This window comes from Podarcis liolepis (assembly GCF_965112155.1).
Source record: "Podarcis liolepis genome assembly, chromosome: 2".
In the NCBI taxonomy this organism is placed as follows: Eukaryota; Metazoa; Chordata; class Lepidosauria; order Squamata; family Lacertidae; genus Podarcis; species Podarcis liolepis.
This window is the reverse complement of record NC_139555.1, coordinates 124,821,330-124,963,112: the sequence shown is the minus strand read 5'-3', so window position 1 is coordinate 124,963,112 and position 141,783 is coordinate 124,821,330. Positions and strand designations below refer to the sequence as shown.

The 141,783-nt window shown below is 45.1% G+C and overlaps 8 protein-coding genes and 1 pseudogene across 19 annotated transcripts in view; 6 read left to right on the top strand and 3 right to left on the bottom strand.

The window, feature by feature from the left end:
- LOC310699304 (vomeronasal type-2 receptor 26-like) overlaps window positions 1-985 on the bottom strand; it is a gene marked incomplete at its 3' end in the record, with an annotated part of 9,443 nt that extends 8,458 nt beyond the window's left edge. Inside the window, exon 1 of the mRNA XM_083486950.1 lies at window positions 889-985. Within this exon, the coding sequence (XP_083343076.1) occupies window positions 889-915 (27 nt within the window). The 5' untranslated portion in view covers window positions 916-985. The remainder of the gene's footprint in view (window positions 1-888) is intronic.
- Window positions 986-6,135: 5,150 nt separating this feature from the next.
- LOC310699303 (vomeronasal type-2 receptor 26-like) lies at window positions 6,136-14,793 on the bottom strand (annotated as a pseudogene). The gene is made up of 6 exons (XR_014530079.1): window positions 14,530-14,793; window positions 13,430-13,721; window positions 10,669-11,460; window positions 8,403-8,633; window positions 7,661-7,787; window positions 6,136-7,034 (listed from the first exon to the last, which is right to left on the bottom strand). The product of XR_014530079.1 is annotated as a vomeronasal type-2 receptor 26-like (transcript).
- Window positions 14,794-17,814: 3,021 nt separating this feature from the next.
- LOC310701152 (vomeronasal type-2 receptor 26-like) lies at window positions 17,815-37,197 on the bottom strand. Of its 5 annotated transcripts, none has more exons than XM_083491518.1 (6): window positions 25,336-26,143; window positions 23,543-23,834; window positions 20,815-21,657; window positions 20,381-20,611; window positions 19,556-19,682; window positions 17,815-18,956 (listed from the first exon to the last, which is right to left on the bottom strand). In XM_083491518.1, the coding sequence occupies exons 1-6, from the start codon at window positions 25,554-25,556 to the stop codon at window positions 18,064-18,066; spliced, it is 2,607 nt and encodes an 868-aa protein (XP_083347644.1). In that variant the 5' UTR covers window positions 25,557-26,143; the 3' UTR covers window positions 17,815-18,063. The 5 variants fall into 5 exon arrangements, with proteins under 5 accessions (XP_083347644.1, XP_083347645.1, XP_083347646.1 ...); XM_083491519.1 differs by having other exon boundaries at window positions 20,815-21,603; XM_083491520.1 differs by having other exon boundaries at window positions 23,543-23,782.
- LOC310700988 (vomeronasal type-2 receptor 26-like) lies at window positions 33,549-36,226 on the top strand (the record flags this gene model as incomplete). The annotated part of the gene is made up of 2 exons (XM_083490950.1): window positions 33,549-33,626; window positions 35,221-36,226. The coding sequence occupies 2 exons, from the start codon at window positions 33,549-33,551 to the stop codon at window positions 36,121-36,123; spliced, it is 981 nt and encodes a 326-aa protein (XP_083347076.1). The 3' UTR covers window positions 36,124-36,226.
- Window positions 37,198-37,419: 222 nt separating the features above from the next.
- On the top strand, window positions 37,420-42,404 carry LOC310699302 (vomeronasal type-2 receptor 26-like; the record flags this gene model as incomplete). Its single annotated transcript, XM_083486949.1, has 3 exons — window positions 37,420-37,692; window positions 39,255-39,381; window positions 40,811-42,404. Coding segments are annotated over 3 exons (1,299 nt in total), but the record flags the coding sequence as incomplete, so codon positions are not given.
- A 5,262-nt stretch (window positions 42,405-47,666) lies between these two features.
- On the top strand, window positions 47,667-55,299 carry LOC310701292 (uncharacterized protein). Of its 6 annotated transcripts, none has more exons than XM_083491971.1 (6): window positions 49,751-49,836; window positions 50,478-50,637; window positions 50,767-50,893; window positions 51,537-51,620; window positions 52,233-53,417; window positions 54,709-55,299. In XM_083491971.1, the coding sequence occupies exons 1-6, from the start codon at window positions 49,766-49,768 to the stop codon at window positions 54,831-54,833; spliced, it is 1,752 nt and encodes a 583-aa protein (XP_083348097.1). In that variant the 5' UTR covers window positions 49,751-49,765; the 3' UTR covers window positions 54,834-55,299. The 6 variants fall into 6 exon arrangements, with proteins under 6 accessions (XP_083348096.1, XP_083348097.1, XP_083348094.1 ...); XM_083491968.1 differs by lacking the exon at window positions 54,709-55,299 and adding an exon at window positions 53,502-54,316; XM_083491967.1 differs by lacking the exon at window positions 54,709-55,299 and having other exon boundaries at window positions 51,540-51,620; window positions 52,233-54,316.
- Window positions 55,300-60,802: 5,503 nt separating this feature from the next.
- On the top strand, window positions 60,803-138,779 carry LOC310701110 (uncharacterized protein). Of its 2 annotated transcripts, XM_083491399.1 has the most exons (7): window positions 60,803-60,897; window positions 63,811-63,968; window positions 64,098-64,224; window positions 74,578-74,747; window positions 74,877-75,003; window positions 87,503-89,695; window positions 137,763-138,779. In XM_083491399.1, the coding sequence occupies exons 2-7, from the start codon at window positions 63,897-63,899 to the stop codon at window positions 138,026-138,028; spliced, it is 2,955 nt and encodes a 984-aa protein (XP_083347525.1). In that variant the 5' UTR covers window positions 60,803-60,897; window positions 63,811-63,896; the 3' UTR covers window positions 138,029-138,779. The 2 variants fall into 2 exon arrangements, with proteins under 2 accessions (XP_083347525.1, XP_083347526.1); XM_083491400.1 differs by lacking the exons at window positions 60,803-60,897; window positions 63,811-63,968; window positions 64,098-64,224; window positions 74,578-74,747; window positions 74,877-75,003 and adding exons at window positions 87,039-87,169; window positions 87,299-87,425.
- Window positions 64,312-68,003, top strand: LOC310701853 (uncharacterized protein). The gene is made up of 2 exons (XM_083493303.1): window positions 64,312-65,064; window positions 65,673-68,003. Exon 2 carries the CDS (start codon window positions 65,786-65,788, stop codon window positions 66,704-66,706), a length of 921 nt encoding a protein of 306 aa, XP_083349429.1. The 5' UTR covers window positions 64,312-65,064; window positions 65,673-65,785; the 3' UTR covers window positions 66,707-68,003.
- Window positions 113,966-131,248, top strand: LOC310701886 (uncharacterized protein). Its single transcript, XM_083493381.1, has 3 exons — window positions 113,966-113,987; window positions 127,972-128,031; window positions 129,647-131,248. The coding sequence occupies exons 2-3, from the start codon at window positions 127,998-128,000 to the stop codon at window positions 130,423-130,425; spliced, it is 813 nt and encodes a 270-aa protein (XP_083349507.1). The 5' UTR covers window positions 113,966-113,987; window positions 127,972-127,997; the 3' UTR covers window positions 130,426-131,248.
- Window positions 138,780-141,783: the final 3,004 nt, after the last annotated feature.

Genomic DNA, 141,783 nt, shown 5'->3' with positions numbered 1-141,783 from the left:
TCACACATACATGATGTCAGATGCGTGGCTCACAATGTGCATGCCGCCCCTCCCAATCCAGCCAGGCCAACTCAACCCGCCATCCCCCACCCATCGCCCAGCACCCGCTGCCTTACTTTCATTTGCAGCTGCCACCACAAGGCTGAGACCACCTTGGTGAGGTCTCCTTCTCCTTCTCCTCCTCCATGAGGTCCAAGGAGGCACCTGAGCACATTTTGAGATCGCCAGCACTCTTTCCTGGAAGGCGCCCTGGTGACCATCAAAGGGACATGCTGGGCCAAGACACCGTGCCCTGCTGTGTCTCTGACAGTGATTGCCAGTGTGAAGGCCCCCTCAACATTGTGGGGGCTGAGATATTGAGGGGACACCCCCTGGAACTGCCACTTCATAGCTCCTCTATGAAGAAAGGGACCTTTTAGTTTGGAGAAGAGGCAAAGAAAAGGAGACACATATAAATGTTGGAAGATTCAGGACAGATCAAAGAAGGAACTTCTTGACAGAGTGCATAGTTTAACTTGGATGGTTTTAAAAGGCAATGTTCTACCTCCACTGTTCAAGGCAGTATGCACTGAATATCAGTTGTGGTGAGTCACAAGTCTTGTCGCAGTCAAGTTCTGCTTGTGGGCTTCCCATTGGGACATCAGATTGCCAACGGTGAGAGTAGGATGCTGAATTAGATTGGCCTGATCCAGCCAATTCTTAAATGTTGTTAATTGCAAAATAATGGCAATGTAATAGATTCAGGGGAGTTGCTACAGGTGAAGTTTCCTTCGGAAAAACGGAAGTCTTGCTACGAAAAGGAACATAAACTTCGGCAAAATAAATGTTGCAAGTCACCAAAGGATCACTAGAATTTTACACAGTTGATTGTCTCCCAATCCATCATACCTGTGGGATTTTGTAGATGCCCGACATGGTTGAAATCTGGCTGAAGGTGTCAGAATTAGCATGTTCAAGAACTGCCAACAGGTTGTTCCGTCTTCCGCAATTGTAGTTCGGAATATTGATTTCCCCACCAGCCAGCAGGTCTAGCATGACATCGGAAGTGATTCTGCTATCACAATAGTTCTCATAGATGTTGTAGCCCAGTGTGATGTTGGGTAAAATCCTAGAATCCTGATTGATTTTCTGAATGGTGAAGAAGAAGGACAACATATGCCAGTACCTTCTGAATTCAAACCTGCAATACAACAAATATTTATAGTTTACCCTGAGATCAAAATGACACTTAATTCAGGCAATATTTCCAATTACAAAACAGCAAATTAAAAAAACAACAGTAAATTTAATTCATGTTGGACTTTGGTATATATATATATATATATATATATATATATATATATATATATGTTTTCGTAGATTTTCACGGGTACAGGAATGCAGGTTTTGGTGTCCTCGGGTGTCTTCCCGTGTAAAAGTTGGGGTGTCTAGGCGACGTTTCGACGAGGTCTCACTCGTCATCTTCAGGCTGGTGCTTTCGGCTTCTTGTTACTGGAACAGAGCTCTGTTCCAGTAACAAGAAGCCGAAAGCACCAGCCTGAAGATGACGAGTGAGACCTCGTCGAAACGTCGCCTAGACACCCCAACTTTTACACGGGAAGACACCCGAGGACACCAAAACCTGCATATATATATATATATATATATTGCTGCAGAGTGCAGAAATAAGTAGTTTGGCAAGACCGCTGGTTGAAATAAAAAAAGGAACATTATGAGTATATGCTTGCCTGCAGCCATTATCACAAAAGGTCCAAAATGAAGGTCCAACACAGACTGGAGAAGGAAGAAGGAAGAAGGAAGAAGGAAGAAGGAAGAAGGAAGAAGGAAGTAAAACCTGAGAGAAAGTAATCTGAATGGAGTTACTTAAGAAGGAATTGGAGAGGGAAGAATAGATTGTCTTTCTGCGTACCAACCCCCAATGGTTTAGGTAACTTACTGGATGCATTGCACCTTTGCTCTCAATAATTTTAAAACACAGGTAACAACTACCACAATTTTAAGCTGTAGGATTAACAGTTCCTAAACAGTTCAGATAGAAGAGTTTGGATTTTATATCCCGCCTTTCACTCCCCTTCAGGAGTCTCAAAGCGGCTCACATTCTCCTTTCCCTTCCTCCCCCACAACAAACACTCTGTGAGGTGAGTGAGTCTAAGAGACTTCAGAGAAGTGGGACTAGCCCAAGGTCACCCAGCAGCTGCGTGTGGAGGAGCGAAGATGCGAACGCGGTTCACCAGATTACGAGTCTACCACTCTTAACCACTCCACCACAGTGGCTCTCTAATATCCAAGTTGAAGCCTGGCTGTGAAATTAAACCGATGTTGGTGGCTGTGGGACCTCAGAGGACAGGGCTTTTCACAATGCAGAGATAATCATTTGCACAGTGGATTTTGTCCTACTTTCTATAGAAAAGCTGCTCACTCAGGAACATTTGCTCCCATTCTATTAAGAAGCTTTGTGGGAGGAGAAAGAGGGGAGGCTGAACCTTCATTTAGATGCTAGATAAACCACATCGTCGCATAATATGTTATATCAAGCTGTTCAAAATGAGCCCTCTGGCTGGAGAACCCCAACGGGGCGCAGTTGTGTTCATGGGGCCCATCAAAGGGCAATTCAGAGCCAACGTTGGGAGAGTTGACTAGAAGTTTGGGGTTGCCCGGTAACAAGGAACATCAGGTGAAGGAGTGTGAAATCAAGCAGCGTATAGTTTCTTACTCAGAAATCCTCGTTAAGGGGGGGCTGGAGAAAATGTATGGTTTCATTCTAGCACCTTTTGGACATATGACGCCCCCAATGAGGTAGTCTCCTGGCCTGTAATAATTCCATGGGTCACTTTCATCCCTGATCAGATTCAATGGGCATTTTGCCTTCAGCATCCCACAAACTGCCTGGGGCATTGGCAGCAGCAGAAGCAGTAGGAGCAGCAATATCATTCTGAATCTGCCTGCAACAGTGGCCTCCCTTCTGACAGAAATAATCTTAGATATACAGATCAAGTCCTGATATTGAAAGGTACCAATAGTAAACCTCGCCCCCTTGTCCCTACCTCCTCCAAATATCAGCGGTAAAGGATATATTTCTGAAACCGTTCCTCCTTCAGGCTTAGTGCAAAAACTTGCCTCATTGCCCTTAATTATGGTGTTTTCAGCCATTGGGGAAGTCCTTGGAGTTTTGGTAAGAAGAATGGTGTGAATCACTGTAATTTTAATAATTATAAGGAAGAAGAATTGCCCAGCCCTCTGGTCCATCTGCTTGGGTGAAGGAAAATGTTCGGAACTGGAGAAAACATGTTTTTTGGAACTCACTTGGGCCAGAGGGGGGGGGGCAGGTGGCCTTGACAAGCTTTCCATGAGAAACATCTTTGGAATCGCTAGGACCAAAATTCCCTCCCTTCCTTCCTATATACAAAGAATGCAAAGCAGTTGTCACACTGCAATTCATGTGGCTGCCAGTAGGTGGCCAGGTGAATGAGAAAGCAGAGCAGGTGCCCAGGCAAGCTGTTTCTTTTTTAAAAAAATTTTTAAATTAATTTTCCTTCAATAAAACAAACAGCAATAAACAACAATAGCCTAAATTAGACAACATAAACTAGCCATTACAATTTTTCAGTAATTACAACATCTTATTAATGTCCCTATTATCTACGCATGTTGACCTCCCTCCCTCCCGATTTCGGGCTTCTTGGTAAATCTTCCTTTTTTGCAGTTTCGTGGTTAATACAACACACGTCGTAATATTTATGTGATACCTGCTGTGGTTTTCAGATTTCTGAAATTTCCTTCAATGTATGTTATAAATTTGTTCCAATCACTAATAAACTTTGTACCTTTTTGGAATCTAATTTTTTGTGTCATTTTTGCTAATTCGACATCTTCAAAAAGTTTTATTTGCCAATCTTTAACAGTTGGGATGTCTGGGTTGTTCCATTTTTGTGCTATTAATATTCTAGCAGCCACGGTCGCATATTGGAATAGTGTCTGATCTTCTTTTTTAATTTCGTCCCCAATTATTCCCAGTAGGAAGGCTTCCGTTTTTTTTAGAGAAGGTATATTTGATTATTTTTTTTAATTCATTATATATGAGTTCCCAAAACTTTTTAATTTCTTCACAAGCCCACCACATGTGGCAGAAATTCCCTTCTTTAATCTTACATTTCCAGCATATTTTATTTCCCATTTTATACATTTTTTTTCTAATTTCACCGGCAAGCTGTTTCAAGGAGTATGGCAGGTCCTTAATTTACATCAGGGAATCCATACAATATATTTGCCTAGAGTGTGGGAAGAGCATCCATAACCTAATGATGTCACCAGTGCTTTTTTCAAGGAAAATAGGTGCTGGAACTAACCATGAAGTTGTTACAGTAAGTCGCCAGACGATTCATTTTTTTAAAAAAATATTTTTATTGCTTTTTTTCCAGATACAGATGTTAAGTCAGATATATAAAAGAAATAACAGAAAAAGAAAAGAAGAGAAAAAAGAAATCCATCTTTCCAAGACATTTTTTCATAACCAACCGGACTTCCCCACATCTCCCTCACCCTGCATTCTTTACAATAAAAGTATCAGCAAATTATTACCTTGTTTCATGCGTTCTTTTGTACTTTCAAATAATTATATTTTGGGTTTAAAATACTTATTATCAGTTTACTTTTACCCTGGAATAAATATAATGTTGCTTTAAACTTTAGTCCTTTCATAAATATAACTTAATTTCCCGTATCACCAAATCTTACTGCTGAAGCTAAATTTTCCAAATCATGCAAATTCTTAACATTCCCAGACGATTCAGGGCAGCCAGCTGGTGCATCTGGTTCTGGTGCAAATCAATTAAATGCACCCCACCTCCCTTGTTCTCTTAGATTTGGGCAGATGGTTAGGGCAGCTTGGAAGGGCCCTGTGCGCACGCAGTGATAGAGGTCTGGCTGGTAAGCTTAAAGCCTACTGCTGCTAAACGGGAGGGAGAGTGAAGAAAAGGAAATATTAATTGGTCCCATCCTGTAGCTTGACTACTCATCGCTAGGAGAAGCTAGGAACTAGGTGGATTCACAGATATAATAAAAGGCTCGTGCACTCTGGCCAGCTTCCGTTTTGAGTTTAAATGTTGTTTAGGCTTCTCAGAAGTATGTAAAGGCATGCCCACCTGAAGGACTGAGGTGACTGGGAGCGGCCACCGAAACAATATAACATCGGTCCTGAAAGACCTACATTGGCTCCCAGTACATTTCCAAGCACAATTCAGAGTGTTGGTGCTGACCTTGAAAGCCCTAAACGGCCTCGGCCCAGTATACCTGAAGGAGCGTCTCCACCCCCATTGTTCTGCCTGGACACCAAGGTCCAGCTCCGAGGGCCTTCTGGCAGTTCCCTCACTGTGAGGTTACAGGGAACCAGGTATAGGGCCTTCTCAGTGGTGGTGCCCACCTTGTGGAATGCCCTCCCATCAGATGTCAAGGAAATGAACAACTACCTGACTTTTAGAAGACATCTGAAGGCAGCACTGTTTAGGGAAGTTTTTAATGTTTGATGTTTTATTGTGTTTTTAATATTCTGTTGGGAGCTGCCCAGAGTGGCTGGGGAAATGGGTGGGGTATAAATAAATTATTATTATTATTATTATTATTATTATTATTATTATTATTATTATACCGGAACTGCGCTCTGCAGCGCTCCGGCTGGATAAAAGCCACTGGAGAGAAATCATACATATGCTCACAGTGTAGAATGTGTTTCAGTCACAGCTCTAGCCTTAGTGAACATCCAAAAGTCCACACAAGAATCAAGCCATATATATTGTTATAAGTTTTGGGCGCCAGATTTTAACGTTTCTAAATGTTAGAAATTAATAACTGCTTGAGTGCCAGATGTTGGATGTAGCAGTGTAAAAGCGCAGGTTAAATCAGTTTTTCCTGACTAGAAAATCCCTTGTGGAGAAGAACCAACATCTAGAACAAAAGAAGGCAATGGGGAATTAACAAAAAAGTTTCTCTCTGCCAGACAGCGGAGGAGTGTGAGGCCGCTGATGAGCAGAGTCACAGGCTGGGTTTAGGATTTCAGTCCAGTAATATTCCATATTATTCCATAATGTTCAATATTCCATAATATTCAATATTACTGGTGCTAAGAATCAAATATTATGTTTAGCTTATTGTTTTCAAGTGCTCCTTCATGTTCAGATCTGGCCTCAGTAAAATAATGTAGCACTTTGGGATGAAGATGCAGCCCAGAAGCCCAGCACTGGAGGCCAAGATGGAGAAAACCTGAACGGCTACCATGTATTTCCCCTTGGTGCTCAGGTAGGTGGGCACAAAGGACACCCAAACACTGCAGAAGACCAGCATGCTGAAGGTGATCAGCTTGGCTTCATTGAAGGCCCCAGGCAGCTTCCTGGCTAAGAAAGCCACCGTGAAGCAGATGGCAGCCAGGAAGCCCATGTAGCCGAGGGCAACATAAAACATGGCCACAGACCCTTCGTTGCATTGCAGGATGATCTGTTCTGGTCGGGAGTAAATGTCAGCCTCTGGAAAGGGTGGAGAAAATCCCAGCCAGATGGCACAAACAGCAACTTGTACACTGCAACAGGAAATGACAATAGAGTTGGACAAACGTTCTCCAAGCCATCTCCTCACCCTGTTCCCTGGCTTGGTGGCCAGGAAGGCCAGCACCACAGTGATGGTTTTTGCCAAGAGGGAAGAGACAGCAACAGAGAAGATGATGCTGAAGGCTGTTTGACGGAGAAGGCAGGTTATTTTTCTTGGTTGTCCAATGAAGAGGAAGGAGGACAAAAATGAGAGAAGGAGGGAGATGATGAGGATGTTGGAGAGATCCCTGTTATTGGCTTTGACTATGGGAGTTTCCTTGTACTTAACAAAGATTCCAAACACAATGGCTGTGGTGAAGGATAAGAAGAGGGCAAAGGAAGCCAGGAGGCTCCCCAGAGATTCTTCATAGGACAGGAAGGTGACTACTTTGGGGACACATTGATCTCGCTCCTTGTTTGGATGCTGATCTTCTGGACATTTGGTGCATTCTTTGGTATCTGCATAGAGGAAAATAAACATCAGTATCCTAATATCAGGCATATGCCTACAGGAGTCTGAATGCTGCTGCAATTGTGGGAAAAGGTGGACATATTGGAGAGATCAAGAAGAACACTGCTTTCTTGGGCAGGAGAGAGACAAAAGTTCTCAGTCTATGGTGTCCTTCCGAAAAGAGGATCTTATGAAATATGTCTAGAAAAGCTGTGTCTGTAAGATATTACAGAACCATTTTTTAAAGAGTAGACCAGGGAGGAGAACATTGGGCCACTGGGTCAGATCTGGCCCAGCTGGTTTCTCCATTTGGTGTATCCATTTATGTAAATTGTGTGGTGGGAAAGGCTGGGTATTTAACAATTGGGAACATATGCAAGGCAGACTGCAATCTGCTCAGCAGCTGATGTGTGGTGCATGCATGTATTGGTTAAGAAGTGGAAAGCTGTTTCCAACCAGTGGAAACTGCCTTCCCCTACCAGTGACGCTCTTTGAACCTCCCAAAACTAGAGAGGCATTCCATTCATGGTGCATTCCGTTCATGTGTTGCCGTTACAAGCATCATGTTTGGACTGGCTCAAATATTCGCCCCATCCTCCCATCAAAGGCCCTTTCCTCTGAGATCCTCTCCTACCTTCCAGAGTAGAGATTGTCCCTTCTGAGCAGGGAGCACAATCATAGCAGCACACTGGTTTTCCTTCCTGAACCTTCTTGGCATATCCAGGGCGACAGCTCTCTGTGCATCTTGAGCGGGGTGTGTTCTGGGCATAAATAGAAGGAATATCAAGGAAAAAGTGATGTAACTGCAACGGAACGGAATAAATTACGATGCCAGGATAACAATAACAGCAAACAAGAGCATGGAAACAACAATCATAAAGCACTCATATGAACAGAAGCAATAACACAATTCCTCACACTGCTGCCTTGGCATCTGCTCTTTTGTTGCACAGTTGTGAAATACGGACAAAATATGTCACTTTATGGGCCACCCTGAGGTTAGCTGTTTTCATGCTGTCCTCTTGATTTACTGAAGAGATGGGGAATAACTTACTGTACTCCAACCTTGCTCAACCATGTGCCTCTCAGATATTTTTGTCCAATGCTGGACCGGGGGGCGGGGAATGGGAATTGTAGTCCAAAATATCTGGAGGGCACCAAGTTAGGGAAAGCTGTTCTACGTTGCTTTGTGAAGTCTGCTATTACTGTGACAACTTATACCTTCTTAAGGGCAGGCTCCATTAAATTTTATGGGATTTCATTCCACGGAAGTATCTATAATATTGCCATCAAAGTCTCCTATGTACTATTGAAAAAGTGATTGGCGCCTAGCAGATAACATGGTTAATGAAATGACACATGTAATCTCCCCATACCTTGTTAAATGGCAAGGGCCATACAATTGCTTCTGGGTTAATGGCGAGCTTCAGATTTGAGGACTTCTGTCTCTCTACGCTCCCAATTTTCACTCTAGCCTTAGAGTTATTAGGAAACAGCACCCAGTTAATTATATCGAAGTCAACAGCCAGTGCCCCATTCTCATCCAAGTACTGTCCATCAGTCGAAGTATTAGAAGACGGATGGACTTCTTTCAAGAATGAATGAAGCTGGAAAGACAAAGGAAACTCCAGTACTGAGAGAACATGCAACCATGTGTGATATTTCATCCCTGCTTACTCTGAATCCTAATCTCATCTGAATAAGGACTAGGGAATCTCATCTGTGATAGATTTTTAGGTCCCTGTATTCTTTTTCAGTCTTTGGGAGAGGGGGATTATCAAAGTCAGAATAATTACATATATTGTTTAAGTTTTGGGGAAAATATGTAAAGAATGATTAAAGGAAGAACGCTAAGTTCACAAAGAACAATAGTCACCTTCCTATTGCAGGGTCCTCTTTTTGTATATCAAAAAATCTCAAGGGAAACTAAAGATCACTAGCAAATGGTCATTAGTAGCCCTGGAAACCAATGATAATAAGGAAGCTTGGAGATTGTCACAGGGCTGTATCAGAAAAAAAGCAGTTTTGGAGCTGTGTGGTTGAAATTGTAAGACGGAAGCTTGCAAGCATATTGATTTCTAATGATCATCTAGAATGGTTGTGTTTGCATCACTGAAGTAATTCATGTTTTCTGAGTTAGATCTAGCCACATCCACCATTCATCTTGTGTAAAAAGTCAGCCCTTATATTGATATTAGATTCTGATTCCACATGTGTTCACCTTTCAAAACTGCAATGATTCGCAGCCTTTGTTTATTTGGTTTTTTAAATTTCTGAGGAGCACACGGTTTGAAGCTGATGATAAGTGGATCACTGCTGAGTCAGGGCATTGTTCCAATTAGTTCTACACTGCTCTCTATGTTGTGCTACCTTTGGTGTCGCTCTGTGGGCTGCCCCACAGAATGCTGCCTGCAAATCACTGGGCATAGTTCAATTGCTGGAGCGCCTGGTTTCCATGCAGAAGGTCTCAAGTTCCATCCTTGACTGCAACTCTGTGGAGGGTTGGGAAAGATTTCCTTCCTTCTCCTACTGAGAACCACTGCAAGTCCACTGGGCAAGAGATTTTGGTTATAATACACAGTTTTCTTCATGGGAAAAGTTATGGAAAGAGGATTTGAAGTTTGTAGCCTGCTGTTCATTGAAAGAAATTTATATGAAAATGATGTACTGCTGGTACCTGACACCTAGTAAAATTGCAAAAATGTATAGAACCTGCTCAAATTTGTGCTGGAAATGTAAAAGGAAAGAGGTACGTTTTATCATATGTGGCGGTCATGTGGGGTGGTAAAAGCTTTCTGGGAAATGATATGTAATGAGTTGAAAAAAATGTTTAAGATAACTTTTGTTAAAAAACCAGAGGCTTTTTTGTTAGGCATTATAGGTGCGGAAGTACCAAAAGAAAACAAAAGACTGTTTATGTATGCAATAACAGCAGCAAGGATGCTTCTTGCCCCGAGATGGAAAGAAGAAGAAGCACTGAACAGAGAAGAGTGGCAGACCAAGCTGATGGAAGATGCAGAAATGGCAAGATAGACAGGAAAGATCAGAAATCAAGAAGACCAAGTATTTTTAAAAGACTGGAATAACCTTTTAACATATTTGAGAGATCACTGTAAACGGTTGAAATAATTGGCAGGAATACAAGGACATTTGTAATGTTAACATGGATTTTGGATACTATGATTACATAACAGATTGTTGTTGTTTAGTCGTTTAGTCATGTCCGACTCTTCATGACCCCATGGACCAGAGCATGCCAGGCACATAGCAGATAGGTTACAGTAAAAGATGCAGGGATAAAATTTAGAATTGGAACCCATTGAGAAAAGGAAGAAGATCTCAAGGTTTGAAAGAACCCTTTTCCTTTCTAAGGTGTGAAAATGTTATGTTTACGGTGTAGAATTTTTATAACACACACACACACACACACACACACACACACACACACGAGTACCACTGCAATGTAGAGGAAACTAAGGTAGATAAACCAATGGTATAACTCCTATGTTTCTGCTGATAATGAGTGTAGACAATACGGAACTACATGGATTATTCCTCTGATTGGTATAAGGCTGCTTCCCATGTTCCTATCATGATGATTCCAGAGCTGTGATAATGAACTGCAGTTCGAAAAGGACATACCTGCCATGGCTGTAGCCTTTGACGTTCCAACCTTCCTCTTCCTCCTCCCATTGACGTGCGCCGTGATCTGAATGAATATGCTGCATTTATAGCTTGAGCCACGGCTAGGATACTGAAGTAGTTGACATAGCTGTCTTGGCATAGGACTCTTTCAACCTCTTCCTGAGGTAGTACTGTCAGATTCGCCTTCTCCCTGCATTTTTTCCAACCCCTCACGGACAAGGGATGTTTTGAATATGAGCAATCAAACGCATTGTTCCAATGCGTTTCACTAGCAGAGGTTATTAGCTCACAGTAGTTATTTCTCCCCCTTTTTGGGGTCTTCATTACAAAGGACAAGGAGCCATGGGCATACTGGAAGGATTTAGTTTCATACAACAAGATTGTGTTCTGAAGAGCTGTGGCTATCCAGACTTTCTGCCCAATTTTTACCCTTTCAAGTAAGGTTTGTACCTCTAGGATTATAAAAAGTCCATATTGAGAGTCTGTAGAGTAGACAAATACATTGACTTGTCTCCAAATGGCAGGTGGTTCATGGGGTATCCACAACCAAGTTTGTTGTACTACTCTTTGTGTGAAAGCAACACAAATTTCCCTTTTGATCATCAGAGGTGTCAAGGTACCCAGGAATCTTTCTCCATTGTCATTATCTGGAGCAAAGAGGCCAACCCACGTCCATCTGAAATACTGGAGGAGTTGGATAATCCCCAGGTATTGAGTTTCTAGGTTTGGGGCCATCCGGTAGACGAAAGGGGAATGGACTTTATCATGAAGAATGAAGCCGTAACTGAGCTGCTGAGGAAAGCAAAAGAGACTGATGCGCTGTTTTTCAGGGCCAAGATCGTATACTTCTATGTGAAAGATGATGACACATTTTATTAGGGCAAACATGAAAATTTTATGTAATTTTGTAAGCAGTTTACAAAGGTGCAATACAAAAAAATCAAGATGGTAGAAGTATAAAGTCATACTTCAATTAATATGCCTTCTGAAATAATAATAAAAACCCCCTCAGTAGTTCCTGGAAAGGGGTCTGTCTGAGCTCAACTGGAAGGGTATTTCCCAAAATTAGGATACAAGCTGAGCCTCTTTCCGTTATTCCCCCCAACAGGGTAAAAGGGATTATGTTATAAGGGATTAGGCAGTTCCACAGGCATCCTGGACCCAAATTGTTTACTTATTTAGCTGCTCTAACAGTTATACACTACTTGATTGTAAAACAAACCCTCAGATTGGTTTATGAAAGATAAAACAGTAAAATCAAGAAGATTTTGCAACCATATTTTAAATATACAAAAACAGAAACGCTAAAACAGATTAATATTATGTCAATTTTCTAAGCATCATTGCAGGCTTGTCAAAACATGAATATTTTTAGCACGTGCCAAAGAGAGTACAGTGAAGGTATCTGGTTGATCTCAATAGGCAGGCAGTTCCAGCAGCCAGTGCAGATCTCTGAACTCAGGTGCTATATGCTGACAAGGCCTCACTCCTGCCAGCAATCATGCTGCAGCATTGTGAGCTAACCACAGCTTCTGGATCACACGTGAGGGAAGCATCACATAGAGAGCATCACAGTAATCCAGTCTTGAAATGACCAACGCATGAACTACTGTGGGCAAGGCTGTTCCAGTCCAGGAATGGCCATATCTGCAGAACCAGTCACAGTTGGTATAAGGGACTTCTAGCCACCGAAGCTGCCTGACCCTCCAGCGAGACAGGTGGATTCAGAAGCACTCCAAAACTGTAAACCTGCTCCTTCGGGGAGAGCATAACCCTGTCCAGGTGTCAGGGACTGGGCAGATGAGGAGGAGCGGAGGAGACCGTTGCCCCAAGAAGCTTCCAGTCAGGAGGCAGATGAAGAGAGTATGGACCCAGGTCTGTGGTGGTGGCAGATGGGAAACATCCCAGAAGAAGAGAAGAGCTGCAAAATAATGGATAGTGAAGAACAGGAGCAAGGTGGCAGGTGTACTAGCCCTGAACAGAGACAGGAATCAGATGCATTAGAAACAGTACAGCAGCCAGTTGACGTGATGTCCCTTGAGAGTCAACAGCTCAATCTTTGAAGAAGTACATTCCATGGTCTCCGTGTGTTTCTGTTTACTACTGATATAAGTACTGAAAAGAAGCTCTGTGTGTGTCTGGTTTCACTAGGCCAAGTGAGTTGTTTGAAGTCTTCATCATGACACCTGAGGGTAGGCAATTGACCAATTTCTTGGAAATGGGAGCTACTCACCAGAAGTGCCTCCATCTTGCTGGGATTCAAACTCTGCTTGTTTTTCCTCATTTACTTCATCACTGTGCCCACACATCAAAAGCTGATGAGAAGATAACTAGAACCAGAATAAGCTCTGCCTTAAGTGACACTGTACAAACATCAGTTCCTTCCCTGCTACCCGCATTCAGAACAAAAAAAAAAAAAAAAGGATGTTCTCAGCACAATAAAATGGGGAAAAGGCTGAAAATAACATCCATCCATCCATCCAACCAACCAACCAACCCATTCATTCATTTATTAATTCATAAATAAATAAAATGAGGGAAAGGGTCATACCCCAGTGGTAGAATATCAGTTTCACATGCAGAAGATCAATTTATTTAAGAAAATATTTCTATATGACTCTTCACTTCATGAAAAGCAGTGTTTCAATTAGGTGTACAAAGTAAGCAATACAATCAGTTGCATTAAGGTAAGCATAACTTGTTCTTTTACGAGATGGCAAATGTTTCCAGGTGTGCTTGACTTGAACCTAATTCTTACTTGTGGGATTTTGTATATGCCCAGCATGCTTGCAATGTGCGTGGAGACGTCAGATTCACCCCCTTCAAGAACCGCCAGCAGCTTTCTCCATCTTCTACACTTGTAGTTTGGAATGTTGATTTCCCCGCCAGCAAGGAGGTCTGTCAGGGCATCAGAAGTTGTTCTTCCATCAAAATAGGTATCATAGATGCTGTAGCCCAGGGTGATGTTGGGTAAGAGCCTGGGGTCCTGATTAATCTCTTGAACTGTAAGTGAGAAGGAAAGAATGTGCCAGACCCTTCTAGTCATCCAGCTGCAAAAAAGTGTGTCATAAAGTGTGTCAAAAGTGTGTCACCCATGGTGCAGTGAAAATGATAGTCACATACATTTTGTTACTAGATGAAGGAGGCTGGGAAGTAGGGCAGCAATGGGTGATGACCCCTTAGGGCACCCAAACAATTTTGTGGTTATTAGCTGTCACTGTGTCAAAAGAACACTCCAGGCATTGTCTTTCTCACAAATCTGGTCCCCAAATAATGGTTTGCATGCTTGTAGTGGGGTGTGGGAAGAGTAACCCTTCACATCAGACAGGAAGTCTTAGGGATGCTGGGCTCTGCTGAGCACTACAAAAAATGTCTCCTGAGCCAAACTTAGCCCCACAGGCTGCATTTCAAGTGCTGTAAACACTTACAGTTTCCAGTTGCATAGTTTGCGTTTAGCCAGGGGAAAAGAATTGTGCAGTTCCTGCTGAAAATGGTTCCCTCCAATTATTTTCGAACCCAGCTATAAAGGAGGAGACATTGGGCAATAGATATTGGTTATAATATAGATATGAAAGCATTGCAGCAATTGTGGAATATGGATATAAAATCTACAGCATGCTATGGTTTAAGAGAAAACTATAAGAGGGCATATGTTGCTTTTCTTGAACATTATGCTTCTACTCAGATTTTCAAATTGCATTTGATCCCATTGACTGAGACGTTCCCCCCATCTTCAAACGAAGAAGAGGCAATAGTAATTTATCAAGGGTACCTGAAAATAGGGGGTTGACCCTTGTAGAGCAAGAGAATTGGAGAGTAATTTAGGAAGGAGAAATATGCTAATACATCATTACTTACTTCAGAAATGCGCTTACTGGGGTGCTGGAAAAGCTAAAGGGAAGTTGACTTCCAATTAATCTTGAAGATATGACTCCACTAATGAGGAGGTCTCCTTGCCGGTGATAATTCACAGCCAGATTTTTATCCTCAATCAGATTCAGTGGACATTTTGCCCTCTGCTGCATTTCGTAGGTTGCAAGAGGCAGCAATAAAAGCAGTGTTATCATTCTGTGGTCTGCCTGCTACACTTCCCTTCTGACCGTTCCTCTCAACACAAGTCATTAATTAGAAACACCCCCTCAAATTCTTACAAGACAGAGGCTTCATTGACTTGACAAAGGCAAGGTTGTTCAGCTCTGGCTTCAGAGCTAAAAAGGGACTGAAGGGAAGGGTGATAGTTCAGTGGTGGAGCATCTCTTTTCCACCCAGAAGGTGCCAGGATCCACCTCTGCTAACTGCTCCAGGTAGGACTGAGGATGTTCTTGACCTGGAGAGCTGCTGCCAGCCAGAAGATAGCACTGAGCTAGAAGGCAGCTTCCTATTGATTACGCTCCACAAGGACCTATCTCCTGTACCCTTTCACCTGCCCTATATCTTGACTGCATGGATTCTGTGACATGCAAGATACTTTATACATCAAACAATATATTTTATACACCAAACTTTTCAAGCACAGTGGAGTAAATAACCTCCTTCTGCCCTTAATTGTGATGTTTGCATTGTTGTTCCCAAAGGTAACATTTGAAGGGTGTACAAGGGAATCACTTTGATTATGGGAAGGATAAGAATAGATCACTGTTGTTCTGATGATTGTAAGGGGAAGAAACATCTCTTCTGAAACTTTATGGGAGCAGGTGGAGAACAGGAGAAAAACATGTTGACTCAGGAATCTGACATGGTTCAAGGAGGAAGAAAGTGGTGTATGATGGACATCAGAAGAGCCCTGAAGCTGGATCAGGCCTAAGGCCTATAAAGTCCAGTATCCCGTTCTCAAAATGGGCAACCACCTGCCCCAAACAGAAGCCCATAAGCTGGAGATGAGTGCAGCAGCACTTTCTCTACACGTGTTTCCCAACAACTAGTACTCAGAGCATCCTGTCTCCAATATTGGAGGGAAAACATTTCTTCAATTGCCAGGAGCTATTGTCAAATGAAATTCCTCTCCTAGTCCCCCTCAATTTTTCTCAACCAAGTAGCCCAATTTAGCATTTGGGTGGGCAAGGTCTTGTTGTCGTTGTCATGAAGAATTTTAATTTAGGGTCATTCCTCTGACAGTGTGAGGATAATCAAACAGAGATTTCTGACTGCAGACAGCTCCTTCCAGCTGTGCTACAGACTCTAGATTGGTTAAGACTATACAGGAAGGCACCAGAAATAGGTAATAGAAGGATATTTTATTTCAAGAATCAGAGTCCTAATACAGAAAATAAATCTGCAGGTAGGTGTGACCAGAAAATAGGGGGGGGTGCCTTTAACAGCCCGACTCCCTGTTAAAGGACTCAGAGCCCCTCAAGTTTGTGATAGGTCAGAGAAAAATGAGCTGAGGCAAGATCCTGTGAAAGCGAGGCAGATCTTTATTATTCTGTTGCAACAGAAGTTCCCCCATCTTTCCAAATATCTCACTTTCTCATGTAAATCCTATAAATAAACAAACTGTTTGGAATTAAGAGACCTGCTCCTATTCAAAACTGGCCTGGCAGGTATCTGTTAAGCAGAGCAGACATGTCAAAAGAGCATCTTCTTCTGAGACAAGGCATAATCTAACATTGCTGTTGGCTGCGTTCCATATTTTTTGATGGATTATTTTGAAATAAATAGTCAAGGGCTAACAAAGTTACAGACAGTCTGGGATGCAAGCAAGGCTGTAATGAGAGGACTCTTTATACAACAAAACTCATTTAAAAGGAAATTGAGAGAGAAAAAGAAAAAAGAAATATTAGAGGAAATTATGAAAAAGGAGAAACAGCTGCCAAACAGAGCAAATAAAGAGACAGTAAAACCAAAGAATCATGGCAAGAAAAATTGATGGACTAAGCAGAACTGGCAAAATTGACATATAAGCTACGGGACAAGGATAACTGTGACTTTAAGGATGAATGGGAACCTTTCACAAAGTATCTGAAGACGCAACAAAGCGAACTGGACTCCTTGGCAGGTTTTGAATAAGCATTCACATTTTTTTTTTACTGATAATAATCAGCTAAACAGTTTGAGGATCTATACAACTTTGTAACATGCAGAAAACAGCATTATTGAAGAAACCAAAGACTGGAACTGAGGGAAGTTGGGGGGTGGGGTGGGGTTCTGTGGGGGGGGGGAAGGGAGGAAAAATGGGGGGGGGAAATAAGGTTATGTTTTTGGAAAATATGTCTTGTTATAACTTTGAATAAAAAAAACTAAAAAAACCCAAAAATAAAATAAACTGCCACATGCAAAGCTGCAAAGATGTTAAAAAGCATCGGGGAGAGTATCGCACCCTGAGACACTCCACACACCAAGGAGCGGTGTGATGACAATTCCCCCCAAACGCCACCCTCTGTCCCCGACCAGGAAAAGTAATATCATAATATAGAAGAAGAAAAAAGAAAGGAGAAGTATGGAAGAGAGGAAAAAGAGAAAAAAATGGAAGAAAAGGGGGGAAAGTGTGTGTGTGTGTGTGTGTGTGTGTGTGTATAAAACTAGGATAACAGTAAATCATTCATTGTTAGACTAATATTTTACAAACAGATTCTTAAATTAAAACACAGAGAACTACATACAAATATACCTACAAAACAACAAATAAAGACTTCCGCCAATACCGCAACAGTTCATTGTTCTTAGTAGAGATATTTTCCTGTATTTCTATTGATTCCTCATTTTGGTATCAGGACTTTATTGCTTTTGCAGTGTTATTCTAGGCACAACCAGATCTCAGGTGCTGAGCCTTGATTCATCAGGTAGTTGTTTAAATGACCCCATTCTTTCTTAACTATTGTATTAGATGTGTGTCTTAATACATCAGTTAGCTTTGCAAATTCCAAGTACCAGGTCAACTTGCATAACCATTCTTCTTTTGTGTCTATTGTTATTGTTATTCTATTGTTATTTATTGTCTATAAACTGCTCTGCGATTCAATCTAATAAAGAGTGGCATAGAAATATAATTAATCAAATCAAATGTAGCTGTCTTAATGTGACTTTATTCGAATTTAGCTAAGTTTATTTAGTACTTTAGCAATTCAATTTGCAACTTCTTAAGCAGCTTGTGCAATTCAGCTAAGAGTAATGAACAGTTTAACTCAAGAGAGAAGAGGCCTCCACAGTTGCTGTTGTTGAAGAACCAGCTATCAGAACCTCTTAGAGGTCTTCTGAATATCATCCAGAGATCCACCAGTAGATGCTTACCTGCTTTCCATCACATGTGAGGCTAAGGGAACCATGATAAGCACACAATTGGATCCTTGCCTCACTATATACATGGCCAGCTGCACATTGCAGTCAATATTCTGGTGTCGACTTCTAACTCTACAGTTCCATGATATCCCCAGAGCTAACAATCAAATATCATATTTAGCTGTTTCTGGTCTTTCTCATGTTCAGATCAGGCCTCAGTATAATAATGTAGCATTTGGGAAGAAAGATGCATCCTAGAAGCCCAGCACTGGAGGCCAAGATGGAGAAAACCTGCACTGCTACCATGAATTTCCCCTTGGTGCTCAGATAGGTGGGGACAAAGGACACCCAAACACTGCAGAAGACCAGCATGCTGAAGGTGATCAGCTTGGCTTCATTGAAGTTTCCAGGCAGCTTCCTGGCTAGGAAAGCCACAGTGAAGCAGATGGCAGCCAGGAAGCCCATGTAGCCGAGGGCAACATAAAACATGGCCACAGACCCTTCGTTGCATTTCAGGATGACCTCCCCAGGTTGGGAGTGCTTGTCAGAGTCAGGGAAAGGAGGAGATGTCCCCAGCCAGATCGTGCAGATGAGAACTTGCACACTGGAACAGGAAATGACAATGGAGTTGGCCAAACTCTTCCCCAGCCATCTTCTCACCCTGCTCCCTGGCTTAGTAGCCAGGAAGGCCAGCACCACAGTGATGGTTTTTGCCAAGACGGAAGAGACAGCAACTGAGAAGATGGTGCTGAAGGCTGTTTGACGCAAAAGGCAGGTCCCTTTTCTTGGCTGGCCAATGAAGAGGAAGGAGGACAAAAATGAGAGAAGGAGGGAGATGAGGAGGATGTAGGAGAGATCCCTATTGTTGGCTTTGACTATGGGAGTGGCTTTGTATTTAATAAAGATTTCTAACACGAAAACTGTGGCTAAGGATATGAGGATGGCAAAGGAAGCTAGGATGCTCCCCAAAGGTTCTTCATAGGACAGGAAGGTGATTGTTTTGGGTACACATTGATTTTTGTCTTTGTTTGGATGCTGATCATTTGAACATTTGGTGCATTTGGCAGTATCTGCAGAGAGAAAAAGAGACTTCAGTATCCTAACAGCAGTTATAAACCAAGCTAGGCATATGGGGAAGGTAGGCATATGGGAGAGAACACAGTTTTGTTGGGAAAGAGAGAAGCAAAAGTTCACTGGCAAAAACATCTTGATCCATGGTCTCATCCACCAAAATAGATCATGTGGAGCATGGCTAGAAAAGCTTGGCCTGTGAGATACTTCAGAAGTGCTTCTATTAAGTGTAAACTGGTGCTGGGAACCTCTGGCCACTGGATTAAACTTAGCTCAGCAGGTCACCCTATTTGGTGATGCCACTTTTTGAGTTGTGTTATGGGTAAGGCCTCAAAGGCATGATTGTGAGCTTAAGGAATGTAGACTTTCACTGACCATCAGCTGATGACTTGTGCATGTGTGCATTGGTCAAAGAGGTGGACATGCTCCCCCCCCCCCGTTAAAACTGCTTATCCCTCCTAGTGCTGTTCTTTGACCCTCCAAAATCCTGAGAGGCATTTCACTCATGGGATGCCATTACAAACATCATGCTTAGGCTGGCTCAAACCTTTGCCCCATCCTCCCAGGTAAGACGCTTTTTTCTGAGGTCTTGGCCTACCTTCCTGAGTGGAGATGGTCCCTTCTGAGCAGGGAATGCAATCATAGCAGCAGGGGGGCTTCCCTTCCTGAATCTTCTTGACATATCCAGGGTGACAGCTCTGTGAGCATCTTGAACAAGGCACGGTCTAGGCAGAAATTGAGGAAGGAGAATCAATGAGAAACGATTAGGAGCATTTGTGCTTTTGGAAACAGATCATAGTGTTTGGCGGGATTGCGGAAAACATATATTTGCTTCCAATGGCCATAAGTGACCCCAGGCCCTATTTTGGCAGGTGATTAATAATTGCCAGCTCTGATTAATATTTGTGGGTGGGTGCAAGGTTGTCCCTACAGGAAATACATGCTTGCCTTTGGATATTCTGAACAGATTGGGAAGACCTTACATTTGGGAAAGCTATTTTACTGTGCTTTGGAAAGCCTCCTATTCACGGTGAAATCTTATACATACTCAAGAGGCTGTTCCATTCATCTCAAAGACTTCACTCGAGGGAAGTACAGTGGCACCTCGGTTTAAGAACAGTCCTGTTTCCAAACTATTCGGTGTATGAACTCCACAAAACTGGTTTGATAACTTTACCTTGGTATAATGACGAATTTGAACAGTGGAAGAGCACCAGCTGCGGAAGGCCTCATTAGGGAAAGCGCGCCTTGGTTTAAGAACAGTTTCGGTTTAAGAATGGACTACCAGAATGGATTAAGTTCGTAAACCGATGTACCACTGTATCAGTAAAATCACAGTCAAGGTCTCATATGTGCAATTCAACAAGCTATTAGAGCCTAGCAGATGTCACAAGTAATAAAATGACATATCATTTCTCCATACCTTGTTAAAGACCAGGGGCCAGACAATTGCTTCTTGGTTGATGTTCAGCTTTAGCTCTGAGGATGCCTGTTTCTCTACTTCCCCAATCTTCACTCTACCATGAGAGGTATTGGGAAACAGCACCCAATTCACAATATCAAAGTCAATGGCCAATGCCCCATTCTCATCCAAGTACTGTCCATCAGGTGAAGTATTAGAATAGAGATGCACTTCTTTCAAGAATGGATGAAGCTACAACGACAGAGGAAACTCCAGCACTAAGAGAACATGAAAGCATTTGGGATAATTCACTTTCCCCGTCAGTCAGTCAATATAGACAATACTACTTGTGAGACCAATGGTCTGACTCATTTTAAGCAGCTTCCTATGTTCCTAATATGGTGATTCCAGAGCTGGGACAATGAACATTAGTTTGCAAAAGGGAAAGGACATACCTGCCATGGCTGAATCTTTTGAAGTCCCAACAGGTCTCCTCCTCCCATCAGTGACATCCGCTTTGATCTGGATGAATATGCTGCATTCAAGGCCTGAGCAATGGCTAGGATACTGAAGTAATGAACATAGCTATCTTGGGAATGAACCTGTTCAATAAATTCCTGCTGGATCATCACATTTTCCGTCTCCCTGCATCTTGTCCAACCTCTCACAGACAAGGCATGTTTGGAATATGAACATTCAAATTCTTCTTGCCAAAGATCCAAAACAGAAGGGAATATTGGTTCGGAGTCGCCCATTTTCATCTTTTTTTTGGTCTTCATTACAAAGGACAATGAACCATGGGCATACCGGAAGGATTCCGTCTCATAGAACAAGACTGTGTTCTCAAGAGCGGTGATTATCCAGACTTTCCCCCCAGTTTCTATCCTTTCAAGCAAGGTTTGTACCTCCATGATTGTGAAAAGTCCATATTGAGAGTCTGTGCAGTAAACAAAGACATTGACTTGTCTCCACATCGCAGGTGCTTCATTGGGTAACCACAGCCAGGTTTGTAGTAGTACTCTTTCTGTGAAGGCAACACAGATTTCCCTTTTGATCATTAGGGATGTCAAAATACTCAGGAACCTTTCTCCATTGTCATTGTCTGGAGCAAAGAGACCAACCCACGTCCACCTGAAATGCAGGAGGAGTTGGATAATTCCCAGGTACTGAGTTTCTTCCTTTGAGACCATCTGGTAGACGAAAGGGGACTGGACTTTATCATGAAGAACAAAGCCATAACTGAGCTGTTGAAGAAAAGAAACTGGTGTTTTGTTTCTCAGGACAAAGATTGGATACCTCTGTGTGAATCAAATCAAATATGATGAAACATTTAATTAGCATAAGCTTCAATGTTTTTGGAAATTTCATATATATGCAATTTATTTATCACCTAATGGCAATTGTCTCTCTGCAGTTTAGAGAAATACAATAGAACAAAATTATGAATGCAAAAGTCTAAAATCACACTTCCATTAAAATGTATCCTGCAAAACAATAAAGCCTTCAGTAGGTCTGGGAGGTCAGTCCACCACAACACCCAGAGTGGTTTCTACATCATGCACAACTCCCCTAGATTGAAATCTTATGAAAAATTAGAGTTGTGTGTTGATAACATGGACAGGAGCTTTAGCACTGTTTTCCAATGTTTTGAATATAACCACCTCATCTCCAATATCTTTTTCTGAACTTTTTTCCAATTCTATAATACATTTGGTCATTTGATTGCCCTTTTTACCCATTGCTGTCTTTTTATTTGTATATATTGCTTGTTTTATGTTGCCATTGCTGTTGGCTAATGCGAATAAAGTTTAACCTGTACACTGTTTGAGGTGTGTCAAAAACCTATGTACACAGTCTTCCAAAGGCAGCGGCCCCATAGGTCTGTATAACTATATTATGAGATTGACAGTTTTATTTTTAATTCCATTCCTGATGGTGTACTTAGCATGGAATTTGCTTTTACATGACAAATGCTGAAGAGGCAACATATTCATTGACCTATCTACCAAGACCCTGTGGTCTCATTTCTGTTCAGTCAATGCCAGTTCAGAACCCAGAAGCAAACATGTGAAATTAAGGCTGATTTCCCCCTCAGCATGCATAAATTCACACTTGTTTATATTGAATTGCATGTGCCTTTTTATTTGGAGAAGTTATTTGGAGCTCTTCACAATCTGCTTTTGGTTTAACAATCTAGAACAATTCAGTATGATCAGAAAACTTGGCCATCTCCCTCTTCACTCCTAAATCATATCAGTCTTGAGGTACTCCACATTCAACACCCCTCTTAGAGAAATTCCATTCACCTAGTTGCTGGGTGGCAGTTGTGGCGCCATGCGGCTCATTGCTGGTGCCATGCCATTTCAGTCTCCATTAGCCAGAGGTTGTTTGCTGGAGACAGATTCACACATCCATTCTCTTCAGTAGCTTCAAACAAAGGGCACACACCCAAACATGGATATCTCCCAGATTAACATAGGCATGGACCTCTAATACTATCTTTTTCATGTGATTGAACCAGTAGACATACACATACAGTTCCATGATACAACCCCATTAATGATTAACCTAGCAAGCTCTTCTTCAGCTTCAGTGGAAATTTCCAACCATGCCTCGTGGTATACAATACAGGCACACTATAAATTTAGTTCCCATTTCAATGTACAGTGGTACCTAGGCTTACGAACTTAATGTTCTGAAAATCTGTTCTTTAAACCGAATCCATTATTAAACCAAGGAGTGCTTTCCCTATTGAGGCCTCCCACTGCAGGTGCTGTTTCACCATTTGGCTTCTGTTCGTAAACCAAGGTAAAGTTTGCAAACCGGAACACTGCTTCCAGTTTTGCGGAGTTCGTAAACTGAATAGTTCGCAAACAGAACTGTTCATAAACCAAGGCACCACTGTACATTAAACAATTTTATTTAACAGTTCCTGGAGCTGTAAGAAGAGGTAGCAGCCTCATGGAACAGCGGAGGAAACCTTTCCCGTGCCAAGCTCAATAACAGCACTTGAAAGCGCCAATTTCCGGTAGGGCAAAATTTATGTAGCAGTGTGCTACAGAGGCTGCAACTGGTTGGGGGGCAGGGAGCAATAAAATAAATTGCACTAAGCTAAGCATACCTTGCTTTTCTTATGAAATGGCAAATGTTGCTGGGTATGTTTGACTTGAGCCCAGTTCTTACCTGTGGTATCTTGTAGAAGCCTGACATGCTTGCAATGTGCATGGAGATGTCGGTTTCACCACCTTCAATAATAGCTAGAAGGTTTCCCCGTCTTCCGCAGCTGTAGTTTGGAATGTTGATTTTCCCACCAGCAAAGAGGTCTGTCAAGGCGTCAGTAGTTATTCTTCCATCAAAAGAGGTATCATAGATGCTGTAGCCCAGGGTGATGTTGGGTAAGAGCCTGGGGTTATGATTGATCTCCTGAACAGTAAGTGAGAAGGAAAGAACGTGGCAGTTCCTCACATCCATCCAGCTGCAAAAAGGTGTATCAGATAGTCACCCACCATTCTGTGAAAATGAGTTGCGTACTTGTTTGTATAAATCAAGGCAAACGTGAAAGGAGGCCACTAAGTAGGACAACGTGGGGCTGAGGTGTACCAGTAATAGTATCTGCAATATCTTTGCAAAGGAGGAGGATGGAGGCCTATGTTCTGGTAACGTCCTTGGCCCTCTGACCAGTTCTGTGGCTACCTGTATCAAAAGATCACTCTAGGCATTATATATCTCACAAAAACTGGGCCCCCAATCATGGTTTGCATGTTTGTAGTGCGATTTGGGAAGAGCAACCACTCACACCAGCCAAAAAGACTTACGGATGTTGAGCTCTGCTGAGCACCTCAGAAGATGTCCCCAGAGCCAATCCTAGTGCACAGGATGCATTTCATAGAATCATAGAATCATAGAATCATAGAATCATAGAATTGGAAGAGACCACAAGGGCCATCGAGTCCAACCCCCTGCCAAGCAGGAAACACCATCAGAGCACTCCTGACATATGGTTGTCAAGCTTCAGCTGCCTAAGGATAGGAGGCATCTGCAGTTTGAAGTTACATAGGTTATGTTGTGCCTGGGGGAAAGAATTGTTCAGTTCCTACTGAAGATGGTTTGCTCCAATTATCATTGCACAAATCTATAAAGGAACAGCCTGCCATACCCTGTCTTCATTCTCCTGGTAAGGGTAGTGTGTCAAACCTGGGAAACTAATTCTGTGGATAAACATCTAGAAGATTATCGTATATTGAGAGTAGGAAACTTCCCATTATTCATGCCAAGGGCCGTGGTCAGAGCATTCGACTTTCCACAAGGTTTCACGAGAGACAACGAGACAACTACAGAAAAGCTGCGACTCAAACACACTTTTTTTAGCTTATAAAAAACAAGTTTACTTTTGAGAGCAAGACTTTTTTTTAAATTATAGCGTAAAGCACATTGATACACTGCTTTTCACCAAGTAAAGTGATGTACAGAAAACTTTAATAAACAAATGGAACAAATAACAGGTCTCCATCCAATGGCATTATTGTTTAGACTGTTAGGAAAAATAGACAGACGGATGCCTGCAATACTCCTACTCAGATTTTCCAACTGTATTTTATTCCAGTGGATGAGATGCTCCCTTAATCTTCAAACAACAAATATAGTGATTTATCAGTACGGCAAGAGAAGTGGAGAGTAGTTTAGGAAGAAGGAATACAGTGGTACCTCGGGTTACATACGCTTCAGGTTACATACGCTTCAGGTTACATACGCTTCAGGTTACAGACTCTGCTACCCCAGAAATATTGCTTCAGGTTAAGAGCTTTGCTTCAGGATGAGAACAGAAATCGTGCTGTGGTGGCGCGGCAGCAGCGGGAGGCCCCATTAGCTAAAGTGGTGCTTCAGGTTAAGAACAGTTTCAGGTTAAGTACGGACCTCTGGAACGAATTAAGTACTTAACCCGAGGTACCACTGTATGGCAATACACCATTACTTACTTCTCAAAATCGCTTACTGGGGTGCTGGAAAAGCTAAAGGGAAGTTGATTTCCAATTAATCTTGAAGATATAATTCCACTAATGAGGTGATCTCCTTGCCGGTGATAATTAACAGTCAGATTTCTATCTCTGATCAGATTCAGTGGACATTTTGCCCTCTGCTGCATCTCATGCATTGCTAGAGGCAACAAAACAAGCAGCGGTATAATCATCATCATCATTTTGGGTCTGCCTGCTACTCTTCCTTGTGACTGTTCCTGTCCACAGAAGCCGCTAATTAGAAGAAACCCAAAAAAACTGCAAGACAGAGGCTTCAGCGACTTGACAAATACAAGGGGTGTTCAGCTCTGCCCAAATTAGGATTGAAGGAGAGGGCCATAGCTCAGTGCTGGAGCATCTTTTTCCCACCCAGAAGGTGTCAGGTTCAGTCTCTGCTACCTGATAACAGGTAGAGCTGAGGAAGTCCTCTACCTGGAGAGATGCTGCCAGTCACTAGATGGTCCTGAGCTAGAGGGCAGCTTCCTATATTCTGATTAGGTTTTATACTTTCTCCTTCAAATGCTCTATATCTTGGCCCCAAGGTATTTTATACATCAGACTTTTCAAGCATAGTTGAATAAACATCCTCCTGCAGCCCATAATTGTGAAGTTGACATTATTGTTCCCCAAGGCAATATGTGAAGGGGTGTGGAACTATCTCTTGGACTCTGCAGAGAATAAGAATAAATCACTGTGGTTCTGATAAATGTAAGGGGGTAAATATCTCCTCTGAAACCTTTATGGGAGCAGCTGCATAGAGGAAGAGGAGGAGGAGGAGGAGGAGGAGGAGGAGGAGGAGGAGGAGGAGGAGGAAGAAGAAGAAGAAGAAGAAGAAGAAGAAGAAGAAGAAGAAGAAGAAGAAGAAGAAGAAGAAGAAAGTTCACTCAATACATGGTTCAAGGATTGGCTGATCTTTATTGACGCTAGATCAGGTCAAATTTATATAACACTTCAGTATAAATAGACCCTTCAACTGGTTTATAAAAAGCAACAAAAATTATAAATTTTCAATAAAAGACAATGTTAAAAACAGTTATTTTAAATATTCAAAATATTGTAAAATAAACAATGAAGCTAACAATAGATAAAAACACATGCCAACTTCCGCATATCTGAACCCTGAATAAAAATGGTTTCCCCAGGGACAAAAAAAGAGACTCCAGTAAAGATATCAATAGGCAGGGAGTGGCAAAATGTACAGGCTGTCAAATTAACTTATTATCAGTACAGAACGAGTATTAAGTGGCACCAGTAACAGTGCCCGTTCTACAAACTGAATCAGTTGAGTGGATGTATACAAAGTGAGGCAATTCCACAAGTCAACTGGTGCCAAGCTCTTAGGATTTTTTGTAACACCTTGCATTTGGTCCAGTAACAGACCAGCAACCACTAAAGGGCTGGATCTACACTGATCTAAAAAGCTAAGAAAACAAGTTATATAGCTCTCAATTCAATTTTGCATTTACTGCTGTACAGAGCCCCCCGGTGTCATATTTTTATAACACATTTATAACTCAGCAGTCTAAATTAGTCCTAGATCTGAGGAGAGAATTATTATAAGCTGACAAGGTCTTACTCCTGACAGTCACTTCTGAACTCACTGCAGTTTCTGGATCAGACACAAAGGAAGACCCACATAGAGTGGATTGCAGTAATCCAATCTGGAACTCAAGGCTGTGCGCTGCCTGATGTGCTCAATATGTTAGACTAAAGACCATGTGAGACAGTCCAAGGGTTGCCATGGAGGTCCCAATGTGGCTCCATGGCAGCCTCTACATGATTATGGTCCTCCAACATCATGCCAGAGACCACCTTAGCCAAGAGAGAACGGTAATAGTCATTTATAGTGCATTTTCTAGTCTGCTTTTGACCCTTATAAGCTGCCAACTCTGGCCTGGCTCCCCAGTAGCTGAGGGAGCAGCTCTTGGCTTGGAGACCACCACCGCTTCCTTCAAGTTTGTGTCCCATACTTTGGGGAGCATGTTACTTCCAAGTCTCAAAGACAAATCATTCTTTAGTTGAATTCCACTGGAATTCCAGTGTCCACCTTTCTTGATAGATCAACAGGCAAACATTAAGCAAACATTTGAATCCACCTTCTCTAGTTCAAAGCAGCCTCTATGGCCAAGGGTCAGGAGGGTCAGGAAGGTAGCATTGGGTAACACCTTGCAGGAGTCAGGTTGGGGAAGCTTGTATAGTATGTTTTGCAGCTGTAGGACTTCAGCTGTGTTCACTTTACAGATTAAATAGCTTTATAGCACGCGTGGATTCCCCCTCTTTTTCCTTGGTTTGTCTATTAACTGTTCAAATTATTGATTGCTGAAAATTTAAGGGCCATAGGTGGCACAGTCCCAAAGACACCAGTAATCAACCATTTGAACCCCCAACAAGAATAATCCTATTTATGAGATTTCTATACCAATAATCTACTGTTCTCTGTTAACCAACTAAAATTAATTTTGTCAAACCTTAACACATCCTGGATTTATTGTAATTAAATTCATAGTTTTATTATAAAAGAACATGCAAAAACACCAGCTCTAATACCCTTAACACAATCTGAATATTGATTAAGTATAATGAGTAGAGAGGGGAAAGGTTTCTAGTTCTCAATTGTACTGTAGTTTATGGAAACTTGCATATCTATGAAACCCCTTTAAAATATATGGAACTAAATGTTGGTACACAAATTCTTCCCAAGGATTGGAATAAACCTGGGAAATCATGACCCATACCCTCTTCAATTCAAATAGGGATGTCCTAAGAAAAAGTGGGACATTCCGGGATTTTCCGGCTTCTGTAAATTCTGGACTGTCCCTGGAAATTAGGGACACTTGGAGAATGTGATAGACTCATCAGAAACTTGTTCTGAGTTGTGGTTCTAATTTTAAGCTCCCGTTCTGCTTTCTTCCAAGGAATGACAGATTAGCAGTTGTTGTTATTGATTATTATAGATTAGATTGTGTTTATTACTGTATATGTGGAAAAAGCAATAAAGTATCTTCTAAAATGTATCATGCCACCCTCACTTTGGGGAGAACATCTTATTCAGTTCTCAAAGAAGAATCAATCTTTGGTTTATTTTGTAGGAAACCATATTTCTTGCTAGATCAAGTGAAAACATTAAGCAACCATCTGAAGCAAACTTCTCCAGTTCCCAGCAGCCCCAGCAGCCAACATAGCCAATGCTCAGGAATGAGAATCTTCTGCTGCACAGTTTTGAGATACTTCTTCTTCGGCGATTACTTGTAGCCACGTAAGATTGTCTTCCATAAACACGGTTTTAACAATGAGTCCATAAGTGACTGTGGAGGCCAATTCTGGATCCACACATCCTTCCACAATGGGGACATTGGTTTCCGGGAGGGAGTTGATCACGGTGTGGATTTGCCAGGCGTGCCTTCCTCTTAGCACGTTTCTCCCTTGCTTCCTGAGTTTGAGTGTCTCCAAAGCCCACGACACCTTTGGTAAAGGCTGTTCTCCAACTGGAGCACTCGCAGGCCAGTGTTTCCCAACTGTTGGTGTTTATACTACATTTTTTAAGATTTGCCTTGAGACAGTCTTTAAACCTCTTTTGTTGACCACCAGCATTTCGCTTTCCATTTTTAAGTTCGGAACAGAGCAGTTGCTTTCAGGCATCTGCACAACATGACCAGTCCAACAAAGTTGAAGAATCATTGCTTCAACACTGGTGATCTTTGCATCTTCCAGTACACTGATATTAGGTAGTTCACCTGTCTTCCCAAGTGAGGTGTAAAAATTTTTGGAGACACCGTTGATGGAATCTTTCGAGGAGCTGGAGATGGCGTTTATAAGTGGTCCATGTTTCACAAGCATATAGTAAGATTGGTAGTAAAATAGCTTTGTAAACAAGCGTTTTGGTTTCTCTGCAAATGTCCCGGTCCTCTAACACTCTGCACTTCAATCAGGAGAAAGCTACACTTGCAGAGCTCAGGCGATGCTGGATTTTGGCATTAATGTTGGCCCTTGTGGAAAGATAACTGCCTAGGTAGGAGAAGTGATCGGCATTTTCCAACGTTATGCCATTGAGTTGGATTTTTGGCTCTACAGAGCGGTTATTTTGCACTTGGTGCAGCACTTTGGTTTTTTTGATGTTGAGTGATAGGACAAGCTTTTCGTAAGCTTCTGCAAAGATACTTAGGATGGTTTGGAGGTCATCCTCTGAGCGTGCACACACTACGTTGTCATCAGCATACTGAAGCTCTATGACGGAAGTTACGGTAACCTTACTCTTTGCTTTCAGCCTGCTCAGATTGAAGAGCTTTCCATCTGTTCAATTTATGATTTCTACTCTGGTGGGGAGGGACGTGGGTGGCGCTGTGGGTTAAACCACAGAGCCTAGGGCTTGCTGATCAGAAGGTTGGCGGTTCAAATCCTCACGACAGGGTGAGCTCCCGTTGCCCGGTCCCTGCTCCTGCCAACCTAGCAGTTCGAAAGCACATCAAAGTGCAAGTAGATAAATAGGTACCGCTCCAGCAGGAAGGTAAATGGTGTTTCCGTGTGCTGCTCTGGTTTGCCAGATGCAGCTTAGTCATGCTGGCCACATGACCCGGAAGCTGTACGCCAGCTCCCTCGGCCAATAAAGCGAGATGAGCGCCGCAACCCCAGAGTCGGTCACGACTGGACCAAATGGTCAGGGGTCTCTTTACCTTTACCTTTACTCTGGTGGGGAGTTTCCCTTTGATAAAGTGTAGGATCATGGCAATGAAAATAATGAATAGAGTTGGGGCAATAACACAACCGTGTTTAACACCTGATCCCACTGTGAATGGTTCACTTTGAGAGCCATTGTTATCTGCTACTTTTGTTGTCATATTAGCATGGAGGAGCCGAATGATGTTTACAAATTTATCTGGGCAGCCAATTTTCAGAAGGACAGTTCACAGGGCATTATGATTTACAGTGTCAAAAGCCTTAGTCAGGTCAATAAACGTCATATACAGGGGTTGGTTTTGCTCTCTGCATTTTTCTTGAAGCTGTCGAGTGGTGAAAATCATGTCTACTGTCCCCCTAGAAGGCCAAAAACCATTTTGGGATTCAGGAAGGGTCACCTCGGATATTGTTAAGAGACAGTTTGCTAAGATCCTTGCAATAATTTTGCTGGCCACAGCTAATAGAGAGATGCCTCAATAGTTTCCACAATCAGTTCTGTCACCTTTTTAAAAGAGAGTTATAATTTTGGAATCCCTAAATTCTGCTGGGATCTCTTCTCTTTCCCTGATTTTTTTTTTTGATGAGCTTGTGAAGTTGTTCTGTAAGTTCAGTTCTACCCACTTTGAAGATTTCGGCAGGTATCTCATCAGATCCACTGGCTTTGTTGTTTTTTATTTGGTTAATAGCTGTACACAACTCTCCCAGATTTGGAGATACTGCAAGCGGGTTACAAACACCTCGGGTTACAAACACTTCAGGTTACAAACTCCGCTAACCAGGAAGTAGTACCTCGGGTTATAAACTTTGCCTCAGGATGAGAACGGTGGCAGCAGGAGGCCCCATTAGGGAAAGCGCGCCTCAGGTTAAATACTGTTTCAGGTTAAGAATGGACCTCCTGAACATATGTTTTGCAGGTCCCTTAGTGATTTGCATGACTTGAACTGTGTCCACTTTCCAAAACAAATCTGTTTATAGCACATTTTCACTTCCTTTCCTTCACTTGGAATAATCAACAGGTGCGTCTATTACAGGTTCATATTATTATTCATTTTTATCATTATTTAAATTTGTTAGTCATTTTATCTTGCCCAGGGCAAGGCAACCCAAAACAACTTACAGCTAAACAGACAGACTGTGAGAAGAAGCTACTATACTTGATGGGCCTTCTGGACTCTTCAGGTCTCAATAAAGTTCACCCAAAGTCAACTTTTTCCCTCTGTGATCCATGTTAATCTATTGAGTCAACATGTTTTTCTCCTGAACTGCACCTATTCCCATAAGCTTTCAGGTGGGAGATTGCTTCCCTGAACAATTAACAAACCACACCGATCTATTCTTGACCCTTATTCTTAACCTTTCCAGAGTCGAAGAGTTCTCCTCGCACACCCTTCAAATGGTGCCATTGGGAACAAAAACGCAAACATCCCAAACAGGGGCATTGGGTGGTTATTTACTCCACTCTGCCTGAAAGGCTTTGTGTATAAAATATATTGTGTGCCACAGAGTCCTTGGGGGCAAGATGTAGGCAGGCAAATGGCTGAGAGAAGACGGTGCGCCGCATGATCAGAGCATAGGAAGCTGCCTTCTATCTCAGAACTGTCAACTGACTGGCAGCAGCTCTCCAGCTAGAGGGCATTCTCAGCCTTAGCTGGGAAAGTTAGCAGAGATTCAACCTAGCACCTTCTGGGTTGCGAAACACATGCTGTACCACTGAGCCGTGGTTTTTCACCTTTCACTCTAAAGACAGAACTGTATTTGTCAAGCAACTGCAATATCTGCCTTGCAACAGTTTAGGGTTTCTTCCAATTAGTTGGAAGTGTAGCAGACAGACCCAGAATGATACCACTGCTGCTGCTGCTGCCTCTTGCAACCTACGGGATGCAGCAGAGGACAAAATGCCCACTGAATCTAAACAGGGATCAAAATTCTCCTGTGAATTTTTACAATTCAGGACGTCACCTCATTGGTGGAGTAATATCTTTAAGTTTCATTACCGACGAAATTTCCTTCACCTTTTCCAGCCCACCCTTAAGTAATGTTTACTTGTAAGTAATGACTTATTGATGTATTTTTGTTTCCTACCCTCTCCAATTCTCTGGATATATCTCGGTCAGTCTTTTCCCCCCTGGATTCCCTGATAAAGGGTTTTGCTTTTAAACCTGTGAGATGAAACTGACTGAAGGTAAGACGGTCTCTCTTGGGGGCCTGAGCAAGAATGGTGTTGCTGTGGGGTCCTGTGATTTATTTCATTTATTAATTAAAAGATTTCTTTGCATCCTTCCACTTCTTGAAAAGCAGCATTTCAATGCCTTTTGACTTTTAATAACAGTAAAAGGTTTCAGTCAGACTTGCCCAAGTGCCAGTGTGGTGTAGTGGTTAAGAGCGGTAGTCTCGTAATCTGGGGAACCGGGTTCGATTCCCCACTCCTCCACATGCAGCTGCTGGGTGACCTTGGGCCGGTCACACTTCTCTGAAGTCTCTCAGCCCCACTCACCTCACAGAGTGTTTGTTGTGGGGGAGGAAGGGAAAGGAGAATGTTAGCCGCTTTGAGACTCCTTAAAGGGAGTGAAAGGCAGGATATCAAATCCAAACTCTTCTTCTTCTATTATATAAGATAGAAAAATATGTGAGGTATATTTGTTGCAGTAAGAAAAAAAAGGAAATTGATTCTCTTATTGTCTCTCACGGAGCACTGGAGCATGAAAATTGGGAAGTTGCCCACACTCAACTGGAAATAATATTCTAGAGGAGAGATTGGTTCTCTCGCAGAGAAAAGTGAATAAGGCAACTCTCCTTCCACAGCAGCAACAACACCATCTATATAAACTGCAAGCTTCAAATGTCCACTTTGCTTAGGCCAGTCTAATGCAGTCTGTGGAAGCAATTTGGCTCTGTGGACTTTGTCTCTGGTGCCCTACAGAACCCAACTTCACAAAGACTCTTAGCTGCTGTGAAGAGCTACGCTTCCCGTGCCTCCTTTAGAAACATGCAAACCATTATCAGAGTCCAATTTTTGTGAGCTATGCAATACAAGGAGAGGTGCTTGGGGAAAGTGGCAACTGCTAACCATGGGAACTGATGGGTTGGCCAAAGAGGTCTCTAGAAAAGGGGCTGGTTTGTTTTCTTGTATTCCCTCCATCCTCCTCCTTTCCAATGATACTGTGGAAACTGATATTGGTAGACCTCTGCCCCACTTTGCCCTTCATACTAGCTTCCTTTCATATTTGTCTTGATTTACACAAAAAAGAATGTAACAATCATTTTCATTGTGACACACTTTTTACAGTTGGATGAGTGGGAGAGTCTGGCAGATTCTTTCCTTCTTGCTTGCCACTCAAGAAATCAATCAGAACCCGAGTATCTTACCCAACATCACTCTGGGCTACAGCATCTATGATACCTATTTTGATAGAAGAACAACTTCTGATGCTCTGATAGACCTCCTTGCTGGTGGGAAATTCAATATCCCAAACTACAACTGTGGAAGGTGGAAAAAGCTGATGGCTGTTTTTGAAGGGGGTGAATCTGACATCTCCATGCACATTGCAAGTTTGTCAGGCATCTACAAGATCCCACAGGTAAGAACTGGGTTTGGGTCAAACACAGTGTATCTGAAGAAGTGTGCATGCACACGAAAGCTCATACCAAGAACTAACTTAGTTGGTCTTTAAGGTGCTACTGGAAGGAATTTTTTTATCATGCTGCTAGCTTCGAGAACATTGTCCAACCATCTTGTCCTTTGTCGTCCCCTTATCCTTGTGCCCTCCATCTTTCCCAACATCAGGGTCTTTTCCAGGGAGTCTTCTCTTCTCATGAGGTGGCCAAAGTATTGGAGCCTCAGCTTCACAATCTGTCCTTCCAGTGAGCAATCAGGGCTGATTTCCTTAAGAATGGATAGGTTTGATCTTCTTGCAGTCTATGGGACTCTCAAGAGTACATCTGTCAAATTCAGGTTCTCTGTCATATTGCAAAAAGTTGCTGGTAATCTGCCTTCTTTCCCCCCTAATTGTTCTGTCCATGTCAAGTGAAATTACCATTTAAATCCCCCATTTCTGATGAGGAAATTCAAGTTAATCAGTTTCCTTTTTTAAAAAAAAATAGAATTCTGCCTTTTTCATTTGGGGTATAAATTCCAATTAAAAGAAGTTTTTCACCTTGTACTGCAATCTGCACTACACTCTTCCTAGATCATCTTTTAAGATTAATTTAGGCTCAATTTTTGGTTTTACAAAAATGACAACACCTCTCTGTTTTGATTTGTCTGCTGTGATGAACTCTATTCCCATTTACATTCCAACTGCACATTTTTAAATCTGCTCTTTGTTTCCCTTTCCTGTTTTGTTTTTTTCCTAAAGTCTTGTCTTTTCTTTGTCTTGATTATCTAAAATATCTAATTCCTCCCTGTCCCGTCCCCCACCTGTTGCTCTCTCTTCCACACCTCTGGTCACTCCTCACAGTTCGGGTGGTATGTGTGTGTTGTCAAAATCTCTGCCATATCTTAACCAAAATTCTTGCACCTGCTTCTCACTTGTCAGTCTACGTCTTTGTTTCTTGTATGTAAAAGAGATTCCTTCTGGGAACTCCAGTCTGATTTTTATGTGTATTCTGGTTAAGGCGCTTGTCAGAAATTTTTATTTCTGGTGTTTTTGCAAAAGACGTGGGGGACCATTTTGTTCATATCAACCTGGAGTTGCCTACCCTGGCAACACTTTTTAAGGGGGCGCCCTGAACCCTCTGCAAACTCCGGGCTGATCGGATGATCGGCACTGCACTGCTTTTCAAGTTGGCAGGAAACTGGAAGTCACATCATACACAACTTTGAAACATTGCTTTCCGTGAAGTGAAAAGCCATATAGAATTTTTTAAATAAATAAATGGGTATTTTCTGCATGTGAAATAAATGCTCAACTACTGAGCATTGATTGATTGCAAGAGAGGCCATCGCTGGAGGAGGAGCTACCCCTCACTGATTTACAGCAGCCAACCTGGACACTGGAGTTCTGGGTAGGGTAGGGAATTAAAAAGAAAAAGACTATATAAAAAAACTATTTTATTTCAAAGACAAAGAAACCTTCTGAGGTTGCACTAACTAAATTTGTCATCATTTGCATAGAAGTATCCAGTCTGGGTCCTGAAAAACAAAGCATCCGTTTCTTTTCATTTACTTTCTAGTTCAGTTATGGCTTTGTTCTTCATGATAAAGTCCAGTCCCCTTTTGTCTACCAAATGGCTCCCAAGGAAGAAATTCAATACCAAGGAGTGGTGCAACTCCTCCTGCATTTCAGGTGGACATGGGTCGGCCTCTTTGTTCCAGACAATGACAATGGAGAAAGGTTCCTGAGTACCTTGACACCTCTGATGATGGAAAAGGAAATCTGTGTTGCCTTCGCAAAAAGAGTAGTACATGAAACTTGGCTGTGGGCACCCCAAGAACCACCTGCCGTGTGGAAACAAGTCAATGTATTTGTTTACTCTGCAGACTCTCAATATGGACTTTTTATAATCATAGAGGTACAATCCTTACTGGAAAGGATACAAACTGAGGGGAAAGTCTGGATAACCACAGGTCTTCAGAACAAAATGTTGTTACTTGATAATGCCTGCTTTCAATATGCCCATGGCTCTTTGTCCTTTGTAATGAAGACCAAAAAAAGGATGAAAAAGGACTACTATTGGCCAACGTCTTCAGCCAGTCTAAGCTATTCGAGAAAAGCATTTGATTGTTCATATCCAAAACATGCCTTATCTGTGAGGAGTTTGACAAAGTGCAGGGAGAAGGAGAATCTGGAGATGTTGCCCCAAGAAGAGAATGAAAGAATCCTGTCCCAAGACAGCTACGTGAATTACTTTAGTATCCAAACTGTGGCACAGGCCTTGAATGCTGCATATTCTTCCAGGTCAAAGAGGATGTTGATTGTGGGTGGAGGAGGCAGCTTGGACCTTCCAAGGCTAGAGCCATGGCAGGTATGTCCTTTTCCTTTTGCAACCTGCAATTTGTTGTCCCAGCTCTGGAATCACCATGATAGGATCATGGGGAAACTGTCTTGCACTGAGTCAGACCATTGGCCTCTCTAGCTTAGCACTGTCTACATTGACTGACTAGCAGTGGTTCTCTACTGTTTCTGGAAGGGTATCTTTCCCCACTCTCCCCACCCTAGAGATGCAATTGGGGATTGAAGTTGGGACCTTTGGTGTGCAAAAAAAGATGCTCTGAGAATTCGGCTACCCTTCTTCACCCATCAATTTGCATTCAGAGTTAAGCGTTGCAGTGATGCATTTTATTCATTTATTCATACAAATTTATAAGCCACCCTTCATCACATCAACATGATCCCAGGGTGTTTTTCATGCAAATGCAATGAACAAAAAATACAATACAATGTTAAAATAATACAATAACGTTTTTTTCACCTGCTGGCAGAAATGAGTGTTTTTCCGATCCAGGTTCCTAGGGGACAGGAATCCTCCTAGAGTTGAAGGTGGGACACAACAGAAATGGCCCATCATTGTACAGGAGGCCAGGTTCACAGATTCAGTGTTATATTCCTGCAGACTTGCAGACAGCAACCTACAGACAGACTTCAAAGTCAGCTCAACATAGAGAGAGCTGTAGAGCTAGTTGGAACGAAACTCTAATTCAGAAATTATCTACTTATTATCAGCCTCATACACTGCATAGCGTGGCAATTCAGAAATGTTCCCAAATCAGGGCAGTTTTGAAATGTCACAATATGCAGAATCTAGATCTAATATGGATATTGGAGCTGACTTTTTACAGAATTTAATAAGCAGGCTAGGACTAGAGGGAAATACTTCAGTGAAGAAGAAGAAGAGTTTGGATTTGATATCCCGCCTTTCACTCCCCTTCAGGAGTCTCAAAGCGGCTAACATTCTCCTTTCCCTTCCTCCCCCATAACAAACACTCTGTGAGATGAGTGGGGCTGAGAGACTTCAAAGAAGTGTGACTAGCCCAAGGTCACCCAGCAGCTGCATGTGGAGGAGCGGAGACACGAACCCGGTTCCCCAGATTACGAGTCTACTGCTCTTAACCACTACACCACACTCATGCAAGCACTACCATTTTAGACTATCATTAATCAATATGCTTGCAAACATTTAATAAAGCCATATTCGTCATTCTTTACATATTTTCTATGTAAATATAATCAACTATAATCAACCTTTAATAATCAACACTATAATCAACCTTTCGTAATATATGTAATTATGCTAACTTTGGTCATCCTCAAAATTCTGAAGCAGAATGAGGGGACCTAACAATCTAGAATGGTCACTACAAGTCCAGATGAGAGATACAGTGGTTCTTGTTCAGAGAAGTTTAGAAAGCAGAGTAAGAAGGGCTGAACATGGTTTGATGTTCTCTCGGTGCTGGAGACTCCTCTGTCATTACAGCTTCATCCATTCTTGAAAGAAGTCCAGTTCTATTCTAACACTTCAGCTGACGGACAGTACTTGGATGAGAATGGCGCACTGACCATTGACTTTGATATTGTGAATCTGGTGCTGTTTCCTAATAACTCTCTTGCTAGAGTGAAAATTGGAAGAATAGAGAGACAAGGGTCCTCAAATCTGAAGTTCACCATTAACCCAGAAGCAATTGTCTGGCCCAAGCTATTTAAGAAGGTAGGAGAAATGTTATGTTATTAATGATGACATCTGCTATGCTCTAACATCATTTTGAATAGTACACAGAAGCATAGAATCTTAGAATTGTAGAGTTGGAAGGGACCCTAATGATCATCTAGTCCAGCCCCCTGCAATTCAGGAATCTCAACTGAAACATCCATGACAGATATAATAATAATAATAATAATAATAATAATAATAATAATAATAATAATAAATAATAATTTTTATTTATACCCTGCCCTCCCCAGCCAAGGCCGGGCTCAGGGTGGCTAACAAGCAATAATAAAAACAAGCTGAATGAATACAACTTAAAAACAAGGTTAAAATACAACATTAAAATATTGAAAAATTAAAGTATTAAAATGCAGCCTCAACACAGGAGGAAAAAGAAGAAAGAAATGACCATCCAAGCTGTTTAAAAACCTCCAAGGGATGAGAATCCACCACCTTGACCAGTTGATAGGCACCTGGGTCTTCTTTTTTCTCCTTTTTGAAGATGGGGGCAACATTTGCCCGCCTCCAGTTTGCAGGGACCTCACCTGTTATCCAAGAATTCTCAAAGATTATAGACAAAGGCTCTGAGGTTACATCTGAAAACTCTTTTAGAACCATTGGATGCAGCTCATCAGGCCCTGAAGACGTAAATTCATTTAAAGTAGCTACATGGTCCCAAACCATTTCTTTTCCTATCTTGGACTTGCATCATTTATTATTATGTTATCACCAGGTTGGGTGCTGCTTTCCTTCTGAGTGAAGACAGGAGCAAAGTAGGTGTTGTGCAGTTACACCTTCTCTGTCACCCAACAGCATTTCCCCATTTTCTCCTCACAGAGGACCTGCTACTTGCTTGTTTTTCCTCTAGCTTCAAACATTGCAGATTTTTTTTTTTATTAAAAAGAATAGCTTTAACTTCTCTTGCAAGCCTGACCTCATTCTGTGCTTTGGCTCACCTGACCTACTTATTGCTGACATTATCACTCAAGAGGACCCTTCTGAAGACTCCTTCCAGTTCCTACAGAATATATTGAACCACTGCCCCTTCCGACTGTTTTGCTTCCTGTCTAGCAGCCCTCCCATTCACCAACTTCAGACTTATTGAATCAGCTCCAGCCTCTTCCTGTATTGAAAGACTGTCTCTGTGTCTGTTCATGCCTGTTGAAGCCTCCTGAGAGCTTTGACTGTGTTTCAGCCTGCTCTCAGTTGCTCCCTTGGCAACAGGCATTCCAAGGGGCGGGGGAGTTGGAGCTGGCCATTGTTCAGCCTGCGTCAATTCTAAACCTCTCTGTTCTGCATCTGGCTGTAAAGTTCCACTAGGAGCTGGCTCATTCCTGACAGATATTGGGCTAGTTGAAGCCTCCCATGACTACTATATCCTTTTTGAATGTTTGGTCATCTGCTCTTGAAAGGCATCACCTAATTCTCCAGTCTAGCTTGGAAGTCTAAATCAGACTCCCACAGTAAGGTCATGGTTATTTCCCTGTCCTATGATCTGTGTCCAAAGGCAGAAATATTACTAATATTTTCTCCTTAGTGCTCAATCTTCTCTTTATACCTAGGCTGTGCCTCGCTCAAGATGCACAGAGAGCTGTCTCCCAGGATATGCCAAGAAGATTCAGGAAGGAAAACCAGTGTGCTGCTATGATTGTGCTCCTTGCTCAGAAGGGACAATCTCCACTGTGGAAGGTAGGAGAGGATCTCAGAGGAAAGGGCCTTTGATGGGAGGATGGGGCAAATGTTTGTACCAACCCAAACATGATGCTACCAATGACACCCCATAAATGAAATGACATTCCCAGAGAGGTTTCACCTGTTGCCAGCCTGCAATGTTTCCCCAGAAGCAGGAAAATTTATTTGCCCACATGTAGAATTTATTTGCCCACATGTAGCTCACACATGTAGAATCATTCTGGATTATTATTTTTTTAAATCACCTCCAATGTTGCAGGGGGTCATGTCAGTGAATCCGGTCCTGGGAGCTATTTTGATGGGTGAGGGACAAGTGCACAAGACAGTCAGTATTGGGTTCACCAAATGTGTGACCTCAGGAGGCTTATTGGTCTGCCATGGAGTCAGTCGGCACTACTGCCAGTGAGAGGACCTGCCTATTTCTCAGAGGTCTCCAGCAGTTCAGGAATGGTGGTGGTGATGAAAAATTATACCACCTCAAGTTCCTTGGAGGAATAAGATCCAAATGTAATATGTGATTTTTTTTATAATAAAATATATAATATAATAAAATGAAGTTGGGCTTCACACATATGCTTCTCAATACTGGAACATGACAAGAAGCTGCATTTATACTGAGTCAACCCATTGATCCCTTTAACCGGTCTTCATGCTAGATCTTCATTTCCCAGGCCAAAAGTAGCAGCTGGGTGCTGCTGCCAATTTGTCAATCACCTGATGCAGTAGCGATGTCAGCTGAATTCATGCTTTAAAGCCCTGAGTGTCAGCAATTCAAAGCACAGTGAGAGGCTTTCTGAAAATTCTTTGCAAGCAGCTTCAAACTGCTCCATAATCCTCTGGTGTTTAGGGCTCCAAAAAGTAGCACATTGGCATTTGAAAGAGACTTTCCAACAAGCCTCACACTGTTACTTGAACATGTGATTTTTCAAGGTTTCAATAACTACCTTGAGAAGAAGAAGTTGTTTCCAATGGATGGAAACCACTTCCGCTGACTTAACCAATACATTCTCACAATACATCACCTGATGGGTGGATTGCAATGCACCTTGCTTAAGCTTCTAATTGATCCCTTGAAGCCTCACCCATCTGACATCTTACAAAAATAGTATCACCCAATGAGGAGACATGCTGGGCCACGTTTGACCTAGTGGTCTGATGTTCTGATTCCCTGGTCTGAAACATCTCACACAGAAAGTTTTTCTAGCCATGCTGCACAAGATGATTTTGGGGGAATGAATCACTGGATTAAGACTTTTCTAGCCGTGAACATTTGCCTCTCTTCTTCCCAACAAAACAGTGTTCTTTCGTGATCTCTCCCATCTGCCTACTTTTTCTGCACAACTGAAACAACATTCAAACCATTGTAGGTGTGTGACTGATATTAGGAATGATGTTAAGATACTGAAGTGTGTTTTTCTCTATGCAGATGCTAAGGAATGCAAAAATTGTCCAGAAGATCAGCATCCAAACAAGGACCAAGATCAATGTGTCCCAAAAGTAATCACCTTCCTGTCCTATAAAGAATCTTTAGGCAGCCTCCTGGCTTCCTTTGCCCTCTTCTTATCCTTAACCACAGGCTTTGGGTTAGGAATCTTCATTAAATACAAAGAAACTCCAATAGTCAAAGCCAATAACAGGGATATCTCCTACATCCTCCTTATCTCTCTCCTGCTCTCCTTTCTGTCCTCCTTCCTCTTCATTGGCCAGCCAAGAAAAACAACCTGCCTTCTCCGACAAACAGCCTTTAGCACAATCTACTCAGTTGCTGTCTCTTCTGTTCTGGCAAAAACCATCACTGTGGTGCTGGCCTTCTTGGCCACTAAGCCAGGGAACAGGGTGAGGAGATGGCTGGGGAAGAGTTTGGCCAACTCCATTGTCATTTCCTGTTCCAGTGTACAAGTTCTCATCTGCACCCTATGGCTGGGACTGTCTCCCCCATTCCCTGACTCTGATATGCACTCCCAGCCTGGAGAGATCATCCTGCAATGTAATGAAGGGTCTGTGGCCATGTTTTATGGTGCTCTTGGCTACATGGGCTTCCTGGCTGCCATCTGCTTCACAGTGGCTTTCCTAGCCAGGAAGCTGCCTGGAAACTTCAATGAAGCCAAGCTGATCACCTTCAGCATGCTGGTCTTCTGCAGTGTTTGGGTGTCCTTTGTGCCCACCTACCTGAGCACCAAGGGGAAGTACATGGTAGCCGTTCAGATCTTCTCTATCTTGGCCTCCAGTGCTGGGCTCCTGGGATGCATCTTCATTCCCAAGTGCTACATTATTATACTGAGGCCTGATCTGAACATGAAGGAGCACCTGACAAGAAAAAACTAAGCATGGCATTGTATTCTTAGCTCTAGGGATGTCATGGAATCATAGAAATGTAGGCATATTATTATCCAGAAGGTTCCAGTGAGTGTCAAAAATATTGGGTGTCTGTATATATATTCAAACACTTTCCAGATAAGGCTGGAGAAGGTGATTCTTAGCCTGAGATCTGAGATCTTGGGGAACCCCTACTTGTCACTGTAGATGAAGGTGGTGCAATGAAGGTGTACTCTCACTCAGCAGAAGGGACAGTTATGAGCTCAGAAATGCTCAGCAGTAATTATTTATTTGTTTCCTTCCTACCACCTCACAAAACATTAGGCCAGTTTACATTTTTAAGAGTTGAGTAACATCCGGAGGGAGTCAGGTTGAGGAAGCTAATAGCATACGGCTTTGAGTAATGATTTGTAGATCCTGGAAGTGTTTGTATGACCTGAACTGTCTTCACTTGACAAAATAAGTTTGTTTGTAGCTTATGCTGTTTCTAGGTTGCATATCATCTTGTCATGAATGTTAGGCCCAAAAGAAAATGGGTAATTCGTAAAGCATGATATGCTGGCAAGTGAAGCGAGAAACCAGTTTTATTAAAGAAGAATGTATGACTGTGGTGTTGTTTACTAAAAGCAAAAAGCCCCGGATGAAACAGGGTGGCACTGGCAATGGGCCACAGACATGAGATAAAGGTCCAGAACATACTGTCTGTCGTATTTTTCCTTTCTCTCTATTAATCTATATCTGTCCCTTGGTAGTATCCCACCAAACATCTACAGTAATATCTTCCGGAATCTATGCTAACCAATGAGAATCTTGAACAGTTTGACATCACAAAGGGTGCTTGGCAAAGGCAATATGAAAGTACAGTGGTACCTCAGGTTACATACGCTTCAGGTTACATACGCTTCAGGTTACAGACTCCGCTAACCCAGAAATAGTGCTTCAGGTTAAAAACTTTGCTTCAGGATGAGAACAGAAATCTGGCTCCGGCGGTGCGGCAGCAGCAGGAGGCCCCATTAGCTAAAGTGGTGCTTCAGGTTAAGAACAGTTTCAGGTTAAGTACGGACCTCAGGAACGAATTAAGTACTTAACCTGAGGTACCACTGTATATAAACAGGTGTTTTTAGACCAAGAGATTTTATCCTTGTTGGAAGCAGTTGTTTCGAGGGAGAAGTCCCATTCTCTGGATACATCTGTGCTGATGTATATATTGAGTCCAAAATTAAGTCCAAAATTCTCTTTGGTAACCTATTTTTGTGTGTCATCTGGTATAGTCAAGGAGCGTGGTGGAGTCTCCTTCTTTGGAGGTCTTTAAGCAGAGGCTTGACAACCATATGTCAGGAGTGCTCTGATGGTGTTTCCTGCTTGGCAGGGGGTTGGACTCGATGGCCCTTGTGGTCTCTTCCAACTCTATGATTCTATGATTCTATTCTATGATTCTAGTCTAACTAGCTGGCAAACCTTTCACCAGTCCTGATAACAGGAAGGTACTATATGCAGTCACGCTGATTAATCTCACACCTTCAGAAAGGTGACCTTAAATTGAAATCCTTCACAACAATCAAAAGGTCTACCCTCATCCTACTCCTCTCCTAAATTATGCTGCTGAGATAAATAAAACTTTAGCGGGGAACCATATTGAGGTTATTAATATTGTGCATATGGAAGCAGTTGCATGAATAAAAACTAACTATTTTTGAAACTCTTGAGAGTCCCATGGACTGCAAGAAGATCAAACCTCTCCATTCTGAAGGAAATCAGCCCTGAGGGCTCACTGGAAGTGCTTATTGGACTCTATGAATGGCCACCTCATGAGAAGAGAAGACTCCCTGGAAAAGACCCTGATGTTGGGAAAGATGGAGGGCACAAGGAGAGGGGAATGACAGAGGATGAGATGGTGGGACAGTGTTCTCGAAGCTACTAACATGAGTCTGACCAAACTGCGAGAGACAGTGGAAGACAGAAGTGCCTGGTGTGCTCTGGTCCATGGAGTCACGAAGAGTCGGACACGACTAAATGACTAAACAACATTTGGAATGAAGAGACCTGCTCCTATGCAAAAGAGCATCTTCTTCTGAGACAAGCCATACTCTCACATTTCTGTTGTAGAACACCGCTTTCTGTGATACATTTATGATGCTTCCTTGGGTGGTCCTTGGCTAAGGGACCAGGCAAATTCTAAAACCTTTAGAAGTTCTTGCACATCTTTGTCCTGGGTCCTCACCTCCTATCAAAGCTGGTAGGGGAACTTCTGTTGCAACAGAATAATAAAGATCTGCCTTGCTTTCACAGGATCTTGACTCAGCTCATTTTTCTTTGACCTATCACAAACTTGAGGGGCTCTGAGTCCTTTAATGGTGAGTCGGGCTGTTAAAGACACTCCCTTCCTTTCTGGTCACACCGACCTGCAGATTAATTTTCTGTATTAGGACTCTGATTCTTAAAATAAAATATCCTTCTATTACCTATTTCTGGTGCCTTCCTGTATAGTCTTAACAGCTGGCAAACCACTCACCAGTCTAGAATTTGTAGAACAGCTAGAAGGAGCTGTTTGCAGTTAGACATCTCTGTTTGATTATCCTCACACTATCAGAGGGATGACCCTAAAGTAAAATTCTTCACAATGACGACAAGACCTTGCCCACCCAAAACCTAAATTGGGCTACTTGGTTGAGAAAAATTGAGGGGGACTAGGAGAAGAATTTCATTTGACAATAGCTACTGGCAATTGAAGAAATGTTCCCCCTTCCAATATTGGAGACAGGATGCTCTGAGTACCAGTTGTTGGGAAACATATTTAGAGAAAGTGCTGCTGCACTGATCTCCAGCTTGTGGGCTTCCGTTTGGGGCAGGTGGTTGCCCATTTTGAGAACGGGATACTGGACTTTATAGGCCTTAGGCCTGATCCAGCTTCGGGGCTCTTCTGATGTCCATCATACAGCACTTTCTTCCTCCTTGAACCATGTCAGATTCCTGAGTCAACATGTTTTTCTCCTGTTCTCCACCTGCTCCCATAAAGTTTCAGAAGAGATGTTTCTTCCCCTTACAATCATCAGAACAACAGTGATCTATTATTATCCTTCCCATAATCAAAGTGATTCCCTTGTACACCATTCAAATGTTACCTTTGGGAACAACAATGCAAACATCACAATTAAGGGCAGAAGGAGGTTATTTACTCCACTGTGCTTGAAAGGTTTGGTGTATAAAATATATTGTTTGATGTATAAAATATCCTGCATGTCACAGAATCCATGCAGTCAAGATATAGGGCAGGTGAAAGGGTACAGGAGATAGGTCCTTGTGGAGCGTAATCAATAGGAAGCTGCCTTCTAGCTCAGTGCTATCTTCTGGCTGGCAGCAGCTCTCCAGGTCAAGAACATCCTCAGTCCTACCTGGAGTAGTTAGCAGAGGTGGACCCTGGCACCTTCTGGGTCAGGTATGTCCAAAGTCCGTTTCGGGGCCCGATCTGGCCCGCTGGTTGGTTTAATCCGGCTCCTGTGGCAGTTTATCTCCTGTTTATCCTAAAACAAAGCTCAACAAACTCAACCCTAAAAAAAGGTCAACCACAAAGGTCGGCCCTTTGGTCGGCCCTCCACTTCATCAAATCTGGCCCTCTTTGAAAAAAGTTTGGACACCACTGTTCTGGGTGCAAAAAAAGATGCTCCACCACAGAAGCTATGACCCTTCACCTCATTCCCCTTTTGGCTTTGAAGCCAGAGCTGAACAACCCCATATTTGTGAAGTCAGTGAAGCCTCTGTCTTGCAAGAATTTGGGTGTTTTTCCCCCTAATTAGTGGCTTGTGTTGAGAGGAATAGTCAGAAGGGAAGTGCAGTAGGCTGACCACAGAAATGCAGCAGAGGGCAAAATGTCCACTGAATTTGACTGAGGATAAAAATCCATAGCTGTTAATGTTTCCCCTTTTTAAAGGGAAATTCCCTTATTCTGAATAGGATTCCTCGCAAGAAAAGGGGAAAGTTGACAGCTATGTAAACATCTGGCTGTGAATTATCACCAGCAAGGAGATCACCTCATTAGTGGAGTCATATCTTCAAGATTAATTGGAAGTCAACTTCCCTTTAGTTTTGGAAGGGGCCGTGATGGTCATCGTATTCATCCCCCTGAAATGCAGGAACCACATCTTAATAATCCCTGACAGATGGTCATTAAGACTGCACCTGGGACTTCCTTCTGCATGCAAAGCATTGCATCTAAGGCCTTCTGCATGTGAAGCAACTGCTCTGAGAGCCAGTGTGGTGTAGTGGTTAAGAGCGGTAGTCTTGTAATCTGGGGAACCGGGTTCGTGTCTCCGCTCCTCCACATGCAGCTGCTGGGTGACCTTGGGCCAGTCACACTTCTCTGAAGTCTCTCAGCTCCACTCACCTCACAGAGTGTTTATTGTGGGGGAGGAAGGGAAAGGAGAATGTTAGCCACTTTGAGACTCCTTAAGGGGAGTGAAAGGCGGGATATCAATCCAAACTCCTCCTCTTCTTCTTCTTCTGCCACTGAGCTTCGCTCCCTCAAAGCAAAGCCTAACTTTGTCCATTGGCCCCCACTTTTTGAAAAAAGGTACGCATTGTAAAGACACCAGACCACCCCATACCCACTGGCATTTCTCCGAATAGAGACGTCCTATTCAACAGTAGGGTTTCCATATGTCTGGAATTTCTCAGACATTGAAATTAAAATACTTTATTGTCACTTGTACAACTTGTATACAGTGAGATTACACGAGAACCCCCCACTCAGCTCTCTTAGTCTTAATTCTCCTCGTTTACTGACACACAAACACCAAACCCGAAAGTCAGTTGCCCTGTTATCTTTCCATTCAGCAGCCTAATAGCCCATGGATAGAAGCTGTTCTTTACCCTGTTGGTGCGACTAACCATGCTTCTATATGTTTTGCCTGAGGGCAGGAGATCAAGAAAATGCCAGCCAGGGTGTGAATCACCCCTGAGAATTTTCCTCACTCTCCTGAGGCAACATTCTTCCGCTATTTCATCCAACGAATTCACGGGACAGCCCACAATATCTTGTGCTGTATTCACCACCCTCTGTAGGCACTTCCTATCGGTTGATGTCAAACCAGCATACCACACCGTGATGCAGTATGAAAGGACACTTTCTATTGTTGACCTGTAGAAGGAGATCATCAGATGTTGATTGACATACCCAGTATACTGTAGTTGGAAGCAGTGGATGGGTGAAAATTGGCAAAATGTCCCATGTCGGCAGTGCCATTTTTGCTGATTTTGCTAAAAGATAGCTCAAAAACTGCATTATTATTATTTTTGTTGCAAAATAAGTTCAAAAATTTTGGGCTTAAATAAAGAAAAAGCTGGACTGCTTTTGTGTCTGGATCTTCACTTTTTGAAATATGGCCACCTAATCATCATCATCTTCCAACATATATAAAAACATAATAAAACATTAAACAGCTTCGCTATACAGGGCTGCCTTTCAGATGTTACTTATCTCTTTGGTTCAGGGGTCGCATTTCTCCCTCCAAAATTTATCCAGTGGATATAGGGACATACTATGGAAAATAAGACTTTCCAGGATTAAATCAGAAACCAGGGTGGCTTCTGTAAACCCAGGAGTGTCCCTGGAAAATAAGGACGGAGGGTCTGTGCACCCTTTAATATTATTGTCAGTTGCTGCTCTGAACCCCTCCCACCCTTTTTTCCCCAGGGGGGGCCTTTTCAGAAATAGGGTGTGCGTTTTCCCCTTTCGCTGCCGGGGATTGAACCCGCGACTGTCTCACCAAATAAATGGCAATACAGAGCTTCTCGGTCACCCTAGGAAAACAGGTCTTCCCCGGAATTGGGGAGGGCATTTCTCTTTGCGGGGAGGGGGAGGCGGATCTTCTGCCCCTCCCCCTCCCTCTGGGCCAATGAGCTCCGTTTCCTAGAGAGGCAGGAAGTGAGGGGGGGGTTGACGGGGGCAAAGTAGAAGCAAAGTTGGAGGGGAGGCATCTCCATGCACAACCCCGGAAGAGAAGCGGACTTGGAAAGAGGAGAAACAGGTGCCGCATATTGGGGGGGTTATTTGGGGAGGGGGGGTAGGAGAAGGATTTGCTTTCCCTCTCCCTGAATCTACAAACAGGGCGACTGGGAAAGGAGGCGGGAGGATTGGGGGGGGTGCAAAGAAAGCAGGGAGGGGCTCCGCCCTTTCCATGTGAGAATCGGGGGGGGGGGCCTGTTTCAAAGTGGGATCGCCCTCCCCCAACAGGGTTTGCATTGCAAGATCTTCTCTGAAGCGCAGAGATCAAGCCAGGCTCCCATGGTGGAGGGGGGGGGGACGACTGTGGGCGGGGGCGAAGATGCTTGAGACGATCCACAAAAGGGCGCCCCCCCAGTGCAACTTAACTACAAAGGGATTTGCAGCCCCACCCTGTGCATGTTGACTCAGAAGTCAGTCCTCCTCCGTTCAAAGGGGGGGGGGGCAACCCCATTCCACCTAGTGATTCTCCTCTCTGCTTAACACCCTCCATCTCCCTTCTCACTGCTCCCCCCCCCATCGCTCCCCTCTGGCTCTGCCTCCTGCGTCAGGGAGCCGGTCTGTGCGGGAGGGGGGGGCTTTGCTCCTCCAGGACCCTGATCTGCTCCCCACTCCTAAATCTGCTGCTGAAGCCCCTGCCTCAGTGGGTCGGAGATCAGGAGGGCAAGCAGGGGAGAGGAAGTGGAAGCAGCTGGAGAACAGAGTCGCCTCTGGATTAGGAGAGAGGGGGGAGATTTTGAGTTGGGTGGGGGGTGAGAGATGGACAGTTCCCTTGACATTCCCTTGACATTGGCTTCCGGAGCTTCCTGAGTAAGAAAGAGGCTGACGTGAAAAGGAAGGGGGAGCCCCCCCCCACGCTCCCCTTTCAGAAATCCTAGTGGGGCCAGCTGCTTTGGCACAAAGGAAAGCCTTGTTGGGTTTCCCATGTTGGGGGTGCAGTTGGGGAGGGTTTGCTGTGCTGCTTTTGTGCCCCAAAACTGAAGGGAAGAGGCGCATTTTTCATTTCCTAAAGCATGAAAAAGCACCTTGTCAGTTTTCCTCCCGCTTAGCAAGTGAAATGGGTCCATGGATGACAGCATTTGAAACTAATCCAGGTCTCAGGAGCCATTTAAAAAGCTTCAAGGCAAAGACTGGAGGAATTAAAGAAATGCCCCCTCCCCAGCTGGACTTGGGGAAAAGGGGGAGGGGGGGAAACTGATTACCACCACCCCCAGCAGATTTTGAGGCTCTTTCTTTCTGGGACTTTTTCTGCCGTTTCTGGCAGCCTCACTCCTGCCTGGTCTCGTCCCCATCCAGGTTGCCAGGAGGGTCTTATAATACTGTAGGTCTTCTAAAGCCCACCACCTGGGCAATGCTCACACAAGAAACCTGCAAGGTGGGCCAGGATGACAGCCAGTTTAGTGTTTGGAACAGGGGTGGAGACCATTCTCCAGCCCAAGGGCCACATTCGCTCCTGAGAAACCTTCTAGGGGCCACTTTCCATTGATGGTCAGGGCCAGAGGACAGAGGTGGTGGAGCTATGGAGGTGACTGAGCTTTGTCCAGGGAATGCCGGCCTTCCAGGGATTTTTTCAAGCCACACAAAAGCCGCCCAGGAGGCAGCTGGGAAGCGTTGGAAAGAGGGTGTGGCACTGGGGAAATTCCTGAGGGCCAGAGAGAGAAAGAGGGGGGGACTTGAGGGCCAATTTAGCCCCAGGGTCGGAGATTCCACACCCTGCAATTCAGGTGCTGGGCTTACACAAAGGAGACCCAGTCTCACATCCCCATGCTCAGGGAGGATGCCCCTGATTATTTCTCCTCCTGTCCTTGCTCACAGTGTAGGGAAGATAAAAGGGTACACACACACACACACACACAGGTTCCTAAGAGGAAGGACTAGGGGGCCATAAGCCACTAAACTTTGTATTTCTGTCTCCTAAACTACAGTCCATGTTAGCGCATAGAGTGCTCTAAATATTTCCATCTGCTCCCCTTGGAGGGAGCTTCTGCACCCTGGTGCCCTCCAGATGTTGCTTTTCTTCCAACTGCAGCTTTAGGAGTTTCCCTTATTTTCTATACAGTATTCTAAATGTATCAAAGGGTCAGAAACTGGTTTCCTGGATGGCTGTTCGGGGGAAAGGAAAAGCGAGGTCTGCAGAGGTACCGACCATAATGCTTTCTGCGAAGCTTCATTAAGAGTTTGGGATTTGATCCTAGAACTTTACAATCCGAAGCTGAAGGTTCCCTAAAGACTGGGACAGCTTACAGTATTATAAAGTTCCTGTAGAAAGGATTACATCCTTCCAGTTCCCTGCGTTGCACTTCCTGGAACGAACCCACAGGAGATCTGGTCCCTGGTTTACTTCCTTTAGAATATATATGTGTGTGTGTGTGTGTGTGTGTGTGTGTGTATATACACACACACCCCATTAATATGCATGTCAACCAAACCTATTCTCCTGACCTTCAAGGTTTAATATATCTGCGTTTTCCAATATTATCCATTCTCTAAGCCAGCATAAGCGGGACGCCTCATAATATAATATAATCGTAAATCTGGCAGGGAGAAGCCGCCCCTATCTTTGGTATTCGTTAGTAATTTCTATTTCATTGTGAATATTAATGCTATCTATGTGTGTCCCACCCTAAATAAATCTGCCTTTCTGTAAACTGCCCTTAGAGCTCAGGGTATAGGACAGTATATAGATTCTAATAATAATAATAATAATAATAATAATAATAATAATAATAATAATAATAATAATAATAATAATTTTTGCCTTGTTATCCCTGTGTTGAAGTGCATCATGGGAACAGCTGAGAGAGTCCCAGAAGTGCCCGGTTTATGATTCCTCCTCCTCCTCCGTCCTTTCCACTGGCAACGCAATGGCCTCTGAGACCCCCTCTGAACGGCCTCTTCTTAGATTTGGAGTGGAAAGAGGAGCCAGGCAGCTTCCTCAGGTAGGGAAAGAGCAACGGGAGCAGGGAGGAGGGAAGAGCCACAGATGGGACCACCCAGCTTCCCTCTGTGTTGAGTGGGGATGATGGGGATCTAAAAGCAGCTCTGTTTTCTTCCTCTTCTTTTTCCAGGCCCTCTTGTCCTTTGAGGAGGTGGCTGTGTTTTTCACGGAGGAGGAGTGGGCTCTGCTGGATCCAGGCCAAAGAGCTCTGCACAAGGAAGTCATGGAGGAGAATTATGAGATGGTGGCCTCTTTAGGTAAGGGCAGATTTTTATCTCTCTTGGCTGTTAGACGTGGGAGGTGTGAATCTGCTGTTTGAGCCATTTATTCATGCTGTGTCTTCTACTTTGGTGACCCCTCGTAGCCGAGTAAGATTGTCATCCATGAACACGGTCTTAATGGTGTGTCCGTAAGGGACTGTGGAGCCTAATTCTGGATCCACACATCCTTCCACAGTGGGGACATAGGTTTCCAGGCAGGAGTTAATTACAGTGAGGGTTTGCCAAACATGCTTTCCTCTTAGTTTGTTTGTCCCTTTCGTCCGGAGTTTGTGTTTCTTTAAAAGTCCATTACACCTTTGGTAAAGGATATTCTCCTACTGGAGCACTCGCAGGCCAGTGTTTCCCGATTTTCTGTGCTTATACTGCATTTCTTTAGATTTGGCTTGAGAGCGTCTTTAAACCTCTTTCATTGTCCTCCGGTGTTTGTCTTTCCATTGTAAAATTGCAAATAGAGTAATTGCTTTGGAAGATGATAATCAGGCATCCGAACAACATGACCAGCCCACCGAAGTTGATGTTGAAGTTTATAGCAACTCTACTTTTGTCAGTAGGCAACTGTTTATATAACAACATTTCTGCTTTACTTATTTCACATTTCTGCTTTACTTATTCCAAATAGCAGAGACTCTGATACTCAAGTCTGAGCTCATCTTCTCACTTGGAACAGAAAAATACAGGGATGTTGTCCTGGACCAATTGAGAGGTACATAGTTCCACTTTGCTGTGAGGCTGTACCTTTGTATGTCTCCTTTCAGTGTATAGGAATATAAAAAGATCCCTTTTGGATCAGAACGAGGGCCCATCTTTTCCAGCACCCTGATGCAGGTTTAGGTGATGTGAACAGTTTCCTGGAATGTATCAGCCAGATATTACAGATCAGGGAGGAAGGAGAAAACTGTATACAGAGGCGTAGCATTTTCACAGGAGGGGAAAGATGGAGAAAGTGTGTACATCCAGAGGTTGCTGCACTACAACTCCCATCAGCCCTTGTCATTGGACTTCTTTAGTTGGGTTGATGGTACTTAGAGTCCAACCACATCTGGAGGGCCATAGATGCCTTACCTCAGCATAGAAGATATCTCCTGGTGCTCAGTGTTACATGGGAGTTGAAGGTAGAACTGGATACTAAGGGTTCTGGAGATTATTTTCAGATTTCCTTTCCTTTCCCAAAAATTTGGTTCATAGGAGAGGGAGGAAGGCTGGAGGTGTTAAAATAAGAGAAAGTGCTGATTGGTCTTGCTGTATCTTAAGTTCTCTTGTTGTTTTTCTTGAATACTTAACTGTATCTCTCCCCCCCCCCCCCACTTTAAACCAGGTGATGGAGAAGGCAATCAGAATTTTGAGGGGCCATCTGTAAAGTACTTCAGCGTGAGCGAACACCTTAACACACAACTACAAACTAACGCAGGGGAGAAACCCTTTAAATTTATGGAGTGTGGGAAGAGTTTCATTGAGAGTGGAGCTCTTACAAGACATCAACGAACTCACACAGGGGAGAACCCATTTCAATGTATGGACTGTAGGAAGAGCTTCAGGGATATGGGAAAACTTACAAGACATCAACGAACTCACACAGGCGAGAAACCATTTAAATGTATGGAGTGTGGTAAGGGTTTCATTGGCAGTGGAGCTCTTAGAGTACATCAACGAATTCACACCGGGGAGAAACCACATAAATGTTTGGAGTGTGGAATGAGCTTCTATCATAGGGAATCCCTTAATATGCATCAGATAAATCACACAGGGGAGAAACCATTTAAATGTATGGAGTGTGGGAAGGTTTTCAGTCAAAGGGGAAAACTTACTGTTCATCAACGGACTCACACAGGGGAGAGACCATTTCAATGTATGGAGTGTTTGAAAGGTTTCATTGACAGTGGAACTCTTACAAGACATCAACGAATTCACACCGGGGAGAAACCATATAAATGTGTGGAGTGTGGAATGAGCTTCCGTCATAGGGAAACGCTTAATGGGCATCAAAGAAATCACACAGGGGAGAAACCTTTTCAATGTTTGGAGTGTGGGAAGGTTTTCAGTCAAAGGAGAAAACTTACTGTACATCAACGGAATCACACAGGGGAGAAACCATTTCATTGTATGGAGTGCGGAATGAGCTTCAGTGAAAATGGAAGCCTTACCCAACATCAACGAACTCACACGGGAGAGAAACCATTTAAATGTATGGAATGTGGGAAGGGTTTCAGTCGGTGTTCACACCTTACTATACATCGAAGAACTCACACAGGGGAGAAACCATATAAATGTTTGGAGTGTGGGAAGGGTTTCAGTGAAGGGGGGAGACTCATTGTGCACCGACAAAGTCACACCGGGGAGAAACCATTTAAATGTATGGAGTGTGGGAATTGTTTCATTGAGAGAGGAGCTCTTACAAAACATCAACGAACTCACACAGGCGAGAAACCATTTAAATGTATAGAGTGTGGGAAGGGTTTCATTGAGAGAGGAGCTCTTACAAAACATCAACGAACTCACACAGGTGAGAAACCATTTAAATGTTTGGAATGTGGGAAGAGCTTCTGTCAGACTGGAGCTCTTGCAACACATCTACGAACTCACAAAGGCGAGAAACCATTTAAATGTATGGAGTGCGGAAAGAGTTTCAGTCAGAATGGAAACCTTACTATACATCAACGCACTCACACAGGCGAGAAACCATTTAAATGCTTGGAATGTGGGAAGAGCTTCAGTCAGATTGGAGCTCTTACAACACATCTACGAACTCACACAGGCGAGAAACCATTTAAATGTTTGGAATGTGGGAAGAGCTTCAGTCAGAATGGAGGTCTTGCAACACATCTACGAACTCACACAGGCGAGAAACCATATAAATGTTTGGAATGTGGGAAGAGATTCAGTTGGAATAGAGTTCTTACAAGACATCAACGAACTCACACGGGAGAAACCATTTAAATATTTGGAGTGTGGGAAGGGTTTCAGTCAAGGGGAAAACTTACTGTGTGAGGCTGAAAAGGCGTTTCCCATAAACTCCGTATGAATAAAGTTTTTAAGTTAGTATTAAGGGTGTTCTTTCAAAATAGTTGGTTTTGATTTTCCCAGGGTATCAAACAACAGCATTGATGTAACATTTATATGTAACTAATGTAACATTTATATGTAATGAATGACACAATATTAATACTAATGTTCAGATATATAGTTAATTTCTTAAAGAATATATGTGGTTTAGTGAAATGTCTTTATTCAATCATAGGAATAGTCAATCAGGGATTGTCTGTGAGGACCACAAGTGATCTCATGGTATAATTGAGGATATATTTAGTATGCTTAATGGTATGAATGGAGGATATGAATGGAGAAGTGTCTGAAGTGAGTGGGATCAGATGGCACTATGACTCTGAAGACAAGATAAAGAAATGATTAAATGGAAGATGAAGAATTATTGAGTTAGCCAGTGGACCTGGCGATAACAGGATGGACAAAAATAATTGGGCGAAAATATGACATAAGCAGGATGACAGCATGTCTGGGTGAAGTAGGACAACCTGAAAAATAAAAAATATGATCAATGAATGAGTAGTGAATGAATGAGTCCTTATTGCTTATTACTTGTTAATCAATAAAGGGTGGTAATCTGAAGAGAATTGTGTCACTTTCTTGAAAACACTATGATAAAGGTGAAAAGGGTCTTAACTCTGTTTTTGTGACAACTGTACATCACACAGGAGAGAAACCATTTAGATGTATGGAGGGTGGAAAAAGCTTCAGTGAAAGAGGGAAACTTACTGTACATCAACGGACTCACACAGGGGAGAAACCATATAAATGTTTGGAGTGTGGGAAGGGTTTCAGTCAAGGGGGAAAACTAACTACATCAACGGCCTCACGCGGGAGAAACCATATAAACCGAGTGTGGAGAGTGCTTCATTTGTAGTAGGAAGCTCATTGTGCACTGACAAAGTCACACCGGGAGAAACCATTTAAATGTAAGAATTGTGGGAAGCGCTTCAGTGAGGGTAGAAAACTTACAAGACATCTACAAACTCATACAGGGGAGAAACCATTTAAATGTATGGATTGTGCGAAGGGTTTCTTTCAGAGTGGAACTCTTACAAGACATCAACAAACTCGCATGGGTGAGAAACCATTTAAATGAATGGAGTGTGGGAAGTGCTTCAATTATAACGGAGTTATTAATAAACACCTATGGGCTCTCACAGGGAAGAACCCATTTAGTTTTATGGAGTGTGCCAAGTTTTCCCCACAGAGTTCACTTTGTCCCTCACATCAACAAACTCATATATGGAAAAATCCATTGTAAATGCATGGAGTGTATTTGATGTTCTGGTGTTTGTATGGAAAGTTGTACATATATGTATTAAAGCAATGAAGGTAATGTCTCATAATAGCATGTATAATGAAAGAGATAATGTACCATTAGGTGTTTGTAGAACATAACTCTAGAGGGGTCATTTTGAGTGAACATGTGCTGAGAGTCACTTGATATCTGATCTTTGGCAGAGAGAGTTGGGAATGGAGAGTTGTGAAAAGTGGAGCACGCAGGATTGGCTCTGGAATCATAGAAGTGTGGAGCTGAAAGGGACTCCAGGGTCTTCTAGTCCAGTGTTTCCCAACCACTGTTCCACGGCACACTAGTGTGCCGCGAGATGTTGCCTGGTGTGCCGCAGGAAAAATTAAAAAATTCGAAAGATTTTTTTTTTAAGTCAAATTTTCGATTGGGGCGCCGTCACTAGATGACCCCTGGGGTTCCCTCCCTCCCTCCCGCTCTGCGCCTCCCTCCTCCTCCTCCTCCGGGGAGGCCCTTCCTGGCTCTCGGCCAAGGCTTGGCGGCTGCCACTCACTCACTCGCTCGCCCACCCGTCCCTCCATCCCTGCACCCGGCCTCTCCCCCTCCGTCCCAGGCGTGGGGGCTGCCGGGATCCGTAGTCCCCTCGCCCTTGGGCTCCGCGCCCGCGCGGGGTGCGCGAACTACGTTTCCCAGCGTGGCCTGGCGGGCCGGGCGTTTTGTTTGAAGAGCTCTTCTCCCGGCCATGGAATGAGCGCAGCGGCGGCGGCCGGGTGGGCAGGGGCTCTTCCGCGCAGACCCCGCGCAGCCAGCCTGCGCCCCCGCGGAGATCGGGCGGGCAGGATGGAGCCCGGGGATCCCCGCAGAGGCGGAGCGGCGGAGGCGGAGGCTGCCCCCCAGGTAGGGCTGCGTCGGGGGGGGGGTTATTTTTGCAATGCTGCATCCGCGCCGGAGGGGATGCATCAGACCGCGGGGAGACCCCTTGGCGGGCGTGCAAGGCAATGCCTGCGTGCAGGCGTTGCATGGAGTGCAGTGCAATGCAATGGCAACGCAGCGCCCTGCATGCATGCATGCAACTTCCACCGGCGCTCCGGACTTGGCAGGTGAGGGGGGGTCCCCAGTGGGCAGCAGAGAGAGCCGGGAGGGCGAAGGGGAGCCGGGTCGGAGCAGCGCTGCTCCCCGAGCCGAGCCCGGGGGGAAACTTCAGCGTCGTTGCGCCGGGTGTTGGAAGCGGAGGCTGGCGGGGGCCCCTCACCTGCAAAACCTGGTCGCCTCTCATATATTTCGTGCATTGCATTCATCGCCCGCTTTCTCCTCCAAGGAGCTCCCGGGGGCGCGCGTGGTTCTCCCCGTGTTATCCTCGCAACAACAGCCCTGCGAGGTGGGTCAGGCGAGTGGCCCAAGGGAGCACCCAGGGATTGTCCTGGCCAGGTGGGGTGATTTGAACCCTGCTCTCTGCCCGGTCTTCGTCCTCATTTAGCCCCCACATGTGCATGACTGAGGTTTTTCCCCCTCGTCTTGGCTATGGTGTGAGTCTGTGCTGTTAATTAATGGGGTTCTGCCTTCGGAGAAGATGAGCCAGCCCTCAAGGAGGTGATTATGTAATTTGCTAGCAATTCATGTCCCTCCCGGCGTGACGCTGCGCGCTGACGTCACGGGGCTGTAATGGTGGTGTGCCTCGAGATTTTTTTCATGAAACAAGTGTGCCTTTGCCCAAAAAAGGTTGGGAAACACTGTTCTAGTCCAACTCCCTGTTATAAGAACAGCAGCACAAAACCCATTTTTATAATTGCAATAAAGGAACAATGAAAACACAGAAATACTGGAAAGTAATCTTCAAAGCACCCTATGTTGTTTATATTTTATGGCGGCACTCGTGGGGAGGGGTCTGGGCACCCTTTAATATTATTGTAAGTTGCTGCTCTGAACCCCTTCCACCCTCTTTCCCCCGGGGGGGGGGGGGCTTTTCAGAAGTAAGGTGTGCGTTTCCTCTTTCGCTGCCGGGGATTGAACCCGTGATCATCTCACCAAATAAATGGCAATACAGAGCTTCTCTGCCACCCTAGGAAAACAGGTCTTCCCCGGAATTAGGACGGATAGATTGTTCAGTGATTTTGGAGGTCAGATAAAAAAAACTTTCCCCCAGAAGACATGGACCACGGTACACCCCCACCAAATGGAACGTGTCCAGAGGAGGGCAACCAAAATGGTCAAAGGCCTGGAAACAATGCCTTATGAGGAACGGCTAAGGGAGCTGGGCATGTTTAGCCTGGAGAAGAGGAGGTTAAGGGGGGATATGATAGCCATGTTCAAATATATAAAAGGATGTCACATAGAGGAGGGAGAAAGGTTGTTTTCTGCTGCTCCAGAGAAGCGGACACGGAGCAATGGATCCAAACTACAAGAAAGAAGATTCCACCTAAACATTAGGAAGAACTTCCTGACAGTAAGAGCTGTTTGACAGTGGAATTTGCTGCCAAGGAGTGTGGTGGAGTCTCCTACTTTGGAGGTCTTTAAGCAGAGGCTTATGTCAGGAGTGCTCTGATGGTTTTTCCTGCTTGGCAGGGGGTTGGACTCGATGGCCCTTGTGGTCTCTTCCAACTCTAGGATTCTATGAAATGTGAAAATAGGAATCCGAGACCTTCTGCATGCAAAGCAACTGCTCTACCACTGAGCTGCAACCCCCCCCCCATAACAAAGCCTAACTTTCTCCATCAGCTCCTGGTTTTTAGAAAAGGTACCCATTGACACTGGACCAGCCTTTAGGGTTGTCATAAGTTACGGCTCTAAACCCCTTCCCAGGCGGAGGCTTTTCGCCTTTCGCTACCGCTCGCAGGAACTGAAGGCATTGATTTCTCACTAAACACTGTAAATGGGAATATACTGTACAGAAGATATTGCTGGCTGGGAAGGGAATTTCTCTTTGAAGGGAGCGGGAGGCGGATCTCCTGCCACTCATCCCTCCCTCTGGGCCAATGAGCTCCGTTTCCTAGAGAGGCAGGAAGTGGGGTTTTTTTGGGGGGGGGGAAACTAGAAGCAAAGTTGGAGGGGAGGGGTCTCCATGCACATCCCCTGAAGAGAAAGAGGCCCGCAGAGGAGGATGAAGAGGTACCACGTATTCTATAAACAGAGCAGCTGGGAAAGGAGAGTGGTGGGGAGGGGAGAGCAGGGAGGGGCTCCGCTCTTTCCCTGTGGGAATCATGGAGGGGGGGCTGGATGCAGGCCATCCTGTTGCAAATTGGGGTACCCCTCCCTCAACAGGGTTAGCATTGCAAGATCTTCTCTGAAGCGCAGAGATCCTGACAGCCGCCCGTGGTGCGGGGAGGGGGGCGAAGACACTTGAGACGAACCACAAAAGCCCCCCCCCAGTGCAACTTAACTACAAAGGGATTTGCAGCCCCACCCTCTGCATGTTGACTCACAGGTCAGTCCTCCTCCATTCAAAGGGGGGGGGCAGCCCCATTCCACCTAGTGATGCTCCTCTCTGTTTAATAGCCTCCATCTCCCTTCTCACTGCTGCCCCACTCCTTCCCCCCCATCGCTCCCCCCAGGCTCTGCCTCCTGCGTCAGGGAGCCGGTCTGGGCGGGAGGGGAGGGGTGAGCTCCTCCAGGACCCTGATCTGCTCCCCCCTCCGAAATCTGCTGCTGAAGCCCCTGCCTCAGTGGGGCGGAGATGGGGGGGGGCAAGCAGGGGAGAGGAAGTGGAAGCAGCTGGAGAACAGGGTCACCTCTGGATTAGGAGAGAGGGGGGAGATTTTGAGTTGGGTGGGGGGTGAGAGGTGGACAGTTCCCTTGACACTGTCCTCGGGAGCTTCCTGAGTAAGAAAGAGGCTGATGTGAGAAGGAAGCAAAAGGAAACAAGGATTTGCTTCTTGGGAAGGGGGAGGCCCCCCAGCCCCCCTTTCAGAAATCCTAGTCTGGCTGGCTGAGGTTGCTTTGGCACAAAGGAAAGAGCCTTGTTGGGTTTCCCATGTTGGGGGTGCAGTTGGGGGGGGGGTGTCTGCTGTGCTGCCTTTGTGCCCCAAAACTGGAGGGAAGAGGCATTTTTCATTCCCTGAAGCATGAAAAAGCACCTCATCAGTTTCCCTCCTGCTTGGCAAGGGAAATGGGTCCATGGATGGCAGCATTTGAAAGTGATCAAGATCTCAGGAGCCCTTTAAACACCTTCAAGGCCAAGACTGGAGGAATTAAAGAAATGCCCCCTCCCCAGCTGGCCTTGGGGGAAAGGGGGAGGGGGAGGAAACTGATTACCACCACCACCACCCCTGCAGATTTTGATGCTCTTTCTTTCCAAAAAGAGGCTTCTCCAGACATCCTCTTGGGACTTTGTCGGGAAGGAGAAAATAAGCCCCAAGGGTGGGAGATCTGGCCTGTCTTGCAGGATTGGCCCAGCGCAGAGGTGCTGAGGGACTTTTTCTGCCGTTTCTGGCAGCCTCACTCCTGCCTGGCCTCGTCCCCATCCAGGTTGCCAGGAGGGTCTTCTAACACTATAGGCCCTAAAGCCCACCACCTGGGCAATGCTCACACAAGAACCCTGCAAGGTGGGCCAGGATTACTGCCAGTTTAGTGTTTGGAACAGAGACCTTTCTCCAGCCTGAGGGCCACATTCGCTGCTGAGCAGCCTTCCAGGGTCCACTTTCCATTGATGGGCAGGGCCAGAGGACAGAATTGGTGGAGCTATGGGGCTGACTCTGAGCTTTGTCAAGGGAATGCCGGCCTTCCAGGGATTTTTTCAAGCCACACAAAAGCCGCCCAGGGGCAGCTGGGAAGCCTTGGAAAGAGGGTGTGGCGCTGGGGAAATTCCCGAGGGCCAGAGAGAGAAAGAGGGGGGACTTGAAGACCAATTTAGCCCCAGGGTCTGAGGCTCCACACCCTGCAGTTCAGGTGCTGGGCCTTGACCAGGGAGACCCAGTCTCACATCCCCATGCTCCGGGAGGATGCCTCATCCCTGTACTTTCTCACTGTATAGGGAAGATAAAAGGTACACACACACACACACACACTCACACACACACACACACACGTTCCTAAGAGGAAGGACTAGGGGGCCATAAGCCACTAAACTTTGTATTTCTGTCTCCTAAACTACAATCTGAAGTGACAGACAATCTGAAGTGGAGCCTCCTTTTATTGACGCAAATATGCAAACCAGGCAGATACATTTTGGGCTGTGACCTTTACACATCTTCCGATCCCGAGATCGTGGGGTGGTACAAGGTTATTTTGGCACCTGTTTCCACCGCGCAGTGTATGACGAAGGAGACAAAAGGTCTCAGAGACAAAGGTTATAGACAGGACACCGCAGACTACTGGGACCGCAAAAGGTTAGACAGAGGGAACGATGTTCAGACAGCTGTGGCTTGTCGGGGGGGGGGAGTGTGCCCCGCACCCCAAGGTCACGCGTGCAGGCAGACAGTGGCTGCCTGCTGGTGGGGAGTGTGCTCCCTCCGGACCCCACTTTGCGATCATCCCTACAAGAATCCATGTTAGCGCATAGAGTGCTCTAAATATTTCATCTGCTCCCCTTGGAGGGAGCTTCTGCACCCTGGTGCCCTCTAGATGTTGCTTTTCTTCCAACTGCAGCTTTAGGAGTTTCCCTTATTTTCTATACAGTATTCTAAATGTATCAAAGGGTCAGAAACTGGTTTCCTGGATGGCTGTTCGGGGGAAAGGAAGAGCGAGGTCTGCAGACGTACTGACCGTAATGCTTTCTGCGAAGCTTCATTAAGAGTTTGGGATTTGATCCTAGAACTTTACAATCCGAAGCTGAAGGTTCCCTAAAGAATGAGGCAGCTTATAGTATTATAAAGTCCCTGTAGAAAGGATTACATCCTTCCAGTTTCCTGCCTTGTACTTCCTGGAAGGGACCCACAGGAGATCTGGTGCCTGGTTTACTTCCTTTAGTCTATATGTATATACAGTGGTGCCCCGCAAGACGAAATTAATTCGTTCCGCAAGTTTTGTCGTCTAGCGAATTTTTCGTCTTGCGAATCACGAAATCCCATAGGAATGCATTGAAAATCAATTAATGCGTTCCTATGGTCAAAAAAAGTCCAAACAAAGCCAAATTTGGTACAACAACAGTTTATTAACTGCTCTTTAAAGTCACACATACTGTAAAGAGCAGTTCAAAAATTGAAGGGAAAATAAATTAACTTTATAAACATGACAGAAAAACATTTAAAAATCAACAAAGTATACAGTACATTTTCTAAGACTCTGGGGGACCACTCGAAGAAGGCTCCTCTTCCACTCTTTGCTTCTTGCTCAAGAACCTGTCCATAGTCTGCTGCTTCATCCGCCTTTTCAGCACCTCCCTGAAAGGTGACATGACCCTCGTATCAAAAGTGTTCGCAAGGTCACGTGCCACGTGCTTGTCAGGGTGGTGCCGCTGTGCAAAAGCCTGCACATCCTTCCACTTCAGGCAAATGTTCCTCAGTTCTTTGGAGGACAGCCATTCCTCAGTTGCTTCCTCCTGGAACTCCGCTGCAAAGTCTTCAGCCGCAGGAACATCAGAACTGGCAGCCTCTCCATGCCTGACCACGCTGTGGATGCCAGATCTTGTCTTGAACCGTTCAAACCAACCTCTGCTTGCCTTGAAGACTTCTGGCTCGCCTGAGGTTCCTGGCTGTTCCCGGATGAGGTCAGCGTGCAAGGCCTTGGCCTTCTCACAAATGACGGCCTCAGACACTGTGTCCCCTGCACGCTGCTTCTCTTCTATCCAGATGAGCAGCAACTTCTCGACCTCCTCCAGAACAGCTGGGCGGTTCTTCACGATCCTGGTGACTCCCTTGGCTGCATCAGTCGCCAGGATCTTCTCCCTCATCTTCAGGATGGTCCCGATGGTTGATGGATTCCTCCCGTACTCCCTGGCGATGTCCGTCACACGCATTCCGCCGTCGTGCTTCCGGATGATCTCCTTCTTCATTTCCAGCGTCACCTTCTCCTTCTTCCTCTCGCCGGCCACCGCAGCAGCAGTCTTCTTGGGTCCCATGGCAGCACAGCTCTTACCTTCGTAAACTCAGAAAAAGAAAAAAAAATCAGTGATGTGCTTCAAATCCAAAAAATTCAAAAGCACCCAGCCACCCACCACACAGAAATTAAAACCCAGAACCAAGTCCTTGAATCCCAAAAGCCCCAACCCAAAATCCAAAATCCAAAACCCACCAAAAAAAATTTAAAAGTTTAACTTACCAAATGGATGCAAGAGAAGTTCTGGAAAAGCTTCAACAATCAATCACCGAAGTCTTCAGAAACCTCAAATGGCTGCAAAATAAGTTTTGGAAAAGCTTCAAAAATCACCAATGCCTTCAAAAACCTCAACTGTTCCCACAGACAACCACCCACCCACCACACAGAAATTGCAAACCCCTCCCCAACTGCTCCCCCAGCCCCTCCCCAACTGCTGCAAACCCCTCCCCAACTGTTCCCCCACCCAGACAAAAAAAAAATTTCAAAAAATAACAACATGGCTCAATGGTCCCAGATTCCTGCAGAAACCTCTCCAACTGTTCCCCCAGCCAGCCAGCACTCAGAAATTCAAACTCAGGAAAAAAATTTGAAAAAAAAACAAACTGGCCCAGTGGTCACAGAAAATCATCAAAATTCCCAAAAAAAAGGCCCACAAGCTCCCAGATTCCTGCAGAAACCTCTCCAACTGTTCCCCCAGCCAGCCAGCACTCAGAAATTCAAACTCAGGAAATTTTTTTTGAAAAAAAACAAACTGGCCCAGTGGTCACAAAAAATTATAAAAATTCCCAAAAAAGGCCCATAAGCTCCCAGATTATCGCAACCCCCCCCCACGACACCAAGTCCTTGAATCCCAAACACCCCAACCCAAAATCCAACCCCCCCAAAAAAAAGTTTTAAAAGTTTAACTTACCAAATGGATGCAAGAGAAGTTCTGGAAAAGTTTTGGAAAAGCTTCAAAAGTGAGCAAAGTCTGAGAAAAGGCTACAAAACCACGTGCTAACAGTTGCTCCTCGAAGTCAAGTCGCAACTGCAGCTGTTCAAGCTAAGCACCCTTTGTTTTAACGGTTTTAAGAAAAAGGAAACAAAGTCGCGAGACGTTTTCGTCTTGTGAAGCAAGCCCATAGGGAAATTCGTCTTGCGAGGCAACTCGAAAACGGAAAAACCTTTCGTCTAGCGAGTTTTTTGTCTTGCGAGGCATACGTCTTGCGAGGTACCACTGTATGTATATATATATATATATATGTATATGTATATGTATAATGGTGTGTGTGTGTATATATATACATCCCCCCCCATAAAAATGCATGTCAACCAAACCTATTCTCCTGACCTTCAAGGTCTAATATATCTGCTTATTCCAATATTATCCATTCTCTAAGCCAGCATAAGTAAGACACCTCACAATATAATATAATCGTAAATCTGGCAGGGAGAAGCCGCCCCTACCTTTGGTATCCGTTAGTAATTTATATTTCATTGTGAATATTAATGCTGCCTGTGTAAATGTGTCCCACCCTAAATAAACCTGCCTTTCTGTAAACTGCCCTGAGACCTCAGGGTATAGGGCGGTATATAGATTCTAATAATAATAATAATAATAATAAATTTTTGCATTGTTATCCCTGTGTTGAAGTGCATCGTGGGAACAGCTGAGAGAGTCCCAGAAGTGGCCTGGTTTATGATTCCTCCTCCTCCTCCGTCTTTTCCACTGTCAGCACAATGGCCTCCGAGCCCCCCTCTGAACGGTCTCTTAAAGATGGAGTGGAAAGAGGAGCCAGGCAGCTTCCTCAGGTAGGGAAAGAGCAATGGGAGCAGGGAGGAGGGAAGAGGCACAGATGGGACCACCCAGCTTCCCTCCGTGTTGAGTGGGAATGATGGGGATCTAAGAGAAGCTCTGTTTTCTTCCTCTTCTTTTTCCAGGCCCTCTTGACCTTTGAGGAGGTGGCTGTGTTTTTCACGGAGGAGGAGTGGGCTCTGCTGGATCCTGGCCAAAGAGCTCTGCACAAGGAAGTCATGGAGGAGAATTATGAGATGGTGGCCTCTTTAGGTAAGGGCAGATTTTTATCTCTCTTGGCTGTTAGACGTTGGAGCTGTGAATCTGCTGTTTGAGCCATTTATTCATGCTGTATCGTAGCCGAGTAAGATTGTCATCCATGAACACGGTCTTAATGGTGTGTCCGTAAGGGACTGTGGAATCTAATTCTGGATCCACACATCCTTCCATAGTGGGGACATAGGTTTCCAGGCAGGAGTTAATTACAGTGAGGGTTTGCCAAATGTACTTTCCTCTTAGTTTGTTTGTCCCTTTCGTCCGGAGTTTGTGTTTCTTCAAAGTCCATTACACCTTTGGTAAAGGATATTTTCTATCTGGAGCAATCGCAGGCCAGTGTTTCCCAATTTTCTGTGCTTATACTGCATTTCTTTAGATTTGGCTTGAGAGCATCTTTAAACCTCTTTCATTGTCCTTCGGTATTTCTCTTTCCATTCTTAAATTGGGAATTGAGTGGTTTCTTTTGAAGGCAATATTCAGGAATCCGAACAACATGACCAGCCCACTGAAGTTGATGTTGAAGATTGTAGTTTATAGCAATGCTGTACTTTTGTCAGTAGACAACTGTTCAAAACCTATGTAGAATCTACAAGGAGAGTCACAGCCATGAGCCTTCCTGGTCTGTGTTATTTATTAGCTTTTAATAGGCCACCAAATACTTTGCTGTCTTTGTTTCACAAGATTAATATTTTTAAATATTTTTACAGCCACATATGACATAAACAACATTTCTGCTTTACTTATTCCACATAGCAGAGACTCTGATATTCAGATCTGAGCTCACCTCCTCGCTTGGAACAGAAAAATACAGGGATGTTGTCCTGGACCAATTGAGAGGTACATACTTCCACTTTGCTGTGAGGCTGTGCCTTTGTATGTCTCCTTTCAGTGTGTACAAATATAAAAAGATCCCGTTTGGATCAGAACGAGGGCCCATCTTCTCCAGCACCCTGGTGCAGGTTTAGGTGATGTGAACAGTTTCCTGGAATGTATCAGCCAGATATTACAGATCAGGGAGGAAGGAGAAAACTGTATACAGAGTCATAGCAATTTCACAAGAGGGGTAAGATGGAGAAAGTGTGTCCCTCCAGAGGTTGCTGCACTACAACTCCCATCAGCCCTGGTCATTGGACTTCTTTAGTTTGGCTGATGGTACTTCGAGTCCAACCACATCTGGAGGGCCATAGATGCCTCACCTCAGCATAGAAGATATCTCCTGGTGCTCAGTGTTACATGCGAGTTGAAGGTAGAACTGGATACTAAGGTTTCTGGAGATTATTTTCAGATTTCCTTTCCTTTCCCAAAAATTTGGTTCATAGGAGAGGGAGGAAGGCTGGAGGTGTTAAAATAAGAGAAAGTGCTGATTGGTCTTGCTGTATCTTAAGTTCTCTTGTTGTTTTTCTTGAATACTTAACAGTATCTCTCCCCCCCCCCCTTTAAACCAGGTGATGGAGAAGGCAATCAGAATTTTGAGGGGCCATCTGTAAAGTACTTCAGCGTGAGTGAACACCTTAGCACACAACTACAAACTAACGCAGGGGAGAAACCATTTAAATGTATGGAGTGTGGGAAGGGTTTCAGTCAAAGGGGAAAACTTACCGTACATCAACGGACTCACACAGGGGAGAACCCATTTCAATGTATGGACTGTAGGAAGAGCTTCAGGGATATGGGAAAACTTACAAGACATCAACGAACTCACACAGGCGAGAAACCATTTAAATGTATGGAGTGTGGTAAGGGTTTCATTGAGAGAGGAGCTCTTACAAAACATCAACGAACTCACACAGGGGAGAAACCGTTTAAATGCTTGGAATGTGGGAAGAGCTTCTGTTGGACTGGAGCTCTTGCAACACATCTACGAACTCACAAAGGCGAGAAACCATTTAAATGTATGGAGTGCGGAAGTAGTTTCAGTCAGAATGGAAACCTTACTTTACATCAACGAACTCACACAGGCGAGAAACCATTTAAATGCTTGGAATGTGGGAAGAGCTTCAGTCAGAATGGAGCCCTTACAACACATCTACGAACTCACACAGGTGAGAAACCATTTAAATGTTTGGAATGTGGGAAGAGCTTCAGTCAGAATGGAGCTCTTGCAACACATCTACGAACTCACAAAGGCGAGAAACCATTTAAATGTATGGAGTGCGGAAGTAGTTTCAGTCAGAATGGAAACCTTACTTTACATCAACGAACTCACACAGGCGAGAAACCATTTAAATGCTTGGAATGTGGGAAGAGCTTCAGTCAGAATGGAGCTCTTACAATACATCTACGAACTCACACAGGTCAGAAACCATTTAAATGTTTGGAATGTGGGAAGAGCTTCTGTCGGACTGGAGCTCTTACAAGACATCAACGAACTCACACAGGGGAGAAACCATTTAAATCTTTGGAGTGTGGGAAGGGTTTCAGTCAAGGGGAAAACTTACTGTGTGAGGCTGAAAAGGCGTTTCCCATAAACTCTGTATGAATAAAGTTTCTATGTTAGTATTAAGGGTGTTCTTTCAAAATAGTTGGTTTTGAGTTTCCCAGGGTATCAAACAACAGCATTGATGTAACGTTTATATGTAACTAATGTAACATTTATATGTAATGAATGACACAATATTAATACTAATGTTCAGATATATAGTTAATTTCTTAAAGAATATATGTGGTTTAGTGAAATGTCTTTATTCAATCATAGGAATAGTCAATCAGGGATTGTCTGTGAGGACCACAAGTGATCTCATGGTATAACTGATGATATATTTAGTATGCTTAATGATATGAATGGAGGATATGAATGGAGAAGTGTCTGAAGTGAGTGGGATCAGATGGCACTATGACTCTGAAGACAAGATAAAGAAATGATTAAATGGAAGATGAAGAATTATTGAGTTAGCCAGTGGACCAGGCGAAATCAGGATGGACAAAAATAATTGGGCAAAAATATGACATAAACAGGATGATAGCATGCCTGGGTGAAGTAGGACAATCTGAAAACTAAAAATATGATTGATTGATGAATGAGTGATGAATGAATGAGTCCTTATTGCTTATTACTTGTTAATCAATAAAGATTGGTAATCTGAAGAGAATTGTATCATTTTGTTTTTCTTGAAAACACTATGATAAAGGTGAAAAGGGACTTAACTCTGTTTTCGTGACAACTGTACATCAACGGACTCACACAGGAGAAACCATATAAATGTTTGGAGTGTGGGAAGGGTTTCAGTCAAGGGCGAAAACTTGCTGTACATCAACGGCCTCACGCGGGAGAAACCATATAAATGGAGTGTGGAGAGTGCTTCATTTGTAGTAGGAAACTCAATGTGTACTGGCAAAGTCACACCGGGAGAAACCATTTAAATGTAAGAATTGTGGGAAGGGCTTCAGTGAAGGTAGAAAACTTACAAGACATCTACAAACTCATACAGGGGAGAAACCATTTAAATGTATGGATTGTGCGAAGTGTTTCTTTCAGAGTGGAACTCTTACAAGACACCATCAAACTCACATGGGTGAGAAACCATTTAAATGACTGGAGTGTGGGAAGTACTTCAATTATAACAGAGTTATTAATAAACACCTATGGGCTCTCGCAGGGAAGAACCCATTTAGTTTTATGGAGTGTGCCAAGTTTTCCCCACAGAGTTCACTTTGTCCCTCATATCAACAAACTCATATAGGGAAAAATCCATTGTAAATGCATGGAGTGTATTTGATGTTCTGGTGTTTGTATGGAAAGTTGTACATATATGTATTAAAGCAATGAAGGTAATGTCTCATAATAGTAAGTATAATGAAAGATACAATGTACTGTTAGGGATGTGTAGAATGTGACCCTGGAGTTCTCATTGTGAGTGAACGTGGTGAGAGTCCATTCATATTTGGTCTTTGGCAGAGAGAGTTGGGAATGGAGAGTTGTGAAAAGTGGAGCATGACAGTGGTGTTTAGGAAGCAGGATTGGCTCTGGAATCATAGAAGTGTGGAGCTGAAAGGGACTCCAGGGTCTTCTAGTCCAATTCCCTGTTATAAGAACAGCAGCCCAAACCCCATTTTTCTAATTGCAATAAAGGAACAATGAAAACACAGAAATACTGGAAAGTAATCTTTAAAGCAGCCTATGTTGTTTATATTTTATGAATTCATTGTTTTACCTTCTCGTTCATGGCTACATTAATGGCAAAGTGGATAAAATCCCTGGTGGCAGCCGGAATAAAGGAGGTGCCGCGGGGAAGAACCAATCTGGGGAGGGAAGGTGGCACAGGGAAATGTGGGCATTGCCAGTGGTTTCAGGAGGACCGCCTGAGGGAAGCCTGAATGTGGGATATAAAGCTGTCAGTCAAGTCCAACATTCTGAGAGGACTAAGTGCCTCTATGCAGCAGGCAATTTTGTCCGTTGGTCAGTTGCTGCAAGAAATGTTAACTGGTAACTGCTCAGATACAGTCTTCTCATGACTCACTACTATCTAGTATATAGTTTATCTGTTATGTAACTGAAGACTGCCTTCAGGAACAACTCTGTCAACCTGAATGAATCTGATAGTAAAGTAGTTTATGTTAATATGATTCAGATTCATGTGTGCTTTCTTTAAGAGGGACAGAAAGGGATTATGAACCAGGAAGGTATAATTATAGATAGGACTCAAACGAGTTAGCAACCCGCTTGTCCCTGCATAAACTCAAACAGGGGCTCGTTTAAACTCTGCTAAATTATATAAACGTTCCCACACTGAAAGGCCTTGCCTTGCCTCTTTCCACCTGGCTTGGGGCGGTGTTATGTAGTGTAGTTTCACCCTGGGCCAACAGGGGGATACTGTATATAGTTTTCACTCAGGTCTGTAGATAGTTTTCACTCAGGTCCGCGGCAGTTATTTTAGGCGGGAACTCTGGGCTGTTGTGGTTACAATGTTGACAGCCGGCTGCCTATAAATACAGGCCGGCTGAGCTGTTCGCAGTTAGTTCTATTCCAGCTTACCATAATAAAGAGCTACTTGAAGAAATCGCTGTGCCGGCTGCTATGTCAACCCACGACTTAACAGGCGGGGCCTGACAGGCTTCATAACGGCTGTGGCTGCTACTCAGCAGAGAAGACCCCTCTTTTTAATTGGTTTTAAATTATATTTTATCTGTGGCGTTTTAAATGGTGGGGATGGTGTTTTAAGTTTTGGTTTATGGTTTGGTTTTTGCTTTGTTGGGGGTGGGATTAATGTCTAGTTGGGCCCGGGGGTTAGTTAATTTTTAATATTATGATTATTATGATTATTATGATTATGATTATTATTATTATTTAATAAATTATTATTTATACCCCGCCCATCTGGCTGGGCTTCCCCAGCCACCCTGGGCAGCTTCCCAAAGAAATATTAAAATACTCTAATACATCAAACATTAAAAGCTTCCCTAAACAGGGCTGCCTTCAGATGTCTTCTAAACTATGTCTTCTAAATATAACTATGAATTGTTTTCTGTTTGTTTCTTTGTTTTTGTATATTGTTTTATATACCATAGTTTGTATCTGGTTCTTAAGGGGAGGGGTCAGGGCAGCTGGGGAGTGGGTCCCAGCCAACAGAATGGCTGGGGCAGGTTCCACAGGTGGGGGGGATGTGCTGCGACACCCAATCTCAGTGATCACAGGTAGGAGGAGGAGTTATGCTAAGACCAGACCAGACCATGTCATTACTGAGGAGGCAGGTTTAGTTGTTGTTTGAAGACAATCCCTGCCTCCGGGTCTGGTCTTGACCAGGTGGATACCAAAATCAACAAGGTAGATCCACATGAACTGAAGTTGCTGCTGTGCAATGCCATGTCAGTGATTTATAAGACCACTTGCCATCCATGACTTGATCGTGGATGGAGGACTTGCCCTGGCATGTGTGACAGAGACTTGGTTGGATGAAGCAGATAGGCATGTCCTTCCCACTGCTTGTCCACCAGGTTTCTCGTACGCACGCAACCCAGGTCATGTGGGCGGGGAGAGGGGGTTGCAGTGATTTTTAGGAAGTCACTAGTTTACACTGGGTGTCCTATTGGGAAGACCCAGTTCTCTGAGTGCATGTTCTGGAAGTTGGGCAATAGGGGCAGTACAGGATTCCTTTTGGTGTATCATCCTCCACACTGCACCAAGGATTCCCCACCTGAGCTGCTTCAGGTCGTGGTGGATGTTCTCCTGGAGACACCTAGTTTGGTTGTCCTACCTAGGGGATTTTAACATCCATGCCGACACGACCTTACAAGGGGCCGCTTGGGACTTCATTGAAAACATGGCCTCCATGGGGCTGTCACTGAATAAGACATGGGTGATCTGACACTAAGTATAAGCGAAACTAAAGAAGTGCCATGGTCAGATCACTTCCTAGTGCAACTGGACTTCTCCTCAACCCTACCCCTCTGCAGGGAGGTGGGACCAATTCAGATGCCCCCCCCCCGCCACTTAATGGATCCAAATGGTAAGGGATGCTTTATGTCATGTTGATAGCCTTCCAGATGATTCCTTGGTGGCCCGCTGGAATGCGGAGTTAACCAGGGCTATTGACTGTCTGGCTCTGAAGTGCCCTCTCTGATTGCATTAATCCCGGATAGCGCTGTGGTTTTCCCTGGAGCTGAGGGCAATGAAACAATCACTGAGACGGCTGGAGCACCAGTGGTGGAAAACCCATTTTGAATCTGACCGGACGTGGGTTAGACCTCAACATTGAGCCTACCAAGTGGCGATAGTAACGGCGAAGAGGACTTTCTTCACTGCCTCTATCGTATCTACAGAAAATAGCAGCAGGAGACTGTTTCAGGTGCTTCGCAATTTAACAGAACCACTTTTGCCACTGGGGCCTGGTAAAGACCCCAATATTTTCTGCAATGTTTTTGCAAAGTTTTTCGCAGATAAAGTGCTCAGATCCGGAAAGAAGTAGACTCCACCATGGGAGCAGGGCCAGGGCGGGAGAGTGCTAGAGTCCTGTCTAGCCTTGTTACATGGGATCAATTTCAATCTGTTACCTCCGAGGATGTGGACAGGCTGCTTGGACAAGTGAAACTGACCACCTGTCTCCTTGATCCTTGCCCATCCTGGCTGATAAAAGCGAGCCAGGAAGGGCTGGGCGATGGGCCAGATTGTGTCAAAGGTGTCTCTTTTGGAGATAACTTTGATTAGACACTAATGGCATGTGAGGCATTATGACAGAGTAATGGTCCAGATGTTATTAATCCAAGCCTCTATTGTTATTTTAGAGATTTCCTTACATCATGGGCAATAACTGTAGTCTAGCTGCTGTGAACAAAAAGGAAATTAATTATTTAGTTTGAAGCGTAGAATAGGGGGTCAAACATGGTTGTAATAAGGTTAAGTGCTGAATAAGGACAGATAGAGATTTGTTTAGAGATTTTGGAGGTCAGATAAAAAGCTCTTCCCCAGAATTCATGGACCATGGTACACCCCCACCAAACGCGAAAGTGGGAATCCGAGACCTTCTGCATGCAAAGAAACTGCTCTACCACTGAATTGCACCCCCCCAAATATAACAAAGTCTAACTTTCTCCATCAGCTCCCTCTTTTTTTAAAAAAGGTACCCAACTGGACCACCATTTAGGGTTGCCTTGTTACTGTTCTAAGCCCCTTCCCAGGAGGAGGCTTTTTAGAAATTGGGGGGGGGGGTGTCGTTTTTTGCTACTGCTGCCAGAAATTGAACCCATGAATTTCTCACTAAATAAACGAGAACATAGAGCTTGCCTGCTAAGGAAGGGCATTTCTGTTTGCAGAGAGGGGGAGGTGGATCTCCTGCCGCCCCCCTCCCTCTGGGTCAAGGAGCTCCGCTTCCTAGAAAGGCAGGAAGTGGATTTTTTTTGGGGGGGAGGCAATTTGGAGGGGAGGGGTCTCCATCTTCATTCCCGGAAGAGAAGCGGGATTGGAGAAGAGGAAAAAGAGGTGCCGCATATTTGGGGGTTATTTGGGGGTGGGGGTGTTGTGGGAGAAGGATTTGCTTTCCCTCCCCCTGAATCTACAAATGGCAGCTGGGAAAGGAGGCGGGAGGATTGAGGGGGGGGGGGTAGAAAGGAAACAATGAAAGGAAAGGAGGGAGAGGCTTCGCCCTTTCTCTGTGGGAATGGGGGGCGGGCGGGATGCAGACCACCTGGCTACAAAGTGGGGTATTCCCCCCCAACAGAGTTTGCATTGCAAGACCCTTTTCGAAGCGCAGCGAAGACACTTGAAACGAACCACAAAAGGGTGCCCCCCCCCCGTGGAACTTAACTACAAAGGGATTTGCCGCCCCACCTTGTGCATGTTGACTCAGAATTCAGTCCTCCGTTCAAAGGGGGGGGGGAGAAGCCCCATTCCACCTAGTGATGCTCCTCTCTGTTTAACAGCTTCCACCTCCCTTCTCACTGCTGCCCCCCCCGCTCCCCCCTGGCTCTGCCTCCTGCGTCAGGGAGCCGGTCTGTGCGGGAGGGGGGGTGAGCTCCAGGACCCTGACCTGCCCCCACCTCCGAAATGTGCTGCTGAAGCCCCTGCCTCAGTGGGTCGGAGATCGGGAGGGCAAGCAGGGGAGAAGAAGTGGAAGCAGCTGAAGAACAGAGTCGCCTCTGGATTGGGAGAGAGGAGGGAGATTTTGAGTTGGGGGGGGGGATGAGAGATGGACAATGTCAAGGGAAATCGGCCTCCGGAGCTTCCTAAGTAAGAAAGAGGCTGATGTGAGAAGGAAGGGGGAGGCCCCCCAACTCCCCTTTCAGAAATCCTATTCTGACAGGCTGAGGTTGCTTTGGCACAAAGGAAAGAGCCTTGTTGGGTTTCCCATGTTGGGGGTGGGGGTTGCTGTGCTTCTTTTGTGCCCCAATACTGGAGGGAAGAGGCACATTTTCCATTTCCTGAAGCATGAAAAAGCACCTTGTTGGTTTCCCTCCTGCTTGGCAAGGGAATTGGGCCCATGGATGGCAGGAATTGAAACTGATCAAGGTCTCAGGAGCCCTTTAAAAAGCTTCAAGGCAAAGACTGGAGGAATTAAAGAAATGCCCTCTCCCCTGCTGGACTTGGGGAAAGGAGGAAGGGAGGGATGAGTTTTTGATGCTCCTTCTTTCCAAAAAGAGGCTTCTCCAGATATCCTCTTGGGACTTTGTCGGGAAGGAGAATCAAAGCTCCCAGGGGTGGGAGATCTGGCCTGTCTTGCAGGATTGGCCCAGCGCAGAGGTGCTGAGGGACTTTCTCTGCCGGTGCTGCCAGCCTCACTCCTGCCTGGCCTCATCCCCATCCAGGTTGCCAGGAGAGCCTTATAACACTAAAGGTCTTCTAAAGCCCACCACCTGGGCAATGCTCACACAAGAACCCTGCAAGGTGGGCCAGGATGACAGCCAGATTGATGGGCGGGACAGAGGACAGAGTTGGTGGGACTATGGGGCTGACTCTGAGCTTTGTTCAGGAGCTGCCTGCCTTCCAGGAATTTTTCCCAGCCCCACAGAAATACCTCAGGAGGCAGCTGGGAAGTGTTGGAAAGAGGGTGTGGCACTGGGGAAATTCCTGAGGGCCAGAGAGAGAGACAGAGGTGACTTGAGAGCCAATTTCCCCCCTGGTTCCCCACCCTGCAGTTTGGGTGCTCTGCTTCCACCAGGGAGACCCAGTCTCCCATCCCCATGCTCCGGAGGGATGCCCTGTGCCCAGTTTGGACCCCCTGATTATTTCTCCTCCTGTCCTTCCTCACAGTGTAGGGAAGATAAAAGGGGACACACACACACACAGAGAGAGAGAGAGGTTCCTAAGAGGAAGGACTAGGGGGCCATAAGCCACTGAACTTCATATCTCTGTCCCCTAAACTACAATCCATGTTAGCGCATAGAGTGCTCTAAATATTTCCATCTCCTCCGCTTGGATGGAACTTCTGCACCCTGGTGTCCTCCAGGTGTTGCTTTTCTTCTGACTGCAAATTCTGCCCATAATTTGGGAGTTTCCTTATTTTCTTTATTCTAAATGTACCCAAAGGTCAGAAAGTGGTTTCCTGGGTGGCTGTTTGGGGGAAAGGAACAGTGAGGTCTGCAGAGGTACTGGCTATAACGCTTTCTGCGAAGCTTCATTCAGAGTTTGGGATTTGAAGCTGAATGTCCCCTAAAGACTGAGGCAACTTATAGTATTATAAAGATCCTGTAGAAAGAGTTACATCCTTCCACTTCCCTGCCTTTGAAATTAGAATTTATGTGTATTAGTTTATTAGTATTGATATTTGTAATTTCTAACAGGTATGCTATCTGTGTAAATGTATCCCACCCTAATTAAATCTGCCTTTCTATGAGCTGCTCTCAGACCTCTGGGTGTAGGGTGGTATATAAATTCAATCAGTAATAATAATAATAATAATTTCTGCATTGTTCTCCTAAAAGGGCTGCTCCCTGCATTGAAGTGCATCTTGGCAACAGCTGAGAGAGTCCCAGTTTATGCCTCCTCCTCCTCCTCCGTCTTTTCCACTGGTAACACAATGGCCTCCGAGACCCCCTCTGAACGGCCTCTTCTCAGAGGTGGAGTGGAAAGAGGAGCCAGGCAGCTTCCTCAGGTAGGGAAAGAGCAACGGGAGCAGGGAGGAGGGAAGAGACACAGATGGGACCACCCAGCCTCCCTCTGTGTTGAGTGGGGATGAAGGGGATCTAAGAGAAGCTCTGTTTTCTTCCTCTTCTTCTTCCAGGCCCTCTTGACCTTTGAGGAGGTGGCTGTGTTTTTCACGGAGGAGGAGTGGGCTCTGCTGGATCCTGGCCAACGAGCTCTGCACAAGGAAGTCATGGAGGAGAATTATGAGATGGTGGCCTCTCTAGGTAAGGGCAGATTTTTATTCCTCCTGGCTGTTAGACGTTGAAGGTGTGAAACTACTGTTTGAGCCATTTATTCATGCCGTGTCTTCCTCTTTGGCGAAGCCTCGTAGCCAAATAAGATTGTCTTCCATGAACATGGTCTTAACGCTGTGTCCGTAAGTGACTGCAGAGTCCAATTCTGGATCCACACATCCTTCCACAGTGGGGACATAGGTTTCCAGGCAGGAGTTAATTACAGTGAGGGTTTGCCAAACGTACTTTCCTCTTAGCTTGTTTCTCCCTTTCATCCAGTGTGGTGTAGTGGTTAAGAGCGGTAGACTTGTAATCTGGTGAACTGGGTTGGCTTCCCTGCTCCTCCACATGCAGCTGCTGGGTGACCTTGGACTAGTCACACTTCTTTGAAGTCTCTCAGCCTCACTTACCTCACAGAGTGTTTGTTGTGGGGGAGGAAGGGAAAGGAGAATGTTAGCTGCTTTGAGACTCCTTCGGGTAGTGATAAAGCGGGATATCAAATCCAAACTCTTCTTCTTCATCCTGAGTTGGTGCTTCTTCAAAGTCCATGATGCCTTGGTAAAGGCTATTCTGCAATTGGATGATGATGATGATGATAATTTATTTCCGACCCATCTGCCCGGGTTTCCCCAGCCACTCTGGGCGGTTCCCAACAAAATATTAAAAATAGAATCAAACATTAAAAACTTCCCTAAACAGGGCTGCCTTCAGATGTCTTCTAAAAGTCAGATAGTTGTTTATTTCCTTGACATCTGATGGGAGGATGTTCGACAGGGCGGGCGCCGCTACCGAGAAGTGTGTCCCTTCAGATGTTGCTGCACTACAACTCCCGTCATCCCTGGTCATTGGCCATCTTTTCTTGGGTTGATGCTACTTAGAGTCCAACCACATCTTGAGGGCCATAGATGCCTCATCTCAGCATAGAAGGTTTCTCTTGGTGCTCAGTGTTACATGGGATTTGAAGGTAGAACTGGACACTAAGGGTTCTTGAGACTATTTTCAGATTTCCTTTCCTAAAATGTGGTACATGGGAGAGGGAGGAGTGCTGGATTTGTTAAAATAAGAGAAAGTGCGGATTGGTCTTGCTGCGTGTTAATTTCGCTTGTTTTCTTCCTTGAAGACCTAACAATATTTTCTTTCCCCCAACTTTCAACCAGGTAATGTAGAAGACAATCAGAATTATGAGGTGCCACCTGTGAAGTACTTTAGTGTGAGTGAACAATTTAGCACACATCTACAAAATAACAGAGGGGAGAAACCATTCAGATGTATGGAGTGCGGAAAGAGCTTCAGACAGTCTTCAAACCTTACTAGACATCAACAGATTCACACAGGGGAGAAACCATTTAAATGCATGGAGTGTGGAAAGAGCTTCAGACAGTATTTACACCTTACTGTACATCAACGAATTCACACAGGGCAGAAACCATTTAGATGTATGGAGTGTGGGAAGGGTTTCATTAGGAGTGCAAGCCTTACTCAACATAAACGGACTCACACAGGGGAGAAACCATTTAGGTGTATGGAGTGTGGAAAGAGCTTCAGGCAGAGTAATAACCTTACCAAACATCAACAAACTCACACAGGGGAGAAACCATATAAATGTTTGGCGTGTGGAAAGAGCTACACTGAAAATCGGTCACTTGCAAAACATCAACAAACCCACACAGAGGAGAAACCATATAGATGTATGGAATGTGGGAAGGGTTTCTTTAGGAGTGCAAGCCTTACTCAACATATACGGACTCACACAGGGGAGAAACCATTTAGGTGTATGGAGTGCGGAAAGAGCTTCAGGCAGAGTAATAACCTTACCAAACATCAACAAACTCACACAGGGGAGAAACCATATAAGTGTTTGGCGTGTGGAAAGAGCTACACTGTAAGTGGGTCACTTGCAAAACATCAACAAACCCACACAGAGGAGAAACCATATAGATGTATGGAGTGTGGGAAGGGTTTCAGTGAAGCTGGAAAACTTAAAAGACATCACCGAACTCACACAGGGGAGAAACCATATAGATGTATGGTGTGTGGAAAGAGCTTCAGGCAGAGTAATAACCTTACCAAACATCAACAAATTCACACACGGGAGAAAGCATATAAATGTTTGGCGTGTGGAAAGAGCTACACTAAAAGTGCGTACCTTGCAAAACATCAACAAACCCACACAGAAGAGAAACCATATAGATGTATGGAGTGTGGGAAGGGTTTTAGTGAGGGTGGAAAACTTACAAGACATCACCGAACTCACACAGGGGAGAAACCATATAGATGTATGGAGTGTGGGAAGGGTTTCCGTGAAGGTGGAAAACTTACAAGACATCACCGAACTCACACAGGGGAGAAACCCTTTAGATGTACAGAGTGTGGAAAGAGCTTTATTCACAATGGAGCACTTATTGTACATCTACGAACTCACACAGGGGAGAAACCCTTTAGATGTAAGGAGTGTGGAAAGAGCTTCAGTCAGAAAGGAAACCTTAAAAAACATCAACAAACACACAGGGGAGAAACCATATGAATGTATGGATTGTGGAAAGTGCTTCAGTAAGAGCATAACTCTTGGAAAACATCAACGATCTCACAGAGAAGCAACGGTTTAAATGTTTGAAGTGTGGAAAGTGTTTCAGTTATAATGGAGTTCTTAATAATCACTTACAGACTCACATAGGGGAGAACCCATGGAGATGTCAAGTTTTCCCCACAGAATTCACTTTATCCCTCATATCCACAAACCCTCATAGGGGGAAATCCATTCTAAATGCACGGAGAATATTTGATGTTCTGGTGTTTGTATGGAGTGTTGTGCATATATGTATTAAAGCAACAAAGGTAATGTCTCATAATAGTAAGTATAATGAAATATACAGTGTACTGTTACGGATGTGCAGAATATCACCCTGGAGTGCTCATTGAGAGTGAACATGTGCTGAGAGCTCATTACTATTTGGTCTTTGGCAGAGAGAGTTGGGAATGGAGAGTTGGGGAAAGTGGAGCACGACAGTGGTGTTTAGGAAGCAGGATGGGCTCTGCAGTCCTAGATCTGTAGAATTGAAAGGGACTTCGGTCTTCTAGTGCAACTCCCTGTTATCAGAGGAGCAGCATAAAACCCATTTTTATAATTGCAATAAAGGAACAATGAAAACACAGAGAGGCTGAAACCATCTACATGCAGAAAGTAATCTTTAAACCATCATATATTGCTTAATCTTGGCTACGGCACAGGGGAATGTGGGCATTGCCAGTGTTTATATTTTATTTATTTATTTATTATTTATTTATTTATTTATACATACATACATACATACATACATACATACATACATAGATACCCTGCCCATCTGGCTGGGTTTCCCCAGCCACTGTGGCGGCTTCCAACAAAATATTAAAAATACATTAAAACATCTGTCATTAAAAACTTCCCTAAAAAGGGCTGCCTTCAGATGTCTTCTAAACTTCAGATACTTGTTTATTTCCTTGACATCTGATGGGAGGGTGTTCCATAGGGCAGACACCACTACCGAGAAGGCCCTCTGCCTGTTTCCTGTAACCTCACTTCTTTGCAGGGAGGGAACCGCCAGAAGGCCCTCGGCGCTGGACCTCAGTGTCCGGGTTGAATGATGGGAGTAGAGACGGTCCTTCAGATATACTGGACCGAGGCCATTTAGGGCTTTAAAGGTCAGCACCAACACTTTGAATTGTGCTTGGAAACATGCTGAGAACCAATTCAGGTCTTTCGGGGGGTCATTTCCCTGTGGGGAAAGAAATCTCTGTGCCCACATAATTGGCCCTGTTTCAGAAATCAGGTAGTATAGGAGGCCACACTAGTCAAGTTAGACTGGTGGGGAAGAATAGGCCTATAAGTGGCAAACAAATTTAGTCCTCTTTATGTTGTGTTAAATCATCTTCAGCAATGGTCCAGATTGACAACATTCTCAGCTGAATGCCTCTTAGAAATAGGTTAATGATTTTCATAGAATCATAGAATCATAGAGTTGGAAGAGACCACAAGGGCCATCGAGTCCAACCCCCTGCCAAGCAGGAAACACCATCAGAGCACTCCTGACATATGGTTGTCAAGCCTCTGCTTAAAGACCTCCAAAGTAGGAGACTCCACCACACTCCTTGGCAGCAAATTCCACTGTCGAACAGCTCTTACTGTCAGGAAGTTCTTCCTAATGTTTAGGTGGAATCTTCTTTCTTGTAGTTTGGATCCATTGCTCCGTGTCCGCTTCTCTGGAGCAGCAGAAAACAACCTTTCTCCCTCCTCTATGTGACATCCTTTTATATATTTGAACATGGCTATCATATCACCCCTTAACCTCCTCTTCTCCAGGCTAAACATGCCCAGCTCCCTTAGCCGTTCCTCATAAGGCATCGTTTCCAGGCCTTTGACCATTTTGGTTGCCCTCCTCTGGACACGTTCCAGTTTGTCAGTGTCCTTCTTTAAAACTTGGAAAGGCCAATCTAATAGCAGCTACCACAACTGATGACTTATGATCTTACTGACTGGATAGTTTGTTGGTCTGTGTGGTGCTCTGAGTCCTGAGAGTTGTTTGGAGTTTGTTAAGAGAGAACTGGTTAAGATCCATATCTGTTCCTGTATACAGTAACTTGTAGAGTCCACTGTAAATAATAAACACATCTAAGTAACCAAGTTACCATTAGCAGCGTCTTGTTCCTGCTTCGTCCATCCTGCCTGCAACTGATTGCTTTCTGGAACTCTGCGTATGCTCTGCTAAGGTCTGGCTAAGGTCCTGCAACAGGTCAAAGTTGCAAAACACCAATAGGAATGACATCTTAATACAGAATCCGTTCAGCGAGTCTCTTTGTCTTGCGGTTTTTTCGTCTTGCGAAGCAAGCCCATTAGCGGATTAGCGCTATTAGCGGCTTAGAGGGCTTAGCGGATCAGCTGATAAGCGGCTTAGCGGATCAGCTGATAAGCGGCTTAGCGGGAAAAGGGGGGGAAAGGAAAAAAAACCCGCAGGAACTCGCAATACATTTTCGTCTTGCGAAGCAAGCCCATAGGAAATTCGTTTTGCGAAGCACCTCCAAAACGGAAAACCCTTTCGTCTAGCGGGTTTTCCGTCTTCCGAGGCATTCGTCTTGCGGGGCACCACTGTAATCCCTGACATGGTCATTAAGATATTAAGACTGCACCTGGGACTTCCTTCTGCATGCAAAGCATTACATCTGAGGCCTTCTGCATGCGAAGCAACTGCTCTGCTACTGAGCTTCACCCCCTCAAAGCAAAGCCCAACTTTGTCCATTGGCCCCCACTTTTTGAAAAGTACGCAATGTAAAGTCACCGGACCACCCCATACCTACCACAATTTCTCCGAATAGGGACGTCCTATTCAACAGTAGGGTTTCCATATGTCTGGAATTTCTCAGACATACCCAGGATACTGTAGTTGGAAGCAGTGGCTGGGTGAAAATTGGCAAAATGTCCCATGTCGGCAGTGCCATTTTTGCTGATTTTGCTAAAAGATAGCTCAAAAACTGCATTATATTTTTTTTGCAAAATAAGTTCAAAAACTGGGAAAAACTAAAGAAAAAGCTGGACTGATTTTGTGTCTGGATCTTCACTTTTTGAAATATGGCCACCTAATCATCATCAACATCTTCCAACATACATATATAAAAACATAATAAAACATTAAACAGCTTCGCTATACAGGGCTGCCTTTCAGATGTTACTTATCTCTTTGGTTCAGGGGTCGCATTTCTCCCTCCAAAATTTAACCAATGGATATAGGGACATCCTATGGAAAATAAGACTTTCCAGGATTAAATCAGAAACCAGGATGGCTTCTGTAAATCCAGAGGTGTCCCTGGAAAACAAGGACGCTTGGTGGCACTCGGAGGGTCTGTGCACCCTATAATATTATTGTAAGTTGCTGCTCTGAACCCCTTCCACCCTCTTTTCCCCAGGGGGGGGGGGGGCTTTTCAGAAGTAAGGTGTGCGTTTCCTCTTTCGCTGCCAGGGATTAAACCCGTGACCATCTCACCAAATAAATGGCAATATAGAGCTTCTCGGCCACCCTAGGAAAACAGGTCTTCCCCAGAATTAGGACGGATAGATTGCTCAGTGATTTTGGAGGTCAGATAAAAAAAGCTTTCCCCCAGAAGACATGGACCACGGTACACCCCCACCAAATGGAACGTGTCCAGAGGAGGGCAACCAAAATGGTCAAAGGCCTGGAAACGATGCCTTATGAGGAACGGCTAAGGGAGCTGGGCATGTTTAGCCTGGAGAAGAGGAGGTTAAGGGGTGATATGATAGCCATGATCAAATATATAAAAGGATGTCACATAGAGGAGGGAGAAAGGTGGTTTCTGCTGCTCCAGAGAAGCGGACACGGAGCAATGGATCCAAACTACAAGAAAGAAGATTCCACCTAAACATTAGGAAGAACTTCCTGACAGTAAGAGCTGTTTGACAGTGGAATTTTCTGCCAAGGAGTGTGGTGGAGTCTCCTGCTTTGGAGGTATTTAAGCAGAGGCTTGACAACCATATGTCAGGAGTGCTCTGGTGGTGTTTCCTGCTTGGCAGGGGGTTGGACTCAATGGCCCTTGTGGTCTCTTCCAACTCTAGGATTCTATGAAATGTGAAAATAGGAATCCAATACCTTCTGCATGCAAAGCAACTGCTCTACCACTGAGCTGCAACCTGCCCCCCCCCCCCATAACAAAGCCTAACTTTCTCCATCAGCTCCTGGTTTTTAGAAAAGGTACCCATTGACACTGGACCAGCCTTTAAGGTTGTCATAAGTTACGGCTCTAAACCCCTTCCCAGGGGGGGGGCTTTTCAAGAATGGGGGTTCGCCTTTCGCTACCGCTCGCAGGAACTGAAGGCATTGATTTCTCACTAAACACTGTAAATGGGAATATACTGTACAGTAGATATTGCTGGCTGGGAAGGGAATTTCTCTTTGAAGGGAGCGGGAGGCGGGTCTCCTGCCACTCATCCCTCCCTCTGGGCCAATGAGCTCCGTTTCCTAGAGAGGCAGGAAGTGGGGTTTTTTTTGGGGGGGGGAGTAGAAGCAAAGTTGGAGGGGGAGGGGTCTCCATGCACATCCCCTGAAGAGAAAGAGGCTCGCAGAGGAGGATGAAGAGGTACCACGTATTTGGGGAGGGGCGGGGGGGCGCTATTTGGGGTTGGGGGTCGGCTGCAGAATTTGCATTTCCTCCCCCTGAATCTATAAACAGAGCAGCTGGGAAAGGAGAGTGGGGGGGGAGGGGAGAGCAGGGAAGGGCTCCCCACTTTCCCTCTGGGAATCAGTAGGGGGGCGTGATGCAGGCCATGCTGTTGCAAAGTGGGGTCCCCCCCAAACAGGGTTTGCATTGCAAGATCTTCTCTGAAGCGCAGAGATCCTGGCAGCCGCCTATGGTGGGGGGAGGGGGGGCGAAGACGCTTGAGACGAACCAGAAAAGGGTGTCCCCCCCAGTGCACCCTAACTACAAAGGGATTTGCAGCCCCACCCTGTGCATGTTGACTCAGCTGTCAGTCCTTCTCTGTTCAAAGGGGGGGGGGCAGCCCCATTCCACCTAGTGATGCTCCTCTCTGTTTAATAGCCTCCACCTCCCTTCTCACTGCTGCCCCACTCCTTCCCCCCCATCGCTCCCCCCAGGCTCTGCCTCTTGCGTCAGGGAGCCGGTCTGGGCGGGAGGGAAGGGCTGAGCTCCTCCAGGACCCTGATCTGCTCCCCCCTCCGAAATCTCCTGCTGAAGCCCCTGCCTCAGTGGGGCGGAGATGGGGGGGCAAGCAGGGGAGAGGAAGTGGAAGCAGCTGGAGAACAGGGTCACCTCTGGATTAGGAGAGAGGGGGGAGATTTTGAGTTGGGTGGGGGGGGTGAGAGATGGACAGTTCCCTTGATATTCCCTTGACATTGGCTTCCAGAGCTTCCTGAGGAAGAAAGAGGCTGATGTGAGAAGGAAGCAACAGGAAACAAGGATTTGCTTCTTGGGAAGGGGGAGGCCCCCCAGCCCCCCTTTCAGAAATCCTAGTCTAGCTGGCTGAGGTTGCTTTGGCACAAAGGAAAGAGCCTTGTTGGGTTTCCCATGTTGGGGGTGCATTTGGGGAGGGGTCTGCTGTGCTGCTTTTGTGCCCCAAAACTGGAGGGAAGAGGCATGGCCTCATCCCCATCTAGGTTGCCAGGAGGGTCTTATAATACTGTAGGTGATCTAAAACCCACCACCTGGGCAATGCTCACACAAGAACCCTGCAAGGTGGGCCAGGATTACTGCCAGTTTAGTGTTTGGAACAGAGACCTTTCTCCAGCCTGAGGGCCACATTCGCTGCTGAGCAGCCTTCCAGGGTCCACTTTCCATTGATGGGCAGGGCCAGAGGACAGAATTGGTGGAGCTATGGGGCTGACTCTGAGCTTTGTCCAGGGGATACCTGCCTTCCAGGGATTTTTTCCAACCACACAGAAAACCCCAGGAGGCAGCTGGGAAGCCTTGGAAAGAGGGTGTGGCACTGGGGAAATTCCTGAGGGCCAGAGAGAGAAAGCGGGGGTACTTGAAGGCCAATTTAGCCCCAGGGTCTGAGGCTCCACACCCTGCAGTTCAGGTGGTGGGCTTAGACCAGGAAGACCCAGTCTCACATCCCCATGCTCCGGGAGGATGCCTCATCCTGTACTTTCTCACTGTATAGGGAAGATAAAAGGTACACACACAAACACACACACACACACATGTTCCTAAGCGGAAGGACTAGGGGGCCATAAGCCACTAAACTTTGTATTTCTGTCACCTAAACTTCAATCTGAAGTGACAGACAATCTGAAGTGGAGCCTCCTTTTATTGGCGCAAATATGCAAACCAGGCAGATACATTTTGAGCTGTGACCTTTACACATCTTCCGATCCTGAGATCGTGGGGTGGTACAAGGTTATTTTGGCACCTGTTTCCACCGCGCAGTGTATGACGAAGGAGACAAAAGGTCTCAGAGACAAAGGTTATAGACAGGACACTGCAGACTACTGAGACCGCAAAAGGTTAGACAGAGGGAACGATGTTCAGACAGCTGTGGCTTGTCGGGGGGGGAGTGTGCCCCGCACCCCAAGGTCACGCGTGCAGGCAGACAGTGGCTGCCTAATGGTGGGGAGTGTTCTCCCACCGGACCCCACTTTGCGATCATCCCTACAACAATCCATGTTAGCGCATAGAGTGCTCTAAATATTTCCATCTGCTCCCCTTGGAGGGAGCTTCTGCACCCTGGTGCCCCCCCCAGGTGTTGCGTTTCTTCCAACTGCAGATTTAGGAGTTTCCCTTATTTTCTATACAGTATTCTAAATGTATCAAAGGGTCAGAAACTGGTTTCCTGGATGGCTGTTCGGGGGAAAGGAAGAGCGAGGTCTGCAGACGTACTGACCGTAATGCTTTCTGCGAAGCTTCATTAAGAGTTTGGGATTTGATCCTAGAACTTTACAATCCGAAGCTGAAGGTTCCCTAAAGAATGAGGCAGCTTATAGTATTATAAAGTCCCTGTAGAAAGGATTACATCCTTCCAGTTCCCCACCTTGTACTTCCTGGAAGGGACCCACAGAGGATCTGGTCCCTGGTTTACTTCCTTTAGTCTATATAAACCTGCATATATATATATATATATATATATATATATGCTTTCGTAGATTTTCACGGGTACAGGAATGCAGGTTTTGGTGTCTTCGGGTGTCTTCCCGTGTAAGAGTTGGGGTGTCTAGGCGACGTTTCGACGAGGTCTCACTCGTCATCTTCAGGCTGGTGCTTTCGGCTTCTTGTTACTGGAACAGAGCAGGATCTCAGTGTTTGAGTTCCTATAAATACTGTTGAGGGGGTGTGGTATATAGCCTCCAACGTTCTGGGCAGAGGGGAAGTTCCCAGGTTAGTGTGTCTTTTCTTCTTTTGTTCCTTAATTACTTGAGGGATATCTTGAGTGATTTCTTGAGTGATATTCTGAGTACCACTTAGGTGGGTCATTAAGTGTGGATTAGTTGCTAAAGCTTTCGTGTCTTGACCTCTTGAGCTTGTGAAGAGTTTTTCTGAGAAGATGGCTGTACTGCACTTAGTTGTGCTCTGGCTTGGCTTCGTGTATAGGGGCGAGCTGTGGTTTTGTGCCCTGTGCCAGCCAGATCTGTGTAGGGATTGCAGAGGGGTGCAGCATCCGGAGGTGCCACTATGGTTTGGCTACTGGATGGAGTCTGTAATTTATCTGTGGAGAGGGTCTGGGTTTGGGTCTGGTGTGGTTGATTGGTGATGGCGTTCTGTGTGCCTCTGGTTCTGGTGTCGGTTTTTGTGGGGAGGGCTAATTTCCAGATGTCTGGCAGGCGGGACGTGTCGTCACGCTTGTTCATGTTGTGGGGGTGTTTCTCTATCTCGATGGCTTCCATGATTATTCTCTTGTGGTGATGTTCCATGTTAAAGAGCAATTTGGAATCTGCAAAATTAATTTCGTGTCCTGTTTCTTTCATGTGTTGGAAAAGAGAGGAGGTTTTTTCTTCTTTTTTGACGGCATTCTTGTGTTCTGCGATACGTGCATTTATTCGTCTGTTTGTTTGTCCAATGTACGTGGCTGGGCAGACTTTGCAGGGTATTTCATAGACCCCTTGGTTTTCCAACTGGATTTTATCTTTGGGGTTTCTGAGGATATTGGCTATTTTTTGGTTGGTGCAAAAGGCTGTTTTGATATTGTGTTTATGGAGGATTTTGCTAATTTTATCTGTAGTGCCCTTGATATAAGGAAGGAGGGCCATGCCATTGTTTTCTTCTGTGTCTTGGTTTTTGGGGGGGTGTTTCTTTTTGGATTAGCTTCGTAACCCTGTTTTGCTGGTATCCATTGGCGATTAACACATTTGAGAGATTCTGTAACTCAGTTGTCAAGTGGTCTTTGTCAGCCAGGCGTTTGGTTCTAGAGATGAGAGTCTTGGCTACGGAGTTTATTTGTGCAGGGTGGTGGTGTGATTGTGCATGTAAGTAGCGGTTGGTGTGTGTTTTTTTCCGGTAGATAGTGTGTCCTAAGGAGCCATCAGGTTTTTTGTAGATTAGGACGTCAAGGAAGGGAAGTTGGTTGTTGGCTTCTATTTCCATAGTGAATTGTATTTTGGGGTGTAGGTTGTTGAGATGTGTGAGGAAGCTATCTAGTTTTTCTTTCCCGTGTGGCCAAATTACAAAGGTGTCGTCAACATATCTGAGCTCGCCCCTATACACGAAGCCAAGCCAGAGCACAACTAAGTGCAGTACAGCCATCTTCTCAGAAAAACTCTTCACAAGCTCAAGAGGTCAAGACACGAAAGCTTTAGCAACTAATCCACACTTAATGACCCACCTAAGTGGTACTCAGAATATCACTCAAGAAATCACTCAAGATATCCCTCAAGTAATTAAGGAACAAAAGAAGAAAAGACACACTAACCTGGGAACTTCCCCTCTGCCCAGAACGTTGGAGGCTATATACCACACCCCCTCAACAGTATTTATAGGAACTCAAACACTGAGATCCTGCTCTGTTCCAGTAACAAGAAGCCGAAAGCACCAGCCTGAAGATGACGAGTGAGACCTCGTCGAAACGTCGCCTAGACACCCCAACTCTTACACGGGAAGACACCCGAAGACACCAAAACCTGCATATATATATATATATATATAATCGTGTGTATATATATATTTATACACCCCCCCATAAAAATGCATGTCAACCAAACCTATTCTCCTGACCTTCAAGGTTTAATATATCTGCTTTTTCCAATATTATCCATTCTCTGAGCCAGCAATAAGCAGGACACCTCACAATATAATATAATCGTAAATCTGGCAGGGAGAAGCCGCCCCTATCTTTGGTACCCGTTAGTAATTTATATTTCATTGTGAATAATAATGCTGCCTGTGTAAATGTGTCCCACCCTAATTAAACCTGCCTTTCTGTAAACTGCCCTGAGACCTCAGGGTATAGGGTATAGATTCTAATAATAATAATAATACCTAATTTTTGCATTGTTATCCCTGTGTTGAAGTGCATCGTGGGAACAGCTGAGAGAGTCCCAGAAGTGGCCCGGTTTATGATTCCTCCTCCTCCTCCGTCTTTTCCACTGGCAACGCAATGATCTCCGATACACCCTCTGAACGGTCTCTTAAAGATGGAGTGGAAAGAGGAGCCAGGCAGCTTCCTCAGGTAGGGAAAGAGCAACGGGAGCAGGGAGGAGGGAAGAGGCATAGATGGGACCACCCAACCTCCCTCTGTGTTGAGTGGGGATGATGGGGATCTAAAAGCAGCTCTGTCTTCTTCCTCTTCTTCTTCCAGGCCCTCTTGACCTTTGAGGAGGTGGCTGTGTTTTTCACGGAGGAGGAGTGGGCTCTGCTGGATCCTGGCCAAAGAGCTCTGCACAAGGAAGTCATGGAGGAGAATTATGAGATGGTGGCCTCTTTAGGTAAGGGCAGATTTTTATCTCTCTTGGCTGTTAGACGTTGGATACTTAACAGTATCTCCCCCCCCCCTTTAAACCAGGTGATGGAGAAGGCAATCAGAATTTTGAGGGGCCATCTGGAAAGTACTTCACCGTGAGTGAACACCTTAGCACACAACTACAAACGAACGCAGGGGAGAAACCATTTCAATGTATGCACTGTAGGAAGAGCTTCAGGGATATGGGAAATCTTACAAGACATCAACGAATTCACACCGGGGAGAAACCATATAAATGTGTGGAGTGTGGAATGAGCTTCTATCATAGGGAATCCTTTAATATGCATCAGATAAATCACACAGGGGAGAAACCATTTAAATGTATGGAGTGTGGGAAGGTTTTCAGTCAAAGGGGAAAACTTGCCGTACATCAACGGACTCACACAGGGGAGAGACCATTTCAATGTATGGAGTGTGTGAAGGGTTTCATTGACAGTGGAACTCTTACAAGACATCAACAAATTCATACTGGCGAGAAACTGTTTAAATGTTTGGAGTGTGGAATGAGCTTCCGTCATAGGGAAACGCTTAATGGGCATCAACGGAATCACACAGGGGAGAAACCATTTCATTGTGTGGAGTGCGGAATGAGCTTCAGTGAAAATGGAAGCCTTACCCAACATCAACGAACTCACACAGGCGAGAAACCATTTAAATGTATGGAGTGTGGGAAGGGTTTCAGTTGGTGTTCACACCTTACTATACATCAACGAACTCACACAGGTGAGAAACCATTTAAATGTTTCGAGTGCGGAAGGAGTTTCAGTCAGAATGGAAAACTTACTATACATCAACGAACTCACACAGGTGAGAAACCATTTAAATGCTTGGAATGTGGGAAGAGCTTCAGTCAGAATGGAGCTCTTACAACACATCTACGAACTCACACAGGTGAGAAACCATTTAAATGTTTGGAATGTGGGAAGAGCTTCTGTCAGAATGGAGCTCTTGCAACACATCTACGAACTCACAAAGGCGAGAAACCATTTAAATGTATAGAGTGTGGGAAGGGTTTCATTGACAGAGGAGCTCTTACAAAACATCAACAAACTCACACAGGCAAGAAACTATTTAAATGTATAGAGTGTGGGAAGGGTTTCATTGATAGAGGAGTTCTTACAAAACATCAACAAACTCACACAGGTGAGAAACCATTTAAATGTATAGAGTGTGGGAAGGGTTTTATTGATAGAGGAGCTCTTACAAAACACCTACGAACTCACACAGGTAAGAAACCATTTAAATGTATGGAATGTGGGAAAGGTTTCAGTTGCTGTTCAAAGCTTACTATACATCGAAGAACTCACACCGGGGAGAAACCATTTGAATGTATGGAGTGTGGGAAGGGTTTCATTGAGAGAGGAGCTCTTACAAAACATCAACGAACTCACACAGGCGAGAAACCATTTAAATGTTTGGAATGTGGGAAGAGCTTCTGTCGGACTGGAGCTCTTGCAACACATCTACGAACTCACACAGGTGAGAAGCCATTTAAATGTTTGGAATGTGGGAAGAGCTTCTGTCAGACTGGAGCTCTTGCAACACATCTACAAACTCACAAAGGCGAAAAACCATTTAAATGTATGGAGTGCGGAAGGAGTTTCGGTCAGAATGGAAACCTTACTATACATCAACGAACTCACACAGGCGAGAAACCATTTAAATGCTTGGAATGTGGGAAGAGCTTCAGTCAGAATGGAGCTCTTACAACACATCTACGAACTCACACAGGTGAGAAACCATTTAAATGTTTGGAATGTGGGAAGAGCTTCTGTCAGAATGGAGCTCTTGCAACACATCTACGAACTCACAAAGGCGAGAAACCATTTAAATGTATAGAGTGTGGGAAGGGTTTCAGTGATAGAGGAGCTCTTACAAAACATATAATAAGTCACACAGGTAAGAAACCATTTAAATGTATGGAATGTGGGAAAGGTTTCAGTTGGTGTTCACACCTTACTATACATCGAAGAACTCACACCGGGGAGAAACCATTTGAATGTATGGAGTGTGGGAAGGGTTTCATTGAGAGAGGAGCTCTTACAAAACATCAACGAACTCACACAGGCGAGAAACCATTTAAATGTTTGGAATGTGGGAAGAGCTTCAGTCAGAATGGAGCTCTTACAGCACATCTACGAACTCACACAGGTGAGACACCATTTAAATGTTTGGTATGTGGGAAGAGCTTCTGTCAGAATGGAGCTCTTGCAACACATCTACGAACTCACACAGGTGAGAAACCATTTAAATGCTTGGAATGTGGGAAGAGCTTCAGTCAGAATGGAGCTCTTACAACACATCTACGAACTCACACGGGAGAAGCCATTTAAATCTTTGGAGTGTGGGGAGGGTTTCAGTGAAGGGCAAAATTTACTGTTTGAGGCTGAAAAGGCGTTTCCCATAAGCTCTGTATGAATAAAGTTTCTATGTTAGTATTAAGGGTGTTCTTTCAAAATAGTTGGTTTTGAGTTTCCCAGGGTATCAAATAACAGCATTGATGTAACGTTTATATGTAACTAATGTAACATTTATATGTAATGAATGACACAATATTAATACTAATGTTCAGATATATAGTTAATTTCTTAAAGAATATATGTGGTTTAGTGAAATGTCTTTATTCAATCATAGGAATAGTCAATCAGGGATAGTCTGTGAGGACCACAAGTGATCTCATGGTATAATTGATGATATATTTAGTATGCTTATTGGTATGAATGGAGGATATGAATGGAGAAGTGTCTGAAGTGAGTGGCATCAGATGGCAGTATGACTCTGAAGACAAGATAAAGAAATGATTAAATGGAAGATGAAGAATTATTGAGTTAGCCAGTGGACCAGGCGAAATCAGGATGGACAAAAATAATTGAGCGAAAATATGACATAAGCAGGATGACAGCATGTCTGGATGAAGTAGGACAATCTGAAAACTAAAAATATGATTGATGAATGAGTGATGAATGAATGAGTCCTTATTGCTTATTACTTGTTAATCAATAAAGATTGGTAATCTGAAGAGAATTGTATCATTTTGTTTTTCTTGAAAACACTATGATAAAGGTGAAAAGGGACTTAACTCTGTTTTCGTGACAACTGTACATCAACGGACTCACACAGGAGAAACCATTTAAATGGATGGAGTGTGGGAAGGGTTTCAGTCAAGGGCGAAAACTTACTGTACATCAACGGCCTCACGCGGGAGAAACCATATAAATGGAGTGTGGAGAGTGCTTCATTTGTAGTAGGAAACTCAATGTGTACTGGCAAAGTCACACCGGGAGAAACCATTTAAATGTAAGAATTGTGGGAAGGGCTTCAGTGAAGGTAGAAAACTTACAAGACATCTACAAACTCATACAGGGGAGAAACCATTTAAATGTATGGATTGTGCGAAGGGTTTCTTTCAGAGTGGAACTCTTACAAGACATCAACAAACTCACATGGGTGAGAAACCATTTAAATGGATGGAGTGTGGGAAGTGCTTCAATTATAACGGAGTTATTAATAAACACCTATGGGCTCTCACAGGGAAGAACCCATTTAGTTTTATGGAGTGTGCCAAGTTTTCCCCACTGAGTTCACTTTGTCCCTCACATCAACAAACTCATATATGGAAAAATCCATTGTAAATGCATGGAGTGTGTTTGATGTTCTGGTGTTTGTATGGAAAGTTGTACATATATGTATTAAAGCAATGAAGGTAATGTCTCATAATAGTAAGTATAATGAAAGATACAATGTACTGTTAGGGATGTGTAGAATGTGACCCTGGAGTTCTCATTGTGAGTGAATGTGCTGAGAGTCCATTCATATTTGGTCTTTGGCAGAGAGAGTTGGGAATGGAGAGTTGTGAAAAGTGGAGCACGACAGTGGTGTTTAGGAAGCAGGATTGGCTCTGGAATCATACAAGTGTGGAGCTGAAAGGGACTCCAGGGTCTTCTAGTCCAATTCCCTGTTATAAGAACAGCAGCACAAAACCCATTTTTATAATTGCAATAAAGGAACAATGAAAACTCAGAAAGACTGGAAAGTAATCTTCAAAGCGCCCTATGTTTATATTTTATGAATACATTGTTTTACAATACCTTCTCGTTCATGGCTACATTAATGGCAAAGTGGATAAAATCCCTGGTGGCAGCCGGAATAAAGGAGGTGCCGCGGGGAAGAACCAATCTGGGGAGGGAAGGTGGCACAGGGAAATGTGGGCATTGCCAGTGGTTTCAGGAGGACCGCCTGAGGGGAGTCTGAATGTGGGATATAAAGCTGTCAGTCAAGTCCAACATTCTGAGAGGACTAAGTGCCTCTATGCAGCAGGCAGTTTTGTCCGTTGGTCAGTTGCTGCAAGAAATGTTAACTGGTAACTGCTCAGATACAGTCTTCTCATGACTCACTACTATCTAGTATATAGTTTATCTGTTATGTAACTGAAGACTGCCTTCAGGAACAACTCTGTCAACCTGAATGAATCTGATAGTAAAGTAGTTTATGTTAATATGATTCAGATTCATGTGTGCTTTCTTTAAGAGGGACAGAAGGGGATTATGAACCAGGAAGGTATAATTATTGATAGGACTCAAACGAGTTAGCAACCCGCTTGTCCCTGCATAAACTCAAACAGGGGCTCGTTTAAACTCTGCTAAATTATATAAACGTTCCCACACTGAAAGGCCTTGCCTTGCCTCTTTCCACCTGGCTTGGGGTGGGGCCTGACAGGCTTCATAACGGCTGTGGCTGCTGCTCAGCAGAGAAGACCCCTCTTTTTAATTGGTTTTAAATTATATTTTATCTGTGGTGTTTTAAATGGTGGGGATGGTGTTTTAAGTTTTGGTTTATGGTTTGGTTTTTGCTTTGTTGGGGGTGGGATTAATGTCTAGTTGGGCCCGGGGGTTAGTTAATTTTTAATATTATGATTATTATGATTATTACGATTATGATTATGATTATTATTTAATAAATTATTATTTATACCCCGCCCATCTGGCTGGGCTTCCCCAGCCACCCTGGGCAGCTTCCCAAAGAAATATTAAAATACTCTAATACATCAAACATTGAAAGCTTCCCTAAACAGGGCTGCCTTCAGATGTCTTCTAAACTATGTCTTCTAAATATATCTATGAATTGTTTTCTGTTTGTTTCTTTGTTTTTGTATATTGTTTTATATACCATAGTTTGTATCTGGTTCTTAAGGGGAGGGGTCAGGGCAGCTGGGGAGTGGGACCCAGCCAACAGAATGGCTGGGGCAGGTTCCACAGGTGGGGGGGATGTGCTGCGACACCCAATCTCAGTGATCACGGGTAGGAGGAGGAGTTATGCTAAGACCAGACCATGTCATTACTGAGGAGGCAGGTTTAGTTGTTGTTTGAAGACAATCCCTGCCTCCGGGTCTGGTCTTGACCAGGTGGATACCAAAATCAACAAGGTAGATCCACATGAACTGAAGTTGCTGCTGTGCAATGCCAGGTCAGTGATTTATAAGACCACTTCCATCCATGACTTGATCGTGGATGGAGGACTTGCCCTGGCATGTGTGACAGAGACTTGGTTGGATGAAGCAGATAGGCATGTCCTTCCCACTGCTTGTCCACCAGGTTTCTCGTACGCACGCAACCCAGGTCATGTGGGCGGGGAGAGGGGGTTGCAGTGATTTTTAGGAAGTCACTAGTTTACACTGGGTGTCCTATTGGGAAGACCCAGTTCTCTGAGTGCATGTTCTGGAAGTTGGGCAATAGGGGCAGTACAGGATTCCTTTTGGTGTATCATCCTCCACACTGCACCAAGGATTCCCCACCTGAGCTGCTTCAGGTCGTGGTGGATGTTCTCCTGGAGACACCTAGTTTGGTTGTCCTACCTAGGGGATTTTAACATCCATTCCGACACGACCTTACAAGGGGCCGCTTGGGACTTCATTGAAAACATGGCCTCCATGGAGCTGTCACTGAATAAGACATGGGTGATCTGACACTAAGTATAAGCGAAACTAAAGAAGTGCCATGGTCAGATCACTTCCTAGTGCAACTGGACTTCTCCTCAACCCTACCCCTCTGCAGGGAGGTGGGACCAATTCAGATGCCCCCCCCGCCACTTAATGGATCCAAATGGTTTCCAGAGAGTGGTAGGGGATGCTTTATGTCATGTTGATAGCCTTCCAGATGATTCCTTGGTGGCCCGCTGGAATGCGGAGTTAACCAGGGCTATTGACTGTCTGGCTCTGAAGTGCCCTCTCTGATTGCATTAATCCCGGACAGCGCTGTGGTTTTCCCTGGAGCTGAGGGCAATGAAACAATCACTGAGACGGCTGGAGCGCCAGTGGTGGAAAACCCATTTTGAATCTGACCGGACGTGGGTTAGACCTCAACACTGAGCCTACCAAGTGGCGATAGTAACGGCGAAGAGGACTTTCTTCACTGCCTCTATCGTATCTACAGAAAATAGCAGCAGGAGACTCTTTCAGGTGGTTCGCAATTTAACGGAACCACTTTTGCCACTGGGGCCTGGTAAAGACCCCAATATTTTCTGCAATGATTTTGCAAAGTTTTTCGCAGATAAAGTGCTCAGATCCGGAAAGAAGTAGACTCCACCATGGGAGCAGGGCCAGGGCGGGAGAGTGCTAGAGTCCTGTCTAGTCTTGTTACATGGGATCAATTTCAATCTGTTACCTCCGAGGATGTGGACAGGCTGCTTGGACAAGTGAAACTGACCACCTGTCTCCTTGATCCTTGCCCATCCTGGCTGATAAAAGCGAGCCAGGAAGGGCTGGGCGATGGGCCAGATTGTGTCAAAGGTGTCTCTTTTGGAGATAACTTTGATTAGACACTAATGGCATGTGAGGCATTATGACAGAGTAATGGTCCAGATGTTATTAATCCAAGCCTCTATTGTTATTTTAGAGATTTCCTTCCATCATGGGTAATAACTGTAGTCTAGCTGCTGTGAACAAAAAGGAAATTAATTATTTAGTTTGAAGCGTAGAATATGGGGTCAAATATGGTTGTAATAAGGTTAAGTGCTGAATAAGGACAGATAGAGATTTGTTTAGAGATTTTGGAGGTCAGATAAAAAGCTCTTCCCCAGAATTCATGGACCACGGTACACCCCCACCAAACGCGAAAGTGGGAATCCGAGACCTTCGGCATGCAAAGAAACTGCTCTACCACTGAATTGCACCCCCCCCCCAATAATATAACAAAGTCTAAGTTTCTCCACCAGCTCCCTCTTTTTTAAAAAAGGTACCCATTGAAATGACAGTGGACCACCAGGGTTGTCTTGTTACTGTTCTAAACCCCTTCCCAGGAGGAGGCTTTTTAGAAATTGGGGGGGGGGGGTGTCGTTTTTTGCTACTGCTGCCAGAAATTGAACCCATGAATTTCTCACTCAATAAACGGGAACATAGAGCTTGCCTGCTAGGAAGGGCATTTCTGTTTGCAGGGGGGGGGGGAGGCGGATCTCCTGCCCCTCCCCCTCCCTCTGGGTCAATGAGCTCCGCTTCCTAGAAAGGCAGGGAAGTTTTTTTTTGGGGGGGGGAGAGGCAATTTGGAGGGGAGGGGTCTCCATCTTCATTCCCGGAAGAGAAGCGGGATTGGAGAAGGGGAAAAAGAGGTGCCGCATATTGGGGGGTTATTTGGGGGTGGGGGTGGGAGAAGGAGTTGCTTTCCCTCCGCCTGAATCTACAAATGGCAGCTGGGAAAGGAGGCGGGAGGATTGGGGGGGGGGGAATGAAAGTAAAGCAGGGAGAGGCTTCGCCCTTTCTCTGTGGGAATGGGGGGCGGGCGGGATGCAGACCACCTGGCTACAAAGTGGGGTCTCCCCCCCCCAACAGGGTTTGCATTGCAAGACCCTTTTCGAAGCGTAGCGAAGACACTTGAAACGAACTACAAAAGGGTGCCCCCCCCAGTGGAACTTAACTACAAAGGGATTTGCCGCCCCACCTTGTGCATGTTGACTCAGAAGTCAGTCCTCCTCCGTTCAAAGGGGGGGGGGAGCAGCCCCATTCCACCTAGTGATGCTCCTCTCTGTTTAACAGCTTCCATCTCCCTTTTCACTGCTGCCCCACTCCTGCCCACACTTCCCTCCCTGGCTCTGCCTCCTGCGTCAGGGAGCCGGTCTGGGCGGAAGGGGGGGTGAGCTCCTCCAGGACCCTGATCTGCCCCCACCTCCGAAATGTGCTGCTGAAGCCCCTGCCTCAGTGGGTCGGAGATCGGGAGGGCAAGCAGGGGAGAGGAAGTGGAAGCAGCTGGAGAACAGAGTCGCCTCTGGATTGGGAGAGAGGAGGGAGATTTTGAGTTGGGGGGGGGGATGAGAGATGGACAGTGTCAAGGGAAATCGGCCTCCGGAGCTTCCTGAGTAAGAAAGAGGCTGATGTGAGAAGGAAGGGGGAGGCCCCCCCCCACGCTCCCCTTTCAGAAATCCTAGTTGGGCCAGCTGCTTTGGCACAAAGGAAAGAGCCTTGTTGGGTTTCCCATGTTGGGGGTGTAGTTGGGGAGGGTTTGCTCCTCTCTGTTTGACAGCCTTGACCATCTCCCTTCTCACTGCTGCCCCACTCCTTCCCCCCCCATCGCTCCCCCCAGGCTCTGCCTCCTGCGTCAGGGAGCCGGTCTGGGCGGGAGGGGTGAGCTCCTCCAGGACCCTGATCTGCTCCCCCCTCCGAAATCTCCTGCTGAAGCCCCTGCCTCAGTGGGGCGGAGATGGGGGGGCAAGCAGGGGAGAGGAAGTGGAAGCAGCTGGAGAACAGGGTCACCTCTGGATTAGGAGAGAGGGGGGAGATTTTGAGTTGGGTGGGGGGTGAGAGGTGGACAGTTCCCTTGACATTGTCCTCGGGAGCTTCCTGAGGAAGAAAGAGGCTGATGTGAGAAGGAAGCAAAAGGAAACAAGGATTTGCTTCTTGGGAAGGGGGAGGCCCCCCAGCCCCCCTTTCAGAAATCCTATTCTGGCAGGCTGAGGTTGCTTTGGCACAAAGGAAAGAGCCTTGTTGGGTTTCCCATGTTGGGGGTGGGGGTTGCTGTGCTTCTTTTGTGCCCCAATACTGGAGGGAAGAGGCACATTTTCCATTTCCTGAAGCATGAAAAAGCACCTTGTTGGTTTCCCTCCTGCTTGGCAAGGGAATTGGGCCCATGGATGGCAGGAATTGAAACTGATCAAGGTCTCAGGAGCCCTTTAAATATGTTCATAGCAAAGACTGGAGGAATTAAAGAAATGCCCTCTCCCCAGCTGGACTTGGGGGAAAGAGAAGGGGAGGGATGAGTTTTTAATGCTGTTTCTTTCCAGAAAGAGGCTTCTCCAGATATCCTCTTGGGACTTTGTCGGGAAGGAGAATCAAAGCTCCCAGGGGTGGGAGATCTGGCCTGTCTTGCAGGATTGGCCCAGCGCAGAGGTGCTGAGGGACTTTCTCTGCCGGTTCAGACAGCCTCACTCCTGCCTGGCCTCATCCCCATCCAGGTTGCCAGGAGGGCCTTCTAACACTAAAGGTCTTCTAAAGCCCACCACCTGGGCAATGCTCACACCAGAACCCTGCAAGGTGGGCCAGGATGGCAGCCAGATTGATGGGCAGGGCCAGAGGACAGAGTTGGTGGGGCTATGGGGCTGACTCTGAGCTTTGTCCAGGAGCTGCCTGCCTTCCAGGAATTTTTCCCAGCCCCACAGAAATACCTCAGGAGGCAGCTGGGAAGTGTTGGAAAGAGGGTGTGGCACTGGGGAAATTCCTGAGGGCCAGAGAGAGAGACAGAGGTGACTTGGGAGCCAATTTTGCCCCTGGTTCCCCACCCTGCAGTTTGGGTGCTCTGCCTCCACCAGGGAGACCCAGTCTCCCATCCCCCTGCTCCGGAGGGATGCCCTGTGCCCAGTTTGGACCCCCTGATTATTTCTCCTCCTGTCCTTCCTCACAGTGTAGGAAAGATAAAAGGGACACACACACACACAGAGACACACACACACACACAGTTTCCTAAGAGGAAGGACTAGGGGGCCATAAGCCACTGAACTTCATATCTCTGTCCCCTAAACTACAATCCATGTTAGCGCATAGAGTGATCTAAATATTTCCATCTGCTCCCCTTGGATGGAACTTCTGCACCCTGGTGCCCCCCAGGTGTTGCTTTTCTTCTGACTGCAAATTCTGCCCATAATTTAAGAGTTTCCTTATTTTCTTTATTCTAAATGTACCGAAAGGTCAGAAAGTGGTTTCCTGGGTGGCTGTTTGGGGGAAAGGAACAGTGAGGTCTGCAGAGGTACTGGCTATAACGCTTTCTGCGAAGCTTCATTCAGAGTTTGGGATTTGAAGCTGAATGTCCCCTAAAGACTGAGGCAACTTATAGTATTATAAAGATCCTGTAGAAAGAATTACATCCTTCCACTTCCCTGCCTTTGAAATTAGAATTTATGTGTATTAGTTTATTAGTATTGATATTTGTAATTTCTAACAGGTATGCTATCTGTGTAAATGTATCCCACCCTAATTAAATCCGCCTTTCTATGAACTGCTCTCAGACCTCTGGGTGTAGATTGGTATATAAATTCAATCGGTAATAATAATAATAATTTCTGCATTGTTCTCCTAAAAGGGCTGCTCCCTGCATTGAAGTGCATCTTGGCAACAGCTGAGAGAGTCCCAGTTTATGCCTCCTCCTCCGTCTTTTCCACTGGCAACACAATGGCCTCCGAGACCCCCTCTGAACGGCCTCTTCTCAGAGGTGGAGTGGAAAGAGGAGCCAGGCAGCTTCCTCAGGTAGGGAAAGAGCAATGGGAGCAGGGAGGAGGGAAGAGACACAGATGGGACCACCCAGCCTCCCTCTGTGTTGAGTGGGGATGAAGGGGATCTTGTGAAGAGAACCTGAGCTTACAGGGTTAAACAGCTCAGAGTGTACGCCCTGCCTACTGTTGGGAGGAGGGAGACTCTGTGTCATTTCGAGTCTCTCAAGTCTTTGTTCTCTCTACTTTCGCTTTTGAGGAGAGTGGACGTGTTTTCACGATGCTGTTCGACAATGGATAGTCTGCTGTAAATAAAACTGCTTTTAGCTGCTAAGATCCTGCGTGGACTTTATTTAGCACACTGAAGAAAGCACTTAAGCTTACAGCTTTCTCTAACCGCTGCTGCTTAACTCTGCGTTTTGCTCAGAGCATCGGAATGTGGCCTTTGAAGTCCGAGGCCTGGCCGAGGGGGTGCACAGCCGAAGCGGGCTGGACGCCAAGCTTTATCTGAGCAATAAATCAATCACCTTTCTACAGATCTAAGAGAAGCTCTGTTTTCTTCCTCTTCTTCTTCCAGGCCCTCTTGACCTTTGAGGAGGTGGCTGTGTTTTTCACGGAGGAGGAGTGGGCTCTGCTGGATCCTGGCCAACGAGCTCTGCACAAGGAAGTCATGGAGGAGAATTATGAGATGGTGGCCTCTCTAGGTAAGGGCAGATTTTTATTCCTCCTGGCTGTTAGACGTTGAAGGTGTGAAACTACTGTTTGAGCCATTTATTCATGCCGTGTCTTCCTCTTTGGCGAAGCCTCGTAGCCAAATAAGATTGTCTTCCATGAACATGGTCTTAACGGTGTGTCCGTAAGTGACTGTAGAGTCCAATTCTGGATCCACACATCCTTCCACAGTGGGGACATAGGTTTCCAGGCAGGAGTTAATTACAGTGAGGGTTTGCCAAACGTACTTTCCTCTTAGCTTGTTTCTCCCTTTCATCCAGTGTGGTGTAGTGGTTAAGACCGGTAGACTTGTAATCTGGTGAACTGGGTTGGCTTCCCTGCTCCTCCACATGCAGCTGCTGGGTGACCTTGGACTAGTCACACTTCTTTGAAGTCTCTCAGCCTCACTCACCTCACAGAGTGTTTGTTGTGGGGGAGAAAGGGAAAGGAGAATGATAGCTGCTTTGAGACTCCTTCGGGTAATGATAAAGCGGGATATCAAATCCAAACTCTTTTTCTTCATCCTGAGTTGGTGCTTCTTCAAAGTCCATGATGCCTTGGTAAAGGCTATTCTGCAATTGGATGATGATGATGATGATAATTTATTTATTTCCGACCCATCTGCCCGGGTTTCCCCAGCCACTCTGGGCGGTTCCCAACAAAATATTAAAAATAGAATCAAACATTAAAAACTTCCCTAAACAGGGCTGCCTTCAGATGTCTTCTAAAAGTCAGATAGTTGTTTATTTCCTTGACATCTGATGGGAGGATGTTCGACAGGGCGGGCGCCGCTACCGAGAAGTGTGTCCCTTCAGATGTTGCTGCACTACAACTCCCGTCATCCCTGGTCATTGGCCATCTTTTCTTGGGTTGATGCTACTTAGAGTCCAACCACATCTTGAGGGCCACAGATGCCTCATCTCAGCATAGAAGGTTTCTCTTGGTGCTCAGTGTTACATGGGATTTGAAGGTAGAACTGGATACTAAGGGTTCTTGATATTATTTTCAGATTTCCTTTCCTAAAATGTGGTACATGGGAGAGGGAGGAGTGCTGGATTTGTTAAAATAAGAGAAAGTGCGGATTGGTCTTGCTGCGTGTTAATTTTGCTTGTTTTCTTCCTTGAAGACCTAACAATATTTTCTTTCCCCCAACTTTCAACCAGGTAATGTAGAAGACAATCAGAATTATGAGGTGCCACCTGTGAAGTACTTTAGTGTGAGTGAACAATTTAGCACACATCTACAAAATAACAGAGGGGAGAAACCATTCAGATGTATGGAGTGCGGAAAGAGCTTCAGACAGTCTTCAAACCTTACTAGACATCAACAGATTCACACAGGGGAGAAACCATTTAAATGCATGGAGTGTGGAAAGAGCTTCAGACAGTATTTACACCTTACTGTACATCAACGAATTCACACAGGGCAGAAACCATTTAGATGTATGGAGTGTGGGAAGGGTTTCATTAGGAGTGCAAGCCTTACTCAACATAAACGGACTCACACAGGGGAGAAACCATTTAGGTGTATGGAGTGTGGAAAGAGCTTCAGGCAGAGTAATAACCTTACCAAACATCAACAAACTCACACAGGGGAGAAACCATATAAATGTTTGGCGTGTGGAAAGAGCTACACTGAAAATCGGTCACTTGCAAAACATCAACAAACCCACACGGAGGAGAAACCATATAGATGTATGGAGTGTGGGAAGGGTTTCATTAGGAGGGTAAGCCTTACTCAACATAAACGGACTCACACAGGGGAGAAACCATTTAGGTGTATGGAGTGTGGAAAGAGCTTCAGGCAGAGTAATAACCTTACCAAACATCAACAAACTCACACAGGGGAGAAACCATATAAGTGTTTGGCGTGTGGAAAGAGCTACACTGTAAGTGGGTCACTTTCAAAACATCAACAAACCCACACAGAGGAGAAACCATATAGATGTATGGAGTGTGGGAAGGGTTTTAGTGAAGCTGGAAAACTTAAAAGACATCACCGAACTCACACAGGGGAGAAACCATATAGATGTATGGAGTGTGGAAAGAGCTTCAGGCAGAGTAATAACCTTACCAAACATCAACAAATTCACACACGGGAGAAAGCATATAAATGTTTGGCATGTGGAAAGAGCTACACTAAAAGTGCGTACCTTGCAAAACATCAACAAACCCACACAGAAGAGAAACCATATAGATGTATGGAGTGTGGGAAGGGTTTTAGTGAGGGTGGAAAACTTACAAGACATCACCGAACTCACACGGGAGAAACCATATAGATGTATGGAGTGTGGGAAGGGTTTCCGTGAAGGTGGAAAACTTACAAGACATCACCGAACTCACACAGGGGAGAAACCCTTTAGATGTACAGAGTGTGGAAAGAGCTTTATTCACAATGGAGCACTTATTGTACATCTACGAACTCACACAGGGGAGAAACCCTTTAGATGTAAGGAGTGTGGAAAGAGCTTCAGTCAGAAAGGAAACCTTAAAAAACATCAACAAACACACAGGGGAGAAACCATATGAATGTATGGATTGTGGAAAGTGCTTCAGTAAGAGCATAACTCTTAGAAAACATCAACGATCTCACAGAGAAGCAACGGTTTAAATGTTTGAAGTGTGGAAAGTGTTTCAGTTATAATGGAGTTCTTAATAATCACTTACAGACTCACATAGGGGAGAACCCATGGAGATGTCAAGTTTTCCCCACAGAATTCACTTTGTCCCTCATATCCACAAACTCTCATAGGGGGGAATCCATTCTAAATGCACGGAGAATATTTGATGTTCTGGTGTTTGTATGGAGTGTTGTGCATATATGTATTAAAGCAACAAAGGTAATGTCTCATAATAGTAAGTATAATGAAATATACAGTGTACTGTTACGGATGTGCAGAATATCACCCTGGAGTGCTCATTGAGAGTGAACATGTGCTGAGAGCTCATTACTATTTGGTCTTTGGCAGAGAGAGTTGGGAATGGAGAGTTGGGGAAAGTGGAGCACGACAGTGGTGTTTAGGAAGCAGGATGGGCTCTGCAGTCCTAGATCTGTAGAATTGAAAGGGACTTCGATCTTCTAGTGCAACTCCCTGTTATCAGAGGAGCAGCATAAAACCCATTTTTATAATTGCAATAAAGGAACAATGAAAACACAGAGAGGCTGAAACCATCTTCATGCAGAAAGTAATCTTTAAACCATCATATATTGCTTAATCTTGGCTACGACATGGGGGAATGTGGGCATTGCCAGTGTTTATATTTTATTTCTTTATATATTTATTTATTTATTTATACATACATACATACATACATACCCTGCCCATCTGGCTGGGTTTCCCCAGCCACTGTGGCGGCTTCCAACAAAAGATTAAAAATACATTAAAACATCTGTCATTAAAAACTTCCCTAAACAGGGCTGCCTTCAGATGTCTTCTAAACTTCAGATAGTTGTTTATTTCCTTGACATCTGATGGGAGGGTTCCATAGGGCAGGCACCACTACCGAGAAGGCCCTCTGCCTGTTTCCTGTAACCTCACTTCTTTGCAGGGAGGGAACCGCCAGAAGGCCCTCAGAGCTGGACCTCAGTGTCCGGGTTGAATGAGTAGAGATTGTCCTTCAGGTATACTGGACCGAGGTCATTTAGGGCTCTAAAGGTCAGCACCAACACTTTGAATTCTGCTCAGAAACATGTTGAGAACCAATTCAGGTCTTTCAGGGGGTCATTTGCCTGTGGGGAAAGAAATCTCTGTGCCCACATAATTGGCCCTGTTTCAGAAATCAGGTAGTATAGGAGGCCACACTAGTCATGTTAGACTGGTGGGGAAGAATAGGCCTATGAGCGGCAAACAAATTTAGTCCTCTTTATGCTGTGGTAAATCATCTTCAGCAAGGGTCCAGATTGACAACATTCTCAGCCGAATGCCTCTTAGAAATAGGTTAATGATTTTGTATGAACTTTAAAACTTGGAAAGGCCAATCTAATAGCAGCTACCACAACTGATGACTTATGATCTTACTGACTGGATAGTTTGTTGGTCTGTGTGGTGCTCTGAGTCCTGAGAGTTGTTTGGAGTTTGTTAAGAGAGAACTGGTTAAGATCCGTATCTGTTCCTGTATACAGTAACTTGTAGAGTCCGCTGTAAATAATAAACACATCTAAGTAACCAAGTTACCATTAGCAGTGTCTTGTTCCTGCTTCGTCCATCCTGCCTGCAATTGATTGCTTTCTGGAACTCTGCGTATGCTCTGCTAAGGTCAGGCTAAGGTCCTGCAACAGGTCAAAGTTGCAAAACACCAATAGGAATGACATCTTAATACAGTGGTGCCTTGCAAGACGAAAAGAATCCATTCAGCGAGTCTCTTCGTCCTGCGGTTTTTTCGTCTTGCGAAGCAAGCCCATTAGCGGATTAGCGCTATTAGCGGATCAGTTGATAAGCGGCTTAGCGGATCAGCTGATTAGCGGCTTAGCGGATCAGCTGTTAAGCGGCTTAGCGGATCAGCTGTTAAGCGGCTTAGCGGATCAGCTGTTAAGCGGCTTAGCGGATCAGCTGTTAAGCGGCTTAGCGGATCAGCTGTTAAGCGGCTTAGCGGATCAGCTGTTAAGCGGCTTAGCGGATCAGCTGTTAAGCGGCTTAGCGGATCAGCTGTTAAGCGGCTTAGCGGATCAGCTGTTAAGCGGCTTAGCGGATCAGCTGTTAAGCGGCTTAGCGGATCAGCTGTTAAGCGGCTTAGCGGATCAGCTGTTAAGCGGCTTAGCGGATCAGCTGTTAAGCGGCTTAGCGGATCAGCTGTTAAGCGGCTTAGCGGATCAGCTGTTAAGCGGCTTAGCGGATCAGCTGATAAGCGGCTTAGCGGATCAGCTGATAAGCGGCTTAGCGGCTTGGGGGAAAGGGGGGGAAAGGAAAAAAAACCGCAGGAACTTGCAAGACATTTTCGTCTTGCGAAGCAAGCCCATAGGAAACGCGTTCTGCGAAGCACCTCCAAAACGGAAAACCCTTTCGTCTAGCGGGTTTTCCGTCTTGCGAGGCATTCGTCTTGCGGGGCACCACTGTAATCCCTGACATGGTCATTAAGATATTAAGACTGCACCTGGGACTTCCTTCTGCATGCAAAGCATTGCATCTGAGGCCTTCTGCATGCGAAGCAACTGCTCTGCTACTGAGCTTCACCCCCTCAAAGCAAAGCCCAACTTTGTCCATTGGCCCCCACTATTTGAAAAGTACGCATTGTAAAGACACCGGACCACCCCATACCTACCGCAATTTCTCCGAATAGGGACGTCCTATTCAACAGTAGGGTTTCCATATGTCTGGAATTTCTCAAACATACCCAGGATACTGTAGTTGGAAGCAGTGTCTGGGTGAAAATTGGCAAAATGTCCCGTGTCGGCAGTGCCATTTTTGCTGATTTTGCTAAAAGATAGCTCAAAAACTGCATTATATATTTTTTGCAAAATAAGTTCAAAAACTTTGGGAAAAACTAAAGAAAAACCTGGACTGATTTTGTGTCCGGATTTTCACTTTTTGAAATAAGGCCACCTAATCATCATCATCATCCAACATACATATATAAAAACATAATAAAACATTAAACAGCTTCGCTATACAGGGCTGCCTTTCAGATATTACTTATCTCTTTGGTTCAGGGGTCGCATTTCTCCCTCCAAAATTTAACCAATGGATATAGAGACATCCTATGGAAAATAAGACTTTCCAGGATTAAATGAGAAGCCAGGATGGCTTCTGTAAATCCAGAGGTGTCCCTGGAAAACAAGGACGCTTGGTGGCACTCGGAGGGTCTGTGCACCCTATAATATTATTGTAAGTTGCTGCTCTGAACCCCTTCCACCCTCTTTTCCCCAGGGGGGGTGGCTTTTCAGAAGTAAGGTGTGTGTTTCCTCTTTCGCTGCCAGGGATTAAACCCGTGACCATCTCACCAAATAAATGGCAATATAGAGCTTCTCGGCCACCCTAGGAAAACAGGTCTTCCCCGGAATTAGGACGGATAGATTGTTCAGTGATTTTGGAGGTCAGATAAAAAAAACTTTCCCCCAGAAGACATGGACCACGGTACACCCCCACCAAATGGAACATGTCCAGAGGAGGGCAACCAAAATGGTCAAAGGCCTGGAAACGATGCCTTATGAGGAACGGCTAAGGGAGCTGGGCATGTTTAGCCTGGAGAAGAGGAGGTTAAGGGGTGATATGATAGCCATGTTCAAATATATAAAAGGATGTCACATAGAGGAGGGAGAAAGGTTGTTTTCTGCTGCTCCAGAGAAGCGGACACGGAGCAATGGATCCAAACTACAAGAAAGAAGATTCCACCTAAACATTAGGAAGAACTTCCTGACAGTAAGAGCTGTTCGACAGTGGAATTTGCTGCCAAGGAGTGTGGTGGAGTCTCCTACTTTGGAGGTCTTTAAGCAGAGGCTTGACAACCATATGTCAGGAGTGCTCTGATGGTGTTTCCTGCTTGGCAGGGGGTTGGACTCGATGGCCCTTGTGGTCTCTTATAACTCTATGATCCTATGAAATGTGAAAATAGGAATCCAAGACCTTCTGCATGCAAAGCAACTGCTCTACCACTGAGCTGCAACCCCAACCCCCCCCCCCCAATAACAAAGCCAAACTTTCTCCATCAGCTCCTGGTTTTTAGAAAAGGTACCCATTGACACTGGACCAGCCTTTAGGGTTGTCATAAGTTACGGCTCTAAACTATGGCATCTGAATATAGACTGCATTTTTAATCAAGGCATATATTGGCTTATATCTTGATCAGGTTCCTAAATTAAAGAGAGAGTTTAAAGATTTTCAAAAGTTTCATGCCAGGCAAGAAGGCTAGCTGCTTAAGAAAACACTGACAGTGTTTTCTTCCTAGACAAGGGGCCCCTTGATTGATAGCAGAAAACAATTCTCAAAGTCGTAAAAGCTGGAATTACAGGCTGAAGAGCAAGGTTACGGACCCAACATAATTAAGAGTTAGTAAACAGTAAAATAAAACCATGTGCCTTAAACTTGAGCCACAGGACAAAAGGTCAAGAGCACATGGAAAACAAGCAACTGGCTGGAGAAGGGGGGGGGGAGTATGAACAGGGAAAGAGGCTCTTTATTTCCTATTTTATTTTGAGGCTGTAAACTGTTCCTTCCTTTTACAAAGGCCTTATTTCTTTTAAGAGGCTACCTGTGTTGTGTATGAAATATGCTGGCTTAAATGTAATTATGCAAAGGATCTAGAAAGAAAGAAATGTTAAATTCTTATTTCATAGAGTCATATTGCTGTAGGAGACCACAGGGGCCATTGAGCCCAGCCCCCTGCCAGAAATGAGACGCCAATCGAGCACTCATGACAAATGGTTGTCAGGCCTTTGTTTAAAGACCTCCAAAAGGAGATATTTCATTGATGATGCATGAGAATATGAACCCAAGGTCTCTGACATCTGTTCAAGATAAAAATTTAAAATTATTAACCATTTGTTTTAGAAGGCAATAGGGCAAGGAGGGCAAGAGGTGAGCTGGTAATTAAGATTCCTTGTTGAGACACATGTAAGATATATTAATACTTATTTGTCATTTATAGATGTAACAATATATAGCTCTTTGTGTTCCATATAAGGACAGGAGGATATGAGTGTATTTTTGTGATTGGTTATACCAATCAGCCAATAGGAATTTCAACCAGGCTGATGGGACAGAGGCAGCCATAGGAGGAGCAAAGGGGGCTGGATTAAGGGAATATAAGTGCTGGCCATAATGGCAGGAGGCCAGGCCAGAGCTTGGTAATCATATACCACTGTGCCTCTTATTTATTTGTCTGACAAATAAATTATTATTTTAATTTCTCTGTTGCTGCGTTGAATATTTCATTCCAGCTAAGCGTTAACCACAAGCAGGGTGCTACATTTTATGGTGCCTGCGACTCGGATCAGTGGTCTGCTGGAACGCAGCCCCTTCGCCTCACTGGACGGGGTACAAGAGAGAGGACAACTGTGCCTACCCAGCGCGCACTGGAAAATTTTTTTCCAGGGGAACGCAGCAGTCTCGTCTGTCTGATACCCTGCCCACTGACGGCGACGGACCGGGGGGACCAGAGAAATAAACAGGGAACCAGCTAAGGGTAAGTGCACTAAGGGGTTTTGGCCCTCCAATTAATTGGGAGGAAGAGAAGTCCTGATCAAACTTCTGCGTCTCAGTAAAGGGGAACTGAGTACGCTAGGTGGCTGGGTACATCAGATGGTGATCTGGTGTAGGGAAAGGGAAGATTGGGAGGTAGTGTGTGGTAAAGTATCTAGCGCATTGCATGTGTGAGAAAGTACAATGTGTAGCTGACCTAAGTGTGGAGTGAGTACTACTTCGTTTACCAGTAAGGTGTGTGTGTGAGTGACTGAGTGGATACTTCACAGGGCCATACAATGGGAGTTGGGGGTTCAAAGGGGGGAAATACACCTTTTGAATGTATGTTAAATAATTTTAAGAAAGCCTTCTCAGGGGCATATGGAGTCAAAATGACGCCAGAACGCTTGAGAACGTTATGTGAACTAGAGTGGCCAAAAGAAATTACTGAATGGCCATTTCAGGGAACCTTTGATATAAATTTAGTAAGCAAACTTTGGTCTAACATTGCCAAAGAAACTGGAGGGTGCCCAGAACAATTTTCATATATAGATTCTTGGCTGAGCACATTAAATAAAAATCCTCCATGGATAAGGGAATGCAAAGTCCAACGATGCAAATTATTGGCTGTAAAAGCCAAAGCTAGGAAAGGAATCTTGCCAAATAAACTCAAACCTATTTTTGAGGGACCAGAGGAAGAGGTGCTTCCACCCTATGCTCCACATCGAAGGGAGCCTAATCCAAACACTCCACCAGTTGTAACCCCAAGGCAAGAAAGTGGAATGAATAATGGGGCTGGAGTCACAGAACTTGATTCCTTGATAGATTATGATAAATATCTTCAGGAGGCATTGGAGTCCTATAATGAAGCCCAAGCAGAAGTGGTTATTCCACCTGTGAGTCCCAGTAGAACTCCATCTACAGTCTCCTTTAGTGGAACAACTGATTGCCTACCCCAAACCCCTGTACATCCAAGTCCTAGAGAATTATTACAGAAGTTACAGGGAGACCTTAATCGGTCAGCAAGCAATACAGCCAGGCGTATAAAGCTGCTAAAAGAACGCCTTGGGACAGATACCATCCCCTATGATTTGAGGCCCCTAGAGCAAAGCGAAGAAAAAGGTCACGTAGTAGCCCCTTTTAGAAGAGTATTTGATGCACTTGAGGAGCCTGTGCTGGTTAATGGGCAACCCGGACCACGGCCACCTCGAACTTCGATCCTCCAGTACATTCCATTCACAACTACGGATCTGATGAATTGGAAAACACCCCATCTTTCGCAGAAAAACCTCAGGCTATGATGGACTCGGTGACTTCAATAGTAAATACTCATAGTCCTACTTGGACAGGTTGTCGCCAGCTCCTGAATACTCTCTTCACCACTGAGGAAAGGAGAGACATAATTGAAAAGGCACAGATATATTTGCGTGAGCAGGCCAGAGTGGGAAATATTTTTAATATTGACCGTCATCTCCAAGACAACTTTCCCTTGGAAGATCCTAATTGGGATCCAAACAATGCAATTCACCTGGCCAGGCTTACCACCTACCGCCAGACGCTTGTGCAAGGTATCTGCAGGGCATGCCAGAAGCCCACTAATATGTCTAAAGTCTTAGTAGGGTAGATGTGTTACCCATAACACTGTTTCGTGTTCGGTGCGCACCCACAAAAAAACTTAAGTTGTCACCTTTTGAGCTCCTGTATGGGAGGCCGCCCTCCTTTGTTCAGGATATTCCAACTGACCTCAAACAAATAGGAGACCATGTGACACAGGGATAAGTGCAATCTCTCTCCCGTGTTTTTGTCTCTCTCCCGTGTTTGTTTGTTTGTTTTATCTTAACAGGTGGGCCCTCGAGCGCACGCCGTGCAGCATTGCCAAGCCGATTCATCAGCTCCAGGCTGGCATAGCATATGGGTGAAAGAGTGGAAACGTGATCCACTTGCACCTAAGTGGCGTGGACCTTACACCGTCCTGCTCTCTATTCCAACAGCGGTGAAGGTAGCTGAGGTGACCCCCTGGATTCATCACTCCTGTTTGAAGAAGTCCGAAGGCAGTTGGACATGCAAAGGTGACCCCTTTAATCCTTTAAAACTGACTCTCTCCAAAAACCCCTGTACCTAGCCCTACGGGGAACGGGCTAGGTCGCGGGCAACATTAGACGACCGGCCTGCTGCAGCCACAAACCTGGAAGCTGGCTGACCTGCGCACGCCTGAAGCTTGAGGAGCGTCTGAACCAGAGACTGTGAGCGGGAAGATTCTCTTATACAATTGATTGACTGCCCCCTTGTGGAACAATTATCAGAGATATTACACATTGGGGATCCTTGGGATATATGTTTTGGTCTTGGTGGTTCCCCATTTCTGTCACTGGGGGAATTATATTGGGACTAATAGTTTTATGCTAACACAATAAGGTAATCTTTTGTGGAAGGAATGCATATGCTAGACATCAACATGATTTTATTATTAATCCTGATCCCTTGGGAAGGGGAAGGGTCCTTGAATCTGACCAAATTTACTAAATATGGATTCCGTCATGACCACAATATGTGGGTAGGTTTAGCCGAAAAGGTAGCCAATGTGCAAATAGGACCGATTGCCTTGTTTGCTCTCTTGGGCCAGATGATTCAGAGGGAGGTGTGCCCTTATTACCGATACCATTAGATGCCATTGGTATGGTAAGCGAGATGCCACACCAAATAGAAGTACAGAATTTCCTCGGATGGAACTCAACTAAACCATTACGAGTTATACCTGTACAAGGGGAATTCTGTGTACATAAATCATCCGATGCAGCTGATCCTCCCATGGTAGGCTCTTCTCATTGCCACTATACTTGGGATTATATTAAGAATACCTGGGCACACGGTACTACCTATCGAACTCGGAATACCTTGCCCTGTGCACCTCCTTTTATTCATGCATGGAAAGTGGTATGGAACATAACTGTGACAGAAAAAGGCAATCTAACATACTGCACTGTGAACTCTATACCTCTTTTGATATTTCGCCTTCTGTACTCCACATACCAAAACCCTCAGACCCGATGGTTGTGGTGGATATGTGGAGAATGGGCATACAAGAAACTCCCTTCCAAATGGAGTGGGACTTGTTTCCTGGGATGGGTATTACCACCAATGTGGATTTTGCCCACTAGATCAGCTAAGCGAATACGAAGAAACGCTGATATTTCTCGTATAGCAGGAGGAAGTACCCAAAGTTGGAGCGATACTGATGATTGGCCACCAGAGCGCATTATAGCCTATTATGATCCTGCCTCCTGGAATCCTGGTGAGCTCATACAAGGGGCACGGGATCCTATTTATAATCTAAACAGAATAATTCGATTGCAAGCAGTAGTGGAACTTGTAACCAATGTAATGGCCCAGAGTTTGAGACTTATTGCATAACAGCTGGATGAAAGTAGAGCCGCTATTTTGCAGCTGAAAATGGGAATGGATTATGTACTTGCCAAGCAGGGAGGCCTATGTGGAGTCTTGAACTTGACAGGGAATGCCTGTTGCTTTAACATTTCTGATAATGGTGAGGCAATCCGTGTGTTGGCCACAAAGATGGAGAATATAGCACATGTCCCAGTACAAACATGGGAAGGATGGGATATGGGATGGTTACCCAATGTCACAGGACTCAAAGGGATACTATTGTCTTGCTTGTTTTTCTTGACGGTAGTAGTAATGGTTTTATGTATGATGCCATGTATCATCCCATGTTTTAGGAGTACAATTAGCAAGATGATTTCGAATGAAACTCTACCTCATATCATGGCCCTATACAGAGCTTTAACTCAGGAAGATCAAGCTATCAAGGACGCTTGGTAGCAAGGTCCTTGAGCTTGAAAGGGGGGAATATGGCATCTGAATATAGACTGCATTTTTAATCAAGGCATATATTGGCTTATATCTTGATCAGGTTCCTAAATTAAAGAGAGAGTTTAAAGATTTTCAAAAGTTTCATGCCAGGCAAGAAGGCTAGCTGCTTAAGAAAACACTGACAGTGTTTTCTTCCTAGACAAGGGGCCCCTTGATTGATAGCAGAAAACAATTCTCAAAGTCGTAAAAGCTGGAATTACAGGCTGAAGAGCAAGGTTACGGACCCAACATAATTAAGAGTTAGTAAACAGTAAAATAAAACCATGTGCCTTAAACTTGAGCCACAGGACAAAAGGTCAAGAGCACATGGAAAACAAGCAACTGGCTGGAGAAGGGGGGGGGAGTATGAACAGGGAAAGAGGCTCTTTATTTCCTATTTTATTTTGAGGCTGTAAACTGTTCCTTCCTTTTACAAAGGCCTTATTTCTTTTAAGAGGCTACCTGTGTTGTGTATGAAATATGCTGGCTTAAATGTAATTATGCAAAGGATCTAGAAAGAAAGAAATGTTAAATTCTTATTTCATAGAGTCATATTGCTGTAGGAGACCACAGGGGCCATTGAGCCCAGCCCCCTGCCAGAAATGAGACGCCAATCGAGCACTCATGACAAATGGTTGTCAGGCCTTTGTTTAAAGACCTCCAAAAGGAGATATTTCATTGATGATGCATGAGAATATGAACCCAAGGTCTCTGACATCTGTTCAAGATAAAAATTTAAAATTATTAACCATTTGTTTTAGAAGGCAATAGGGCAAGGAGGGCAAGAGGTGAGCTGGTAATTAAGATTCCTTGTTGAGACACATGTAAGATATATTAATACTTATTTGTCATTTATAGATGTAACAATATATAGCTCTTTGTGTTCCATATAAGGACAGGAGGATATGAGTGTATTTTTGTGATTGGTTATACCAATCAGCCAATAGGAATTTCAACCAGGCTGATGGGACAGAGGCAGCCATAGGAGGAGCAAAGGGGGCTGGATTAAGGGAATATAAGTGCTGGCCATAATGGCAGGAGGCCAGGCCAGAGCTTGGTAATCATATACCACTGTGCCTCTTATTTATTTGTCTGACAAATAAATTATTATTTTAATTTCTCTGTTGCTGCGTTGAATATTTCATTCCAGCTAAGCGTTAACCACAAGCAGGGTGCTACAAAACCCCTTCCCGGGGGGGGGGGGGGGCTTTTCAAGAATGGGGGTTCGCCTTTCGCTACCGCTCGCAGGAACTGAAGGCATTGATTCCTCACTAAACACTGTAAATGGGAATATACTGTACAGAAGATATTGCTGGCTGGGAAGGGAATTTCTCTTTGAAGGGAGCGGGAGGCGGATCTCCTGCCACTCATCCCTCCCTCTGGGCCAATAAGCTCCGTTTCCTAGAGAGGCAGGAAGTGGGTTTTTTTGGGGGGGGGGAACTAGAAGCAAAGTTGGAGGGGAGGGATGTCCATGCACATCCCCTGAAGAGAAAGAGGCCCGCAGAGGAGGATGAAGAGGTACCACGTATTTTGGGGGGCGGGGGGCGCGATTTGGGGTTGCGGGATGGCAGAAGAATTTGCATTTCCTCCCCCTGAACCTATAAACAGAGCAGCTGGGAAAGGAGAGGGGGGGGGAGGGGAGAGCAGGGAAGGGCTCCCCACTTTCCCTCTGGGAATCAGTAGGGGGGGGGGCGTGATGCAGGCCATCCTGTTGCAAAGTGGGGTCCCCCTCCCCCAACAGGGTTTGCATTGCAAGATCTTCTCTGAAGCGCAGAGATCCTGGCAGCCGCCCATGGTGGGGGGGAGAGGAGAGGGGCGAAGGTGCTTGCGACGAACCAGAAAAGGGTGTCCCCCCCAGTGCACCCTAACTACAAAGGGATTTGCAGCCCCACCCTGTGCATGTTGACTCAGCTGTCAGTCCTTCTCTGTTCAAAGGGGGGGGGGGGTGGCAGCCCCATTCCGCCTAGTGGTGCTCCTCTCTGCTTAACACCCTCCATCTCCCTTTTCACTGCTGCCCCACTCCTGCCCACACTTCCCTCCCTGGCTCTGCCTCCTGCGTCAGGGAGCCGGGCTGGACGGCAGGGGGGGGGGGCTGAGCTCCTCCAGGACCCTGATCTGCTCCCCGCTCCGAAATCTGCTGCTGAAGCCCCTGCCTCAGTGGGGCGGAGATCCGGAGGGCAAGCAGGGGAGAGGAAGCGAAGCAGCTGGAGAAAAGAGTCGCCTCTGGATTGGGGGAGATTTCGAGTTGGGTGGGGGGTGAGAGATGGACATTGTCAAGGGAAATCGGCCTCCGGAGCTTCCTGAGTAAGAAAGAGGCTGATGTGAGAAGGAAGGGGGGGGGGCAGCTCCTCTTTCAGAAATCCTAGTCTGGCCGGCTGAGGTTGCTTTAGCACAAAGGAAAGAGCCTTGTTGGGTTTCCCATGTTGGGGGGGGGGGGTTGCTGTGCTGCTTTTCTGCCCCAAAACTGGAGGGAAAGAGGCACATTTCCCATTCCCTGAAGCATGAAAAAGCACCTCATCCGTTTCCCTCCTGCTTGGCAAGGGAAATGGGCCCATGGATGGCAGGATTTGAAACTGATCAAGGTCTCAGGAGCCCTTTAAAAAGCTTCAAGGCCGGGGGGGGGATGAGATTAAATCCCCCCCCTGCAGATTTTGATGCTCTTTCTTTCCAAAAAGAGGCTTCTCCAGATATCCTCTTGGGACTTTGTTGGAAAGGAAAATCAAATCTCCCAGGGGTGATCTGGCCTGTCTTGCAGGATTGGCCCAGCGCAGAGTTGCTGAGGGACTTTCTCTGCCTTTTCTGGCAGCCTCACTCCTGCCTGGCCTCGTCCCCATCCAAGTTGCCAGGAGGGTCTTATAACACTATAGGTGATCTAAAGCCCAACTCTGGGTATAGGGCGGTATATAAATTCAAATAATAATAATAATAATAATAATAATAATAATAATAATAATTTATGCATTGTTCTCCTGAAAGAGCTGCTCCCTGCTTTCAGTTGCTTCATGGCAACAGCTGAGTCCTGGAAGTGGCCCAGTTTCCGCCTCCTTGTCCTCCATCTCTCCCACAGGCAGCGCAATGGCCTCAGAGGCCCTGTTTGGACCATCCCTTCTTAAAGATGGAGTGGAAAGAGGAGCCAGGCAGCTTCCTCAGGTAGGGAAAGAGCAACGGGAGCAGGGAGGAGGGAAGAGGCATAGATGGGACCACCCAGCCTCCCTCTGTGTTGAGTGGGGATGATGGGGATCTAAGAGCAGCTCTGTTTTCTTCTTTCTTCCAGGCCCTCTTGACCTTTGAGGAGGTGGCTGTGTTTTTCACGGAGGAGGAGTGGGCTCTGCTGGATCCAGGCCAAAGAGCTCTGCACAAGGAAGTCATGGAGGAGAATTATGGGATGGTGGCCTCTCTGGGTAAGGATGCATTTTTATCTCTCGACTCATGGACGTCAAAGATGCGAATCTGCTGCTTGAGCCATTTATTCATGCCACGAAGGAGCAACATAGGGCCTGTAAGACAGAGCTATTCTGCCTGGCTTTTAATTTGAATTCAGCCTTATCTTTTATTTCCCTTTTCTTCCCTCCCCCTCCACTTTTATGAAGATTACCAGCTCTGAGACCCCCACAGCTAATTCTAACCCTGGCCTCCTCACTGGCCCAAGTAGGACTAATTCAGCCAGCTAGCTCTGGTGATTATCTAATATTTATTAGATGGATTTCCCCTAAATTGATTTCTGAAACCGGGCCAATTACGTGGGCACAGAGATTTCTTTCCCCGCAGGCAAATGACTCCCCTGAAAGACCTGCATTGGCTCCCAGTATGTTACTGAGCACAATTCAAAGTGTTGGTGCTGACCCTTGAAGCCCTAAACGGCCTCGGTCCAGTATACCTGAAGGAGCATCTCCACCCCCATCATTCTGCCCGGTCCAGCACCAAGGGCCTTCTGGCGGTTCCCTCGCTGTGAGAAGCCAAGTTACAGGGAACCAGGCAGAGGGCCTTCTCGGTAGTGGCGCCCGCCCTGTGAAACGCCCTCCCACCAGATGTCAAAGAGAACAACAAGTACCAAACTTTTAGAAGACATCTGAAGGCAGCCCTCTTTAGGGAAGCTTTTAATGTTTAACAGACCACTGTATTTTAATCCTTTGTCGGAAGCTGCCCAGGGTGGCTGGGGAGACCCAGCCAAATGGGCGGGGTATAAATAATAAATTATTATTATTATTATTACAGTGGTGCCTCGCAAGACAAAATTAATTCGTTCCGTGAGTTTTGTCGTCTTGCAATTTTTTTCGTCTTGCGAAGTATGGTGTTGGGAAAGCTTTGGAAAAGCTTCAAAAATCACCAAAGTCTTTAAAAACCTCAAAAAAGGCTACCACACCGCGTTCTATGAGTTGCTCCTCGAAGTCAAGTCGCAACTGTATTAACGGAGTTAAGAAAAAGGAAACAAACTTGCAAGACGTTTCCGTCTTGCGAAGCAAGCCCAAAGGGAAAATCGTCTTGCGAAGCAGCTCAAAAAACAAAAAACCCTTTCGTCTTGTGAGTTTTTTGTCTTGCGAGGCATTCGTCTTGCGAGGTACCACTGTATTGGCCTGCTTGGCAGGGGGCTGGACTCGATGGCCCTTGTGGTCTCTTCCAACTCTATGATTCTATGATTCTATGATAGAGCTGGAAGGTACCCTGAGGGTCGTCTAGTCCATCCCCCTGCAGTGCAGGAATCTCAAATAAAGCATCCATGAGAGACAGCCTTCCAAACTATGCTTAAAAATGACCCATGAAGGAGAGTGCATCACCTCCCAAGGGAGACCGTCCCACTGTCCAACAGGTCATACAGTCAGAAAGTTGCTCCTGAGGTTTGGTTGGAATCTCCTTTCTTGTAACTTGAAGCCGTTGGTTCGGATCCTACCCTCCAGAGCAGGAGAAAACAATCTTGCTCCCTCTTCCATGTGACGGCCCTTCAGATATTGAAAGTTGGCTATCCTATCTCCTCTCAGGCTCCTCTTTCCCAGGCTAAACATACCCATCTCCTTCAAGCGCTCCTCATAAGGCTTGGTTTCCAGACCTTTGATCATCTTGGTTGCCCTCCTCTGCACACGTTCCAGCTTGTCAACATCCTTCTTAAATTGTGGTGCCCAGAATTAAACACCATATTCCAGGTGTGGTCTGACCAAGGCAGAATAGAGCGGTATTATTACTTCCCTTGATCTGTACACTAGACTTCTGTGGATGCAGCCTAGAATAGCATTAGCTGGTTTTTGGGACACCAAATGCTACTTGAAAATATTATTATTTTGGATACATTTACAGTCACAGATGAAGCAAATAACACTTCTGTTTCACTTATTCCACATAGGAGAGATACTCAAGTCTGAGCTCATCTCGCCAGAAACAGAAATATATGGAGATGTTGTCCTGGACCAATTGAGAGGTATGTCCTACCACTTTGTTGTGAGACTGTATCTTTGTGTATCTCATTTCAGTGTGTAGGAATATAAAAAGAGCCCACCGAGGCCCCATCTTTTCCTGCATCCTATTCTCAGAGAGACTCTCAAGGAGAAACCCATCAGCAGGGCCGGAGGGCAACAGCGGTCTCTCGACTCATGAATTTTCTCTTAAACAATAACATGCTGTAAATTTTATATCCATATTCCATAATTGTGATAGTTGTTCTCCAAATCCCCACTTCATATCCTTTTTAAATATTTCATTCAAATGATGATATTGTAACCATGTTGTCAACATTCCTGGTAAATCCTTCAACCCTTTTAATTTAAATTCTCCACCCTCCACTCTTAATAAATAAGTCACCCAATGTTCCGCCATAGTTTTATTTTCACCGCTATGGCTTCCAAAGGTGAAAGTCAAAGTGGTGTTTTAGCTCCCAATAAATTATTATATATATCCTATATTCCAGGGACATCCAACTTCCAAGAGACTGCAATCTACTCACAGTATAAAAATACTGGCAGTGATCTACTCATTGTTAGAGTTGTTGAGCTTTTTTTAGGAATATGATAAAAAAATACCTACTTTCCCCTTTCATTTCCAGCAGATACCTAATTCAGTTTTGTACATCTTAGCTAATTTGCTCGGTGTCAAATACCACCTGTACATCATTTTCATAAAATTCTTCAGTGTGCAACATGCTGTAAATTTTAAATCTCTTCCACATTTCTCCCAAGCACTCACCTCTATATTATGGCCTGTATCTCTTGCCCAGTGAATCATAGCTGGTTTTACCAGTTCATCCTCTTCTCATAACAAATAGAATTGAGTTGTGATCAGAAATAGTCCTCAGTAGAATTTGTACTTTTTGGGGTCTTAAATCTTAGTTCTTTAGTTATGCATATTGAATTATTTTCCCAGAAGAATTCTTACCATTGTAATAAAATATCAGTTGTCTTTCTAGTGAGTGTTTGTATCTCCATTTTTTCTCATTTGGCGCAAAGACTCACCAAAACCATTTTTTCTCCTTCAACAATTGCCTGTACCCTGATAATTCTTCCTTGGTCATCTTTTAAAAAATTGTTACGGGTAAAAACCATGTTTATATGCATTACCACATTGATCTTTTTAGTTTATTGCTGGTTATAAACTCTTCAACAAATATTTTGGTTACTAATACTCCGGTGTGTCAACTTGCAACATGTGTCTCCTGCAATAAGAGACTATTTTCTGGGATTATTTCCTTTCCTTAAAATGTGGTATATAGGAGAGGGGAGATTGTTGGAGGTGTTGAAATAAGAGAAGGTGCTGATTGGTCTTGCTGTGTATTCTCTTGTTCTGTTCCTTGAAATCCTAACAATATTTTCTTATCCCCCACTTAAAACCAGGTGATGAAGAAGGCAATCAGAATTATGAGGGGCCATCTGTAAAGTACGTCAGTGTGAGTGAACATCTTAGCACAAATCTACAAAATAACACAGAGGAGAAACCCTTTAAATGTATGGAGTGTGGAAAGAGCTTCAGTAAAAATGGAAATCTTACTGCACATCAACGAATTCACACAGGGGAGAAACCATTTAGATGTATGGAGTGTGGGAAGTGCTTCAGTGAAAGCGGTAATCTTACTGTGCATCAACGAACTCACACGGGTGAGAAACCATTTAAATGTATGGAGTGTGGAAAGAGCTTCCGTGAAAATGGAAAACTTATTATACATCAACGAACTCACACCGGTGAGAAACCCTTTAGATGTACGGAGTGTGGGCAGAGCTTCAGTCAGAATGGAACTCTTACAACACATCTACAAATTCACACAGGGGAGAAACCTTTTAAATGTATGGAATGTGGGCAGAGCTTCAGTCGGAATAGAACTCTAACAGCACATCTACGAATTCACACAGGGGAGAAACCGTTTAAATGTATGGAGTGTGGGCAGAGCTTCAGTCACAATGGACGCCTTACTCTACATCAACGAACCCATACAGGGGAGAAACCATTTAGATGTTTGGAGTGTGGGAAGTGCTTCAGTCAGTGTTCACACCTAACTCTACATCAACGAACTCATACAGGAGAGAAACCATTTAAATGTATGGAGTGTGGGCAGAGCTTCAGTTCGTGTTCACAACTTACTCTACATCAACGAACTCATACAGGGGAGAAACCATTTAAATGTATGGAGTGTGGGCAGAGCTTCAGTCGGTGTTCACAGCTTACCCTGCACCAACGAACTCATACAGGGGAGAAACCATATAAATGTTTGGAGTGTGGAGCGAGCTTCATTTGTAGTTCAAGACTCACTGTGCACCAGCAAAGTCACACCGGGGAGAAACCATTTACATGTTTGGAGTGTGGGAAGTGCTTCAGTCAGTGTTCACACCTTACTATACATCAACGATCTCACACAGGGGAGAAACCATTTAAATGTATGGATTGTGGAAAGTGCTTCAGTCATAGTGGATCTCTTGCAAAGCATCAACAAATTCACACAGGGGAGAAACCATTTAAGTGTATGGAGTGTGGAATGAACTTCAGACAGTGTTCACACCTTACTAGACATAAACGAACTCACACAGGGGAGAAACCATTTAAATGTATGGATTGTGGGAAATGCTTCAGTCATAGTGGAGGTCTTACAAGACATCTACAAACTCACACAGGGGAGAAACCCTTTAAATGTTTGGAGTGTGGAAAGAGCTTTAGTGAAAATGGAAAACTTACAATACATCAACGAACTCATACAGGGGAAAAACCATTTAAATGTATGGAGTGTGGAAAGAGCTTTAGTGCAAGTACAAAACTTACAGTACATCAACAAACTCACATGGGTGAGAAACCATTTAAATGAATGGAGTGTGAGAAGTGCTTCTGTTATAACTGAGTTATTAATAAACACATATGAACTCTCACAGGGGAGAACCCATTTAGATGTATGGAGTGTGCCAAGTTTTTCCAACAGATGTTGGACACTTTGTCCCTCATTTCAACAAACCCATATAGGGAAAAATCAATTGTAAATGTATGGAGTGTATTTGATGTTCTGGTGTTTGTATGGAATTTTGTGCATATACGTATTAAGACAGTGAAGGTAATGTCTCATAATAGTAAGTATAATGAAAGATACAATGTACTGTTTGGGGTATTCAGAATGTGGCTCTGGAGTGCTCATTGTGAGTGAACATGTCCTGAGAATCCATTGATATTTGATCTTTGGCAGACATAGTTAGGAATGGAGAGTTGTGAAAAGTAGAACACAACAGTGGTGTTTAGGAAGCAGGATTGGCTCTGGAATCCTAGAACTGTAGAGTTTAAATGGACTCCAAGGGTCTAGTCCAACTCCTTGTTATAAGAACAGCAGCATAAAGCCCATTTTTATAATTGCAATAAAGGAACAATGAAAACACAGAAAGACTGAAACCATCGTCTTATGTGCATGGCTCCATTAACGGGCAAAGTGGATAAAATCCCTGGTTGCAACTGGAATAAAGAGGTTCTGAGGGGAACAACCAATATGGGGAGGGAAGGTGGCACAGGGAAATGTGGGCATTGCCAGTGGTTTCAGGAGTCAACACTAAGGGCTCATCCAGTGTCATTACAATGTGTACCTTTTGTAAAAAGAGGGAGCTGATGGGAGAAAGTTAGGCTTTGTTATGGGGTGGGGGGTGCAGCTCAGTGGGAGAACAATTGTTTTGCATGCAGAAGGTCTCGGATTCCTTTCTTCACGTTTGGTGGGAGTTTAGGGTGGTCCAGGTCTTCTGGGGCAAAGTTTTTTAATCTGACCTTCAAAATCTCTAAACAATCTATCCATCCGAATTCAGCACTTGTGTTATTATAACTAGAGGAGGACTGCCTGCTGGGAGCTTGAGGGCCCCTCTCTGCCTCTCTGCACCCATAGCTGTCAACTTTTCCCTTTTCTTGCGAGGAATCCTATTCGGAATAAGGGAATTTCCCTTTAAAAAAGGGAAAAGTTGACAGCTATGTCTCCACCTGGCCTAGGGTAGGGCCTGACAGGCTTCACAAGGACTGTGGCTGCTGCTCAACAGAGAGGCCTCCTCCTCTAAATTGTTTCTAAAATATTTTTTATACTTTTAAAAATTCTGCTCTAGTGTTTTAACTGCTTTTAACTGGGCTGCAAGGGTATTCAGTAGGAGGGGCTTGGGAGGAGAGGAGTTGGGGAGAGCCTGGGAGACCAATTACAGTGGTTCTGGGTAGGGGGAGGTATAGCGTGAGAGGAGGGGCAGGCCAGGTAAGGGGCGGGAGGCTCAGGCACTTAATGCCTCTGCTGTGTGCCAGCCCCTCCTCCAACTTAGGGAACTGTGGTTGTCATATCAGCCAACCCTTGGGTCTGCTGAATGCCAGGTCAACCCAGAATAAAATTTCCCTCATCCACGGATCTGATTTTGGACTAGGAGTCTGATCTGGCATGTCTTACTAAAACCTGGGTGGGTGAACAGGGTGGAGTTGGTCTCAACCAGCTGTGCCCACCTGAGTACCCAGTGCAGCATCAGGCCAGAATCGAGGGTTGGGGGAGAAGGAGTTGCTGTGGTCTATAGAGATTCTCTCTATCTCTAGGCTCTCTGTCCAGTTGAGGGGGAATCTAGAGTGTGTGTTCCTGGCCCTGGGCAATCGGGAAAGATTCGGGATTCTGCTGGTTTATCGCTCATCTTACTGCCCAGCAGTCTGCCCAGAGTTGGTTTTAGAGGCGGTGTTGAAGACTTCCAGATTGCTGGTTCTTGGAGACTTCAACATCCATGCCAAGGCAGTGGGTTCTGGGCTGGCTCAGGTCTTCATGGCTGCCATGACAACCATGGGGTTGTCCCAACATGTCACCGGCCCAACAAACATGGCAGGCCACACTCTGGACCTTGTTATCTCTACTGGGAAGGAAGAGGGTGATCTGAAGGTGGGGGGGTGTTGACATCAGTCCCTTGTCATGGTCTGATCACTTCCTGTTGAGATTAAGATGTCAGCACCTTTTCCCTTTCAAAGCCCTGGCCGACTTGTGGAACACCAGAATGCCTCAGGCTATTGACAAGATCACCCCTGAGCACTAACTCCCACTTTGTGGAGCCCGATTGGCCCCTCGTATACTCCAGAGTTTAGGGCGAAGAAAGTAGCTGGGAGATGGCTCAAATGCAAGTGGAGGAAAGATCCAAATGAATGCAACTGAACACTGGTAAGGGCTCATTATCAAGCCTACCTAGTGGCAGTGAAAGCAGCAAAGAAGGCATACTTTGCTGCCTCCATTGCATCTTCATTTGACATCCAGCAGAGCTTTTCTGGGTTGTACGGAACCTTTTACAGGCGGGCCCAAAAGTGGTGGAAGAACCAACGGTAGCTCGCTGTGACTTGTTTGCAAAGCATTTTGAGGAGAAGATTGCTTGCTTGTGTGGATGAGTTTCAGTTGGTAAGGCTCAAGGATGTGGACAAGGTGCTTGGATCAGTCAGGGCAACCACTGGATGGATGGCAGCTAACGGACTGAGGTTGAATCCTGACAAGACAGAAGTACTGTTCTTGGGGGACAGAGGGCGGGTTGGTGTGGAGGACTCCCTGATCCTGAATGGGGTAACTGTGCCCCTGAAGGACCAGGTGCGCAGCCTGGGAGTCATTTTGGACTCACAGCTGTCCATGGAGGCGCAGGTCAATTCTGTGTCCAGGGCAGCTCTTTACCAGCTCCATCTGGTACGCAGGCTGAGACCCTACCTGCCCGCAGATTGTCTTGCCAAAGTGGTGCATGCTCCGGTTATCACCCGCTTGGACTACTGCAATGCGCTCTACGTGGGGCTACCTTTGAAGGTGACTTGGAAACTGCAATTAATCCAAAATGCAGCAGCTAGACTGGTGACTGGGAGTGGCCGCTGAGACCATATAACACTAGTCCTCCCAGTAGGCTCCCAGTACATTTCCGAGCACAATTTAAAGTGTTGGTGCTGACCTTTAAAGCCCTAAACAGCCTCAGTCCTGTATACCTGAAGGAGCGTCCCCACCCCCATCATCCAGCCCGGACACTAAGGTCCAGCTCCGAGGGCCTTCTGGCAGTTCCCTTGCTGCGAGAAGTGAGGTTACAGGGAAGCAGGCAGAGGGCCTTCTTGGTAGTGGCGCCTGCCGTGTGGAACGCCCTCCCAGCAGATGTCAAGGCAATAAACAACTATTTTGCTTTTAAGAGACAGCTCAAGGCGGCCCTGTTTAGGGAAGTTTTTAAGGTTTGATTCTATTTTTAATAATGTCTGATGCTGTATTGCTTTTAATATTCTGTTGGGAGCTGCCCAGAGTGGCTGGGGAAACCCAGCGAGATGGGCGGGGTATAAATTAATAATAATAATAATAATAATAATAACAACAACAACAACAACAACAACAACAACAACAACAACAACAACAACAACAACTTGCGCTCTAGACCCTTGCCCCTCTTGGCTGATGAAAACGGGAGGGAACAGCTGGCTGGGCCAGGGAGGTGATCAATGGTCCCTGCCTGGATGAAGGAGTCAGTGGTAAAACCACTCCTGAAGAAACCTTCCCTAGATTCAGAAAACCTGACAAACTACCGGTCAGTTGCTAATCTCCCTTTCTTGGGCAAAGTTCTGGAGCGAGTGGTCATGGACCCGATCCAGGCGCTTTTGGAAGAAACTGCTTTTCTGGATCCATTTCAATTGGGGTTTCGGCCCAGTTTTGACATGGAAACTGTTTTGGTCGCCCTGTAAAATGAATGACCTCTGTCAAGAGAGAGACAAGAGATACATGTCCCTGTCAATTCTCCTCTTTTTTGTTGCCTCTTGCAAGAATTGAACCCATGAATTTCTCACTAAATAAACGTGAATATAGGGCTTGCAGGCTGGGAAGGGCATTTCTGTTTGCAGGGTGGGGGAGGCGGATCTCCTCCCCTCCCCCTCCCTCTGGGTCAATGAGCTGCGCTTCCTAGAGAGGCAGGAAGCTTGTTTATTGGGGAGGAGGGAGGCAATCTGGGGGGGGGGGAGGGGTCTCCATCCTCATTCCCAGAAGAGAAGCGGACTTGGAGAAGAGGTGCCTTATATTTGGGGGTTATTTGGGGGTGGGAAAAGGATTTGCTTTACCTCTTCCTGAAACTTCAAACAGGGCAGCTGGGAAAGAAGGAGGGAGGATTGGGGGGGGGGGTTAGAAAGGAAAGCAGGGAGAGGCTCCACTCTTTCCCTGTGGGAATAAGTGGGGGGGGGGGCGTGATAAAGGCTGTCCTGTTGCAAAGTGGGCTCCCCCTCCCCCAACAGGGTTTGCATTGCAAGGTCCTTTTTGAAGCGCAGAGATCAAGTCAGGCTCCCATGGTGGGGGGAGGGGAGTGAAGACACTTGAGAGGAACCAGAAAAGGGTGCCCCCCCCCGTGCACCCTAACTACAAAGGGATTTGCAGCCCCACCCTCAGTGCTCGATTTACTTATAAGCTAAACAAGCTATAGCTCAGGGGCCTCACTATCTTGCCCCCCCCCAAAGGAAAAAAACAACAACTGATGGTACATTTCCAAAATCTAAGATAAAAAACAAAATAAAACCTACATGTTGTGTTGTGTAGGCTCCTATGATGTCAGTAATGAGCTCCGCCTGCTTGCCTGCTACCTAAAATATCACTGGTTTGCTCATATCTATATATAGGATGCCCGCATTCTGCATGCACTGGTTGCAGGGCAACAAGTGCAAATGGCTTAAGATACCTATTAGGTCCATAAATTACAATATAGCATATATCCAACACAAAAAAACAGCGGCAATTTGTTGTTGACAAAGGAGCTGGACATATAAAGGGCCCCTACTCCATTCAAAGTGGGGGCAGCCCCATTCCACCTAGAGATGCTCCTCTCTGTTTAACGGCTTCCATCTCCGGGAGAGAGGAAGGATATTTCGAAATGGGTGGGGGGTGAGAGATGGACAATGTCAAGGGAAACCGGCCTCCGCAGCCTCCTGAGTAGGAAAGAGGCTGATATAAGAAGGAAGCAAAAAGAAACAAGAATTTGCTTATTGGGAAGGGGGAGCCCCCTCCCCCATGTTGGCAGAGTGGTGAACAATGGGGGAGGATTTGCTGTCCTGTTTATGTGCCCCTGAAGTGGAGGGAAGAGGCACATTTTGGATTTCCTGGCGCTTGGAAAATGGGTGCATGAGTGACAGGATTTAAAACTACTCACGCAGCTTCAGGTCTCTGCTCATGAGGGGCCAGTTTTGTTCTTCGTTTTTCCTTCTTTTGTTTTTTTTTGTTAAATAATTTTTATTAGTTTTCAAGTACAGTGGTACCTCAGGTTACATACGCTTCAGGTTACACACTTCACTAACCCAGAAATAGTGCTTCAGGTTAAGAACTTTGTTTCAGGATAAGAACAGAAATCGGGCTCTGGCAGCACGGCAGTGGCAGGAGGCCCCATTAGCTAAAGTGGTGCTTCAGGTTAAGAACAGTTTCAGGTTAAGAACGGACCTCCAGAACGAATTAAGTACTTAATCCGAGCCTAGGACTTGCTGATCAGAAGGTCGGCGATTCGAATCCCCGTGACGGGGTGAGCTCCCGTTGCTCGGTCCCAGCTCCTGCCAACCAAGCAGTTCAAAAGCACGTCAAGTGCAAGTAGATAAACAGGTATCACTGTGGTGGGAAGGTAAACGGCATTTCCGTGTGCTGCTCTGGTTTGCCAGAAGCGGCTTAGTCATGCTGGCCACATGACCCGGAAGCTGTACGCCGGCTCCCTTGGCCAGTAAAGCGAGATGAGTGCCGCAACCCCAGAGTCGGTCACGACTGGACCTAATGGTCAGGGGTCCCTTTACCTTTACCACTGTACCAAACTCCCAATATATGCCACATTGTATCAATACCAGATTACCCCGCACATTTCTCATTAACATTAAAAAATAACCAAAAAGAAGACATTTTTACCCCCCCCCCCAAATCCTCGGACTTCCCTCCACCCCCTCTTCTCGTTCTTTAACTAAACCAAATCATCTTACATTCTGGATCCCTTTACACAATTTCCCAACTACTGAACAATTAAACTTGTGGTATACTGCACAGATATTTTAAACATTCAGACTGCTTTATACATTACGCATCTATGCTTACAGACTATTTCCCCTTTTAAAATGATCCTTATTGTTGCTTTTTGCAAGCATTTAATCCATGTTTGCTGATGTCCCAATTTGCCAGACTGTTACCCATTCTTTTTTCTTACTTTGGCATATTTAAATCTCCTCCGGAAGAGGCTTCCCATTAGGACAATTCCCAATTTGAGCCCTCCTTCCTTCCAAATTTCTCTCTGTCTCCACAGTTGTGATTTCACCCAAATTTCTCGTAACTATTTCCTGTCTGTGCTCATGTTTAAAGCTCCTCAAGAAGCTGCTAACAATTAGGACCATTTCCAGTTTCAACTCGCTCTTATCTTAACATTGGTGATTTTACCAATACTTCCTCAAATGTTTTCTGCGTGGGCTGCCCTTCAAATCCCTGCTCTTTCCTTTTGGATTTTCTTCATAACAATTAGCCTTTCCCCCTTTACAAACTTTCCCACCTGTCTTTGCCCAAGAGTCTCCCCTGACTCTATTCTTCTTGTTTCTGGTTCTTCTGCCGTGTTGTTACATTGATCCAATATGGTACTGATGGTCTCTGATATCTTGGCCATACGTTCCATAAATTCTCTTTTCCATTGATACAAAAATGCCATAGTTTCTCTGGCTGGCCTTCCATGTTTTCAGAACAGCCAGTTTCCTCTACCAGTCGTGATTACGTCCAAGGCCATTCAGTACACTTTCCCAGTAAACACCAAGGGAGATCCAGTACTTTCCCAGCGAAAGCGTATTAAAACCGCTTGTCCGCTTTTCCAAAATGTCTCAGAGTGGGGTACAAAGTCACTTGCAAACTGTTCCTTAAAGTCTCAATTGTGTTTGTTGAGCCAACTCCAAGCTTCTTCCTCCTTTTATTCCTCACAACAGGAAATCTTATAATCCTCAGCTGAGTACTTCATATATCTTAATCCAAGTCTCTTCTGCGAAAAGTTTGATACAGTGCTGTTAGGGCTCCCTGACGCTCCCAGGACTCTGGCACTGTTGGGAAACTGCCAGGGAGATATAGTCCATCATGGCCCCAAGCCGGCTGCCGGACGTCCAACGATCTCCCGTAGATAGGCAGATCCAGCAGTTAGCGACACGAAGCCTGAGAAATAGATTGCCACATTCCAGACTTGTGCACACTGTTTATCAGCAGAAACACAGCCAGAAAGCTTGCACTGCAGAAGAGCAGAAGAGCATATTTACAGACTTTATTTAGCGTTGAACAGAACAAAGAAAACCATGACCGTTCTGAGTCAGCGTCTCTGACCGACAGAGAAATCGAAAGGAATAGCAAACATAAACATCCTGTGAACAGGACATGCGCAGACTCTGTGACTTACAAATCCTGCTCCCTTTTAAGGTGGAACGGAAATATCCTAACAGGCACCACCTTCCCTTTTCTGTCTCTCAACACAGCCACTTTTAAAATCTCCTGATATTGACAATCAGTAAATAATGGGTTTTGGTGGCTCATCAACAGGCATGTGTCCATAGGCTTTTTTTAGTAAAATAAGTTCTCCTACTTGCAACTTTTCTCCATGTAACGTAATTTACCCGGAAAGTAAAGGGTGGACCTCCTGTTTTAACACTTTGTGTATCGCCAAATTCAGTCTAATTAAATCTAATCTGATTATATTTCTTTCTTCAATCAAAATGGTAGAAGATGAAGAATTCTTCTTACCCTTTTATTTCAGCTTGAATATTTTTAGTTGGGAGTCTCCTGCTGGCAGCAGGCAGCTCAAGGCTTTGTCCCACAGAGTCACAGCTCTAAACTTTCCTGCCCCCCCCCCTGCTTTCCCTTCCCAAGCGGTTGAGGTCTGTGCTCATGAGGGACCAGTTTTGACCCCCTGGTTATTTATCACCCTGTCCTACCGCACAGAATTGGGAAGATAAAAGCGCAGCTCCTTGCTTTGAAATACAGCTGGGACAGTCCCAGAAGTGGCCAGTTTTACGCCTCCTCCGAATCTCCTACAGGCAGTGCAATGGCCTCAGAGGCACCGCTGTTTGCACAGTCTCTTATTAAAGGTGGAGTAGAAAGAGGAGCCGTGCACCTTCCTCAGGTAGTGAAAGAGCAACGGGAGGAGGGAAGAGGGAAGAGGCACAGATGGGACAACCCAGCTTCCCTCTGTGTTGAGTGGGGATGATTGGAATCAAAAAGAAGCTCTGTTTTCTTCTTCTTCTTCTTCTTCTTCTTCTTCTTCTTCTTCTTCTCCTCCTCCTCCTCCTCCTCCTCCTCCTCCTCCTCCTTCTTGGTCCTATTGAACCTTGATGAGGTGGTCGTGTTTTTCACAGAGGAGGAGTAGATCCCGGACACTTAGGTCCAGCACTGAGGGCCTTCTGGCGGTTCCCTCACTGCGAGAAGCCAAGTTACAGGGAACCAGGCAGAGGGCCTTCTCGGTAGTGGCGCCCTCCCTGTGGAACGCCCTCCCACCAGATGTCAAAGACAAAAATAACTACCAAACTTTCAGAAGACATCTGAAGGCAGCCCTGTTTAGGGAAGCTTTTAATCTTTAATAGGTTATTGTATTTTAGTGATTTGTTGCAAGCTACCCAGAGTGGCTGGGGAAACCGAGCCAGATAGGTGGGGTATAAATAATAAATTATTATTATTATTATTATTATTATTATTATTATTATTATTATTATCATTATCATCCAGGCCAAAGAGCTCTGCACAAGGAAGTCATGGAGGAGAATGATGAGATGGTGGCCTCTCTGGGTAAGGATGCATTTTTATTTATTTATTTTGCACATTTTTACTCAATTTATTTTAATAAATCAATTAAATTTAAATACATTTGCATATTGACTAAACCTCAATATAGTTTCCATTATAAGATAATGAAAGATGTAAGGTAAGTTAAACTTTAATAAATAAGAGCTAAAACAAGGTGATTTTTCCTCCTGTTTGCTCTTACATAGTTCATTATGTTTGTTTTATTTACGCCGTTTGTATCCCGTCCTTCGGCTAAAGATCTCCAGGTGGGTAAAAAGCAAAATTCAGAAAACTACCATACCTATATAAAAGATAATAAAATGCAGAAGCAAAACTACAACAAATTAATCAGTCTCTTTTATAGCAACAGTTAGAACTCTGCAAATCGTAAAGAAAACCTTGCCCCCACATTTCCAATCTCTCTTAGATACTTTACATTTTTTAAGCGGCACAATTATTTCTTTTCTATAAATAAGGATGCATTTTTATCCCTCTTGACTGATACACGTTGAAGGTGTGAATCTCCTGTTTGAGCCATTTATTCATGCCATGAAGGGGCAACATAGGAATTAGGCCAGTGGCCCATCTAGTCCACCATCCTGTTCTCCCACTGGCAAAACCAGATGCCTGTGGGAAACCAGCAAGCAGGATTCAAACACAAGAACACTCTTGCCTCCTGTAGTTTCCAGTACAGTGGTGCCCCGCAAGACGAATGCCTCACAAGACGGAAAACCCGCTAGACGAAAGGGTCTTCCGTTTTTGAGCTGCTTCGCAAGACGATTTTCCCTATGGGCTTGCTTCGCAAGACGAAAACGTCTTGCAAGTGTTCCGATTTTTCCCTGCTCCCCCCTTTTTCTAAGCCGCTAATAGCCTTTTAGCCGCTAATCCGCTAAGCCTTTAATAGCCGCTAAGCCTTTAATAGCCGCTAAACCGCTAATAGGGTTGCTTCGCAAGACGAAAAAACCGCTAGACGAAGAGACTCGTGGAACGGATTAATTTCGTCTTGCGAGGCACCACTGTATTTAGGAACATTGCTGCTTCTGAGTGTGGAGGCATTGCAGAGCCATCACAACGAGTGGCCGGCAATAGACTTCTCCTCCATGTATTTGGGCCATCATTACTCCCTGTGGGATCGAGTTCCCTAGTTTAACTATGTGCTGTGTGAAGGAGGCTGATCTTTTATTTGTGCTTTATATTCTTCTTCTTATTATTATTATTAGAGTGGTACCTCGGGCTACAAACACTTCGGGTTACAAATGCTTCAGGTTACAAACTCCATTAACCCGGAAGTAGTACCTCGGGTTACGAACTTTGCCCCATAATGAGAACGTGCACTGGCAGTGCAGGAGGTCCCATTAGCGAAAGCACACCTCAGGTTAAGAACGGTTCGGGTTAAGAACGGACCACCGAAACGAATTAGGTTCGTAACCCGAGGTACCACTGTATTTTCTGGGATTATTTCCTTTCCTAAAAATTCCTAAAACATAGGAGAGGGGAGATTGTTGGGGTGTTGGAATAAGAGAAAGTGCTGATTGGTATTGTTGTGTGTTAAGTTCTCTTGTTCTCTTCCTTGAATACCTAACAATATTTTCTCTCCCCCTTCCCCACTTTAAACCAGGTGATGGAGAAGGCAATCAGAATTCTGAGGGGCCATCTGTGAAGAACTTCTGTGTGAGTGAACACCTTAGCACACATCCACAAACTAACACAGAGAAGAAATCCTTTAAATGTATGGAGTGCGGAAAGAGCTTCAGTAAAAGTGGAAATCTTACTGCACATCAACGAATTCACACAGGGGAGAAACCATTTAGATGTATGGAGTGTGGGAAGTGCTTCAGTGAAAGCGGAAATCTTACTGCACATCAACGAACTCACACGGGTGAGAAACCATTTAAGTGTATGGAGTGTGGAAAGAGCTTCCGTGAAAATGGAAAACTTATTATACATCAACGAACTCATACAGGGGAAAAACCACTTAAATGTATGGAGTGTGGGCAGAGATTCAGTCAGAATGGAACTCTTACAACACATCTACGAATTCACACAGGCGAGAAACCCTTTAAATGTATGGAGTGTGGGCAGACCTTCAGTCGGAATAGAACTCTTACAACACATATACGAATTCACACAGGGGAGAAACCCTTTAAATGTACAGAGTGTGGGCAGAGCTTCAGTCGGAAAGGACGCCTTACTCTACATCAACGAACTCATACAGGGGAGAAGCCATTTAGATGTATGGAGTGTGGGAAGTGCTTCAGTGAAAGCGGAAATCTTACCGTACATCAACGAACTCACACGGGTGAGAAACCGTTTATATGTATGGATTGTGGGAAGTGCTTCAGTCACAGTGGAGGTCTTATAAGACATCTACAAACTCACACAGGAGAAACCCTGTAAATATTTGGAGTATGGAAAGAACTTCAGTGAAAATGGAAAACTTACAATGCATCAACCATCTTACACAGGTGAGAAACCATTTAAATGAATGGAGTGTGGAAAGTAATTCAGTTATAACGGAGTTCTTAATAAACACCTACGGACTCTCACAGGGGAGAACCCAATTAGATGTATGGATTGTGCCAAGCGTTTCCCACAGAGTTCACTTTGACCCTCATATCAACAGAAAGCAGAGACATCACCTTGCTGACAAAGGTCCATATAGTTAAACTATGATTTCCCCAGTAGTGATATATGGAAGTGAGAGCAGAGCTGGACCATAAAGAAGGTTGGTCGCCGAAGAATTGATGCTTTTGAATTATGGTGCTAGAGGAGACTCTTGAGAGTCCCATGGACTGCAAGAAGATCAAACCTATCCATTCTGAAGGAAATCAGCTCTGAATGCTCATTGGGAGGACAGATCCTGAAGCTGAAGCTCCAATACTTTGGCCACCTCATGAGAAGACAAGACTCCCTGGAAAAGACCCTGATGTTGGGAAGGATGGAGGGCACAAGGAGAAGGGGACGACAGAGGACGAGATGGCTGGACAGTGTTCTCGAAGCTACCAGCATGAGTTTGACCAAACTGTGGGAGGCAGTGGAAGACAGGAGTGCCTGGCGTGCTCTGGTCCATGGGGTCCCAAAAAGTTGGACACGACTAAACAAGAACTACAACATATAGGGAAAAATCAATTGTAAATTTATGGAGTGTATTTGATGTTCTGGTGTTTGTATGGGAAGTTGTACTTATATGTATTAAATCTATGAAGGTAATGTCTCATAATAGTATAATGAAAGAGATAATGTACTGTAAGGGATGTATAGACTATGACTGGAGTGCTCATTGTGTGTGAACATGTGCTGAGAGTTTGTTACTATTTGGTCTTTGCCAGACAGAGTTAGGAATGGAGAGTTGTGAAAAGTGGAACACGACAGTGGTGTTTAGGAAGCAGGATGGGCTCTAGAATCATAGTACTGTACAGTGGTACCTCTGGTTACAAACTTAATTCGTTCCGGAGGTCCGTTTTTAACCTGAAACTGTTCTTAACCTGAGGCACCACTTTAGCTAATGGGGCCTCCCACTGCCGCCACACCGCCGGTGCATGATTTCTGTTCTCATTCGGAGGTAAAGTTCTTAACCCGAGGTACTACTTCTGGGTTAGCGGAGTCTGTAACCCAAAGTGTTTTTAACCCGAGGTACCACTGTAGAGTAGAAAGGGACTCCAAGGGTCTGCTAGTCCAACTCCCTCTTGTAAGAACAGCAGCATTAAACCCATTTTTTATGATTGCAATGAGTGAACAATGAAAACACAGAAAGACTGAAACCATCGTCTTATGTGCACATGGTAATTTTTAACCCATCCTACATTGTTTATATTTTATAAATTCACTGATTTTATGATACCTTCTTATTCATGGCTACATTAATGACAAAGTGGATAAAATCCCTGGTGGCAGCCAGAATAAAGGAGGTGCTGAGGCAGACAACCAGTATATGTGCATTGCCAGTGGTTTCAGGAGAGTCATTTCCCTGTGGAGCGACGAATCTCTGCCCCCATAACTGGCCCATCTTTCAGAAATCCATAGAAAGAGCAGGCAGTATAGGAGGCTGAAAGCAGAGCTCATTTGGAACTGTTCCTCTCTCTGCTGGCATTGAGCATTTGCCCATGACATGAAGCAGCCACAGCAGGTGCTGCAAGCTGCCCACAGTTGGACTTCACCCCCAAAGGCCCCCTCCTCCATCGCCTCCCGAGACAGACGGATGACAACAGGGGTCTCTGCCTGACGAGGATTTCACCTGGGACATCCTGCATCCAAAGCATTGAATTTGAGACCTTTATTAAAACAACAATATTCATTTATTCAGAGTAAATACAGCTTTGTCCACTGCCATAATATCACAGAATGACCACTCCAGTCCTCAATCCCACATCATGGTCATGTTGGCTCCCCCAATGCCCTCAATAGGAACCCAACTGCTTGGCCATCTGCTTGGCTAGACACTTCCAATCATAATATCCCCTCCACAAATACCTCTGTGATGATGGTGGTGGTGGCATTAAAATATCCTGTTGTTCTTCAATCAAGGGAGAAAAAGGGAGACCAGACTGTGTTAAAGGTATCTTTTTTGAAGATACCTTTGATTAGTGAGGCGTGATAGAACAATGGTCCAGAGGTTATTGATCCAAGCCTCTATTGCTCTTTTAGAGCTTTCCTTCCATCGTTTCGCAATAACTGTAGTCTAGCTGCTGTGAACAGAAAGGAAATTAATTCTTTAGATTGAAGCGTAGAATATGGGGTCAAATACGGTTATAATAAGGCAGCTAAAAAAGCCAATGCAATTCTGGGCTGCATCAATAGGAGTATAGCATCTAGATCAAGGGAAGTAATAGTGCCACTGTATTCTGCTCTGGTCAGACCTCACCTGGAATACTGTGTCCAGTTCTGGGCACCACAATTCAAGAAGGACACTGACAAACTGGAACGTGTCCAGAGGAGGGCAACCAAAATGGTCAAAGGCCTGGAAACGATGCCTTATGAGGAACGGCTAAGGGAGCTGGGCATGTTTAGCCTGGAGAAGAGGAGGTTAAGGGGTGATATGATAGGCATGTTCAAATATATAAAAGGATGTCACATAGAGGAGGGAGAAAGGTTGTTTTCTGCTGCTCCAGAGAAGCGGACACGGAGCAATGGATCCAAACTACAAGAAAGAAGATTCCACCTAAACATTAGGAAGAACTTCCTGACAGTAAGAGCTGTTCGACAGTGGAATTTGCTGCCAAGGAGTGTGGTGGAGTCTCCTCCTTTGGAGGTCTTTAAGCAGAGGCTTGACAACCATATGTCAGGAGTGCTCTGATGGTGTTTCCTGCTTGGCAGGGGGTTGGACTCGATGGCCCTTGTGGTCTATTCCAACTCTATGATTCTATGATTCTAAGGTAAGTGCTGGATTAGGACAGATAGATTGTTGAGAGATTTTGGAGGTCAGATAAAATGCTCTTCCCCAGAAGTCATGGACCATGGTACACCCCCCCCCAAACGTGAAAATGGGAATCCGAGACCTTCTGCATGCAAAGAAACTGCTCTACCACTGAGCTGACCCCCCCCCATAACAAAGCCTAACTTTCTCCATCTGCTCCCTCTTTTTTTAAAAAAGGTACACATTGCAATGACACGACCACCATTTAGGGTTGTCTTAAATTACTGCTCTAAACCCCTTCCCAGAAGGAGGCTTTTCAGAAATGCGGGGGGGGGGTCCGTCTTTCGCTGCCTCTGCGGGGAACTGAACCCAATAATTTCTCATTAAATAAACAGAAATATAGAGCTCTGTTGCTCTTAATGGAATTTCTGTTTGCAGAGAGGCGGAGGCGTATCTCCAGCCCCTCCCCTCCCTCTGGGTCAATGAGCTCCGCTTCCTAGAGAGGCAGGAAATTTGTTTTCCTTTTTTTTGGGGGGGGGAAGAGGCTATTTGAAGGGGGAGGGGTCTCCATCTTCATTCCCGGAAGAGAAGCGGACTTGGAGAAGAGGAGAAAGAGGTGCCGCATATTTGGGGGTGGGGGGGTTGTGGGAGAAGGTTTTGCTTTCCTTGAATATACAAAGAGGGCAGCTGGGAAATGAGGCGGGAGAATGGGGGGGGGTGTAGAAAAGAAAGCAGGGAGGGGCTCCGCCCTTTCTCTGTGGGAATCAGTGGGGGTGGGGTGGATGCAGGACATCCTGTGGGTTCCCCCTCCCCCAAAGGGGTTTGCATTGCTAGATCCTTTTTGAAGCGCAGAGATCAAGCCAGGCTCCCATGGTGGGAGGACTGGGGGGGGGGGAGACACTTGAGACGATCCACAAAAGGGCGCCCCCCCAGTGGAACTTAATTACAAAGGGATTTGCAGCCCCACCCTGTGCATGTTGACTCAGCTGTCAGTCCTCCTCCGTTCAAAGGGTGGGGGCAGCCCCATTCCACCTAGTGATTCCCCTCTCTGCTTAACACCCTCCATCTCCCTTCTCACTGCTGCCCCCTCCTGCCCCCCCATCGCTCCCCCCCCAGGCTCTGCTTCCTGCTTCAGGGAGACAGTCTGGAGGGGAGGGGAGTTGTGAGCTCCTCCAGGACCCTGACCTGCCCCCCTTTAAATCATCTGCCGAAGCCACTGCATCAGTGGGGCTCCTGGCAGAGCCGGCTCCATTGGGGAAGATATGGAGAGCGGCTGATTGTGAGAAGGAGACTAAAGGAAAGGATTTGCTTCTTGGGAAGGGGGCGCCCCTCCCCCCCCATGTTGTCAGAGTGGGGAACAATGGGGGAGAGTTTGCTGTCCTGTTTATGTGCCCCTGAAGTGGAGGGAAGAGGCACATTTTGGATTTCCTGGAGCTTGGAAAAAACACCTGACTGGTTTCCCTCCTGCTAATCTAAGCAAGGAAAATGGACACATGAGTGTCAGGATTTAAAACTAATCTGGCAGGTTCAGGTCTGTGCTCATGAGGGGCCAGTTTTGACCCCCTGGTTATTTTTCACCTTGTTCTATCTCGCAGAGTTGGGAAGAAAGAAGCGCAGCTCCTTTCTTTGAAGTACAACTGGGACAGTCCCGGAAGTGGCCAGTTTTACGCCTCCTCCGGATCTCCTACAGGCAGCGCAATGGCCTCGGAGGCACCGTTTGGACCGTCTCTTCTCAGAGGTGGAGAGGAAAGAGGAGCCAGGAAGCTTACTCAGGTAAGGAAAGAGCTTTGGGGAATCGGATAGGAGGGAAGAGGCACAGATGGGACCACCCAGCCTCCCTCTGTGTTGAGTAGGGATGATGGGGATCTAAGAGAAGCTCTGTTTTCTTCTTCTTCCAGGCCCTCTTGACCTTTGTGGAGGTGGCTGTGTTTTTCACGGAGGAGGAGTGGGCTCTGCTGGATCCTGGCCAAAGAGCTCTGCACAAGGAAGTCATGCAGGAGAATTATGAGATGGTGGCCTCTCTGGGTAAGGGCAGATTTTTATTCCTCCTGGCTGTTTTACGTTGAAGTTGCAAAACTACTGTTTGAGCCATTTATTCATGCCGTGTCTTCCTCTTTGGCGAAGCCTCGTAGCCGAATAAGATTGTCTTCCATGAACATGGTCTTAATGGTGTGTCCGTAAGTGACTGTAGAGTCCAATTCTGGATCCACACATCCTTCCACAGTGGTGACATAGGTTTTCAGGCAGGAATTAATTACAGTGAGCCTTTGCCAAATGTGCTTTCCTCTTAGCTTGTTTGTCCCTTTCGTCCGGAGTTTGTGCTTCTTCAAAGTACATGACGCCTTTGGTAAAGGTTATTCTCTAATTGGATAACAGCAACAACAACAACAACAGCAACAGCAACAACAACAACAACAATTTATCATTTCCAACCCGGCCATCTGGCTGGGGTACCTCAGCCACTCTGGACAGCTCCCAATATTTTTTTAAAAATAGAATCAAACATTAAAAACTTCCCTAAACAGGGCTGCCTTCAGATGTCTTCTAAAAGTCAGACAGCTGTTTATTTCCATGACATCTGATGGGAGGGCGTTTGACAGGGCGGGCGCCGCTACCAAGAAGGCCCTACCTGGTTCCCTTTAACCTCACATCTCGCAGTGAGGGAGCGCTCGCAGACCAGTGTTTCCCAATTTTCTGTGCTTGTACTGCATTTTAAAGATTTGCCTTGAGAGCGTCTTTTATCCTCTTTTGTTGTCCACCGGTATATCAATTTCCATTCTTAAATTGGGAATAGAGTGGTTTCTTTGAAAGACGATAATCAGGCATCTGAACAATATGACCAGCCTACTGAAGTTGATGTTGAAGATTGTACTTTATAGCAACACTGTACTTTTGTCAGTAGGTAACTCTTCATAAGCTGATATTGTGGTATGAATTCGCAAAAAAACTCTTTATGTATAATATACAAAGAGACACCATACAAATGATGGTGGCATGAGCCTTACTGGTGCACGTCATTTATTAGCTTTTAATGGGCCACCAGATACTGTGCTGTCTTTGCTTCACAAGATTAATCTTTTTCAATATTTTTACAGTCACATATGACAAAAGCAGTACTTCTGTTTTACTTATTCCTCATAGCACAGACATTGATACAGCGGTATCTTGGGTTACGAACTTAATTCGTTCGGGAGGTCCGTTCTTAAGCTGAGGTGCGTTTTCGCTAATGGGGCCTCCTGCGCCGCTGCCACATGATTTCCGTTCTCATCCTAGGGCAAAGTTTGCAACCCAGAGCAACTACTTCCGGGTTAGCGGAGTTTGTAACCCAGAGCTTTTGTAACCCGAGGTACCACTGTATTCAAGTCTGTGCTCATCTTCTCACTTGGAACAGAAAAATACAGGTATGTTATCCTGGATCAATTGAGAGGTACATATTTCCACTTTGCTGTGAGACTGTACCTTTGTATGTCTTCTTTCAGTGTGTACGAATATAAAAAGAGCCTTTTTGGAACAGAATGAGGGCCCATCTTCTCCAGCACCCTGGTGCAGGTTTAGGTGATGTGAACAGTTTCCTGGAATGTATCAGCGAGATATTACAGATCAGGGAGGAAGGAGAAAACTGAATACAGAGGCGTAGCATTTTCACAGGAGGGGTAAGATGGGGAAAGTGTGTACGTCCAGAGGTTGCTGCACTACAACTCCCATCAACCCTGGTCATGGGACTTCTTTTATTGGGTTGATGGTTCTTAGATTCCGGCCACAACTGGAGGGCCATAGATGCCTCAAATCAGCACAGAAGGTTTCTCTTGGTATTCAGTGTTACATGTGAGTTGAAGGTAAAACTGGATACTAAGGGTTCTGGAGATTATTTTCAGATTTCCTTTCTTTTCCTAAAAATGCGGTACATGGGAGAGGGAGGAATGCTGGAGGTGTTCAAATAGGAGAAGGTGCTGATTGGTCTTGCTGAGTGTTAAGTTCTCGTGTTGTTTTTCTTGAATACCTAACAATATTCTCTTTCTCTCCCACTTTCAACCAGGTGATGGAGAAGACAACCAGAATTTTGACGGGCTATCTGTAAAGTACTTCAGCATGAGTGAACACCTTAGCACACAACTACAAACTCATACAGGAGAGAAACCCTTTAAATGCATGGAGTATGGAAAGAGCTTCAGTGAGAGTGGAAATCTTACAAGACATCAACAAAGTCACACAGGGGAGAAACCATTTAAATGCATGGAGTGCGGAAAGAGCTTCAGTCGTAGTGCAAGCCTTACTATACATCAACGAACTCACACAGGGGAGAAACCATATAAATGTATGGAGTGCGGAAAGAGCTTCAATCAGAATGCAAACCTTATTGTACATCAGCGAACTCACACAGGGGAGAAACCATTTAGATGTATGGAATGTGGCAAGAGCTTCAGTCAGCGTTCATACCTTACTATACATCTTCGAACTCACACAGGGGAGAAACCATATGAATGTTTGGAGTGCGGAAAGAGTTTCAATCAAAGTGTACATTTGAGAATACATCAACGAACTCATACAAGGGAGAAACCATATAAATGTTGGGAGTGTGGAAAGTGCTTCAGTAAGAGCGTAACTCTTAGAAAACATCAGCAATCTCACAGGGAAGCAATGGTTTAAATGTTAGGAGTGTGGAAAGTTTTTCAATTATAATGGAGTTCTTAATTAATAGCTACAGACACTCATAGGGAAGAACCCATTCAGTTTTATGGAGTGTGCCAGGTTTTCCCCACAGAATTCATTTTGTCTCTCTTATTTGGAAAATCCATTGTAAATGCATGAAGTATGTTTTATGTTCTGGTGTTTGTATGAAATATTGAACATATATGTATTAAAGCAATGAAGGTAATGTCTCATAATCATAAGTATAATGAAATATACAATGTACTGTTAGGGTTGTGCAGAATGTGACACTGGAATGCTCATTGTGAGTGAACATGGTCTTTGGCAAAGTTGGGAATGGAGAGTTGTGAAAAGTGGAGCATGCCAGTGGTGTTTAGGAAGCAGGATTGGCTCTGGAATCCTAGAACTGTAGAGTTTAAAGGGACTGCAAGGGTATTCTAGTCCAATTCCCTGTTATAAGAGCAGCAGTGTAATGGCTTGAGTTTCTCCTACAGAAGCGAGACATCTCTGGCAGTAATTATCTCAGGTTTATTGCTGCAACACGTAAATCACTGCGGAGCTCAGTCCTCGGCGTCTTCTCCCAAGTTTGCTGCTGCCATCTGAGCTCTGCCCCTTCCCAGCAATGAAAGCCCCATAAATCCACAACAGCATGGCCATAAACCTGTACGTTCAACTGCTAAAATATACACCCAATATGTACCAACTGAGATTTATGTTACTGCTTTATGAATGAACACTGTTTTATGAATGGACTCTGTATTTTGTGAATTACCTAAGAGCCACCAATAGGGAGCTCTAAAGTGTGACAGCTAACCTATCGGGTACTACCAAAAAGCGATCCCTATTGCTGAAAGCAGGGAACGCTTCAGCTCAGCCTTTGCACTGTTAACTGAACACCCCCTGCTGTGCAGATAATGAAGAAAGCTTATAAATTCTACCCTTTCTGGTTTTGATTGGCAAAACCTGTTGCATTGTTGCAAGAAAGTGTCAAAATTGTATCCCCTTGTACTTGACAGTGCTGATGGACTACTAACCTTTGAAAAATCACATAAAAGCAATGCCATAACCAATTCTCCCCATTTCAATGACATTTTGCTTCAAAAAGGAAAGGCGGACTGGGCTTTGCCTTCCTCCATAATCCTCTAAGTGACAGGTCACATACTCACCTTGGATACCACCCTCCTCCATAATCCTTGGGATATACAGTCAAGTACAGAGCACCCCTCCCTTGAGGGGAAGAATGAACATCCATTGATGGGTTTCCTGAGGCCACGTGTTCCCACAGCCCATACTCAGGAAGGCCAGAAGGCAAGGATATGCATATATAGTTTTATTAGTCTTTAGGTGGTGGGTACTTAAGGTGTTGGGAACTTGATCTGATAACCGGGGTGTCAGGAGTCCAGTTCCTGGCTTGATAACACAGTGAGCATAGTTCATTAAAGGATCATTTATTGTCACAACGAACAGATAACTCTGGATGGCTCTAACATGGCCATCGCCATGATTAATCATGATGACCCTTCTAAAGTCTGCTTCCGGCAAGACCAGAAGTAACTGAACTTTTTCCTCTGACAGCTTTTGCCCTGCCTCCTATCTTGTAGCCCTCCCATTTGCTGAGACCTGGGACTAAGAGGGTCAGCTCTCTCCTCCTCCTCATTCTCTGAGGGACTGTCTCTTCGCTCTTTCCCGCCTGATAAACTGCTTCCTTCTCTATTTGTGGCATTTTGTGCTTTTCCAGAGTGTTCTCTTATCACTTGTCATTCCTAAGGGTGGGGGAGTTGGCACTAGGCTATGCTCACCCTGTCTGGCAGTTAAACCTCTCTCTTCCTGGCTACTTCCTTCACTGGGAGCTGTCTGCAAACCTTCCCTGCTCACTGGCTCATTCATGACACCCCCCAAGGTCCTCCCCCTGCTCCCCCTCCTTGTGAGGGGCGCTGCTAAAGCCTCCCCACCATTCATCCTCACTCTCTTCCCAGTAACCTCCCCCTTATGGGTTTTCCTGTACTTCCAATCCCCAATCTGCCTCACTCTCTTCATCTTCTTCCCACACCTCATACTCTTGGTTTGGGTTTGTTGGTGTACCTGCGGTGAAACTCCACCTGCAACCTAGGGGCTTGTACGTTCCCAGAGTCCTCCCATGAATTTTCCTCATCCCCGTACCCCTTCCAAGACACTAGATACTGCAATCTCCTCTTGCTCCAGCGAGAGTCCAGCAGTTGCAGCACCTCATATTCAGGTTCCCCCTCTACCATTATAGGGGGGGGGGGTGGCAACTCTTTTGGCAGTTGATTCTGGTGCAAAGGCGTCACAGGAGACAAGGGCAAATGAAAGACAGGGTGTATCTTCATGGATGTAGGTAGTTGAAACTTGAATGACACAGGGTTAATTTGCTCTACCACTTCATATATCCCCACCCTCTGAGGATCCTGCTTACCACTCTGCCCCTTACTCAGCAAATCCTTGCTAGACAACCACACCTGGTCTAATACAGACTCTCACAGGGGAGAACCCATTTAGATGTATGGAGTGTGCCAGGTTTTCCCTGCAGAGTTCACTTTGTCCCTCATATCAGCAAACTCATATAGGGAAATTGTAAATTTATGGAGTGTATTTGATGTTCTGGTGTGGAAAGTTGTACGTATATGTATTAAACCAATGAAAATGTCTCGTTTTAGTAAGTATAATGAAAGAGATAATGTACTGTTAGGGATGGGTAGAATTTGACTCTGGAGTGCTCATTGCGTGGCTATTCCCTCCCCCCCACAGGTGGAATAAATAAAGACAACGGACACAGAAATTTAGGTTAATGGGCGTAAATGGCCACAACTTTATTGATTACAGGTAAGAAGGGTATTGGCTTTAGGCATTGGCCCCTAACTGACTATCCGGTCTAACCGGGAAGGGTTAAACACCAACAGGGGGAGCCACCCGAGATGCATATCCCTAGGCGCTCCCCGAGGGGTTACCGCTGGGGGGCGCGCTTTAGGCCCTAGCCTCCGTAGGTTTCGGACGAGGCGTCGCCCCTCGGAGTCCTTTAACGAACTACCCTTCAAGCATTGGGGGAGGTGATGGCGTTCCTCCTCCCCAAACTCATTTGCATAACAATACCCCGGCCAATGCCTACCGCCAAAACCGAGGGAGTTGTGACGATTTGCTACGAGGTAGGCGAAAAAACCAAGTGGCTCCAAAAACCAGCCAATTCGCCAAATGGAAAAACTCCTACCAGGCCCCTTGCGGCGACCAGCCGAAGCCCATAGCAATGTCAGTGGCAAAACCTAAAGGGCGGGTGGGTGGGAAACCGCGTCAGCTGCTAGAAAGGAAAAGGGGCGAGCCGAGGGCTGCCCTGACCTTAAGTGGCCTCTGGGAGGCCCGCCCCTGCCGCCAGCTGATTGGCTGGCGCTGCAGGGGATGCAAATTAAGGGAATTCCCTGCCTCCCGCGAGGCTGGCTCCAGCCTCGCGGGAGTGTGTGTGGGCGGGGTCGTGAGCCCGCAACCCCCCCTCCTCCTGAAGCTCGGAATGGGCATTGCGTGGCTATTCCCTCCCCCCCACAGGTGGAATAAATAAAGACAACGGACACAGAAATTTAGGTTAATGGGCGTAAATGGCCACAACTTTATTGATTACAGGTAAGAAGGGTATTGGCTTTAGGCATTGGCCCCTAACCGACTATCCGGTCTAACCGGGAAGGGTTAAACACCAACAGGGGGAGCCACCCGAGATGCATATCCCTAGGCGCTCCCCGAGGGGTTAC

Excerpts from the sequence above, each read along its gene's own strand:
- LOC310701292 (XM_083491966.1), top strand. The coding sequence starts at position 49,766 with ATGTATCAAAGGGTCAGAAACTGGTTTCCTGGATGGCTGTTCGGGGGA. Across the intron at positions 50,638-50,766 it reads GAGCCAGGCAGCTTCCTCAG|GCCCTCTTGTCCTTTGAGGA; the intron begins GTAGGGAAAGAG and ends TTCTTTTTCCAG. Across the intron at positions 50,894-51,536 it reads TGAGATGGTGGCCTCTTTAG|CAGAGACTCTGATACTCAAG; the intron begins GTAAGGGCAGAT and ends TATTCCAAATAG.
- LOC310701152 (XM_083491518.1), bottom strand. The coding sequence starts at position 25,556 with ATGATGATGATGATTATACCGCTGCTTGTTTTGTTGCCTCTAGCAATG. Across the intron at positions 21,658-23,542 it reads GCTTCTACAAGATACCACAG|AGGTATCCAATCTTTGTCCT; the intron begins GTAAGAACTGGG and ends TGATTCACACAG. Across the intron at positions 19,683-20,380 it reads GGCCCCTGGTCTTTAACAAG|ACCGTGCCTTGTTCAAGATG; the intron begins GTATGGAGAAAT and ends ATTTCTGCCTAG.
- LOC310701110 (XM_083491399.1), top strand. The coding sequence starts at position 63,897 with ATGGCCTCCGAGCCCCCCTCTGAACGGTCTCTTAAAGATGGAGTGGAA. Across the intron at positions 74,748-74,876 it reads GAGCCAGGCAGCTTCCTCAG|GCCCTCTTGACCTTTGAGGA; the intron begins GTAGGGAAAGAG and ends TTCTTCTTCCAG. Across the intron at positions 75,004-87,502 it reads TGAGATGGTGGCCTCTCTAG|GTGATGGAGAAGGCAATCAG; the intron begins GTAAGGGCAGAT and ends CCTTTAAACCAG.
- LOC310701853 (XM_083493303.1), top strand. The coding sequence starts at position 65,786 with ATGGAGTGTGGGAAGGGTTTCAGTCAAAGGGGAAAACTTACCGTACAT.
- LOC310701886 (XM_083493381.1), top strand. The coding sequence starts at position 127,998 with ATGGAGGAGAATGATGAGATGGTGGCCTCTCTGG. Across the intron at positions 128,032-129,646 it reads TGAGATGGTGGCCTCTCTGG|GTGATGGAGAAGGCAATCAG; the intron begins GTAAGGATGCAT and ends ACTTTAAACCAG.